Source organism: Myodes glareolus, chromosome 11 (assembly GCF_982192425.1).
Source record: "Myodes glareolus chromosome 11, mMyoGla1.1, whole genome shotgun sequence".
NCBI lineage: Eukaryota > Metazoa > Chordata > Mammalia > Rodentia > Cricetidae > Myodes > Myodes glareolus.
The window spans coordinates 53,941,792-54,060,598 of NC_142036.1; the positions used below are offsets into that span (position 1 = coordinate 53,941,792).

At 42.7% G+C, this 118,807-nt stretch overlaps 4 protein-coding genes across 6 annotated transcripts; 3 read left to right on the plus strand and 1 right to left on the minus strand.

Moving 5' to 3' along the window:
• The first annotated feature begins 11,504 nt into the window (after nt 1-11,504).
• On the plus strand, nt 11,505-63,233 carry Ccdc175 (coiled-coil domain containing 175). The gene is made up of 21 exons (XM_048415453.3): nt 11,505-11,677; nt 14,771-14,856; nt 16,019-16,130; nt 20,520-20,655; nt 23,094-23,322; nt 24,918-25,040; nt 26,671-26,780; nt 29,521-29,602; nt 33,467-33,603; nt 35,964-36,074; nt 37,475-37,546; nt 38,566-38,701; nt 39,340-39,471; nt 44,383-44,521; nt 46,011-46,090; nt 47,963-48,115; nt 51,756-51,858; nt 54,475-54,518; nt 55,187-55,373; nt 62,503-62,624; nt 63,098-63,233. The coding sequence occupies exons 1-20, from the start codon at nt 11,518-11,520 to the stop codon at nt 62,583-62,585; spliced, it is 2,415 nt and encodes an 804-aa protein (XP_048271410.3). The 5' UTR covers nt 11,505-11,517; the 3' UTR covers nt 62,586-62,624; nt 63,098-63,233.
• On the minus strand, nt 63,057-82,363 carry Jkamp (JNK1/MAPK8 associated membrane protein). Of its 3 annotated transcripts, none has more exons than XM_087911756.1 (7): nt 81,970-82,362; nt 79,496-79,569; nt 78,784-78,938; nt 76,049-76,255; nt 71,394-71,575; nt 66,297-66,373; nt 63,057-63,881 (listed from the first exon to the last, which is right to left on the minus strand). In XM_087911756.1, the coding sequence occupies exons 1-7, from the start codon at nt 81,971-81,973 to the stop codon at nt 63,663-63,665; spliced, it is 918 nt and encodes a 305-aa protein (XP_087767882.1). In that variant the 5' UTR covers nt 81,974-82,362; the 3' UTR covers nt 63,057-63,662. The 3 variants fall into 3 exon arrangements, with proteins under 3 accessions (XP_087767882.1, XP_087767881.1, XP_087767883.1); XM_087911755.1 differs by having other exon boundaries at nt 79,496-79,587; XM_087911757.1 differs by lacking the exon at nt 79,496-79,569 and having other exon boundaries at nt 81,970-82,363.
• A 160-nt stretch (nt 82,364-82,523) lies between these two features.
• On the plus strand, nt 82,524-91,213 carry L3hypdh (trans-L-3-hydroxyproline dehydratase). Its single transcript, XM_048415721.3, has 5 exons — nt 82,524-83,241; nt 86,763-86,932; nt 89,406-89,528; nt 89,621-89,758; nt 90,817-91,213. The coding sequence occupies exons 1-5, from the start codon at nt 82,734-82,736 to the stop codon at nt 90,940-90,942; spliced, it is 1,065 nt and encodes a 354-aa protein (XP_048271678.1). The 5' UTR covers nt 82,524-82,733; the 3' UTR covers nt 90,943-91,213.
• Nucleotides 91,214-91,491: 278 nt separating this feature from the next.
• On the plus strand, nt 91,492-102,875 carry Gpr135 (G protein-coupled receptor 135). The gene has a single exon (XM_048415720.3). The coding sequence runs from the start codon at nt 96,708-96,710 to the stop codon at nt 98,079-98,081; it is 1,374 nt and encodes a 457-aa protein (XP_048271677.3). The 5' UTR covers nt 91,492-96,707; the 3' UTR covers nt 98,082-102,875.
• The last annotated feature ends 15,932 nt before the right edge of the window (nt 102,876-118,807 follow it).

A 118,807-nucleotide genomic window follows, 5' to 3' on the forward strand; every position in this document is an offset into this window, starting at 1 on the left:
TGGGCGGAACTGGCCATCAGTATCACCTGTTTCATTTCTCCAGTTGGTCTAGAACTCCTTCCCACCTTATCAGGACGATCTAATTAGGAATCCCAATTGGCGGCAGAGGTGGAGAAGGCGCCTGAGGGGAAAGACAGGCTCAGAGAAGTGACTTAAGATTAGGTGGGACTTCCGGCACTCCACATGCTGTCATATACAGGAAACATTAGCGAAGATGATACTGGAGGGGTAGAGATAATGTAGAGAGCCAGCAGACAGGTAAGAAGACGACGGAAAGGAGACCCACCAGGGAACCCAGAGTAAACGAGACAATTCTGTAAACGAGACAATCCTTTGTGCTGGCTGTGAACCATAGAAAACCTTGACTGCCTCTGGAGGAACTAAGTGGATGGGCGTGGCCTGCTTCATGGATCATCCCAACAATAAAGGTGGTGGGATGTGATACAGTTCGTATTTAAATGGGGAGGGCAGAATATTCAGTCACACCCACAGCCCATCCGTGAGCTGTAATGCAGCTGAGAAACACATCATTTGAATAAAGATCACTTGGTCATTTTTATTACTGATGCTCTTCCTTAACCACAGCTAGAGTAAAGCTGGCTATGATTTCTACCCACCCACTGCCAAACGGTGCTCTTCAGAGGAGGGAGCAGGAAGCTCTCTCGGCAGGTTGGGAGAAAGCCCAGCAATGTGTACCTTTGCTTATTCTCTGAACTGTCATAAGAATCTTTTTGGGCACGATACTCAAGAGATCACTTAGAAAGTTCAAGTTTAGATGGCTCAACTGAATTTGATGATGTTTCCTTCCCTCCTCTCCTGGGTGCACCCTTGTCAGGGCTTCTAGTTTACCGTTCTCTTGTTTTTGAAACACATCAAAGGCAAACACGAAGCCTTGGCATGCGGATTCCCCAAAGGACAAATTACCACGGCACGTGAAACCTCCAGAGGGAAGCCACTGTGAGGTAGGCATTTTCTCATGTGGCATTCATCAGATGTCCCAGAAACTCTACAATGAACATTCTGTTCAATGTCTACGCCCAAGTGCCCTAAAGTTACAGGAAAATTTGCCACCAGATAATATCCCCAGGACAAATTTATCTTGTCTGACTTTCTGTTCTTTATAATACAGCTAGTGCTTTTAATGCTTCTCTGGGTAGGAAAGGACAGCCATTGTATGTAAAGGCATGGAACATGTCCCCAACAAAACATGCAGCTCTCCATGATGACAATGTGTACATTCTGGTATATGCACATTATAGTAGGCTATTTAAGCTAGCCTATCTGACTTCCCAGCTTAAGTAGGACCTTTGCCTGACACTAGGAAGAATGTCCCTGAACAAGTATTTCCTCCTTGTCTTTCTTACAGTTTTTCTTGATCAAAATGTCTCTACTTTTTTCTGTTCTCTCTCTCTCTCTCTCTCTCTCTCTCTCTCTCTCTCTCTCTCTCTGGGACATTTTTTAATTTTATTCCTTAATCTATAAATTGGGTGCTCTACAGAGTACATCTAAATTATTATCCAAGCTGCATGCCTCGTTTGTGAGTCAGGAAGGCAATTTTGAGGCTATTGAGATGAAAATTCTTAGGACAGTGTCTTCCAGCCAGGCACTGTGTAGAGTGCACTCTTTATAAACATCTCTAACTAAAATTTCAAAATCTTGCAAGATTCCCGGGCCTATTTTACTTTCATGATATGGGAAAACTGAAGCACAGTGTTTGCACAGCTGGCCAAAGCTAAAGCAAGTCCTCAGAGGGCTGTCCTGATTTGTAGGGTTCCTCCCTCCCCTCCCCTGCAGTCTCTTCAGGTGAGGAACCATGTTTTCTCAGCAAGACTCTGACTGCTGCAGGAGAAACACACTAGCATATATGAACATTCGATGGACATTTATTGGAAGAGCATCAGAGAGTCTAAGGGTTTAACTGCATGTTTTTTTCCAAGCAGTTTTCCCATTTGGACCTTCCCAGCCAAAGAGAGTTGAATGTGAGTGTTATATAACAACCCTGCTGTGAACAGAGACGGGAAAGTGCAAATCCTAAGGAGCTTTATGTAATGGCTTAATTTTATATGCACAGTCCCCCTGGTCTAGAACACACATCCACACAGCAACAGAAAAAGAAACCAGAGCAGGGAGATCATGGTGACGTCATTCATTAATTCTAGATGCCCATTAGCCCACAGAGCAGACAATTCATTCTCATAATCTGAAATCAGTCTAAGAGTTTCAAATGTTCATGAAGTAATAATTTTGGTGTAGCAATTAACTCACAGACTCAAATTTTATCCACAGTTTAAGATGATTCCGAGAAGTCCATTGGGTCTTTAGAATGCCAGCTTTTAACTACCGGCTAAGTGGGTCTTCTTTTTTTTAAACTAATGACTTATGGTGACGTTTTTGGAGACTGGGCTTTCCTCTGTTAGGCCAAGCTGGTCTCAAATTCACAGTCTTCCTGCCTCGGCCTCCCAAGGGCTGATTACAGTTGTGACCCATCGCTTTTCACCTCCATATTTTCTGTGCTACATAGTTTATGTCAACTTGACACAAGCTAAAGTGATCTGAGATCGGGGATCCTCAATTGAGAAAATATCTCCTTAAGATACAGTTGTAGGGCATTTTCTTAGTTATGGATTTATGGGGGGGGGCCCAGCCCATTGTAGGTGTTGCTGGTGGTCCTGGGTTCTATAGGAAAAGCAGACTGAGCAAGCCATGGCCTCTGCATCAGCTCCTGCCTCCAGGTTCCCGCCCCATTTGAGTTCTTGTCCTGAATTCCTTCAGTACTGGACTATGATGCGGAACTATAAGCCTAATAAACCCTTCCTCCCAAATAGTTTTTGGTCATGGAGTTTCATCACAGGCATAGGAACCCTAACCGGGGCATTGGCTTAGATATGAAATTAGTGTGGTAGATCCTGAAGAGATAGCTTCTTTGCATGTGTCTCCCCCTTTCTAATAAAACCAAAACTGCAGCTTTTGAACTCTGTGTCTTTAAAAATTATACATATATGAAATTCTCTATCCTCTCTTCAACAATATGTTAAGCATTGTGATGACTAGTTTAACATCAGCTTGCCACAAATTAGAGTCACCCAACCAGGAAGCCTCCACCATGGAGCTATTTACTGCTGTAAATAATCAGGGAAGGCCTGCTCCAGGTGTGGACAGCACCTTCTGGCTGCAGCCCAAAGAGAAAAGAACAAGGCAGAAGGAAGGTTACACATCCTTTCCTTGTCTGGACTCCCTGTCTCAGCTTATTTAAAAACTGCTGCTACCACTGATGGTGGAGGTGCTGCTGCTGCTGCTGCTGCTGCTGCTGCTGCTGATGATGATGATGAAGAAAATGATGATGATGGTAATGATGGTGGTGGTGGTGGTGGATGATGGCGATGATGATCGTGATGGTGGTGGTGATGGTGGTGATAATGGTGGTGGTGATGATTGTGGTGGTGGTGGTGATGGTGGGAATGATGGTGGTGGTGGTAAAGGTGGTGATGATGGTGATAATGGTTATGGTGGTGGTGGTGAAAGTTATGCTATTGCTGGTGCTTCCCTAGAACCAGCATTTCTGGGTTTCCATCATCGACCGAGGAATGGTGGCTCTCTTGGAAACCTCCAGGTTTTCCGCACCAGATTGGGATTGTGGCAGAACCGAACCTCCTAAACTGAGCAACTATGGGTTTCTCAAAGTCTTCAGTGTGATCCAACTGTTGTTACTATTTCCACATAAACTGATGTAATAAATTTTATACACACATATATGTATATATTCATTTTACTGGTTCTGTCCCTCTAGAGAACCCTAACCAATACGAGCATCTATTCCATGAAGTTTGATCCTGATCACCTGTGTGGAAAAGCCAGGCTAATGACACACACTTGTAAACACAGTGCAGGGGAGACAGGCAAGAGGTTCCCTGAGGATTGCTGGCCAATCAAGTCTAGCTGAACTGCAAGCTCCAGATTCAGTGAGAACCCTGTCTTAAAAAATAAGGACAAAAGCAAATGGGAAGATACCCAGTGTTAACCACTGACCTCTGTACCTATGTGTACACACACAATGAAGGTGAAGAGGAGGCAGTTTAGGTTCAAGGTGAAGGGATGCACCCTAGCCATGATGCAGACCACTCTTTGAAAAGATGTCTGTGCTTGCCTACTTTTCATTGCTAGAATGAAATACCAAGGCTGGAAATTCACGACGACAGAGGTCTGTCTTGCCAATAGTTTTGGAGGCCCGGAGTCCACACAGCACAGCGTCAGTCATGTTGAGGGCAGGTGTTCTTGACGATCACATCATGGCACATGGTCCCTGCTATGGCAGAAGCACAAGAGGGGAACATCTCATCACCAGGAAGGAGGGGAGGACCTGTCTTGCCACCTTGCCAAGGGCCCCTCTTACTAACAGACTCGCCACTTCATTTCCACCACACAGAAGTCAAACCTCTGTTGAGGACATCCCTGGAGGTCAAGCCATATCCAGACCACAGCATGTGGTAAGGAAGGGAAGGTGAGGCACAGATTTAAGCAGAGCAAACAGAGGAAGCCATGGCTGACACTGTGAACAGGGAGCTGACTGAGGAAGAAGGCTCCTGGGGGTGGGAAGGAGTGGGAGCCAGGATTGTTTGTGTTTCCACTCTCCCAAGGGAGCTCCAGAAAGAGTCAATTGCATTCACATATGGAGGTCATCCTGTGTTTCCTGGCATTTGTAAATTTTAAGAAGAGATTTGTGAAGTCAAGTGGGAAGTTTACTTTATTCTTTGCTGAGCCACCTTTGTATGAAAAATCTAATCTGGTACCCATTTTAAGAATAAGAATTAAGAGGAAATAAACAATAAAGAAAATGGAGAATCCTTTATACTTTAAAAATCTGAGTGTTGCAAACGTTTGTGAGGCTGGTAAGAAAGAAACTGTTTAAAATACCATTGTTTACCTCTCTCGGCGAGGATGCCACCTAGCTCATGAGCGACTTTGGAGAGCTCACTGGAGTCCTGGCTGCTTCTGGCCCAGTTTAATTTCTGGTTACTGGGTAAGTGTACCAGAAAAAGTCCTAATCCTTGTAACTGACGCTTTATTCGGCCATGAAAGTGTTACCTCTGCCATTGCTGCAGGCAGGGAGCGGCTTCCACTTTCTCCACGGAGGCAGCCACCCCAGCTCTGACTGCGGCAGGAAACTCACCCTCTTGGCTTGAACTCAAGGAAGGCCCTTCCCAGTGCGTGTATAAGTGAGCCTCACACAGCTCTGGCTGGGAATCCCACTTCCTCTCTCATTAGCCACACACTAATATTAATGTAATTTTCTTTTTCAAAAAAGAATGATAATAAGTACCCCCACAGAGCTGTGAGGCAGCCATGGAAGCAGCTGTTTCGGGAGGAGGTGAAGCACTCTGCAGGCAGGAGCAGCAGGTGTGGCTCCTTTCCCCACCTCAGGGCCATTTTCTCAAGAACAGGAACCAAATCTACGCACGTGTCTACTCGAAGGGCTAATTAGGATATTTCATGTATAGTAAAACCCACTGCTTGTGACCATATGTGTCAAAACTGAACTTTTGGGGAAAGCCCAAGTGCTCAGTTCTCAGTCCCTGGAATTGAGGACGGCTCTAGAGAAGAGGGACCCCAGGGACAGACAGTTGACATTTCCAGGCACCCGCCTTTCATTTCTCCTCTTTCTCATATTTTAATTCTTCCTGACTCCTCTAGGGTTCCCTCTGACCTCCTTCAAGTTCCTGCCCCTGGTCTTTCTTGGCATACAAATGCTCTATGCTGGACATACTGCCGAGTCTTGCAGACACCCAGCAAGTGTCGGAACCCATGAGCCTGGTGTCCTGTGCGGCCAGCCATGCCTGTATCTGATAGCAGAGCAGCCTATTGTCTTCCTGTGCTGAGACTCACTCTCAACCGTGCAGGCCGTCACCAGCACCCAGGAGAAATGGCATGGAAATAAAGCCAGTTTCCCGTTTGTGCTATTGCAGCTGTTGGCTCACATAATAGTCACTGGAGTTTAATAACAAATCAAGGCCCGGTGGAAAGTACAGTAGCATTTGCTTTTCAGAAGGAGCGCTCATTTTCCCCTCATACAGCACAAATGAGAGCTGCTTAAGGTGGGAAATCCTTTGCAAGTGTTTTGTGGTTAGAACATCTTCATTCTGCTTCCTGTCCACAATCCCAGGATACAAATTTCCACTTCACGTGTGAATAAAGAAGACAAAGAGGCAAATTACTTAAAACCATTAGCAATGATGTGGTCAAGAGTTGTCCCAAGTCCATTTGGTTACTGAAAGTAAGCAGTCAAGAGAGAAAACTGAAGGGAGCCTCTGAGCTGAGAGTTGTTATGAACTCTGGCTAACACAGCCTGTCCTTCCCTAGGGGTACCGGGTACCTGGCTTTTCTCCCTTGGCATCCCTCTATCAGGGTACTTCCATCTGTTTGCTTCCCTGCTAACAATCTGGTACCACATAGGGCACATGCTTTTGCTGCCATTTTGCCACAAATAACCACATACCAGAGTCACCGTAACTGGGAACTGACGACAGGCACTTTTTTCTTTAACTTGTTTTAATTAATTAACTTGTTTTAATTTTAACTTGTTTATAATTAAGAAAATCATAGCATTTTCATGCATGTGTATTGCTATACTCCAGTCTAATTTGTGTCTGCCCCCCGGTCACCTGCCCCAACTCTTGTTGACCTTCTTCCTCCCCCAAATAGGTCTTCTTTCTGATTTCACACCTAATCAATCAAGGCACCTTAGAAGCTACTAGAAATTCTGGGAGCAGGAATATTCTATTATAAAAACATCATACAGATCTACCAGCATGAAGTCAACTGGAAGGCTTACATTTGGGAGATACACTAGACACAAACAGCCTTCCTGTTCAGCCTGAGAAACTTTTTTGATTCCTTCTCAGTCCCGAGGGAAACATGAAGCCACAGCTAGCTTGGAGCTGACCTTGAGGTTAAACATGAAGCCACAGCTAGCTTGGAGCTGACCTTGAGATTATATGTGAATTTGGTTGACTTACTAGATAAAAATCTCCCAGCTCCCAGCTTGCCTGAAGCCTCTTGATTCCTGCCATGTCCGCAGAGATGGCAATGTAAAACCTCACTGTTCTAACTTCTCTTCTGGGTAGCCTTGTTATTCTGTTCTGGACGCCAAGACAAGGAACTATGTGAAATGCTGGGGAGATTTCCTTCCTTCATAAAAGAAAATAACAGACTTTCACATGGGAGACTTTTCTACTTTCCCTGCTTTGTACAGTTGTAGAACATCTGGGGCTGTAGCAACCATAGATGGTCATGAAGGGGTAGGCCTAAAGATGAGACAGCATGCCGCGGGTGGTAGGACAGAAAGATAACAACACTGTGTAAATTAAACCCTGATTGGGCATAGGACAGGGTGCTAAACTTGCAGGGTTGGAGTGAGGGTGGCAGAGACTCAGTTTGCCCCATGTGCATGAACGAGCACGTGCGTGCGTGTGCGTGCGTGCGTGCGTGTGTGTGTGTGTTTGTGTGTGAAGTATGTGGAATTCAAAGAACAACTTTGGGTGCCAATCCTCAAGAGCCATTACCTTATTTTGGGACCTGGGGCATGCTGGTTGGGCTCAGCAAGCTCTCTCTTTCTCTGCTGCACCACCATGACGGGCTTTATACCTGGGTTCTAGGAGTTGAACACAAATCTTTACACTTTTGCCACAAGTAATCTGCTACCTGAGCTATGTCCCCAGACCCTTGTTCAGTAGTTTTTTAATTTAAGGTTCTAACTCTAATTTAACAAACATTTATTATAGGATTATAGAAAGATCCTTGAGGGTTTTTTTTTCTGCTAAACCACCTCTTAAATTGCTCAGAAGTATCAACTTAACATATTACATAAAGATCAATAATTAAGGATACACTTGAATTGGTTTGAACATATTGACAGAAAGTAAGCTAAAAATGGAATTTTCATGGAAAAAAAAAGTATTTCTTTGCTTTACAACTTCAGAAACCCCAAATGGTCCTTTTCCCTATCACGTCGTCCATAGCTCCATGCACCTTGCTCACTGGATTCTAGCATATGAGGAGACAGGTATTGAGGATCTGAAATGTTTCATGGTTTGAAATCTTGGTCTTCAGCCTATGATGCTACTGGGAGATGGTGGAACCCTTAACAGGTAGAGTTCAGCAAAGGAAGTTAGGTCACTAAGGTGGACCCTTGAAAGGGGTCCTGGTACCACCCTCTGGCTCTCCGTCTTACTGCAGACTACGTGTCAACAGTCAATCAACCCTGGACCCGAATCCAGGAGTGAAATCAACCCTTCTTCCTTTTAAATCAGCAGTCTAAAGTATAGTGTCTCTGCATCATCTCGGGTGCTTAGAACTGGTTTACAAGACCATGGTGAGACAGGCACAGTATCAGCAAGAAATACTGACATACAGAGTTTCGAGTTTTATCCAGGGATAAGTGATGTGCAGTAAGCTACAGTGAGCCAAGGCTCCAGTGAGGTCAGTTCTACCATAAACACTGAAACGATCATTACAATGGAAACAGTGAACATGCCCGCCTCACTCAAACGTTTCTGTAGGTATGTGCATGCAAATTGACAGCCATTCTTTCTAATATTTACAGTATTGATTAACCATATAATTTTTGGCATTTCGTAAGTGTTAATAATAGTTTGGATAGTCTTTCCAACAATCCTATGAATTAAGAGCTATTATTGCTTCCACTCCTTTTGAGCCATGAGTGACATGAGTAGAGACCACCAGTCCGAAGAAACACTCCCTGCTGTAGGTGGTAGAGCTCATTTACATTCCTCAGACAGGAGCCACGCCCTAAACACTTAATGGCTCACTTCCTAGGTTGTCCCACTGCATGGATGTCCCAAAGGTTGCTTGAAAATGGTCCCGGTGTGCATAATTTTGAACTATATATAATTTTTATTGCTTAAAATAGAGCTTTATACCTATATTATCATGTATGCATAATTATGTGTGAAAATGTCACAGTTTGTATACTAGCTAAAAATTTTTAAGAAGATAAAATGGCAACTAGCAAGCTCATGGTAGGTCCTTGAACACAGTTGTGGTTGGTTTCTTTAAGAACCATTATTTGGACTAAAGAGATGGCTCAGTTGATATAATGCTTGCTACACAAGCACAAAGCCCCAAGTTTATGTCCCAGTGATCACATAAAAGTTTGACATAGCAATATTTCCCTTAAATCCCAGAACTGGGAAAGCAGGGAGACAGAAGGTTCCCTGTGGCTTGCTGACTAGCTAGTTTAGCCAAATGGGCTACTTCCATTTTCAGTGAGGGACCCTGCCTCAAAATGTAAATGGAGGAGCTGCTGAGGAAAACACCCAACACTGACCCCTGAAAACTATACAAATGATTGAACACTTGCACGCACACGCACACACACATACGTACACATGCACACACAGAGAACCATTCTATGATATCTTATGTGTTATATGCTGACTCCTCATACAATGTTCTAAGTTGTTCTCCCGTTAAGGCATAGAAATTCACATTCTTAGTACCACACTTTAAATTATTATTCTTTTGAACCTCAATTATACAATGTAAAAATGAGTGTCCTATTTTTATTTGAATGGTGGTGCAGGTAAAAATTTTTTGTTGTGTTTCTGGGACACATGTTTCATGTCGTTTGTCCATATTTCTAGTTCGAAATTTGAAAGTTTCTTTAAAGTGGTGGCGTTAATTTCATAAAAAAGACCCATGAGCAAAGGAAGATGTTGGACATCTTTCATGAAGCATGTTCAGAGAGAATAAAATATTACCAATAACAGAAAGAGATTTTGAAAAACTAGAAAACCTATAATAACACTGATGGGTAGGGAGGATGCTGATAATCCCTTGGAAATAAGCCTTCATGTGTAGACAATGAAGAACAGTGATAGAAAGGGGTGATGAGAAGGAAGACTATACAGATCGGATTATAATGCTCGAATGTGCATGTTTCCAGAGAGGAAGCTCTCAGAGGAGATGTGCCACAAGGATAATATAAGACAAGGGGAAAATGTCAGAAAACCACCATGACCCCTATATGGTAGTCACATGCCCACTACCAGGACCCTCTGTGATAGTCATACATCTACCACCGGGACCCTTTCTGATACTCACACATCCACCACCAGGACCCTGTGTGGTACTCACACGCCCACCACCAGGACCCTGTGTGGTAGACACACACCCACCACCAGGACCCTGTGTGGTACTCACATGCCCACCACCAGGACCCCGTGTGGTACTCACACGCCCACTACCAGGACCCCGTGTGGTACTCACACGCCCACTACCAGGACCCCGTGTGGTACTCACACGCTCACCACCAGGACCCTGTGGAGTACTCAGGTCCCATATTTTTTACTGAGCATCTGAAAACTTCTGGAGTTCTGGATTATCCCCTTCAAGCTCTCAGGTTCCAAACCTGCTGACCTGAGGTCCTTCAAGCCTGGAAACACTCTCCCTCTAAACAAACAGAATGACTTTCCACCTCCTAATCTCTGCCTAGAGTCTCCTATTGGTTGAACTTACCCGGAAAGCCAAGATCACAAGGGAGTTTGGGAAACTGGCCTTCTTGTATCCATCAAAGAGGGGATCACACAGAAGCAAGAACTCATCTGACTATAATTAGACTAAATCTAGTAAAAAGAAAGGACCCAAGACAGTGCCCAGAGTCAGGAAAAGACTCTCCTGGATGAAGAATATCTAGATTCTGGAACTGAATCGGCTGAGGCCTCCTCTAGATGTGGTAGCAGATGGCAGAAGGCAGACTCAAGGTTCTCCCCTGGAAAGTGGGTCCAGATACCCTCCCCAAAGGATAACAATGGTTAAATAGGTCACTGGAGGGAACGTATTCAGAACAGGATCCAAAACATAAGCCCCACATAGTTGTCAGTTAATGATATTACAATCAGTACGACTTCAGTTCCAACAGCTACAAAGAAGCCTTAGGAACGGAGTTTAAACCATCTTGCTTGTCTCTAGACAGGCAGAGGTGACCATCACACTCAACACCGCGCCCTGACAGTTCACGGGTCCCTGTCATCAAATAGTTCACATAAGAATAAAAAGAACTATTATTCAAGGCAAAATATGTTCAGAAACTGTCCTGGGAGGGTAAAAACCTAGGGCGGTACTCAATGGGCCCGGTGTTGTCTTCCTGTGGCCTTGGAAATTCACTTAATCACCCATGCCTCAGTTTCCTCCTCCGAATAAAAAGACTGCCACATGAAGTCACCGAGTAGATGAAGAGAGCTATTATATGGCGAGGCCCGAGGCGTTCACACGTGACTCTTGCTGTTCCCAGATGCAGTGTGTAAGGAAGGTATCAGAAATGGAACACGACCAAAAGCTGAAGAATCAGTCATTTAACCAGAATCACTTAGGCTTTGGCAATAGAGAACCAAAGGAGATTCCTACCACCCGTGGGGGCCACAAGGGGGCGCCGGGAGACGTTAGCGTCATCGTTGCCCCTGGCAACCGTGTTCCTCTGACTTCGCCAGCGCTAAACCCAGCAAGATGGCCCTACGCTCCTGGACCCCCGACAGGGGGTTTGTCAGCGAGAAAGTGAAGCAGTCGGCTTCGGTCTCCACCAGCCTCTCCCTGGAGCTATGCAGCTTCCCCGCCTCTCTGGGCTCCTCCGTAGCGACCGCCGCGTTAGAGCAGCTCTTAGTTGTGGGTGAGAAGTTCTAGACACCAGGAGTCACGTCCTCCTTGGAGATGGTGGTCTGCTCGGCGCTTGACAGTAGCCTGGGCAGGCGTTCTTCTCCTGAAACTGCAACCGTTTCTCTTAGTGGGGGAGATGAGAGACAAGGAGGGATTAAGTGTTCAGCTCGCCTGCTCAAGCGTTGTAGGGTGAAGGATCAATATAACCATTGGGTGTCCTAGGCCATCGACCTGGACCAGAGTATCTGCTTTCCCCTTCAGCTGGCTCCTCTCTCCTTTCTTTCATGCGTTTTTTTTTTTTCTCCCGCCACCCTTTACCGTGGAAAACTGGAGACTTTAAAAGACACGTAGAAGAAGGAATGCTTAAGGGGCACCTGTTGTATTAGGCAAAGAAAATTAGATAAAAGACAGTGTTTGGGAGACTTGGATCAAAAATGATCTTGTATGTGTGTGACAGGCTAACACACGTAGTATGCTTTGGCTCTGAACTGTCTTCCACGGGATCATAATACGAATACTTGTTTCCTGGCTAGTGGGGCTGTTTGTAGGAGGCTGGAAAAGCTTTAGAGGGCAGGGTTCAGCAGAGAGAAGTCTGTCACTGAGCAGGATGGGAGTGGACTTTGTTTTTTTGTCTTTGTTTTTTTGAGACCAGGTTTCTCTGTAGCTTAGGAGCCTGTCCTGGAACTAGCTCCCGTAAGACCGGGCTGGCCCCAAACTCACAGAGATCCGCCTGCCTCTGCCTCCCAAGTGCTGGGATTAAAGGCATGCCGCCACCACCACCGGGATGGGAATGTACTTTAAAGGTCTTAATGAGTCCCAGGTTGCTGCTTGCCCTCTGCTTCCAGGGAACAGCTTTCCTGCACTCTGGCTGAGGTGATCTGCAGTGCCTTCGCCACCATGATGGACTGGAGTCCTCTAAACCCTGAGCGAAAATAAAAACTGCTTCCCTAAGCTGTTTCCGTTAGGTATTATGACCACAGCCATTCAAAAGCAACTAATAAAATGCTTATCCAGTTAGAATTCTCAATATTTTAGTCCCCAAAAGGCATTTCTAGTTGGGAGCAAAAGCCTAAAAGCAAACCATCCAATTGTTTGACTATTGCCATTGTACTGCTTCAGAACAAGCATTTTTGTGATGGCTTGCAGTTTAAGTGATTTCCCTTTCACCTTCTTAGAGGACTGAGTTTAATTTCCCATTTCTCCATAGAGAAGCAGAGGTAAATATTCCCACAAAAAAAAATGCTAATAATCAATGACACAGATTACCCCCGTGTAGCCAAAGGTCATTGTTAGAACTTGGACCTTGAGTTCTCGTCATGCTTATCTCCAGATCAGTGTGTCCGTTCACCCCTATTAATCATGCACAAATACTTTTCATATGCTAGTAATGTCTGGAGACTCGAGAAATTTTCTATTAGAATATCTTATTTTTCCTTGATAATTGTGTACTTCATACATAGTATCTTGAGCATAGCCATCCCTCCTTCCTCTCTCCCACTCCTCCCAACACCAAACTTCCTCTCTCCCTCTTTGTTACTTCTCCTCCTCCCACTGAGCTTAACTAGAGTTTACAGGTAGAAAATACTGGCTGACCTCACTGGCTCCACCTTGTACAGATCTTGTATAGGTGATGATCATAGCTGAAGTGAGCTTGGAGGTGCAGTGGCCATGTCTAAAAGACAGCCTGTCACAGCATCCCAGGATCTTTTTCTTAGGAAGAAACTTTGTTAACGCTTCTTATACCTGGGTGTGAGAAATCCCAGCACTTGTGAGGGTGAAGACAAGAAGATCAGAAAGTCAGGGTCATCCTTGGCTACATAGCAAGTTGGAGGCCAGCCTGAGCAACAACTAAAATTTTCTATAAATAAACTTTATCTAAAGTAATATAAGTATTTCTTGCTCTGAGTTTAGTTAGAAAGTGTATAAAAATCTCCAGATTATTCAAAAGCAATAGCAGGTGTGTGGTCACTTACTCCATAAAGACCAAAGGAAGGCCTGTAGTGCACTCTTGCCTTTTTAACATGTCTGATTATACCGAGCATAGTTCTGCAAGAGAGTACAGCTTCCCTGGAACTGAGAGAAGATGCTACAGTTCACCGATGAAAATGGCTACTGGTGATCTTTTCCTAGAGCTCCCTATTTGCCGAGGCTGTGGGAAAGGAGAGCTCTTTGAGTACACCAGTGAACAAAGGGGGATGGAAACACTGTCACACCTCCACATTGACAAAAATGGTACCTCATTCTGCATTTTGTAGTTTTCTACAGAAGTACATTGTAACATGAGGGCGTGCTTGTTGGGGTTTATGTCCTGCCCAGTTCCCACAGCTGGTAAGCCCCAAAGAAAATCACACAGAGAGTCTACATTAGATATAAACTGACTGACCCATTAGCTCAGGCTTTGTATTATCTCTTATAACTTATATTAACCCATTATTATTATCTGTGTTAGTCACATGGCTCAATACTTTTTTCAGTGGGGCAGGTCACATCCTGCTTCTTTGGTGATCTGGGCAGGAATAGGGAGGGAGCTTCCTGCTTCCCAGAATACTCCTATTCTCCTTGTTCAACTTCTACTTCCTGTCTTGTTGTCCCACCTACACATCCTGCCTGGCTAATGGCCAATCAGTGTTTATTTAAAACATAATTGACAGAATATAGAATTGTCCTACACCAGTACATGACATGAGGGATTCCTTAACTAAAGTGATGTGGTGTGTGCTTCTGGCACAACATAATTTTAGGGTGTGTGTGTGTGTGTGTGTGTGTGTGTAGATATGAATTACCCTTTAAACCTACATCACAGACATCTGAACTTTTTCTCATTTGTAAATGCTTATTGATATTTCATCTGTTTGAAATCTCTTCCTGTCATAAGATATATCTACAAAGATGAATTTAGTGAGAGATTTTCCTTAAAGATATTAAAACATATATCTAAGTTAAGATACTATGCAATAGGAAACATATTCAAAGGAAATTCATAATGTTCAATAGACATTCAAATAATGTAAGGTTCAGCATTTGAACCAGATCATAAAGGTGGAAACAAGCAGGATTGGAACAAATCCCTTAAGATACCTTAATATTCTAATCTTTTGTTTTCCAGAAAAATCTCTGCAAGGTGACTATTTCACTTGCAATGAAGAAGTTAAAACCTTCCTTAAGGACATTGTTGCTGCTGTTAAAAAACTGGTACCGTATTATCTTTAAGATATTTTTCAGACTTTCACGTATACTTTCATTAACCCTTAATTTATGCATGACTCTACTCAAGGTGCCTAAATATGTAAACAGAGAAAATATTTAAATATTAAAAATTAATGTTTAAATAGTATTAATTATTAAATATGGGTTAAACATTTTTTTCTTCAGTTTACCAACAAATCTCAGTATTAACTGCTGCTCAACTTTTCATGCAGAAAACTGAGTTATGAGGCCTGTGCCAAAGATGAAGACAGCCCAATTAGGAAAAGCCACATGAGCATTATTGAGAAAGCTCAGTTAATGGGTGGACTATGTGGGCAAAAACTTGAACATAATATGTAAGCAATGCTTACAACCACCCACGTGATAGAGTATGCAATTATGCAATCTGATTTTCAGTTGGTAAATACAACAGAAGTTTCTCAGGTTACAAAATAGCTACGTCTTTATCTACGTAAAAGATGATCTTTGAGGGTTTCTTCTCCTTTAAATACGTTTGTACCTAAAGCAAGCAAATGAATCATCATTCTTAAGACTGTTTAGATTTATAGATATGAAAAAGCCTGGGGGCTGGAGATATGCTCAGCAGTTAAGAGCACATGCTGCTCTTGCAGAGGACCCAGGGTTGGTTCCCAGCACCCACATCGTGGTACATGACTCCAGTCCCAGGATCCAGGGCTCTTCTTTGACCTCTGTTGGTACCATATGTATACACGGTATACATTACACATGGTGTACACATGTACACGGATACATATATTTTAAAGGAGAAAAGCATTGTTCACTTTATTCCCACATGGGTATTTATAGGGAAATTTGATTTTTAGTGAGTGGCCTTAGTTTTGCCCTTCTTGTTAGACTCTTTCCATTTAAATGAATTGAAGTTGGATATAGGAAACAGGTACCCAGAAGGAAAATGTTCTGAGTAAAAGAAAACCAACAGAAACTAAAAGATAAATCAGCAGTAGCAGATTAAAATCTGATTGTAAGTCATCATCTTTCCCTGCCGTCTGCCACTTAAAAACAGCAGCAGGAGAGGTGTGGAGGAAATGGCCTTTTCACCCCCCAAACAGACAGACCCATTCTTAGGAAATAAACATTATTTTGATGCATTACCTTTTTAACAATGCAGTCTAATTTTTTTTTTCAGGAAGAAATGAGAAAAAAGACAGTTGAGCTTCTGGAAATTGAAAGTATGGAGCTGAGCAGACTCTATTTTCTGCTGGAGACTGTGCCCGACAGCATCAACAGGGAGCTGGAAGGTACTTCCGGCCGTCAGTGTCAATCACAGGAAAAGAGAGAACCCCAAGGGCTTTGGAAAAAAAGGGTTTAAAAGTTGTGCTTATATAAGCACCCATAGAAAGATTACCTGGTGTGGATATATTGATCGGCAGCAAGTCCTCATTTTATTTTTAAGTGGCATAATATTCTCTATAGAAGTTTAATTTACATAATTTTGCTGATAAATTGACTAAGAGATGGCTCAGTCCATTTCTGGTAGATAGTTACCCACACAAGTTAGGCACCGTGGGTGTCCTCACGTTTTGTTTATATGGCGCTGGTGACTCTAGGTACTTGATGTAAGTAGTCTTGTTGTGATTGGCTTACTTCACTTAATGGATGTCTTCCAAGTTTATTCATATGGGAGCATGTGTGGGATGTCCTTCCTTTTTAGGTTGAACCACATTCCCTGGTACGTACCCACCAGGCTTTGCTTATGTTTTGTGAGCTTCTTTTGACTTTTGGCTGTTGTGAATAATGATGTTTATGAACTGTGTCCAACTGCACAGGTGAGCTCCGCGTTGAACTCTCTTAAGAAATGGAATCAGGGGATTGCATGATAACTCCACATGCAGCTAGTACAAGCCAACCATCATGTGTAGTCACCAGCAATGCACAAGGCTTCATTTCCTCCACATCCTTCCCAACACTTGTTCTTTGATGCTTTTGTTTGTTTTAATGAGACCTATTCTACCCCGCATTAATTAGACTCTCGTGGTTTTAATTGAATTTTTCCTGATTGGTGCCTTTGAGTGTCTTCTCCTGTGCTTGTTGGTCGCCCAGGCCCTTTGTCCTTATAGTGGTTATAATAGTTGTCATTGTTGGGTTGTGGAGTTTTTATTACTCTCAATGTTAACCTCTTACTAGAAATATCATTTGCAAATACCTGCTCCTACTCCAGAGCTTGCCTTTACCCTCCGTTGATGGTGAGCGTTGATATAAGCTTATAATCTGATGGTGTAACTTGTCTATTTTTTTCTTTGGTTGGCTATGATTTGGATGTTGTATCAAAGAAATCACTCCCAAATCTGATGACATAAAGATTTTAACCAAGCCTGAAAAGATGGTTCAGTAGTTAAGATCACTTTCTGCTCTTGCAGAGGACCTGGATTCAATTCCTAGCTCCCACATGGCAGCTCACAACCGTCCACAGCTTCAGTTCCAGAGGCTCCGGAGCCCTCTTCTGGCCTCCATGGGCACCAGGCACTTACAAAGGTCACAGAAATTCACACAGGCTTACCCACATACACATAAATTTAAAAAACAAAATGCGTTTTAAAAATTGACCTTAACCCATCTTTTCCTCTGAGAGAATCTCTTAAATGATTTGATTCGGATTTCATGGCACTGGAGATCAAACCCATGGTCTCCCACGCACACTTGAGGAGCATCCCATTGCCAAGCTGTATTTCCAGTCCCTAAGAAATTTAAACTATTGGCTCTTACATTTATCTCTTGGAATCATTTAGCTAAATTTGTGGTGTCAGGCCAGGACCCAACTTTATTTTTCCAGCTGCAAGAAAAATCAGTCAAGACTCATGACTGAGTTCCTCTCTAATAATCACCTTGGGCAAAGAGAACATCCCTCCCCCACATGTGACACCCCCTCCCTGTGCCAGAGTTCATTCAGGTACCAGCCAGTGTGGCTCTCCTATGTCAGCATAGACCAACTCAACTGTCTTCACAGTTTGACTTCCCCTCTGCAGCCTTGCCACCTTCACCCCACCAGAGATATTCCTAAAAATATTACACATTTTCTACACACAAACCTTAGAATCTGTTTTCCAAGGAGCCCACCTTGAAATATCAATTCAAATAAGAAAATATTTGTTTGTATTTTGTTTTTAACTTTGACTATATTTGTTAGTTTGAAAACAGGGCTTCATTCTTCTCAGGCTCTACTTTCCCCGGGGCTGAGATTATAGGCATGGGACATCCTACCTGGCGTGAAACATCTATTTTAAAGATAGATGTGGCAATTACCCACTTACCGACTCTCAGCTCTCAATCCGTATTTTAATGTCTGATTGACAATAAGGGAGCTGAACCTTATAGGTCTTTATCATTAAAACAGTGAGAGCAGGAACTCAAGCAGGGCAGGAACCTGGGGACAGGAGCTGATTCAGAGACCATGGAGGGCTGTTGCTTACTGGTTTGCCCATCATGACTTGCTCAGCCTGTTTTCTCATAGAATCCAGAACCACCAGCCCAGAGATGTCACCACCCACAATGAGCTGGGCCCTCTGCTTCAATCACTAATTAGAAAATGTCCCACATTTGGATCTTATGGAGTCATTTTCTCACTCGAGGTTCCCTTCTTTCGGATAACTCTAGTTTGTGTTCAGTTGAAAAAAAAAAACAAAAAACTAGCCAACACCCCCACCCCCACCCCCCGCCCATCCCTTGCTAACAGACTGCTTCTCAGCTTTGGCAGCAGAGGACACTGGGAAGTGTGAGAGAGAAGGAAGAGGTTTTGTGTTTAGGTTCCAGTGTTCAGCTTGGCAGACCCCTCCACTGCATGTGATAGCGGCAAGCTTCAGCCCTACAGGGACCCACAGCCTTCAATGCCGAATCCCCATCACCCAGAAAGAACCCTTTTGAGCAGCTTCATGGTAGTGCCAAAAAGAGACACATTTTGGTGGAGGGCTTCTCTTGACTTCCTTGAGCAACTATGCTCTGTCTATGTGAAGTCCTCTAGAGAGGTTTCCGGAAAGTTCCATGCATCTCTTTGCCGTCCCACAGAGCACAGCTTTTTCTAGTAATGGCTGCCTCTCAAGGCTGAAGCTGCCACTTCCCGGCTTCCCATACTTTCACCTTTGGTTGTAGCTAGTAGCACTTTTATTCATTTATGTATTTATTTGTCCAAAGTCAAGCACCGCTGCCCAGCTAGTTTGTAGCACTCTTAAAGAAACTTTTGCTGTTGGATTTCTGTGAGAGTTCTAACCTCCAACTGTGTCCTAACTGGTACTGTAGGTTACATAACCAAGCAATATGCCTAGCGTTGCATCAGCCGAGAAGGAAGGCACAATGACTCATGCACGCAGGGAAAAAAAAAAAAAAGAAACAGACTAATCAGAATCTCCATCCGAGGGAGAGCTAGAAAAATGTTTCTGATTTACTTTCTTTGTTGTTTTTCCTTATTTTCCAGATCGGGTTACGTTTCTATAAGCAGAAAAAAATATATGTCAGTAGGAAAGCTACACATCACGTCAGCCTGTAAGGTCCTTGATGCAGACTGTATGCGTAACTGAGAACATTTAATTGGCTTTCTGTCAGTATCAGAAGCACCAAGGGCAGATGGGTTAGAACGGTCAGAATCTCCAGGCACCTCCCGGACACATTGTTTGGCAGCAGAGCCTGCTCATGAATAGGATTCCCTAGTGAGAAAGATGTGTATCTGAGCCACTAAGTTGGAGACAGTTTGTTACCACAGTTTAATTAGTGACCTAGAAAAAGGATAGACTGGGGGCAGTAGCCTGAGTCTCTAATCAGCTAGTTGCTGGGGAAGTTGTCCTGTAGAAGTGTGTTGACCCTTGGTCAACATGCTGGATAACCCTCTAAGCGGTGGTTCTCAACCTTTCTGATGCTGTGACCCTTTAATACAGCTCCTCAGGTTGTGGTGAGCCCCGAACCATAAAGTTATTTTCATTGCTGATTTATAACTGTAAATTTGCTACCGTTATGAATTGTGATGTAAATATCTGGTAAGCCACCCCGTAGGGGTCGCGACCCATAGGTTGAGAACCGCTACTCTAAGGACTCCCATAGTCGCACTGGGTTCTCGCAAGAAGAGAGTCTTGAGGTAATGGCTTTCTCACCATTACAGTTTTAGGGTATGTAATCCGAAGAGGAGGGTGGGATAAAGAATCAAGACAGCAGAGAAGGGAGAGCTGACATGGAGTGCATTACAGCATCAGCTGCAACTAGCCACAGTTAATGATGAGAGCATGCTTGCTCCAATAAAGTTCCATCTCGGTAGCACCCACTGTTGGGAAGGAGGAAAGCAACACTCACACCCTGCTTCCTTTCACCCGTGTTTCGATGTCTGTCGCTCTTCCTGGACTTCTGACCACACATGCGTGGTCACAGATGGTCAATCCTGTACCAGAGACAGCAGGAAGTCCTTGGTAGGAGCTAATAGTGTGGGACCAGTGGGAGTCAGTTGCTGCCAAGACTCTGCCCTGTGAAGCTTTTCGGAGCACGGAAGCTGGTTATACCCCACTGACATGGTCCAGATGGCTAAGTGTAGAGGGTCTGGTGCAGAAACATGATGAAGGGAATAGTTCAGTGAAAGACGGTTCTTTTAGGGTAGGGTGAGCATCGCTGTGGTTCTCCCTGGAATGACGGTCATGTTTTCACTTGCTTTTAAGAATGTGTCAGAGATGCTCGCAGACTCAACATTTTTGAGCTAAATCAAATGAGAATCAAGGTGGAAAGGATGGATAACGAAGTAGAGTTTGTAAAGAAGAAAATCCGTGATCTGGAGGAAGTGAATGAAGCTCTGGGGTAGGTATTTCTCCCTTCAGTGTTTGAGAGACTGGAAATGCTCATTGGCAAACTAGATGCTGTCTTCCGGGGCACCTCCCAAGGTTGAAGCTTACAGTGTTTTCAGTTTCTGCTCCTACAGAAATTAAGTTTGCAGCCCTGCCCTGCTCCAAGGCAAGCCCTCTTGTTGGAAATACAAGTACATATCAATCCAATTCTGCTTCATCCAGTTCAGTTCCTTAAACTTCTTCAATCTTGCCTATAATCTACTGACAAGTGAAGTTAGTTCGAGGCTTTATACAGAGTTAATGAGACCATGTATGTAACTGCCTATAGTGTGGGGTCTCCCGGCACCATCTCTTTATTCCTGAGCTGTTGCCTTGAGCCAACACTTCATCCCATGGGTCTCATTTTTCTTTAAAACAGAATTTGGAACTCCTGACCCAACCTAGCCCATAAGAGGAAGATCTATTCTAAAAGGAGAAAACAATAAAAGGTTTGAAGAATAGCTCATCACTGTGAGCAAATTTGCAAGGCTCAGACATAACTATCAGCATGCTGGCATTCCATATTAAGAAATGTTCAAGGGACTCCATCATAGCATAGAAGTTGATACACAGGGACTGGTATGATCTCAAAGCCCACGGGCTTGCTTTCTAAACCAGGTCCTCAGAACACTTGCCCTGGGAGGTATGTTATAAATGAGGCTCGTAATTACATACTGAGGAATACTGATTATTCTAGCTCCTACTAAGGATTCACAAAGCATTTTATGCATGGACTGCGCTAGCTACAGTTTCCAGAGATAGCTATTAACCAGACTACTTCTAAACCGACAACCAGAAAGAAAACATGCAGCCGGACATACCAAGCGACATCACTCCTTTCTGCTCCCATGATTTTGGGGTTTGAGTGGGGATCAGGATCCTGAGGGGGCTTGTCAACACAGAGACTTCTGGGATTTGGTAGGCCTAACTGATAGCAGGGTGGAGATAAAGATCAGTATTTCTAGTAGCTTCTGAGTAACTCTCATCCTGTAGTTCCATCACGATTGGAAATTCTCTGCTGTAGATAAATCTTTTCAAAAAATATTTATTTATTTATTATGTACACAATATTCTGTCTGTGTGTGTGCCTGCAGGCCAGAAGAGGGCACCAGACCCCATTACAGATAGTTGTGAGCCATCCTGAGTTGCTGGGAATTGAACTTAGGACCTTTGGAAGAGCAGGTGATGCTCTTAATGTCTGAGCCATCTCTCCAGCCCCCACTGTAGATAAATCTTGAGGGAAAGAGAAGGTACAACATAGAGGTTGGCGGATTGATGAGACAGAACTGTAAAGCTACAATCACCACCTGTTCTTCTACTTTCCAAAGGAAGATGTATTATCCAGGTCCTCACAGGCTCTGACGAGCAGTGGTGAGACCCTGCCGGCTCCTGCTCCCTGCTGGGAAACTAGAGACTATGGAGGCTTTGGGATGTGTTTTCCCTAGGCCTGCATCCTGCCTGTGTGTGCCGGTTTCTCAAAGCACCACCAGCAGCACCACCACAAATAGTTTTCCAGTCGATTTGGTTTCTTCCCTAAAGAGCTGCAATCCTTGGACTGATTCCCTCTCTAGTTTTCCCATGTTCAGCCCACAAAAGACCCAATGATTCACTCCATCACCATGTCTCCCACGCAGGCTGTTTTTATTTATGTTTTGTGATGTTTGGCCTCTGACAAATAAATTTCCTGAGGTTTCGAGTACCCTTCCCCCCACCAAAATGCTCTAACCCGGACACTAAATGTTAGGAAATGACTTTATGTTGCAAGAGCTTTTAAAGACTGAAACAGAGAAACGACATCAATTTTTCCTTCTTCTAACCTCTCCGCTATCTCTGTGCCGATGTTTCCTCCCAGAATTCAGGCCTTCCTCAGGGGGATGCGGCCCACGGTGCATGTGTGTGAGATGCATGACTGAGATTTGTGCTCAGATCTGGGAGATAAGAGGAGAAATCAGGTCTCAAACATTGTCTGAGCAGAGAGTTGGTTGCAGCCTTACCTTCCTGTCCAGAGGAAGGCTAAATTTCTCTCAGGCCCACTCCACAGAGTTATGGCTTCAGGGAGAATGGAGACACGACAGAATGTATGTTTCTTTGACTGAATAGCCTGCCTCCAAACACTCATGGCCGGATTCCATTCACTCATTCAAAATGACTTTTGAACCGTCTTAGTCTTTAAGCCAAAATATCCTCTAATATTCTGGCACATGGAGATAGGTAGGGTCAGGTGGAGCCAGGAGACTGACGTTTTAGCAGTGACTAAAAAAGTTGCAAACTCGTTCTGCTTCCTTATATGCATATTAAGTTTAAATTTAAACCACAAAAGCAGTCAGAAGATAAGCATGTCATCGGAGGATCCACATTCCTTCCTTCCCTGAACACCATCCTTTTCTACCCAGAGTCCTTCTCTCCTTCCAGGGTAAAGCAAGAGGAACTGGCAAAGCGGCATGCCAAGTTTGTCCTGTCGCTGAACCAAACCCTGGAAGAGAAAGCCATAGCCACTATCTACATAAACGACACCTACACCAGGATAAACTTGGAGAGGGAAGAGATTTTACTGCAAAAGCAATGTCTGCAAGAGGCAAATGAGTTAATGGAAAGACATAAAGAGGAGTATCTTGAGAAGAAAAATGAGTTAGCTGCCCAGGTAAGGGGGTAGGGCTTACTCTTTTTGAATTCAGTGTTGTCTTGAATCTAAGGTAGGCGATGGGATTTTTTTTTCTTTTTTTGTCTGTCCTGGAGGCTAGCTGGTAAGGTGCACTGTGATTGTCTCCTGGGAACTACTGCACAGCAGTGGAGTGAGAAGCTCATGGTTGTACCTATTTGCTTTTTTGCTTCTTTGGGGGCCTCCAGGAAGAGACATTCACAGTGGTGCACATTCAGTTCCTAGAACAGAATACAGGGGCAGAATTCTCGGTAGTGGTCCCTTGCCTACGTAGGGATGAGGGATTTGCCACCATCTTATCTAGTTCCACTTCTGTATACACAGAACGCAGGAGTCGGGCAGAATACCTGCAAGGCCGGCTACTCCAGCTGCAGCAGCATTAGACAGGAGTAGCCTTCAGAGGGGCTGCCAGACCCCAGTGCACAAAAATCAAACTGTAGTATGAGGCCCAGTGGTGACTGACCGTGCTGTGTTTAGCGGGGTCACTGCCCAACTGCTTAGGGTTCTTTTATTTCTCATTGTGGCTTGGTTGTGCTGGAAAAGGTAGAGCCACCTCCATTCTTCTTTTATAGAAAGGAGCTGCACCCATAGTGGGAACTTCTGCAGAGCTTTGGCTGCGTCCTTCCCAAAATGGGAATGGGCGTAAGCTCGGGGACTTCCTCCATATTCATCCTGAGCCGCCTGCTTCCACCTTCAGACGCAGGAAGTCAAACTTGAGCTAAAGCGATGTAACATTAACTAGAAAGGGAAGAAGGAAGGTTAATTTACTGCATTACTGTTTTCATTTTTTTTTCTAATTTTTAACAAAATGTATCTATCAACAAGTTTCACTCATATGAATGCGTACTCTGGTGCATAGATATTGATTGTGGTCACATTCATTCAAAATAGATAACACTGAAAAAAGGGGCAGATGGGGCCAATGGAAAGACAGCCAGGCACAAGAGTTCATACGTGTCACTCGGTACACTTTCTCACGCCTCTCTGCTCAGTATTACCTTGTTCTTGATCGTTCAGTTTGCTGACAATCAGGTTTGATTTTAGTAAGCGTCACTCATTTCCCTAGAGTATGACATGTGACCAGATGTTTGATTTGGGGAAAAAAAAAAAAACAGGAAAAACTGTCTATGATTATAAACTGCCTCGTCTTCAGTGACTTTGTAGTCTCCATCTTTAGTTGGCTTTTTTTTTTTTTAAGGTAGTGTGAATGGGGTTTTCTAGAGAAGTGATTGCTCCCTTCATTCCCCTTATCTGCTTGATGCACAGTAGTGTGGTACCCACGGCTGTGATGCTACAGCAAGTCCCTGCAGTGGCAAGATGCTTTTATCCTTCCTCAGCAACGGCCATTGCCATACCACATATAACTAAAGTTTGACCCGCAGGATTTGTGGGCTTGTCTTTTACACTAGGGAATAAGCAAACCCTGGTTTTGTTTCATTTTCTTTTAAATTGATAGTTTACTTAGATGGGAAATGGTGCTTTTAAATGAAGCAGGAATTGGGTTGACAAACAGAAAGATCTTCCTCAGCTCTGCTGTGTTAATCAGCTCTGGAACTGGCTTACTGTTGCCCCTATAGATGCAAGAGTTTAAGCAACACTGTGAAGCCAGGAGAAAAGAGACGTACAGTAAGAAGAAAGAATTGACCAAGTTGCAAAACAGAATAATAAGAATGAAGCAAACAGTTACTACCAGCACAGTGGTAAGAAAAAAATAAAAACCTTCCTTTAGCCCAATCTAAGCATACCTGGTTTTTTTTTTTAAGTTTATTTAATTCATCTTCCTGTTGGCCTAAGAGGGTGCCAATGGCAAGCTAACATTTCCTACACTTTCTTCGAAGTGCTATAGCATATCCAGATTATATTTTATGGACTAAAATATCTTTAAAATATTTAAAATGTCTTTGAAAATGATCTTTAAAACTGCATGTAAAACTAGCTAAATATGTATTAACACCAGCTATTCTTTTCCCACAATTAGTTGAATGACTGGGCCTGTAGTGCATCAGAAAGCGCATGCCAAACCACACAGCACAGCGGTTACAGGGAAACAGCTCACCTTTCTGCCAGAACGCACCCATGATTCCATCACATGTTACATGAGGCGCACGTGCTAACCTTAATTATGGTATCTAATTTCTGTAGCCCTGGTAAAAAATAAAATGCTTCTCTCACATGTGTGTGTTAGAAGATAACACACATGTGTGTGTTATCTGCCTTTAGATTCCCAACACGCAGAGGTCAGACCAGGCTGAAGAAAGTCGGCCTGCTCCTCACTGTGTCATCTCTGTGGCCAAGCTCAGACCTCCACTTTGAGCCTCCTACAGTAGGAGGAAGCACTCCAAGTTTGGCAGCTGTAATAATCTCACCCCAGAACCTGCTGCACCCCCTGCCAACTCTGAACTGCGTCACATCCACCTGAACTGAAAGATGGAACCACTAACGTATTAAATGGAGGAGGGGGGGAATACTGCCTAGTACAGTGGATTTTTGTGGAGCTTCCCAAAGCATAGTCTGAGGCCACAGGGAAGTACAGACTAGCAAGATCCGTGGAATATTCAGTTTAGACACCTTTTTGGCCAGGCCAAACTGGGAACATTGGCAGGAAAAGAATGAAATGTGGTTCTTCAGGCAAGGGTAGCTGGGGGCTAGAGGCGATGAATATTAGGTCCATCCGTTTGACTGGCATGTAAGATTCATGGAACCCAAACTGGAAAATGTGAACTTGGGCACTGAATAGTAGGTCTAACCACGGTGACTGATCAGGGTTCTCTCAGAATCCAGCTGACTTTGATGGCCCTTCTAGAACTTCCGTTGACTCTGGAGCTATGCTCCTATAGTCAGTCACGTGGTACTCTAGAGAGAAAAAACATTTTGAACAGCTTTTAGCCTGTTGGGCGATTTTCTAGGAAGTTACTAAATTAGCATCTGTCCCCAAAGTGGTCACACATCAGTCACCTAAAAAATGGTTCATTCTATTTCATCTTGAATACAAATGAATTTATTAAAGGAGATATGTACACACACATACACACATGCGTACACACACACATGTGTTTTCTCACTACTGTTTTTAGTCATCTACCCCCTCAACAAATTTTGTGTTTTCTGGTTGTTTCAAAATTGTTTTGTTGTTGTTGTTGTTTTGCCAAATTGAGTTTTAAAAGGATCATAAAAATGATTTTTTTTTTTACTAAAAGGGGGGCCCTATTATAAACGTTGCTTGGATGATGCATAAAATCCTCAGAGAACCTGAATTGCAGTTGTGAGTCATGTGCTGATAACTGGCTGTCATATTTTTGTTGATATATCATATTTTTGTTTGATCACTAGATGCTTAGTGATCACAGTTTAGAGATGTCCCGACTGCAGGACTCATTAACTCTATGGGAGAGAAAGGTAGAAGACTTGAGGAGAGTTTGCACAAGTCTGGAGGAGAAGCTGTAAGTGAGACACTTTATTTTACCCGGGGGCCCTGCTGGATGCCAGTTAGCCAAGTTGTTTGATTGTTTGTTTGTTCGTCTGTTTGTTTTTATCACCTTAACAAAATACCTGGTGTAAGCGATCTATGAAGAGAAAAGCATCCTTTTGGTCCACAGTTGTAGAGGCTACAGACTGTGCTCATGTGGCCTCTCTGTCCGTGCCACATATAAACAGTACCTGGTGAGAATAATGTGTGACGCAGAGAGCACACTTACAACATAGGAAGCAGAAAAAAATGGAAACAAGAAACAATGGCTCACAGTCCCAACCAAAGATCTGTCCAGTGACCTTTCACCTGTGCTGGACCCTGTCCCCTTAAAGACTCCACAGTCTCCTCATATCACCACCCCGGAGATGCAGTCTTTAACTCATGCATCTTTGGAAGACCAATCAAGGTTCAAGGGTAACACCTAATAAGTCACTTTCATTCTCAGAAACACATCGCTAATATTAAATGGGAACAATATTTGGTTTATTCAAATCTATGCAATTGCTTTGTGGGCTCACCACCCCACTTAGTCAGATTTCAGATGATCTGTGGTATGGAGAGGTGGGGATCGCAGGTGCTGTAGACACTTGCGGCAGAAAGGAACTCTTTGGAATGCATTATCCTTACTTCAGTTCCTCAGTCTAAACTAACAACACAGGAATATGGGAAGGGCATTGATGGGACACAGCATGAGTTTGTAACACGCCCGGCTACATGTTAACACATGCCTTACACTTAGTCGAGGAGTCTTGCATCCTTTACTAAGAAAACACAGGGAAGCCTGGGGCAAAAAAAAAAAAAAATCATTCTTATAAGAGGAACTGTATTCAGAACCCGAAGAAAATCTTCCGTTTATCTAAAAGATCGCAGTCTGCTTCCTTTGAAGAAAGTGTTGTGTAGCACGAATAATAAAAACCCAGACACAGAAATTAGAATTCAGTCTGAAAGTCAGAAGAGTAAAGCCACTAGAGAGCTCTTCCTTCTAAAAAATCCTCAAACTGAAAGAGGAAGAGTTGTTTCTCATGCCAAAAGCCTAGGAGTCATCTGGAATTTGGGCTTTCCTCACTACTGCCTACAACACAACTTGAATGCTAAACAAACCTACTCTTCTTCCATACCTTCAAACTCTATCCTGTCGGCTGAACTGATGTTCTGTTGCCATGAAGAGACACCATGACCACGGCAACTCTCAGAAAGTAAAGCATTTAACTAGTATTGCTTACAGTTCAGAGGTTTAGTCCATTGTCATCATGGTGGAAAGAACAGCACCATAAAGTCAGACACAGTCCTGGAGAAGTAGCTTAAGAGTTCTAATCTAGATCCATAGGCAGCAGGAAGAGAAAGACATGGCCTGGTTTGAGTATTTGAAACCCCAAAGCCCACCCCCAGTGACATACTTCCCCCAGTAAGGCACACCTCCTAATCCCTATTGAGTAGAGCTACTCCCTAACAACCAAGCACTGAAATACATGTGCCTACGGGGACTATTCCTATTCAAACTATCACACCTGAATACACCCATGTAGACCCACTTGTGACTATCACCCTTGCCTGATTAAACTGCAGTTATCGCTTTCAGCATGGTTCTTCCTCCATTTTTGTCTTTTTCCACAAAGACCTGAGTCTTCTTTTCAAAGCATGGATAATTTGTGTTGCTCCTCTACATTACTTCCCGGTTCCCTTCAGATTCAAACATGAAATCCTACCTGACTTTTCGAACCCCACACAATCTAAACACCATGTTAGACTGGAATAGACATGTTAGATGGAATCAGGTCATCCTTCCATCTTAACAATACCGGTCTATCTCTAGTCTCGGGGTCTTATCCTTCCTGAAGTCTTTTAGATCTGTATGTGGTTGGCTCCTTCTCATTATTTAAAGTCTTTCATGGGTTGTTGTAGAAGGAGTGGCAGGCCGCCACCCCCGGCTCCCAGCCACCTGGCTAACTTATACCCCAAAATAACAACATACAAACTATATTCATTTAAATACTGCCTGGCTTATTAATTTTAGCCTCTTATTGACTAACTCTCACATCTTGCTTTAACCCATATCTAATAATCTGTGTATCACCACGTGACTGTGGCTTACCGGGAGAGATTCAACATGTCTGACCTGGAGGCTGGCTCCATGGCAGCTCTCTGTCTCTGCCTCCTTTTTCCCAGCATTCTGTTCTGTCTACTCCACCTGTCTAAGCTTCTGTCCTATCAAAAGGCCAAGGCAGTCTCTTTATTTAACCAATGAAAGCAACACATAGAAAGAAGACCCTCCTACATCAATGGGTCAGCCCTGTAGAGATCATCCTAAACCACTTGAGCATTCTTGTTCTCAGGGCCTTAATAGCCTCACTCTAGCTTGCATTCCTTGGAATATTTAACACTCCCTGAAATATAGTTTAATTTTTGTGTGTCACTTTATTCTGACCACTCACTAGATTTAATTTCCATGAGTCAGGATTTGATGTATTTTGAGTCCCTAGTACTGAGAACAAATCTTGCACTGTGCAAGTGTTAATAATTTCTTCTCAAATACATCAATAAGCAAATGGTACATTAATTCATTAATTCGGCAGAGTAAAAACATAGAGTAATAAATAAAAACATAGGTTTTACATAGATGGGGCCAAAGAATTTAAGATGTCATAAGTAAGTGTGGCTTTGTGGAAAAACATGTTCTAACATTTATGGGTTTTCTTTCCTGTGTTTACAAGGTCATTTTTTCAGAGTCACAAGGAACTCCTGGATAGTACATCTTCTTTTAAGAAGAATGGGTACTTGAATAAGATACAGCAGGTAGGGTGGCAGAAATGACTTAACTGATAATTACGTCTTATTTTTTAGTTAATATATTAAGTTCCAATAAATGTTGAACATTTCAGAAGTAGGCTTTTCATAGAACACTATGAAAATTCATACCAACTAATTCCAACAGTTTAGCTCCTACCCGAGTTCTAAGTGTATGAAACAGCAAAGATTGTCCATGTGAAATGAATCAGATCCAGTTTGGTTACTTTTCATGTGGGTTGATAGTTTTATATTAGGAATAATTATGTTTAATGGACATGAATATTACTTAGGGAAATACAACAGTCATGCTGATATGTGGTATCTGTAAAACTTGACAATCATTCTACATTTAATAACATGAATGTTATTTAAAAGTATTTGAATTGGATTTATCACCAGGGGAACACTCTAGGTATTTTATTTTGCTTCTTTTTAATCTATTTTCCTTTTTCTATTGAATTTTTTCCCAAGTTTTGCTTTTATTTTGATTTTTAAAATTTTACACCAAATTTACCCTCATGGAAATTCAATCTAGACATTTTCTAAACTTAATTCAAAAGAAATTGAAAAAATAAGTAACCATGAATATAAACCAAGATTTAACTATGAGATATTTAATGAAGCATTCAATGGGGTAGTAAAAATTTAGGAGTGGGAAATGTGAATTAGATCTAACCGAAGGGAATTAGTTGAGTATTAATTAGCATTGCTCACAATATGTTATTGAATGGCAAGTGTTATACTGTAGAGCAGTATATATCACAGGGTCTATTCATTTATGAATACGCACAAATGCCTGAGATGTTTCTAATTACTGGCATTGAAGGAGAAATGTCTCTGGTCCCTCTTCTCCACCTCCATATGCTTACGAGTCCTGTAGCTCACCCTTAGCATAAGTATCCTCTTCTTATAGCTTCTCTTTCCGTCTTGCTCCAAATCAGCAAAGGTATAAAATCTATCCTTTCAGTTCCAGAAGCAAATTTAACAACACTGATTACTCCATAAGCTCCTGCAAAAATTTTTAGTGAATGTGGGAGAGATCTCCCATAGCAGTGTCTCCCAAGCCTTTTGCCACTTATATTAGGCTCTGGTTATCACATTTTTTACTTTCTGCTTCTATATAGTCAATATTTTATATTCCATATGTAAATGTGACCATGCAACATTTATCTGTCTATGTCTATATTGTTTTGCTTAACACATTGCCCCATTCATGTTTTTATCAACAACGGGATTTCCTCCTGCTTAAAGGCCGAACAGTGTTTTAATTCATGCCTACTGTCACTAGCTTTCCTTTGAGAGACACTTAGGGTTGGCCGTGTACCTTAGCTATTGTGAATAGTGTTTCTTTGGCCTGTCAATACATTACTAATCTAGCATGTTTGTTATAAAATGCCGTATACAGAACAGTAAATAACTGTGCATGACTGTGCAGTATATATATAGTTTTCTGATGAATATAATTCATTGATTTTAAAGATAAAAGTCTATCTTTTCATTTCTGGCTAATTTTGTTTTTGTAGCCTATATCACGAGAATATTCTCCGCCATTATCTTCTAGACCTTTCACATTTAAGTCTACAAAACATCTGTATGTGTCTATGCTGTGAGATCAAGGTCAAGTTTTCCCAACTGACCAACACAGTCCTTTCATCTATGATATTGCTTTTGGGCTATTGCTGGAAGTCAAGTGGGAGTCATATCCTACATATATGCTCAGATTATAGACTTTCTGTTCTGCTCATTCAAACTATTTTGTAACAATAGTAATTTTTAGTAAGTTCAAGATAAGTCTTCACAGCCAAAAGAGGACAATTTTAGCTAGTCCTAGGCCTTTGGATTTTTAATATAGTCTGTTAGGAAACCCGTTTGAATTTTATGGGGCTTGTCTGAAGGCTATGAATGACCTTGAGAAGAATTTCATATCTTTACAGTATGGAAGCTTCTAATCTATGAAGATTGCCTATATCTCCTTTGTATCAAATCTTCCTTGTTTGATTGTTTTGTTGGTTGGTTGTTTCTTTTTAACGATTCAGTTTCACGGATGTAGCCAATCTTTTGATTAATCTTCACTCAGATTCTGTCTTTGGCTTTGTTCGTTCATTTGTTTGATGCTATTCCTTTCAGTTGGCTCATTCACTGAGTTTCTGTGTCTCCTAAGTTCTGCTGTCACATGTTCACGTGACTGTACCACTGTCTTACCCGACTCTAGCTGTGTATGCTATCGTTGATACTTGTGCACACACCTTCAGTTTGTCTTCCCTGCTTTTCTGTGTTTCCTGCGCTCGTCTTCCACTGCAGCGCTCCAGAGAGAACACTCTCACTCGTGCCTTTAACTGGGCTGTTATATTTCTCAGTGGCTAAGTATTTGGTACCTTTTCAAATCCAAATCTGCTATCTCACTCTACCATTTCCAGTTCCCAGCCCCAGCTGTCAAGCACCCATACTTCCTTGAGCAAAATAAGCAGTCGCTGTGTAGTTTAGTGTTGGATAATACTAACAGCAGATGCTTGCATGGATCTGCGGTCTATTATTTCTCCCTCTTTTCTTGGTGGGAAACTATATGCTGGCTATTGTGCAATTAAAATGTTTAGAACACAGTTTGATACCTAGGATGATGATGATTTCCTCAGGAGAAGATCATCTTTGACTTTGTGTCAGACACAGGAGGCTTTAGCAGTTCCAGTTACCCTAATCCACCTCAACTTTCCCTGGGAAAAACCCTTCGACATCTCAGCCTACAGCGACAGAGGATTCACTAGACCTGATGTCTGGATTTTCTCTCTGCATTGGCTTTTGTCCCCTGGGCATCCAAGAAAACTAAATATCCATATGTCACTTTCCATACTGGTGAATGCCCTAAGGGCAGAGATTTTCTATGGCAGCCACCTCACGCTATGTTCTTGCCTTCTCCTAGAACAAGGTTGCCTTCTACCTCACGACATTATTAGCTATTAGATACTCACAAGAAGACTGTTCTCATTGTATTATCTCATGGCACTCAGCCAGAGAGTCATCTTGAACTACCCACCATTCCAACTAAAGCGAACTTTCTTCTCTCACTTAAAGCATCTCAATATAGACTTCCAGCTACAAGCTCCCCCCTCCTGAAGGGCATCAATGGGCACTGGTGGCTTTGTATGTCCTCATTTAGCACTACAGTCATTTTTCTGGATCTGTCAAGGAATTGGGCTCAAACACTTCTGTCAAATTCAAAATCTCTTCTATCACATATCATCACGATTCCTGCATTCTAATGCCCATCCTCCCTTATTCTGTCTCTCTACAATTTACAATACCTGTGTGTATATCACTTCACTTCATCCATGTGAATTCCATTTGTCCATAGAAAATGCAAAGTTTGCCTTTTAGAATCTTCTGGGATTTCTTCTTGCTCAAACATCTCCCATCGGTATTGGGTTGAAGGAAGAACTTCCTGGTGTTCACACTTTTCTGAGGGGTTGGAGGATACAGAAGATCCAGTTCTAGTTACCGTGGAGCAAGCACGTTGAGTGAGGGCTTCTATGGGACGACATTTCATTTGTCCTATTACACCTTATATTCTTGGAAAGGGACACAAAATTGTTTTATGATCAAAGACTGTCTGTAATATTCTCTTTCAGCATGGATTATCATTGTATGGCTTCATGTCAATATTTACAGCCTTTATTTTCTTGTCAAAGTTCCCAGAAAAAGCTCCAAAGCTTACAGTCACATATTTGCTGCAGAATTAAGCTGCTTGCCCTCTGTGCGAGATCTGCTGTGTTAGGAGCAGCATATGCTATACTATTGATACTGCTCACCCAAAGACTACTATCTATCGAATCAATTCCTTTAATCCGATTTCTTTCTCACTCCCTTTTTTTCCAGCTGGGGGATAAAATACGCAAAGTGGAAATAGAGAACACAGACCTCCGAGAGAGACTGAACACACTCATCAGACAATATACTACGGTTATGGATGAGGAAGAGAAAGTGTTCCTCCAGAAGCAGAAGATCTCTGATGAGTACGCCTCTCCTCTGCTTGCCACAGCTAGCGGTGCCCACATGGTGGCCCATCTAAGCCCATCTTCGCTTTCAACACTGTTGACAACAAGACACTCTTTTTTTTTTGATAATCAGTTGGCATACTTCTAATCTGCCTCTCCAGTGCTAAGAAATGCTTTTCTCTTCTAGATCAGATTACATCCATCAAAATTAAGTGTATTAGGAACACTTGTAAATCAGACCCAGGAAACAATAGTTACTGGGTGAGACCTGGCAGAGAGTGCGGTCCCTTTCTCAGGCAAGAGTTTGATTACCTACAGTGATTTCAGAAAAGACTCATTTCCCGTTTATTACCTATTGAACCCCATTTGGCCCCCAAGGTTTGGTCATTTTACCTCCCAAATATTTCTCCACTCCATTCCTTCCTCTCTGCTCCACCGCTTGCTTTGACCTGCCTCTCCAAACATCTTCTCTTCTTTCCCACCCCCTACTTGTCTACTTTCAACCCTTTGACTCAACACTGTCCTATCACAACAGGATGCAAATCTTTGGTCTTGTTGGTCTACAGAGACACCAGAAAAGGCATTCTGTCTAATTCTCCCTGTGTGCCTAGGACTTCATCTACTGCTGTGCAGGTGCTGGTGTGCACCGATGCCCTCTGCAGGAATACCACACGGTGATGTCTGGAAAAGCGAAATTTTGTAGGAAAAAGAAAGCCCACTAGAACAACCAGAGTCACAGCCCAGGAAATCTAACTGCTGTGCACACCCAGGGCCATTTAGGTGAGGGGGAGTTTATGCTTGCTCTGTAACCTTTAAGCTACACAGTTGCGGCAAACAAGGTGCCTCATCTGATTGCACAGAATACCAGCTGTCACAATCACACGAGTGCAAATTGTCCCCAGATAACTATTGGAGTCATCTGGAATAGTAAATTGTGTTGATGGCACATAACCACAGCAGTAAAAATTCGCTGTCATCGTGGCCTTTTGTCTTCAGTTCAGCCTCCATGACACGATGCCGTCAACTGGTTGGCCTAAACAGAAATCTGTTTTCTCTCTGCTATAAATGCTGGGAACCTTGACCACACAGCCAATACAAACATGCTTAGGCTCTAGTGAGGACCCTCTTTCTGACTTACAAATACCTCTCTCTCTCTCTCTCTCTCTTTCTCTCTCTCCCTCTCCCCTCCTCTTTTTTCTCTCTTTACACAGAAAAAGAGTGCACTGATCTCATCATGAGGACCCCACCCCCAACACCTCATCCACACTAAATCCCTTCCAAAAGGTCCCATGACAATATGTGCCCAAAACATCATGAAATCCTTAAGCATAGAAACATAGATCTTAGAGAGCATAAGTTACTTTGCTTTCAGAATCATCACATGAGGCTTTGAAGGTGAGTCACTTAGGTGGGATGCTTTCTCTTCCAGAGAAGTTCTTGTCACCGTCATTTAAACAAAACTGTGAATTTCTCTTAGCTTCATTTTCTCTACTATATATCAGCACAAAAGAATACCAACTATAAGAAGTCTCATTGGTCTGCATACCCCGCCAGTAGTAAGCTAACCCATTCTACCAATGAGACAGGTATCGTAGCCCTAATTTTTGAGATACTGAAATGGAGACTTACCCACAGGGAAGGTTTCTTGTCCAAGGTCCCTTTGTAATTCGCATGTTCAGCCTGCCCTCAGAGTTGGTCTAACTGAGTTCCTCTCCTTTCTCAGGAAAGCCTGATGGAAGTTATAAATAAATGTATTAAGAGAGGCGCAGCCACTTGATGAAGTGCTAGACAATGACCCCTGCCGTCTTGTGTTAATAGAGCAGCTAGTGTTCTTTTGGTGACTTGAGAATTGTTTATGCAGTTCTCAAGTTTATGCAAGTTCTATGTGTAAATTTCTATTAATCCACTGCTTGAACAGAGACTTGTTTGTTTCTATTGGTTTATCTGGTAAATTATTCATAATCTAAGCTTCCCAAGATCCTTTTAATTTTTTTTTAAAGATTTACTTATTTTATGTGCACGGATGTTTTTATTGCATGTATACTTGTGCACTGCATGTGTGCCTGGTGCACAGGGAAGTCAGAAGAGGGTACTGGATCCCCAGGAACTGGAGTTGTAGATGGTTGTGAGCTGTCATCTGGATGCTGAGACTCAAACCCAGCTGGTCCTCTGCAAGAGGAAGAGCTCCTAATCACTGAGCCATCTCTCCAGCCCCTACTTCCTTTAAAAAGGATTTATATATGCAAATTTTTGTATTGGTAAATGAAGATAAGTTTTTTTGCCTATGGTGCCTAAACCTCCACATTCAAACCTCCAGCTCCTCTGGATAATCATCCCAACGTTCAGTAAAATGGCCATCACTTCTTTTTCCATGCTAGAAATCAGAAACAGATCGGGCTCATTAATCAGAAGGAAAACTTACTAGCCCAGAGAAGAGTCGACATCAAAAACATGGACGAAGGCTATGAAATCCTGCAGAGTCTTCACGAGTATGTGTGTGCCTTTGCCGTCTTTACTCTTTTTGTGTTTATTTCTTTAAGCTGGAACCATAAGTCTGTATGGACATGTAGTGTATTACAGGAAAGTAAGTTTATAATTAGCTCACTCTGTTTCACATTCAAAAAGGTCATGATCAATGAATATTTTCCTGAAGGGGTAGACAGGTGCTCCAGAAACAGAGTGACAAAGGGATGGACCAGATTTAGGGCCGGTGACAAGTATGTGCCCGCCCATTGTCTCAACACTCTTCACCATTGTCCGTCATTTCTGTCATTCTAAGTCACTTACATTGATCCTAATAAAGTAATGCCTATTCCCAAATTTAATTTTTAAAGGTAAAAATGTGTAATTTATGGAAAAATGTTCCCCTAATCTCTCCATAGAAATAACTATTATTAATAGTTTGCTGCACACACTTTGTGTGCATATTAATATAAAGACATGTGTATCTATTGTGCATATTTAAAATTGGACTTTATTACTCTATAACATGATCGTCCACTTAAAATTTTATCTATGTAAAGACGAGAACATGGCTCACCCCAGTTATCTACACACTCAAGCTCTCGGTTCAATCTCTGGCACCATCAGAACCAACAAAGCAGAAATAAAAGACTGAGTAAGACCCAAGACTTTGAGATAGCTACAAGAAAAAGGAAAAATATTTTAAGATAAAGGCATAAATAACAACTTTCTGAATAGACCTCCAATAGCCCAGGCATAACAGCAAAACTGTCAGACAGGTTATAAAGCTATAAAGTACCAAATTATAATTTCCTTTATGTGCTTGAATACAAAAATTCTCAACAAAATACTTGTAAACCAAATTCACCAAAGCTAAAATATGAAACTTCTTGACTGAGTTGTTTCATCCTAAGAATGTATAGACAGACTCAGTTCAAGAATGTGTCTTGCCTTTCTGTGTTCTGTATTGTACACAATTAGAACTATGCAGAATGCAGAGTTACTCAACAGTTTGTTGATCTCGAACCCTCACCCTCCCACAGCCCACTGTTGAGTTCCCTTCACAGTCCCTGGGCAGCAAGCCCCCTAGCCTGCGCTGTGGCAGGGTTCTGACTTTCTGTATCCTTACAAATGTTCACACCCTTGCCATGGTAAGATCACACCTGCATTCTGGCCCACATTCCTCCCTATTAACCAACAGCCTTCAGAGACCTGCCTTAAATGCTCTCCTAGACTCTCTTCTCCATTCTTGGACATTCAACCCAAGGCTTGCAGGAGCACTTCAAATGCCCTTCTGTAAGAAGGCCAATAAAATTTCAATTGTTTTACAATCAGCCATACTCATTATAATAAATATGTTAAGACTTTCATATGTATTTGACAAACTACAAATACAAAATCCAATATGTGCATTTATTGTTTTTAGAGCAACAAAGGAAGTGTATCGGAAACAAATAAAAGCCTTGAGCGATAATCTAGAAAAAGAACTCCAGAGGAGGTAATGTGATTTAGGGTGTGTGTGTGTGTGTGTGTATGTGTGTATGTGTGTGTGTGTGTGTGTGTGTGTGTGTGTATGTGTGTGTGTTATAATCAGTAGTATGTGTTATCTACAGCCCAATAAAATTGCTGAACTAAATTAAATTATATATAAATTCACTCAAGACTAGATGTGTTTGTTAGAATGTGTTTTGTTTTGCATTGAAAATAACCAGAATTTTCCATCTCAGTCAAAGGAAATCACCAAAGACTGCAACTGCTGGTATTGATGCAATGTCTGCTGTCCAGCCAGACTTCTGGGTCAATTCGCAGAAAGGGTGACATGGGGGACAATAATTAAGGTCACAGACTTTCACATGGACCACTCTGTCTTTTAGTTCTAAGCATGGTTCTGTTAACCTGTCATCCCTATTCCTTGAGTTGGTAATGGTGGTGGCCCCTTCCTTATGAATTTGTTGTGAATGTCAGAGACGATCCCTCAAAAGTATGTAGATCAAATGTACTTAATAAGCACCCACTAACACTTAGGGATATTTTATTAATAATGTTGTTGTTGTTGATATTTTAATTTATAAAGCTTAAGTTGTACATTTTTACCAGTCTCAAAAAGTATAGGTTTTTGTTTTTTATTTTGTTTTGCTTGTTTGTTTTGAGAACCTAAAACTTGAACATTTCTTATTGGTGTTTTTGGGTGCTTTGGGTAATCCCATTACTATTTCTGCCCACACCTGTGCTTTCTCTACCTTCCCGGGAGCCTCCATCCTCAACCTGAAAGAGAGCAACCCAGTGTGGCTTCCGCACTGTTCTGATGGACGTTGGGACAGTTCCTTACTAGGAAGCTGCCGACGGGTGGTGCTGAGGCAGCCAGCATCCTGCCTTCTCACCCAGTTAATAGCCACTGTGTGTTTCACTGATGGCCCAGGCAATGTGGTAAAATGGTAGTGGGACTTGCTTTGCTTTGTATTTTGTGTAAGCTGCTGTGCCAATATAATGGCAATTCCGTTTTGTTCTGATGTCTAGTGTCGTTACTCAGTGGAAAATAGCATGTGCGCGAAAAAGGCACGCACGCTGGCTACTTAAGATAAAGGTGACCATGCGAAAGATTATTGCTAAAATTGAGGCTGCAGAAGAGAATCGAACTGAATTACTTAAAGAGGTAAGGAAATCCAAAGTGTTTAGAATTATTGTTGTTCCCCACCTTAGAAATCATTAATATCCTCTCAATATTCAAATAAACCTTATTTTACTGAAAAGTATTTTCCTTTCTCCTGAGTGTCTGGTTACTGTAAGTATTGTTTTCCTTTCTCTAGAAATCTGTCTACTTGGTGTATGTTAACTAGAGATGTTTAAATCTTTTTTATTTTATGATATTTATCTATTATGGATGAGCATCTGCTCAAGTGGAGGTCAGAGGAAAACTCCAAAAAAACTGGCTCTCCCCTTCTACCATATGGGTCCCAGAAATGAAGCTCAGGTCATCAACCTTGGTGAGGTGTAGCAGCTTGGGGGCAAGCTGGCCCAAGGGAGAGGCAACAAATGAAGGAGCAGTGTTCTCTAGGGTGTGCCTTTGAGGCGTGGGAGCAGATCCTCACTTCCCACGCGCCCTGTAATACTCCTGTATTTACCCTTTGTACCACCACCACTCCCCAACCCTCTCCTGCTCTGTGTGGTGTAGATACCGTTTGGTGGAAGGCTAAACTTCGAAAGGAAAAGCGTTTACCAGGCAGTTTAGCAGTGTAAAGCTAACCTAACCATGGCGCGAGAAATGACGGATCCCATTTCCCTCTGCTTTAGACAAAACAGCGAGAAGAGGAGATCAGTAAATTTGTGAAAGAAATCGAAAAACTTAAACTGAAATTAGTAGAAGAAGAAAAGGAATTTGTCAAAAAAGAAAAAAAGTTAATGAAAGAATTAAGCAAATTTGAGGTAATTTTTATTTTGCATTTAATCATAATTTTGGAGGATTCTGTGAGGGAAACGGGAATGCTATTACATGTGATCTTGATCATGTGGATGTAAAATAAATCTTCCAGTATAAACAAGGGCAGGGTCACAAGTCTACTCTACATCTTTCTTCTTTTTCTGAAAAATAAACAGAAATAGGACAGTTACTTTTTCAGTCAAACAAAACAAAGCCAGTTTGGCCAAGCAGCAAGCTAGGAACATTGTTGGGAAGGGTGGAGTTGTGTCAGAAGCCAGAGGGAGATGGGGAGAGTGCTGAGGAGTGGATCTCAGAACTCCTTACAAATTCCCAAAAGCTAACCAGGGGTAAATCAAGGAATGGGTATTAGAGAAAGTGGAGACGACAGACTTCAAATGTATCGAGGCTTCTATATGTCATAGGTTGCACACAGTCCCCCATCGCCGCACACACACACACACACACACACACACACACACAAATACACATTTTCGGAATGATAGTATTAAGTCAGGGCAGGTATCTTGAAGGCAGCCACTGGAAGAACAGCTGAAGAGACTGAAGTTCAGGGTAGAAGCAAAATCAATGGATTTTCATAATTTGGGAAAGAAGTCGGGGCATATAATGATTGCCAAGCACGTGTAAGTTTTATCCAAGCTGTAATGTGCATGCTTCTAATTGTTGGTGAGGCTCTACACACCCTGCTGATGTCTATCTTTCTTTGAATTCACTGTGTGCTGGACATTGTGTTACTTATTTTTCTGTTGCTGTGATAAAATGCCATGACCATGGTAGCTTAGAGAAGAAAGGTTTTTTTTAGCTTACAGTTCCAGAGGGCAAAGAGTCCATTCTGGTGGGAGACAATGGCTGCAAGTGACAAACGTGGTGGCCAGAGCAGGGAGCAGAGAGCCAAGATCTCAACCACAAGCTGAAAGTAGGGCAAGGTATTAAGAACTCCAAGCCTGCCCCGGTGATACATTTCCTGTAGCAAGGTCACACTTCCTACGCCTCTCAAAGGACATCATACACTGGGGAGCAAGGACTCAAATGCCCAAGACTATGAGGGGCATTTTTTTTCATTCAAACCAGCACAGGTATATTAATTAATTTTCCATTTTCATGTGATGAATACACAGGAGAACAAGTTAAAGAAATACTTTTATTTTAAACTCATACTTTCAGAGGCTCACATCCATGGCTTGTTCCACTGTTATGAGCTTGTGATGAGATAGGACTATAGGTGGATGTTTCCTTCCTGCCCACCAGTTTTCAAATAACCGACTCAGAGACTAAATATGAATTGTAAATGCTTGACCGATAGCCCAGGCTTGTTACTAGATAACTCTTACACTTAAATTAATCTATATTTCTTATCTACCCTTGGTTCCATAGTGGTTTCTTATTTCAACACGGCACATTCATCTTGCTTCTAGACTCCTCTGACTACACCCTTCTTCCCCCCCCCCCAACATTCTCAAATTTGACTTCGCTGCTTAATCCTATCTTGCCTTATTATAGACCAATCAGCTTTTCTCTCATTAACCAATGAGAGTAATACATATTCACAGTATACAGAAGGATTGCTCTATAACACAGAACATCATGGCATCAAGAGACCGTGTAGAACAAAGTTACTGCTTTCTCAGGGACAGAATGAAAAAAGAAAGAGAGAGGCAGGAAGGAACCATGGGCAAAACACCAGTGAAAGGCACATTGCCCCGCCACCTGCTCCCTCCAGCTAGATCCCACCTACTTGTTTCCAAACCACCACCCCCCCAAATAACAATAGGGAGCTAAGTGTTCGATGCAAAGGGTGACAATCCTGATTCAAACCTAAGTGAGGTAACCCAGACTCAGAAAGACTAACACGCTATAAACTCACTCATATGTGGATAGAGGATAAGAAACAAAGCAAAGGATAACCAGACTACGATCCACAGCTCCAGAGAATTAGTGGGGTGGGAGGGTAGAAGGGGAGAAGGGAGGAAGGAAAGAGAGTGGGAAGCAATATATATAACTCAATTTTTAAAAAAAAGATGGCACCGACATCCCTGGCCCTGTGCAGAGAGTGGAGACAAATGAATGTACTCTAGTGTGTAGCTGTAACTCCCGTGTACCCTTCTTCAGAAGAGCAGTGTAGAAAATATATAACTGAATTTCTTAACTGAATTTCTTAGCCTACACAACGCTAAAGACTGGAGATATTTATTTCCGCTTCTTCATCATGATATCTTTAAATTGCAGCTAAAGCATATGCATATTTATCTCTGGCTTTTTTCACAAACATTCTAATGATAATTCTGGTGGCAATACCTAAGCTGTGAGGAAGATGCTGTGTCAAAGAGATGGAGAAACAAGATCTATGCTAGAGAGTTAATCCTCCTGAAAATGGACCTTGGGCAAACTTCAGGGGTTCTTAACTAGCCTGAAAAGGTGGGATGAGATAACCACAGTATTATCTGCAGCACAACCCTTCCTTCAACAAGTACACAACTTGGATAAAAACTAAACTAAAAGTAAAGGTTTTTAAATAGCAAACTCTAAAGTTGTCCTTGTGGACTTGTGCACATCTGACTACCTAGCTAAAAGATATCCAAAAAGAGTCATTGTATAACCACACAAGGTTTGGTTTTCAGCCTCCTAATGGATTCCATCAAGATGAAGGGTGATGACAAGGGAAGAAGCTTTTCTAAGAAGATAGCATGTTGGAAGACAGAGGATCTTGACTTTCGATGAGTGTCTTCCCAAGAGAAACTCTTCTATATGATTTTTCACAGAAGAATATGAGTCCCAGACACCTCAGTAGTCTATATGAAAATAAACAACCTCTTTTGAAGTGTTAGCTATGTGAATAGAACAAGTCAGCAAGAACCACAGTACAGTGCATCCAAAGAAGACACTGATGACTGTCTCTGCATTGATAAAAGGCAACATGTCTAGTTTTTTGTATTTTTGACAAGTACCCTTGCAGGTGTGACCTTTTCCTGCAACTTGGTACTGAAGGGTGTGCAAGGGAGTGTTGGTGCATTCCAGAGTAATTTCCCTGTGCAGTTAATCCGTAAAAAGTAGACTTGAATCTGGAGGATCACATGTTTGAAGTAGCCTGGGTTAAGCAATATCATGTCTCCTAAAAACGGCCCAATAAACAAACAAACAAAAATATAGACTTCAGTGGGAAATTAATCCTTAAGAAAGATCAGGACAGTGCAAGAGAAAAGTTCTGTGAATTGATCTTGATATGAGGGTGTTTGTGTGGTGGTTTGAGTAGAAATGGTCCCTACAGGCTCATAGATTTGAATGTGTGGTCACCAGAGGGTGGTACTACTACTTGAAACTGTGGCCTTGTTGGAGTAGGTGTGGCCTTGTTGGAGTAGGTGTGGCCTTCATGGAGGAAGTGAGTCACTGGGGTGGGCCTTGAGGATTCAAATGCTCAAGCCAGGGCCATTGTCTCTCTCTGTCTTCCTGTTGCCTGTCAATCCAGATGTAGAATTCTCAACTCCTTCTCCAGCATCGTGTCTGCCTGTGTGCCACCATGTTTTCCACTGTGATGACAATGGGCTAAACCCCTGAACCTGTAAGCAAGCCCCAATTAAATGCTTTCCTTTGTAAGAGCTGCCATGGTCATGCTGTCTCTTCACAGCAATAGAACAGTGACTAAGGCATTTATGTGTCCTTCCAGTGGAAGCACAGACTTTCATTTCTCCCTCCTGGTCCAGGTCATGGTAAGAGCACAGGTCTTTGCTACCTCAGCATGAGGCTGACATGAAGATTCAATGATGGCTTCCACTTTTATCGCCATCCAGTCAGGAAAAGGAAGGGCCATTTCTGTTGAGGGCCTGGGTCTAGAAGCAGCACCCATGACTTGTGCTTATAGACATACCCACATGCAAGGGAAGTCATACTCTAGAAGGGAACCAGGTCCTTAGCTACAACTCAGAATGCCTGTCATTGAAGGAAGAGAGAATAGACAGTAAACATTAGCTCACTGTTTCTGCTTTTTAATCACCATATACAAATCTACTTTAATTTTCTAAAAGAAATGATTATTACATTGGAACTAAACATAACCCGAGTTTGATGAATGTTTCAGTTAGGTTTCTATTGCTTCCATAAAACACTGACCAAAAACAGCCTGAGCACGAAAGCCTTTATTTGGCTTACATATCCCAGGTTATGTACAATACATTGAGGGAACCAAGGCGGGAACTCAATGCAGGAGGCAGGAACTGAAGCAGAATCTGCAGAGAGACACCGCTTCCTGGCCTGTTCTTCACAACTCACTCAGCCTGCTCTAACAAGCACCTGTCCAGGACTGACATCTTCCCAGCAGAGACACACAACCGGCTGAGCCCTCCCACATCAGCCATCATTCAAAAACATGTTCCACAGATCAGTCGTGTGGGGCCATGTCTTCAAGTGAGTTTCTCTCTTCGCAAGTGACCCCGGCCTGTGTTAATGACAAAACCAACCAATTAAATAAACCGATACCCTCCTGCTTCGCTCAGCGCTCCTTTTCCCGTTTGTTCATTTATGTCCAGTTGTTTCTACATTGCCCACGTTTCTTGGAGCATGAATGAAACATGGACAATGTAGACAAAGGCAGGCAAACCTTATAGAACGCAAGGAGCCAAAGGCGATTTTTCTCAAGCACGTTTCGGTTGCGTAGATAGTAGAAATGGAAACACAGCAGCAGAGACTCTGAACTGGCAGCATCTTTGTAGACTGAATGATAAATCTCCAAGGCGGCTGAATAGGGCAGCACCTAGCTATCAACTACAGAGTGTGTGTGCCAGGTACCTCTCTCTGCACTCCCCTCCCCATGTAAGAGAGGGCACTCCCCTTTGGAGCCCCCTTTTACTCCAAGCTGTGCAACTGATCCAAATCACTTTCCTTAACTGACTTGACTTTCTTTAAAGGATCTCATTAGTAGGGAAGTGCAAATTAGCAAAGAAAAAGAGGAAGAGCTAGAGGACACCATCCCCTACCTTCAGGTAGCAGAGGAGGACTACAAAGAAAAATACAGGGACCTGAAGTCCCTCCACAGCGACATTTCAGGTGTGTATGAAGCTTTGGTGACAACTCCCCTCCCCTCTGCTCCGCCAGCACTACAGAGGGGAGAATCCACCCGCACACCCAAGGAGAAGCGCATCTAACCTGCCCATCCCACTAAATCCACTTTCTAGTTTGTTTCATCTACAACTTCCCCTTTCCACACCAAGTTCTTCCTCCCACTCAATCCCCCTTCCCTGTTCCCTTCCCCCTGTACTCCCCTCCCTTCTCTCCTTCTCTCCTCCTCTCCCTCCTTCCTCCAAGTAGAATGCCCCCCACACACTAACCTATCCTTAAGACTTATCATAGATGGAACAGGCAGAGATATGAACCATGTCTGTAAGTATGTATCTTTTGCATTCCATCACATAGCATAACATATTAACACAATGTGTGCATATAGTCATGTGTGGTTTGATTCTCAGCATCTACGTCGCATGACTTACATCAGGTGACTCACAATGGCCTGTAATTCCAGCTCCAGAGGGAACTAATGTCTTCTGGTCGCAGTGAATACAAACACATACACAGACATACACAAAATTAAAAAAAATAAATCTAAATTTAAAAAAGAAAAAGATTTATTTACCCATACTACATTGCTCCACCCAGGGGGAGACCAAATGATTATTCCACTGAGGAAACCTAACTATTCAAACCCCAAAACAGATACTGAGAATGGATGGATACCTTCCTGTAAAGTAGCTGGGTAGTGATTAAACATACCTTGCAATTGTGGTGTAGATTTTGGTGCACATTCATGCCATTGACATGAAGCATTGCGTCATTTGGCTCGCTAGTGACTAATCCCTTTCTTACACTGTTGCGATGACCTAAAGAGCGAAACTTTGTTGAAACAAAAACCATAACTTTATGGGGAAGTTGAAGGGAAGAAACCTAGATGTGGGTAGGGATAGAGAATATGTAGACAGGAATAAATACACCAAATTTCCCGACGTTATGCTAAGAAGTAGACAGAATGTCTGGAAAGATTCACAGCCTTATTAGCATATAACTTAAGAAAACTGAGCTAAGCAGAAGGCACGACTAAAGGGATTATTTTTTATTGCTTTTTTTATTGCGCTCTACATTTTTCTCTGCTCCCCTCCCTGCCTCTCCCCTCCCTCTGGGATTATTTTTAAAATGTGGTTGAGGGACTGGAGAGATGGCCCAGTGGTTCAGGGCACTTGGTACACAGTCATGAGGATCAGAGTTCAGATCACAGTGCCTATGAAATAAGCCAAGAATCCAACCCAGCAACTCAGCCCCGATACCTCCACACACCTTTGAGCACAGACACGTGTGCACCTCTGTTTCTCTCACACATACATAAACAAAACAAACCAAAAGAAACGGACAGATCACGTGGTGGATTCCAAGGAACCAAACCACAGTGTGATTGTTAAGCCTGTGCATTCTTACACTGAGATATGTTTTTAAACCCAAAGTACTTCACGAACGGTTATTTTTTCTTTCTTTCTTTCTTTTTAAACAGCGAAGAAGCAAGAGGAGAATTTATTGAGCAACTACATTTTCCGCTTTAGGAAAGATATCATCAGATACTTAGACAACAAGGTAAATGATGGCTGTGGTTCATCTGTCTTGGTTTTCTGTGTTGTGCTCTTTGCAGTGTCAGGGATTGAATTCCAGGCCTTTAGATGCTAGACAAGTTCTATACCACCGGAACTACATCTTCGGGCCCTGGTTTTCTGAGAAGGGTTTTCCTGTGTAGGCAGTCTTCAACTTAAACTAGTGAATCTCCTGCCCTAGTCTCCAGAGTGCTGGGATAAAAGGATGCTACCACCCAAAGGCCCCGCCTTCTCCTTCTTCTTCAATTTGAAATACTGGTGTGTACGAATGATACTATTTACTCAGTTTTTCTGAAACTTACTTATTTAAGTTATTCTACCAACATCAGTGTTTAAAATTGTATTCAATATATACATATGAAGGGAAGTTTTGTGATATATACCTGAGAAAACCAACTTAATGGAGGGAAGGTTTATTTGATCTCAGAGGTCCTGATAGGCTGGCTCCTCTGTTTCTGAGCTTTCAGCGCGAAGGTCTTGGTTGAGAAAAGCTTTTCACTTCATGGCCAACAGGGGGCAGAGAAGAGTATTAGGAAGAGAAGAAGGGACTGGGATCAAGCTACAAAAGCACAGGCCCAGAAATCCATTTTCCTCCAGGCAGGCCTACAAACACTCTGGACAAAATTTGAATCCCTCAATGCACTAATTTAGTTCATGATCTAATCATCTCTGAAACACCCTCAAAGAAATGGCCAGAAGAGAGTTTCACACTTCTATGTATTACGGTTCTCAATTCCATCAGATTAACACATGATTAAGAAGGTGGGGGCATCTGGAACCAGCTCAAGTATAATGAGAGAAAAAAATATGGACCCACGAGGAGACTTAGATGTTCTAGTTTATAGGATGGGGATCAGACCGCACTCTTTGAGACTGAATATGCAGAGATCGTGGGAGATAGAACAGGAGCAAAGAAATATTTACTAGCTTCCAAAATACATAATCTATAGTTTCATTATAATTTTTTATGTGGAATTGGTCAATTGAACATGAAATTATCTTATTCTTTGAATATTTGTATATCAAACATGATTTTTGATATGTTGTGGGTAAGAAGAAATATGAACAAGAACACTACAAGCAAGTGTAATGTACACGTACACACATGCATGCACACACACATGCGCACACACACACTTTTTTCTAATAAGATGTTCCTGGTGAGTAATATGACAGATAAAGACCGTGAGGTTTATGATACAATAATAATTAAGAACTGCATAGAGAATTCAGTAAGAAAAAAATTCAATAAATGATGTTTTTAAAGAATCAGAGTTGATAATATAGATCTTTTGGAAGAGTACTTGCCTGAAAAGTGTGAGGCCCCAAGTTCAGTTCTCAACACTATGTAGACTGATCATGGTGGATCACAATTGTAATGCTAGCACTCGGGAGGTGGAGACAGGAATATTAGCAGTTCAGAGATATCCTCGGCTACACAGTGAGTCCTGAAGCCAGCCTGGGATACTTGACACCCTGTCTCGAAAACAAACAAACAGTAGAAAAATAAACAGGTAAATAAATATCCATAGAGTAAATATCACCTCCTTCTAGAACATTCCATCTTCCTTTAAAGTCTCAGTGCATCCTTCTCCCGGCTCCCCACTTTGACTGGGTTTTAAAGCATGTCCTATTTTGTGAAGTTTTACTAATGTCTAGGACACTTCACTTCAGGTTCACGCAATGACCTTACCAGAATCCATAAACAAGTTTTTAATAAGCAGCTTTTGCTAAAAGATTGCCACAGTCATCTGGACGGCTCAGGGATGAGTGCAGAACCAGGTAACCTAGGCAGACTAATGCTGGTGCCCTGCCCTTTGACCCCTAGGAGATAACGATGTCTTTTATGTTTGGACAGGAGAGTGTGAAGAAAGAATTAAAACAATTACGAGAGTTTGAAAGTAAAAAAACCGAAGAGCATTTTGAAATTCTAAAGAACTTAGAAAATGAAGTCTATGTAAATGACCAGAAGGCAACCTTTCTCATGCTGGAAAACAAAATATTAAAAGAAGTAAGTTCAACAGCACTTCACTTTCCCTAGATTGATTGCCTGGACCAGCGGTACTCACGTGGGAAAAGGCGAGAATAGCGCACGTAACAAACTTTAGAAGGTTGTAGTCTTCTACCCCGCCCCAGTCGCTTTCACCTCTCCTCAAAGAATACCGCCAACTTCTAACACCAGAGATAGGTTTTGCCTGGATTCAAACATGACATGTTAAGGACTATTGAGTGAGGTTTCTGTCCTGCCCGGTTCCTGCAGTTGTTAAGTTCCAAAGAAATCACACAGAGGTCTACATTAATTATAAACTGAAAGGCCTAGTATCTCAGGCTTCTTGTTAACTCTTATAACTTATATTAGCCCATAATTCTTGTCTGTGTTAGCCACGTGGCTTGGTACCTTTTTTTGGCAAGGCAGTCACATCTTGCTTTCTCTGTGTCTGGCTTCCTCTCTGTCTGGGTGACAATTGCAGACTGAGACTTCCCTCTTCCTGGAATTCTCATTGCCCTGCCTCTACTTCCTGCCTGGTCGCTGTTGCCCTGCCTATACTTCCTGTCTGGCTACTGGCCAATCAGCATTTTATTAAAAGTAATACAAGGGACAGGATAAAAGGCCATTGTCCCACAGCAAAGGACAACTCTGCATACATGATTTTGCTCAGTCTCCCACCTCTGAGGTTCATCCTCACTGAGTATAATTCATTATTCTTCATTCTGTATAGTATTCCTCCATATGACCAGTATTTATTTCAACAGTACTATTATTGGTGGTTTGGAGAATTTCTTTGGGCTGTTACCAGCCCTGTTCCCAAGCCCATTCAAGTAATATTATTTTGATAGACAGACATAGTTCCATTGGGCATAGATCCTAACTAAAACCGCAAAGTCATCAGGAGGTGCATCTTCTGTAGTCCTGCATAGGCACAGAATGCCCCTCCCACCAGCAATGTGTGAGAGCCCTGACACTCACACTGTGTTCATGTCACACTAAGAAACGGACACACACACTTCCTCTTAGATTAGTTTGACCAAGAGCAAGCCCAATTTTGGAATCTCCACTTTTCTCCCCCGTGTCTTCTAAGTGTCTGAGGCCTGTTTCTAGCCAGTCTATTGTGTGTGCCTGGTAAATCCCCAGTGCCTGTCTGTTGTGTTTCTGTCTGGTCTGTGACTGTGTCTGTCCTTTACAAAGAGCTCCATGTTTATTAAGCAACACAGAAAGCACAGTATGGGAAAGAGATGAAGGAATTCTTTACAGAAATCTTTAACAAAATTTTACAAGAGGAAAAGTCACTTAACTGACCCAGAATAGGATTCAAAACATCAAGGAGATGTTATCACCCTGTATCCACGTGTTCCAACATTTATGGGATATTTGTTTAGTTTAAGGCTCCTTTTAACCTATTAGCTGCTTTCAGAAAACAGTTATAACCACACACACACGCATGCACGCACGCATGCACACACGCATGCATGCACGCATGCATGTGCTCACGCGCACACATTATTCTATGTCAAGGGCATGGAAGAGTTCAAAACTTAAGATCAAAGCTATGAATTTAACTTGGTTTGTAAAAGCTGATTGCGTGTGAAGTTGGTTGCATTGTTCTCTTACATGCAGGCTAAACTTAAACAGACAGGCTGAACACACAATAGGCCAGCTGGTTGAGAACATAATTTTAAATAGTCTCAAGGAATATTATTCACATGGTATCTAGGCCAAAGAAAGGGTTCGTCTTTTTGGCATCAAGAAATATTTTCAGAAAAATGTTGTCATACTCACCCAATTTTGTTTTTGCAGTTGAGCTACTCTGGTGGGTGTGTGCACTGGTGTTCCACAGATCTGAGCCCCTTTGACAACTAAAGAAATACCCGTATGTGTGTTAGTGGGCACTCAGATATCTTCATTTGTAAAATTCGTGTTCTAGTTTTCCTTGCCCAGCTAAAAAATTAAGTTGTCTGTACCATATCAACTGATAATTCTAGAGCAAATAACCCCTAAAGTTACCATCTCAATTTATTACCACTAATTTTCGGGCTTATATCTCAAAAGAGTAAGGCTTGTCTGTTTATACTTAAGATTTACTCATTTTAATTTTAGAATGGTATGTTTAATAATTAAATCTATTAAATTCAGATTTTAGTGCTCAGAACTATTGATTCCAACAGCCTTTTTATAATACATGAATATTACATAATTTCTATATTTCATAATGTTACAAGACAGTCATAACAGAGATTTATATACTACTCCTTTGTTTGAAAGATGTGAGCTAGAGTCTGTCACTCACTGGGGACACTGTCTTTAGTGTCTGCAATTGAACATTTAGAAGGACATCCTACATCAAGTGTCTCACAGGGTGAGTGTTGCTTCTTTGTAAACATTTCCCCCACTAAATTGTAATAACCTCCAAGTCAGGGTCTGCGCCAATGTCCCAAGAGTTTGAGACTTGATCCTATTCAGTGTGCATAATAACTTCAAAAGTAGGGGGCTGGAGAGATGGCTCAGTGATTAAGAGCATTGTCTGCTCTTCCAAAGGTCCTGAGTTCAATTCCCAGTAACCACATGGTGGCTCACAACCATCAGTAATGAGGTCTGGTGCCCTCTTCTGGCCTGCAGACATACACACAGACAGAATAGTATATACATAATAAATAAATAAATATTTAAAAAAACCAATAAAATGATTTTTTTAAAAAAAATAATAACTTCAAAAGTAGTTGGGTAGTACATTATGTACCTTTTTTGTTTGTTTGTTTGTTTGTTTGTTTGTGTTTGTTTTTGTTTTTTGAGACAGGGTTTCTCTGTCTTGCTTTGGAGCCTGTCCTGGAACTAGCTCTTGTAGACCAGGCTGACACTGAACTCACAGAGTTCCACCTGCCTCTGCCTCCCAAGTGCTGGGATTAAAGGCGTGCACCACCACCGCCCAGCACATTTTATACCTTTTAGATGAGAAAATACTCTGATTTTTGTTTGTTTTTTTTCTCTGTTACAATAATTGTTAACCAATAGAGAAGAATAAAACAACCATTCCTTCAGTAGAGCCTGGTAAGGGAAGTAGCTTGGCCACTGACTAACCCGATGACATTATGGAAATCTCTTCACGACTCTGTGTGATTTATGTCTGCCTGTTAAATGTCGAGAGTTATCCCAACAAACATATGCTCCATCTGACAGAGCCTAAAACAGCTTAAGGACTAACGTTTTTCAGAAAGATGCGTGTACTCTGAAAAACTTTGGATCTCAGTAACCATCATATACTCAACCCAGCATCGGGCAGCAAGCCTTTGACACAAACTTGCAAGGAATTTTATCCTGAAGCGTTCTGCTAGTCTCTCCTCCTATAGAGAAAATATCTAACGTTTACTAAAAGGATGAGAATTTCTATTGCTCTATTTTGCACAAGGAACATTTTTTCTTGTGGCTATGAAGAACTGGGGCAGAAGGTCTTTTAACTTCTTCCTTCGTCCAGCCTTACTAGAGCACCATGTTTATTTCTTTGGTTGTCTTCTCCCGTGAATGGAGGGAGACACGGTGGAACCGTCGGCAGCATCGTGAAGCATCGATCGACACATGTTTGACGATTGACCGCATGAATCTTGTACTCTGTGCAGTGAGCAGGCTCTGATAGCTGTCATGTGCCTTTCGTTCTCAGCATATTGCCTACCTGAAGAAACAAACGCAGATATACAGAGAAAAGCAGCAGACAACCGTGCAGACCTCGGGGGACCTGTCTTGGCAGCTGATAGCCCAGCACAGTAAGGCATTCCCCGCTCGGTTTGGCTCTTGTTTAAATCGGCTTTTTATTCATTTGCATCCATTTAAAAATTCAGCGATTTTGAGGACTAGATGAGCCCTGGCTGCCCCTGCCACCACAGCAAAGTGTAGAATGTATTCGTGACCGTACATCTTGTCACAGTTTCAATAGGAAATGTCCTTCCCAGGCTCCTGTTTTGGGTTTGTGGAGCCATGCAGAAGGTTGTGGGACCTCTAGCGGGTAAGGCCTGGCTGATGGAAGTACATCTTTAGGAACAGGCCTTTAAAGGTTATAACCGTCCCTGAGTCCGGCCTGCATCCTCGGTTCCCCGGGCTACCAAGAAACATGGAATCTCCACCACACAGCCCCATCAGCACCGACTGCTCCTCCACTATGCCACAGTGAATGAAGTTCTCTGAAACCATAGGCCTAAATAGCCTCCTTCCTTAAGTCCTTTCTGTCAGGTATTTATTTCAGTTACAAAAGTGGCTGCTGTCTCCTGTCCCTTCCAGCTGATCTTCCACCCACCTCCAGGCTCCGGACGCCACCAACCCGTCTTCTAACAGTAACAATTAGCAAAAAGAAATGACATAGTCTGCACCCTTCTGTTCCTGGCTTCTTTGCCTCTGCAAAGCGTATTTTAGAGATTCATTCATGAAGCCAGATGTGCATGTGTATGGTGGGAGAACTCACATCTGTAATCCAACACTTAGGCTGAAACAGGAATTGATGCGGGTTAAAGACCAGCCTAGGCTACATAGTAAGTTCCATGCCAGCCTGGACTAGAGTTTTAAACTATTGTGGTCTCAAAACAACCACAATTAACAAGCCACATGCTTTCCGGAGCCACAAGCGCCTCCCACTGGTGCAGTGCAGCAGTAAGGGCTATCTATGCATCATCTCTTCAGCAGCTGTGAAGAGACACCATGGCCACGGCGACTCTTATAAAAGAAAACATTTCATTGGAGTGGCTCCTTACAGCTCCGAGGTTTAGTCCATTGTCATCATGGCAGGAAGCATGGTGGTGTGCAGGCGGGCATGGTGCTGGAGAAGGAGCTGAGAGTAGGTACATCTTGAGCCACAGGCAACAGGAAGTGGTCTGAGACACTGGGTGTGGCTTGAACACAATATGAGACCTCAAAGCCTGCCCCCACAGTGACACACTTCCTCCAACAAAGCCACACCTACTCCAACAAAGCCACAGCTCCTAATAGGGCCACTCCCTGTGAGCTCATGGGGCCACTGACATTCACACTGGCACACCAGCTGAGGGGCATTAACCTTCTTCATTTGTCATAACTGAAGCAACTAGTGACATTTGTTTGGAAGTATTTTCTGGATTATTTTCTGTATTATTTCTTCTGTGGGACTTAGGAATGGGATGACTGGGTTGCGTGGTTATTGTCTGAGTGCTTTTCAAGAGACTGCTAGCTTGCCAACCTTGTTGTTCAAATTGCTCATCCAACTAGTGATGTGAAAGAGACTCTGTTGCCCTATCTCCTCACCAACACTTAAAAATTTGAGGATGTTAAAAGTATTAATATTTAGAATTTACTCAAGTATAGAATGGTATGGCATTGTGATTTTGATCTGCCTTTCCCTGCGATGGTCATTCGTTCATGTGGTTCTTGGCTGTCTTAAAATCGCCTTTTCTGGAACCATCTTGAACCAATGAACTATTTTGGCATAATAAATATCAAAGAGCTCTTTCTGCTCTTTCAGAGAACTGGGGTTCAGTTCCTGGCACCCACGTTGGCTATGACACCATCTGCAAGGGATCTAGTGCCCTCTCCTGGCCTTCTTGAGCACCTGAACATATGTGTGATTTACACTCATACATATATACATACATACATACATACATAAAAAATAAAAATAAATTTAAAAAAAACAAATAATACCCTACAAATATCACAAAGTTAGCAGCTTGAGACAAAGAATTTATTAACTGGTGACGTGATCAGAATTTGGAGACGACCCGCCTGCTGTTCTCTGGACATTCAGCATCTGGGGGCTGAAACCATCCAAAGACCTGTACCTATGGTCAAAGTTGAGGTGGCTCTCAATGTGCCTGGGGGAAACTCCCGGCCAGGACACCTTCTCGCGGTCTCCACACATCATGGCTGGGTTCCAAGAAAAGTGTCGCAGGAGAACCGAGTGGCCTCTCATGGCATTGTCGTGACCTAGCCTTGGAAGTCAGAGTATCAGTCCCACGTGACTTCGGGTTACAGAACAAAGGAGAAAGTCAGCACCACGATGCCAGAGGCGAGCAGGTGCAGCGGCGACACTGCAATCTGCTACCTGGCTACTCAAGTTTTTCACTTGTTACCTTGTGGTTTTGGTGTTCTTATCATTGCGTTAAAGTCTTCATATATTCTGCAATTTAGTTTTCTTTCAGTCTGAGGCTTGACTTAGGCTTTCATATTAACTTTTGCCATGAGGTCAAGTAGAGGCAGAATTTCTTCTCCTCCTCCTCCTCCCCCTTCTTCCTCCTTCCCACCCTTTGACACCCCCCCATCATTCTGGAAGTAGAAATATATAGATAAAAATATTTCTAAAACTTTTAATGATTAAAGTGATGATTGTTTTTGTAACCATTGTATTTTAAATCTTTCAGAACACTATGGAGATTTTCTGGCACAATTTCAGATCAATATTCAGGTGAGGGTTCTTCTTGAATTGTTCTGTGTATCGTGTTTCCAAAGGAGTTCACCTGCCATTAAATGTGTGTGTGTGTGTGTGTGTGTTCATCTTTCTGTATGTGTGCATGTATGCATGTTCACATGTGCATGTACTGGTATGTATTCATGCACATGTGGACAAGAATTATGAGACTATGACAGGGTAGGGTCAGCATCACATCAGTTGTGTTAAATGTCACTATGAAATGTCAATCCTTTCAGAAGTTATCTTCTTACACTATCAGTCAGCCAACATGAACAGTCTCTCCTCCCCTCCCTCTCTCACTTCTTCCCTCCTTCCTTCCCTCCTTCTCTCACACCTTCCCTCCCTCCTCCTTTCCTTTCCTCTGTTCACATTAGGTCTTTGTCTTTGCAAGTTTACATACGATACATCTGTTTGTGAGTCTGGACTGACAGCTCTGACTCACTCTATATTTACCAGCTGTTCAGCACCTCCCTTCCCCTCCTCCTCTATGTAGGGGACGAGTCAGGCAGGCTGCTTTGAATATAGCCTCTGCATAGTTCTAAAAGTCACTTTGTGTGACTAATACCAATTTTTTATACATAACATCATTTTGGAAAGAATCCACTCAGAATATTATTTTGTTGTAATTATATTCACACACCCCCTAATGCCATTCCTTTAAGGAACTGGTGACTACTGGAGAAGACACCGTGCAAGAAATTAAGGCTCTAATAGAGAAGCTACAATACAGGGATAAGAGGATCGAGAGCATTAGTGCCTGGCTGCTGGGCAGCATCGAACGGCTGCGTCTTCTTATGCTGGAGGAATCACCGTCTGAACTTCGCCGTAAACAGTACCCTGACAAATTCGGTAATGTAGAACTTCCTGCTGCCTTGTAGTAGCTAGTGACATCAAAATAAGGGGCTGCTCAGAGACTGGTCACCAAAAGGAGGGGAAGGACTGTGCTCACTGATGTTGAGCATCCCACCAAACACGGGTACTCACCTTGGGCTGAGTTTGTTAGAACACTCTAGTCAGTTTTTCCTTTTGCTTAGGATAATTTTCAAGCGAACTAATCTTAAATCTCCTTCATGATAAAAACCGAAATCCTAGATAATCTATTATTGGGACAGGATCTCACTGTGGCATCTAGTGTGGTTGTGAAGGATCTTCCTGCCTGAACTTCCTGAGTGCTGGGATTATAGGCATGAGTCCCTATACCCAATTCAGAAACATTGTTTAAAAGGTATTTAACTCCTGCATTCTGGGGCTGGAGTGATGACTCAGTGGTTTAAACACTCGTTGCTCTTGCAGAGGATCAGGGTTCAATTCCCTGCCCGACTGGATGACTCACAACCATCCTAGCTCCAGGGGGTTTGCTGCTCTCTTCTGACCTCTGTGGCTACCAGGCCTTTACGTAGTAGAAGTACATACAAGCAAAACATTCAAATTAAATGAATTTTATAATAATAGTAAACAAACTCCTTACTTTCTTGAACAGAAAAAAATTGAATATAATTTCATCTCACTTTCCTCTGATGAATTTGGTGCTAAAATAGAAATTCTCTGAAAAAAAATATATCGAGGGATGTTTTCTGAGTATTTCTGAGATATGTAGCATGACCTCTGACCTTGTGTCTAATTCACCCTCAATCCCTGTGACTGTCACGTTAGATTGGCGTTCAAACTCTGCTCAAAATAGGGATACCGTGAGAAATAGAAGGAACCCTTGCATGGATACAGCCCAGAACTCCCAGTACGGAAGTCACTTGAGCATAAGGGGCAGTGGGAAATAGCTGTGAGGGGATGAGATGATGAGGTCGGATACGGGGATGGGGTGAGAGGAGCACCGCCTAGCAAGGGTGTAGTTTCTGAGATCATTTGGGTTGAATATCAATGAGTAACCATCAGATTGTGTGTAACGAGCAATGTAGAATGTGAAATGGGATAAAGTAAAGCAGGGGAAGGAGCTAGGGCTAATAAGCATTCCAACCTGTTTTCTGGAGGTTTGGCTGGGTAAGTAAAGTTGTTTGAGCAGCTGGGACGTCGTGGGTCGACCCTCTCCACTGCTGAAAGCTGTTTATACAGACCCGGGGAGCCTGGAGGAATGCACAGCACACGTCTGTGGTCCCCGGCCACCTGACTGCTCTGGGCGGTTCCTTGACCATCAATCACTATAGACAAAGCAGAGTTCAAGAGCTCACTCGTTCCTAAGTGTCATATAGTTCAGAGCAGGGACTCACTTGTCTCCTGACTCTATCAGGGCACTTAATCAGATGTAGTCGAAAGCTAAATGCTAAAATGTGGCTATAGTGCAGGTTCTAGAGCATGGTTTCTAGCCCTAGGATCATAGATAGTAAAGCAGCTGGCGGTCTCCAAACATCAGCTCCCACTTAGGAAGCAAATATTAAATATTCTGCTTATATTTGGTGTTGTCATCCTTTAAAAATTTGGGCTTTTGACTATCAATATATAGAGAAACATAAATTGCTAATATATGAATTAGCTTAGGATTCAAGGAAAAGATAAAATAAGCTGGGGGCCACTGGTCTCCATATCCTGGAGTCAAAAGGTCTAAGCAAGGCATAGCGGTGCAGGCCTTTAATTTCAGCACTCAGGAGGCAGAGGCAGGAAGATCTCTATAAGTTTGAGGCCAGCCTGGTCTACAGAGGGAGTTCTAGGACAGCCACCACATAGTGAGACCCTGTCTCAAAAAACAAACAAACAAACAAAAAAAAACAAGCAAAAAAAAAAACCTGCAACCAAAAGCCTTTGTCTGTCATTAGTATCCTTGAGGAAAGCTTACAGACTGGCGAGAAGTGGAGTGTATTATAGCCACGTTCATTCATATATTACATATGCCTGTGGTTTCATGCTATAAATGACAGAGTAGCTGTGACAAAGGCCATGTGGCTCTCCAAGTCTAGAACATCTACTACCTAACTCTATGGAGAAAACATTTGGGACTAGCATGTTGACATTGGCAGGCTCGTGTCTAGTCTCATGAAAGGCTCTGCTGACAAAGCCTGAGCTCACACAGGCTGAGGGAAAAGGAAGGGAAAATGAAGACTGATTTTGTTTCTAGACCACACAACGGTTACAATGAAATAGAATGAACATTGTGTTCTCACTACAAAGGAAAAGGATACATGGAAGAAAAAGCTCCTTACAGAGAGTTTCCCAAAGTCAGTAGGATATCAAGTGACAAACCTGTCATTTAGAGCTCGAGGCTTGGGGCTGCAGAAACATCTCCGGCGCTAAAAGCACACTCTGCTTTCGCAGCTGATCCACATTTTGGTTCCCAGCACCCACATGGCCGCTCCCTGCTGTCTATAACTCTAGTTCCAGGGGATTCAATGTCTTCCTTCGGCACCAGGAATGTATGGTGCACGTACATACCTGCAGGCAAACACTCATGCACATAGAGTAAAACCAAAGAAACCCTTAAAGCAAAACAACAACAACAAAAAAGTGAGCTGTGCTATGTAGAGCCAATGAAATGTTGCAGTCAACAAGTATTTCCTAAGTGCCTAGCCTGTGTCAAGCTCTCAGATACCTCGGTTACTGCGGGGGAATACGACAGTCCCTGCTCAAGTGGAATTCACATTCCAGTACAGAGCTTGGTAGCTCCTCCTCTGCCAAGGACCAGATAGTATTATTGGCACTGCCAGTCCTGAAGTCTCTGTTGCGGTTTTGCCCACTATTGTAGAATTACCTATTAGGCTGCAAGTTGCCCACTGCTGATACAGTAGGAAGAGAATCTGGAATCCTTGAAATGTATATTAATTCCTGCATATGCCAAAAGTGGGCCGTAAGAAGTGTGGATTTATCTAAGAGGCAGCTGGGTTAGGGAACCAGGAGCCAGAGGTTCGAAGCTGAGTTAAGATCTGGAAGCAGATGGCCATCTTACATAGCGCTGCCGATCTATCTCAGCTTCCGGGCACGGAGTAGAATGTGAGCTTTGAAGTCAGATGGACTCCTGATGCTTCATCTCTTCCTCGCTTTCCCCAGTCGTGAAATATGAAAGACAACAAACAGAAGTTATAAAATATCAAGCACAGGTTGACTATTCGTCGGGTCTCTGGAATCTCCCACCGTCTCGGGGGAGTGAATACTTTTTGGCCCTTGAATTACTCCACCATCACATAGCCACCCAAGTCTCCCCTTTCTGAATTGCCTGCGGTTCTCCAGAATCCCTGGACCGCTTCCAGGACAGCAGCCCTCTGCTGCCCACTCTTGGACATAATATGTCATTACAATCCTTCAGGTACTGCCCTGCTCCACACCCATTACACCAGCTTCTTTATTCTGCGGACAAGGGAAGAGACAGTTAAAATTAATGGAGTTCTTCTAGTGAAGAAATCAGGGAGGTAAAACTCTCTTATTGGGTGCTGAAAGCACACAGGAACATCAGGGACAGGCGCAGATAGATGTGAGCTGGCCAAGGACCCCACGCTGCGGGACTGTGGGCGGCGGGGCGGTCGCTAACTGGAGTAAGATCTCAGAATGCTAGATGCCAGAATTCACCTGAGCCCTGTGATCAGCTAGCTTCTTACCTTTTCTGTTTTATAAGCAAAAACGTAATGAGATATACCCGAACCAAACAGTAACAGTACAGGTCACTTTTAAATGATTAAAAACATTTTGGGTCAAAGAGATGCTTCAGTGGGTGAAAGTTCTTTGCCACCAAGCCTAACACCCTGAGTTTGATTCTTGAGACGGGTGTACTCCTACGTGTTGTCCCCTCGACTCCACATGCTTTGTGACACATGTGCTCTATCCACTGCACCCAACGCCCTTGCAGGGACACACACACGCACACGGAGTGATTACAATTTTTTAAAGAATTTCTTTTCGTTATTTTCAAGTCAGGATGAAAACGAATCAAATTTAAATATACTCACAGTCCTTCATTTTTCTTCTTAATCAACATTCAAACAGGCTACTGCACAGCATTTCCATGTATGTAACTAGTTTTGGCTAAACCTCCCTACCCATCTGCTCCACTTTCCCACCTTCAAGACCCGCCCCACTTGGACCCTTCTCCCCTGCTCGCCCCTCCCCACCGTGCCATGTAATCATTCCTGCCTTCCTATTACATGAGTTCTGTTGCCCTCCCAGCTCCCTCTCTTGCAGCCCCTCCACTCCGCCCTGCTCCTCATGGACCCTTCTAGTTTCCCGCCAGCCATTCACACTCAGTCCCACATTAAATGCACACTCATAAAGTTAAAAGCTTGGGATCTGTATACAAGAGCTAATGTCCTATTCGACTTTCTGAGCCAATAATCTGATTTAATAAGTCCACTGCCGCGCCTTTTCCTACAAGTTTCGTAATTTCTTTTTCCTTTATGGTAGAATAAAATCACACTGTACACACATGCCACATTTTATCGTCTGTAGATAAACATCTAGGCGGATTCCATTTTCCTTGCTATTGCGATGCAGGAGCAATGCACGCAGATGGGCGCAGTTGCTGTGGAAGGACGAGGAACAGAACAGCTGAGTCACGTGGTAGCTCTAGTTCTGTTTTCTCGAGAAACCTCAACACCGGCTTTCATCGTGGCTGCGCCAATTTCACTCCAGCCAAACAGTAGATGGGAGTCCCCCTTTTCTCCACAGCCTTGCCAGCAAAAAGCATTCCTCTTCTTAGTGACAGCCATTCTGACTGGGGTAAGATGGAATGAATCTCAAAGTAGCTTTATTTGGCATTTCCTTGGAGGCGAAGGCTATTGAGCACTTTCAAAAACGTTTATTGGCCCTTTGTATTTCTTTTGAGAACTATCTGTTCAGTTATAATTCCAAATCCCTTGAACATTATACACAGTAACTTGAGTTACATTGAGCAAATCATATATTTCTCGCAGAAGACTTTTTTAGATCACCTAATGTTTTAAAGACTTAAAAAAAATCATCTCTTACAATTGTCAAAGTTTGCTTTCCATTTTTGTAATGGAAAAATTACTTAATACTATTGTGGACATTTTGAGCATTTAATTCTGAATAATAAATTGCTTTTAATTTTATAGTTGCAGCAGAATTGACATCTAACAGAGAAAAACAAAGTCATTTGCTGAATGATTTGAAAGGGTTCCAAAACACCCCAGGTTACATAACAAGACTGTCTCAGAAAGGTCAACCAAATCAAATCAAATCAAGAAGTTCTCTTAGAAAAACCAAGTCCAGATTAGGAAGACTTTCATTCAGACCAGTGGTTCTCAAATATTCCACAAGGAGGTTTGAAGAAAAGAATCCACTGAGGGCTCTTCTGTCTGTCTCTTGGCATGTATACACATGTCTTTGTCTCTCCCTATGTTTCTCTCTATGTTTCTCTGTCTCCCTCTTTTTTAAGTAATACTATGTCCTGTGAGCCTTTTATCTGCTGTAACTACCCGCCTGACTCGCCCGGCCGCATGGCGCTGCCACCCAGGAGATCTTGCAGGGACCCACAGCCATCCTTGTCGGACTAGCAGCTGCTCTGCGAGCCTGCCAGGGAACACTCCCGCCTTATCTTTTTAAAGAACAAAATTGGTGCCGCAGACTCGAGAGATTCACCCGCCAAGGGCCAGGGTCCCAGCTTCACCTTTCGTCTGGGACTCTGAGCACCAACTTCCGGGACTGAATCGGGACCGAGGACTTCTCAACACCGACCCACGTGTTCCAACTGCCTGGACACATTCCTACAAACAACACCAGCTTCTAATTGTACAAGGGACACCAGACATTTCCATGCCACAGACACCTGTCAGGAGCAGAGACCAACCACAACTATACCAGGATGTGAACAGCACCCAGCCTTTTCTCGGATGTCCCCCACCCCCCAAAGACAACGCCCACAAATCAGCCAGAAGCAGTCTTGAGAATTCGCCGCCCCAATTCCTTCAAACTGTAATGTCTAACCTTCTACTTTTTATTATAAAAAGGATCCGGGAATGTTATTCCTTTGCGGTGCCTTTAAGGACTAACCACACCCACTCCTAGCCACTTCTGACCTCCCTCACTGCCATCTTAACTCTCTCTCTTCTGTTTTCCATCTCTTGGCGTGTGCACACGTGTTTTCCTCTCTCTGTTCTCTTTTCTATTTCTGCCTTTCTTTCTCTCCTTTTTCTCTAAGTAATAAATGTTTATCCTTAAAAAAAAAAAAGAATCCACTGAGGCTGCATCCCAGACTAGTTCAACATGAGTGCCCCGGAGGAGGTCAGACATGTTGGATTTTAAATCTCTATGTGGCTCCACTGAGCAGCTAAGTCTTAGAAACTGATAGTTTTAGGTAAATGTTGTTAAATTCATCATTAAACCCAAAATAAGAAAAAAATATGTCTTTCAAATTATTCTGGCAAAATAATTACTCTAGCCCACAACAGTAAAAACTACAGTGTATCCCAAGAACTTCAGTCAAGACCAAAGCTGGCTGTTCTGCACATTTTTAAAATAGACAGTTTTGTTTTTGTTTTTGTTTTTTTGTTTTTCAAGACAGGGCTTTGCTGTAGCTTTGGAGCCTGTCCTGGAACTAGCTCTTGTAGACCAGGCTGGCCTCGAACTCACAGAGATCTGCCTGCCTCTGCCTCCTGAGAGCTGGGATTAAAGGCATGTGCCACCACTGCCTGGCTATAGACATATTTTATCAAACTATTTACTAAACATGAGCGACCAAAGTGGTTAGATATTGATAATCTTGTTTCTATGAAAGCAGATTATAAAACGCAGATATTAAGTGTCCCTACAACTTCTGCCCTTGGAGAACTGTAATTTTTTTATGACTCCTCCTTTCACACATATTCTTTTGCTAGAATGGTACACAGGAAGGTAACTGTTACAAACAGCTTCGAACGCAAAGGGCCCAGTGGCTCGCCATGGACAATCTGACACATTGCCTCTCAGGTACTGACTATGTAATTAGCCACTTGAGGATTCTTGGAACAAGTCAGGACTTTAGTGGACATTAATAACCAAAAAACCTGTGTAAAACACAAATAGAACTTAAATGTCTTTTTTCTTACAGAAAAGAAGCAAAAGAAGAAAGTGGTCCGTTTTCCTCCCTCCATTTGTGTTAGGAGAAACGCCTTAGCTAGGAGCAGCAAGTAACTTAAGGAAACAACCGAGAGAATCCCAGAGACCCGCTGGGTGAGTGCACCTAGTTTGTATTCTGCAGCATTAGCGTAAGTCTCCAAGGTTGCTATGGAGCAGAACCAGTGAATAATCCCTCAAACACTACAAACGAACACACATGGCCAGATTATTGGCTCAAGTGTTACCATTTCATTGTTCCCATGGCTGTGATATGAGTCTCTCCAGGCCTTCAGAGGATGAACGTGACAGCTTACCTATCCAAAACCAGTCACAGGGGAACCAGTTAGGTGTTCCTGTAACTCACTCTATCTCAGATACTTCTGGTTATAAGACCCTGACTCAGAAATGCATTTGAAGAAATAAAAAGAGAGGATGAGAGTATATGTATTTATCCAGTAAACAAATGAGGTATTAATCTTAATACTTAAAATTTTAATTACTTCCATACGCGCTGTTGGAAAAAGACTCAATTGTCAGAACACTGAGTTATTTTACAGATAAACTCTTTATTGTTTTCTTCTTTACAGGAACAATAATTTGAACACGTCCACAACCAAATTGCCTCTCTATGAACAGAAAGCTCATTATATAAATTATGCTTTATTTTTGCAATATTACTAAAATACTGTACTGGTGAAAATAAATAGACATTGACAAAAAACACGCTTTGCTTCTGTAGCTGCCCTCGCTCTCCACGGGTGCGCCTGCCTTTGTGATCCCTTAGCGGAGAAAGCCGAAGGCCGAGCTCACAGGCAGGAGTAAGGACGCCATAGCAAAGGACTTCCGAGTATACTTGATGCTGGGAGACACTCAATACCACAGGTGCACAGAAACATGGCTATCCGGGCTTCCAGTGTGACAGATAACATACATATAGCACAGTACCATGATGCTGTGCAACTTCCGAGTCTAATCACAAGGTCCATTAAATCAAAGGATAAAAAACAAGCATTAAGATGTCCAGATAATCTTGCTCCCATGTAGGACAGAATGTGATTAATACATTTTCATTTCTTCTTTACATTTTTTTTATTAAGAATACTTTTTAGGGGTTTTGTTTGTTTGTTTTGTTTGTTTGTTGGCATTACATATTCAGTGTCCATTGGCCCCTTCTGAAAGTATCCGCGATGGTTCGGTAAATTTTGCGGTGAACAGGTAAAACAGGGCTGGTGTTGGTACCAAAGCCAAAAGCGGTAGGTCGTGTTCCAGCCTGTCCGCTCTGGAGATGGAGACAATCCCGTAGGCGTGCAGCAGCCAGTGGCTGAAGAGAACAATGAGTCTTTTCTTCCTGACCAGGAGATCATAGCAGTTCTGTGTGATCGTGTACAAGAAAGAAGAGAAACACAGATTAGCAAAACTCCGCTAGACCACTGGTCTTCACCTAGTCATGGCCAAGGACTCTGACTGCAGAAGCTAAATAGACCTCAAGAGCTGCCCAGTCGCCCAGAGTACCCACCATACAGATGGCCACAAAGGCCCTCAACAGCCACACTTAGCCACATCTTTTGGTCCTTTCTCATTCACATCACTATTCACTTGGGGAACACGTGCTTCTTCAGAAAGACACGAACTAGAAGAGGAAGTCTACAGTGTATGCTCCCTATGTCCAGGTCCACTGCGTCTTCATAAACCTCACCTCCATGATGCTAACGTTACCAGTATCTGCCATCTGAGTACACTCAAGACAGCAGAAAGACCCACTAATCACCTGATTCTCTTTTCATCTTCAGTGCCGTGTGAGGACGTAGAGAAGCTCAAAGGATCAAATCAATATAGAAGTAACATCGAAATGTGCTAATAAACACAGTGAGGTTACCCTTCAACTTTTTCTTTTAGTTAAACTGCTCATGGGCTCATCTAGACCTGGAGTGTCTTTCTCCGGATTCGGAGCCCTGTACTCAGTTCCTGAGAAGAAAGCTAACTGAAGAACGCAAACATCCTCAGAGCAGACACTTGGAGACAGAGAACCAGAGTGAGCTGCTGATCAGAAAGAGCATTGCTCATCCATAAATGTGCAGATTTTTTCAAATACTCCAACATACACCTTGATCTTTTCCTGGCTGATGAAAAGTCACAATTAATTTTCCGTCTTCTCGGATTAAGTCACTTGCAATGCTGATTAAAGATTACAAAGGAGAAATGAGGCTTGTCTACAAACCGGGCGAGCTGAACAGTCACCATGAAATCGTTCCATTCAGTTCCCCCATTATCGCCCCTATCTGAGGCCACTATGAGTTCCAGGTATGGCCTCACCTCACACTGTCACCAGTGTGTTGGGAAAAGAGGCATCAACAACCATCTCTCAAAAGAGTTACCGTGTTTTCCCTAGTATCCTTCTGACTATAACTGCCGTGTGCAGTGGATTCACAGCACAGCAATGGAAGGGCCTATGAACTGGGCTTTTAAATTCTTGGGAGATCTGCTCCAGATAGAGCTCTGTAATCAGCGCTGTTAAAGTGCTTAATGGAAATCGTGCAATTGTGCTGCCTTAAGATAAACAGAAACTAAAAGCCACATAATTGGAAAGAAAATTACAGAAGAGATGTTCAAAACCGCCCACTTTGATTAAAAGTTTTATGAATATGTCTGTCCTAGTTAGAATGTCAAATATATGATTTTTCTCATTTATTGCTTATACTGTAAACAGATAATACCTTAATCCTTAAAAATAAAGTATTTAAAAATGTGATGGTAGGCTGTTCTACTTTACAACAATGGCCTACCTATCAATGAACCAAAATACTTATTTTTAGCCCAAAATGTCCTGAATTCAAAACATAATCAGGAACAAGATGGCTCAGTGAGTAAAGGCAGTTGCCACCAAGCCTGACAACCTGAGTTCAATACCCAGGACCCACAGGGAAGAAGAAAAGAACTGAACCACCCTCATGTGTACACTTAGGCTTTTGAGCACACACACATGCACACAACCAAATAAATAAAAGGTTTTAATGAAATAATTTAAATATACTATAACAAAATTAAGACAATATACACAATGTAAAACTTTTTAAAACATTTAAAAAATAAGGTTCCTCGTTTGTTCTGCCTAGTTTTATGTCAACTTGACACAGTTTGAGTCATCTGAAAAGAGGGAGCCTTGGTTGAGAAGATGCCTTTATTAAGACCCAGCTGTAGGGCATTTTCTTGATTGGTAACTGATGGAGTGAACCCAGCCCATTGTGGGTCCACATCCCTGGGCTGGTGGTCCTCAGTTCTATAAGAAGCAGGCTGTGCAAGCCAAGGGGAGCCAGGCAGTAACTAGCATCCCTCCATGGCCTCTCTACATCAGCTCCTGCCACCAGGTACTTGCCCTGTTTGAGCTCCGGTCCTGATTTCTTTCGATGATAAACAGCTATGTGGAAGCAAAAGCCAAATAAACCCTTTCCTCTCCAAGCTGCTCAGGTCATGGTGTATCATCAAAGCAATGGTAACCCTAACTGACATACTCATTATAGTGGTGTTCCACGGAAATATTAAAAAATTACAGAAGACTTATCACAAAGAGTCAATCAGAACTAATGTGCTAGTATCGAAATAGCTATAAAATTCATCGAAAGAGATACAAGCAACATTAATTAGCCAAGAATCAATGAATCAACTGCTATATCTTACCGTCTCCTATGTACTTACCATATCATATGCACTATTCTTTTCAATTGTCAATTTTTATTCAAAAGAAAAAGTAAAATCTAAAACTGTAGCAAAGGAAAAGCAATTTCCTACCTCTATTTCAGAAGCCGACATGTACACAGCCAGAGTAACCAAAGACAGCACTAATATAATGTACGGGAAGGCATAATCTGGAAAACAAACATGGATACTGCATTAGAAACTGACAAGTGAAACCAGAGCTAAAACACGGCCCTTGTGAATTTGTTCTCAGCCACTTCAGAGACTTGAATCCTATCACCCTGCGACAAGACTGACAGCCAATTCTTTGTGAATTATATTTTTGGCCTTCTAGATCACACAATCTCCATCTCAACTCCCCGACTCAACAGATGTGTCATGCAAACAGCACAGGACACATGTAAATGGGCAGCTATGCCTCTGGACCAATAAAATTTCATCAACAACAATATATGAGGGTCATATAATTTTCACACAATAACAAATTTGTCTTCTAAATCTTCCTCAAACTCTTAAAAATGTAAATTGATCTCACACCTGTGAGAAGCTAAAAGATTTGATCCAGCTGAAAGGTTAATTGAAAAGAATCAAGTTCTCTTGCTGAGTCTCGAATGCTACAAGAGCTAGGTCCCAAACAAGGTAATCGAGAGAACACTCAGTTTTCTGTTCACGGGCCAAGAAGGAAGCCTTGGTTGAGAAGACTATTCATAAGAGTAACCCGGCTGTCATTGTCTTTAAAGAAGTTTATTTGTCATCCAACATTTTAGTTAATACTCTTGGTAGTCTTCCTAGCAAAATTCTGTTAATTTCTATTTCAAATACAATACAGCAATAATACCCTAAGCAAATGCTTCCCCTACAGAACATTAGTTTCCCCTTTCCTACTATGTCTAAGTTAAGGAACACAAAATAGACAAATTGAGAAAAAAATACCCTGAATTATTTCTATACAATTATTTTAAAAGAACTTCAATTTACAAAGCTTCCAATTATTCTACAATGCATATCTAGAACAAATGTAATTTTGGATGTAGTAGCCAGAAGCCTCAACTATCAGTAGGCCTTAATTATCAATTTAGTTTAGAATTGAGTTAATAACATCTATAACTTTTTATGTTAGGGATTGTGCCCTCGATCAGCCACTACAAAACAAAACAACAAAAAAACTCACTCAAAGTACACATAAATAACAATGCTAACTATATGTGATTATGATCTCATAAGAAAATTCCAACTTCGAGGGGACAGATGGGTACTACTGGGTGAGACACAGGAGTAAGAGTGGTTCTTACAGGCTAGGATGTAAAGCAACCCGAGATCTTGTGCACCTGGATCTGGGCTAGGGCCTGGGAATCAGCATGTTCTCCCTGGTGGGTCAGAGGTAGATTACACTGAAATATTGGCTAAAGAATCTCCTAAGCATTCCCAGCCCTTTCCTCCCTAGGCCATAGATCCCCAGTGAGCTGAGGTACCTGCTACCAGAAGCTGCCCCATTTACTATGCTCACATGTCTATATCTCTTTAAAAAAAAAAAAAAAAACTTATTTTTTTTTCCAAATCATGAATTTGGTACACACCCTCTGTGACTAATGCAGAAGACTGCAAAACGAATAAGAACTGTTTGATCCTCCAAATATGGAGGCTTGTTAGCAAAATTTTCAGTCTAATGTTCCTCCAATGGATCTATTTCTGTCACACTTTACGTACTATTTTTTAAACTAATTTACAATAGTTGTGATTTAGGAAACAATACTATATGGCTATTTCCTTAGCATTCCAAATCATTTCCTGGTTTCCATAGCTTCCTAAGAGCATCAACACAGCACCAAAAGTTGGGCTAAAGGAATTAGACAACTACTTTTAATTTTGTATTTTAATTTGCACATTTTAATTTCAGGGCAAAACAAAACAAAACAAAATACAACACCCGACTCTGCTCTTAGGTTAGGGAGGTGATTTTCCTGCCTTCGACACACAGGACAAAAGAAAAAGAACACTAGACATTAGCAGAGGGAGTGGGGTGGGCCAGGGCCACCCCTTCTGCAGGAGCCGTAAGGAAACTACATACAGGGCCCAGGCTTCCGAGGGGGAAATGAAGCATCCTTGGCATACTCAAGCAGGGGACACTACCAGGAACAGCAATGCTGGGCTCCTCTGCTGTCACTGCATCTTTGTGAGTGATCAGGCATCCATGATCAGAGGATGGGTTTGCCTGGAGAGTGTCTGGGGAGCCTCAAGCAAGAAGACAGAAGCACTCTAACAGCAGTGCCCCAGATCCTTGACCACCTTGTGAGCCTCAGCCTTCTATGGGGTCTACACAATAGGGTGGTTGGGGTTGATCTCCAGGTGCCCTTTGGCTGTCAAACAGCCCACTATGAGCCTGGGCCCTGACTGTTCCACATCGGCCTGAAGGATGAAGCAGCAGGATGAAACAAAGTCTGGCAGAGACAATCACCTCCTCAGTCTTTTCACCCAAGACACCCTCCATGAGTGTGGAGATGTTCTCAGATTCCGTCTTCCTCTCCTCCTCCTCCTCCTCCTCCTCTGGTAGTTACTGATGCTCCTAGGTCATGGAGACCAGCCTCCTCCCATCTCAAGCTGCTGCCTCCAGTACTAGCCAATGACGCGTCACTTAAGCATCCATTTTGTGTTGTCAAAAGCAGAGTTGGAAAGCTTCTCTTTGCTCTCACTGGAGTATACAGACTTCAGTTTCTTTCTTGCAAGAAGTATGCTGACAGGGACGTGTTCTCCAGACCGAGGAGGATGGCAGACAGATCAGCAGCTCAGAGAGGCATTGCTTAGTGGGCTCCTCCTGGATTCCAAGGTTTAGATTCTTAGGATGCCTCACAGAATCACTTATGGTTCTTTGTTTTCTGGCACCTCAGAGATGAGCTTGAGGCACTTCCGTACAACGCTTTTGTGGAGATTTTCAAGATTTTGCTCTATTGGAGCATCTTGGAAGATGTTCAGCCAACAATGACACAGATGTAACCAAGCCATGTGGGCACCAACTCATCACAGCACATCATCACATGGGCACATGGTGAACACAGAATTCAACACTATCACACTTCTCATTCTTCAAGAGGTCCAAAGCTTGTCAAGGGACCAAGAGCAACACGCAGAATGCCATCCTGACTACAGAGACGTGCTGGACTGCTGGGAGGCCTTGCCAGGCACTGGAGAAGCGCTTACAGAATCGGCCACATTCACCGAGAGGGGTCATCAGAATCTCTGTTCTAAATGGGCATGGTCATGTTCAGCTTTTCCTGATGAACGCATCCATCCTTAATTTTCTTCAATTCTTTTTCTTATCCTTACCGTGGTCATCCTCACCTGACCTCCGGTCTTAGGCTTCTCTTCACTGCCCTTGTCTTCCTCTCCGGTCTCTTCTTCCTCATCACCACTCAAGTCCTTTTCTTCTTCCTCCCATAGAGGGTGACAGGGTAACTGGTTAACAGTGTGCGCTGTCTCACTACCTCCTCTAAGTATTCTGTTGGTCTGTCTCCTTCGGGATGGATCCCTGTGGTCCTCAACCCAGTGCATTCACCCAGCTCTACACCGTCAGTGAAGGTTCCACCAGCACAGAACTCCCGTGCACGCTGCTCCATCATCAAGGTGCTTTGTGACCACAACACTTCCTTGCCCCAAAATAGGCAGAATAAAGTCCAACACCAAACTGCTCCTTCACGAAGAGCTTCCATGAATATTTTGGTCAGACTTAGCAGTGGTTCCCAAATTATTGATAAGCTCAGCCTTGATCACGTCAATCCTGAGTCCACCAGGGTCAGAGTGTGCTCCTGAGGGTTGACAACACCAATTTTCATCTCTTTTTTGCTGTCCCACTTAGAAAGGTCTATTGGGCTCTCCTAGTGAATCTTGTCCAAGGACCAGAAGTATCAAGGCTTCTACAGGAAAATTTCCTTATTGTAATAGAAAGTATTAATTACAGAAGAAACGAGATGGTAGTATTTGCCTGAAAAGCAATGTCTCTCCCTCCCCTTCTTCACGGTGTACTTCCTCACGCATCCTGAAGATTTCTAAAATGGAAGTCTGGTCACGACACTCTTCTACCCAAATCCCTGTAAGGTCCTGTGGTGGCTGGAGTGAGAATGTACTCCATGGCTAATGTCTGAACACTTGCTCCAGCTGGTGGTCCTACCTGGGAGGCTTAAGGGGTGTGGCCTTGTTGGAGGAAGTGTGCCACTGGAGGCTGACTTTTGAGAGTTTAAAGACCCAAGCCATTTCTACTTCACTCTGCTTCCTGACAACAGTTTGAGATGTGAGCTCTCAGCTATTCTTGCCGCCATATCTGCCACTTGCTGCCACAATTCCCTGTCTGAATGAACCCTTAATCCTCAGGAACCTCGAGCCTAGATAAACTCTTTCTTCTGTAAGTTGCCTTGGTCATGGTGTTTTATCACAGGGATAAAAACTAATAAAGTCCCAATACGCTAAACTCCAGGGCCTAGAGCAAGAACAGCTGTCTGGCACAGCAGGCAAACACTGAAGGGGGCCCACACTAACATCCAGCTGGGGCTGGATGGCGCCTGTGTTTTCAGGCACTGCAAGCGAGTTACATTATCAAGCTGTGTAATCCCTATCCCTGCCTGCATCTGGGCCAAGAGGCTTGTCCTTGGCTTCTGGGAAGACGCCTTAGAAAAAACATAGTCAACACGCACTGTTTATGGAAAACAGAAATGTATTCAAAAGTAACCCCACTCTGCCCCTCCACCCCCGCCGCCAGTGTTTCCTCAGCTATCTGGAAAGTGTGTGCTCTATCTCCTAGTACTATGTATGACTTACCCTTGTCCTTCTGAGATACAGTCCAACCTCAAGAGTTGCTAAATGAATGGTTATCTTAACACACAGACTTCCTTTTAACTTTATAGAAAAGATTTTTATAAAGGACCTTAGGAATCTAAGACAACACAAAACTTATTGCCAACATAAAATTTCATCTACTGTATATATAAAGAGACTTTTTAAACTTTCATACTAGGATTTTTAAATCTTCCAGTTTAGTTACAACCTTCAGCCTCATTCTGTTGAGAAACTCTAGTCTGTTCTGTTTTTAATAACACCATGTTTCAGCAAGGCTTGCCTTCAAAGGTTAAAGGATGACTTTAGAGAAAAATCTGTGAACTTTAGTTGGGAGGAGAACACTGATTTTTCACTTAGCAAACTTACATAAGAGGCCTCCGCCCACGGCCTGCAGCACAGTCAGAATGGGAAAGAAGTACAGAGCGGCGTAAATGCTTTTGAACCGCTCCGACTTCCCTAGTCCACAGGCGATCTTCTTCACCAGCAGGGGCCGGAGAAGCATCATCAGCATCAAGCAGAATGCGTAATAAACAAACACGATGGTGTACCTGCAAAATGAGGGATGTCTCAAGATCTGTGCAACATACTTCTACCCTTGATGGTCTTAGATCAAAGTTCTTAAAAGAAGGCTTAAAAACACTATAAGTCTACCCATTAAGATACTGAGACTGGCAAAAAGGGGCACAAGCTAACACATACATGTTTTATTATTTTTTTATTTGAAAATATCTCAGTAATCCTAAAAATGGTGTTGGAGAGATGGCTCAGCATTTAAGAATATTTGCTGATCTTGCAGAGAACCTGGGTTCATTTCCCAGCACCCCGAAGGCAGCTCACAATCCTCTACTCTTCTGCTCCAGGGGACCTGACTCCTTTGTCCAGCCTTAGCAGGCACTGCACACATATGATGCAGACATACATGCAAGCCAAATACCCATACACATAAAATGAGGTAAATACATCTTAAATAATAACTTTAAAAATGTTTATATATTTTAGAACATTTTACTTATTTGGGGAGGCATTTTACATGTCTGTACACAGACATGTGAATCCACGCAGGTACCAGGGTCATGTGGTGGGTGTATTTTGTTCACTGTATTTTTTGAGACAGGGTCTCTTACTGAGTCTGGAGCTCAGCAACTGGCTACAATGGATGGCTGCGGAGCCCCTGGCAGCCTCCCGTCTCAGCCTACCTGAAGTGGTATCTCAGGCTGCCTCACCCAGCATTCCACATGAGCACCAGGGATCTGAATCCATGTCCTCACAACACTGAGCCCTCTCCCAGCTCAAAATGTTTGTATTTGCAGACCCAGAAGTTTTACTTGTAGGAGTTTATCAGAGAAACAATCAAGAATAAACAAAAAAATTCTTTACTATTTTTTGTTTATTGGATTTATTGGGTGAGTTATAATAAAGAAAACTTAGAAGCAAAATATTCAACAATAGCAAAATAGTTGATTTTATCGTAAACTCATACTGGAAACTACGCAGCCATGAAAATAGGCAACACACAGCATGCTGTGGGATAATGCTCTTGTATACTGTAAAGATTTCACTTGTATTGTTTTAATAAAGTATTGATTAACCAGTAGCCAGGCAGGAAGTATAGGTGGGACAACCAGACTAGGAGAATTCTAGACCGAGGAAAAGCAGAGACGCAGTCACCAGACTCAGAAGAAGCAAGATGAGAATGTCTTACTGACAGAAGGTACCAAGCCATGTGGCTAAACATAGATAAGAATTATGGGTCAATTTAAGTTGTAAGAGTTAGTTAGTAATAAGCCTGAGCAATAGGTCAAACAGTTTAAAATTAATAAGTCTCTGTGTGTTTATTTGGGACTGAATCACTCACTACAGGACCAGGTGGGACAGAAACTTTCATCTACAGATACATGTGAATAGGTATCTCAATTAGTATGATTTGATATGTCAATTAAAAGAATAAGTAGTAAAAGTTTAAACAAAAAAGACAATAACTTTTCATAATTTAGGTAAGTAGTTTGAACTATGGATTTGATTAGAATTTTACTTTTTTAATATTTATCTATTTATTATGTATACAATATTCTGTCTGTGTGTATGCCTGCAGGCCAGAAGAGGGCACCAGACCTCATTACAGATGGTTGTGAGCCACCATATGGTTGCTGGGAATTGAACTCAGGACCTTTGGAAGAGCAGGCAATGCTCTTAACTTCTGAGCCATCTCTCCAGCCCTAGAATTTGACTTTTAAAAATTACCTGTACTAGACAGATAGCTAGCAGTTAAAATGGTAGAAAGCTCTTACAGAAGATCCAAGTTCGGTTCTAGCACCCATGTCAGGCAGCTTACAACCAAATGTAATCTCCTCTCTAAGGGACCTGGAACCTTCTTCTAGCTTGATGGCACCACACACATGGCATACATTCACACATACATAAATACACATAAAGGTAAATCTTTACTAAAGTTCATTACTGTTATGTGTGCACATGTCCTGGTGTGTATATTAACACTTCATCTGATTTAGTACTAACAAAAGCAACAAAACAAGAAAAAGTAGTGACAGCCTGAATCACCTAGAGAAAATTCTGGAATATGTAATTAACTTTATCAGCACAAAGCAAACCTGCAGTCTCCTATATAATCACCTATAACTCAACTACCTTTTTAGGTGATAAGCTAGCCATATTTGGATACCTTATTGATACCCTACCCCATAATTTTATAATACTGTTATTTGTGTCCATTCTGAATTAACAAACTTCTACAATTCCTATTAATTTAGTTATTATCATTAGAAATTTAAAAGATAACAGACTCTAAATTAGAAGTAGCTGTTATGGTCACAGAAGGAGGGTTCAGGGCATCTATTTGCCATTTTCCTTCTAATTTTATATTTTTACAATAAATACCATTTATGTAACTAGTAGTATATGTGTCTGATTTAATTTTAAATAAAATGAGTACATGTCTTACTTAAATGCTACTCAATTCTATTCTTGTTTATATAAAAAGATCAAATTCTATTAGTTCTTAGTATTGTATACAATAAACACTTGAAGCAGAGTTACAGTTCTATGATTCAATAAATCAAGAGAGGATATTATTAGCTTTTATAAAATATAGTTGCATAGATGCATGCAAAAGTAATTTAAAGGTCATAAAGCTTGGCAGTAAAAAAGATTTTCATATTTCTATATTTGAAACTTGAGAATTACTTTTTATATGCACATGCATTTTGAAAATCTGCTATTAAGAAATTTATCATGGGTCTAGAGAGATAGCTCAGCAGTTAAGCAGAGGACATGGATTCGATTCCCAACACTCACAGAGCAGTTCACAACCACCTGCAACTCTAGTTTCAGAGGGTCTCATGCCCTATTCTGGTCACTGTGGGCTATAGGCACACATGCAGTACACATATGCACATGCAGGCAAACATCTGTATATATAAAATAAAGAATAAAAAAGTCTTTAGAGAAAAAAAAGCTCCGATCAAAAACTAATCTCATGGAATACATTATGTACTGGAAACTTGGCCCAATGAGCAAGTTTACTCCAACAAAACAATAACTTTTCTATTCCACCTTTGCCAAGAAAAGCATACCAAATTGCCAATAATTTAAAGAAAGTCTATTGTATAGTGCACAGAATCTTATCAATTTTCTTTTTGAAAACTGCCAGAAGCAAAGACCTGTATTTTGAGATCTGTATTTTGTTTACAGCCATCTTAAGTTCACAAGTAAGATTTACCTCTGCAGGGTAGATGCCAGGCCTAGGAAATCAACCTGGTATCTTAACTCCTAGTGAGACCTGCAGGCCCCAGGCTTTTAGAAACAATTAGCATTTCCTTTGTTAGTCAACAATCACAGACCCTCAGTATTTACTTATCAGCTGGAATTCAGACCTGACACTTTCCCCTCCCTCTTGCATTCTGAGAAATAATAAAGTGCGGCTTGATCAGAAATCCTGTCTTGCTGTCTCTTGCTCCTTCCATTCCTCTTCCTCCTCCAGGTTTATCAGGGGACACCCCCCCCCTAGCCCCCATCTCTCCCCCCCACCCCCGCTCATATCCCACTGACCAGGATAGAAAACAACAGCATTCTGGGCTGGCAAGATGGCTCAGGAGTAAAAATGTTTGCCACCAAAACTGATGGCCTGTGTTCAATCCTTAGGAGCACACAACAGAGGGAGAGAACTAACTCCTGCAAGCCGTACTCTGACCTTCGTGCATGTGGTGGCAGGCGGGTGCATTCACATACATGAACTACAGCAACCCGATGAAGATTACACTCATTTGCAAAACCACAAAAAAAGGCAAAACACTAACCAAATCCTAAAATAACAGCAACTGCACTGAGCACCGGCATGGGCAGGACATACAACATCTAACACACACGGTGTCATTTAATCCTCACAGCGCCCTATGAGAGAGACATCATCCCCACTTACTGATGAAAAGCCTGGAATTAGATGACATTGTTATCTTATTCATGCTAGTGCAACTGACTGACCCAGAAATCAAACCCAGGCTCTTTTTGTTTCCAGGGCCCACATTTTTATTCCTCTAAATCAAATATTATATTCCTAGGATTCTGTGTGCATGTAAGTGCATGTATTGTTTTTTATGTCAAAAAATGTGTCCCCTTCTCTCATTAAGATGTTCTGGGCTGACAATACAGTTTAGTGGTAGGGCCCTAACATACCTGAGGTGTATTATTGCTTATTCTCAAACTTTCTCTCTGTCTCCCACTCTCTCTCTCTCTCTGAGCACGGCAGTACATATCTGGAATCCTGGGCCTCAAGAGTCTGAAGCAGGATAATGAGATTGAAGACAGTCTCGTCCATATAGTGAGACTATGTCTTAAAAAGAAAAATAATGTTTGCTCCTGTTATTCTCTGTATGCCTTCAGAGAAAAAAAAAAAAAAAACAATTTCTACTATCTCTTCCCATACCCAGAAGCTTACAATGACCTCTCTGTCGCAATCAATGGAATCTACAACCGTTTCTTTCTCAGTGGTCTAAAGAAATACTCACAGCGGGTAGACCGCTTCATGGGTGCAGTGCACTGTGGTCACGTAATCTGGACTCGGGTTGTAGAGCATCGTGTACCAATCAGACAGCATCAGTACTCGGCAGGAACGGATGTAAAGGACGCCCACCGGATCACTCACGAGCAAGGTGATGATGGCCGCCATACTGCACTCAAACAGTGCAGTGATGTGCTGGAAAAGAGCGCTGGAGCTGGGGAGACAGGGGCACAAGCTTAGCCCAGCCAGGCTTCGGTCGAGGGGGCGCACAGCTCAGGAGACAGGGTCTAAATGTCTCAGCTACGATCTGGAAGCTACACTCTCCAAAGATCAGACAAGCCACACACGCCAGCACCTCAACCTGTTGTTACAGTCCGAAGGTCTGTCCACTCCAAAATTCTTATACTGAAATACACTCTCAGTGTGATAATGTGGGTAGGTCAGGGTTGTGGACTCCTCAGGAAAGAGATTAGAAGTTTTTTGAAGAGGTCAGAACTTTCTCTGTCCCTTCTGCCATGTGAGGACACAGGAAAAAGGTGCCATCTACAAAGCAGAGGGCAAGCTCAGCAGCCACCAAGTCTGCATCACGATGCACCATTTCCAGTTTCCACGGAGGCAAGCAGTATATTTCTAGTCTAGCAGGGGGTCGTGGCTAAAGGCTACAATCTCAGCACTTGGGAGGCTTAGGCAAAAGGAGGATCACAAATTTGGGGCTAGCCTGGGCTACAGAGTAAGTTATACATTGTCCTGGACTACAAAGTAAGATCCTGTCTCAAAACATTATCTAGATTATTAATTAATTGAATAATTATTATTTAGCTAATTAGTCAATTAATATCTAAGTGTAAGTACCTAGTTAATTAGCTAGCTGATTAATCTCATGAATAACCTATGTATATGCATGTATGTACACGCACTTATTAGTGAGTGCCTGGTGCCTGTGGTAGTCAGAAGAGGGTGTTGGAGTCACTAGACTTGGAGTTATGGATGAGGGGGTCAGACACCCTGGGACGGAAGCTACAGACGGTTGTAAGCCACCCGCGTTGTAGACACTGGATACCAAACCTGGGTCTTCTGCAAGAGCAACAAGTGCTCTTAACCACGGAGCGATCTCTCTAGTCCCTTTTCACTTGTTGAAAGAGAAGACTCCTCAGAGATGACTTCATGTCCTGCTTTTTCCAGACTTCAGCTATTTCGTGAGGGTTACTAGCGCTGCTAATCAGCAGAACTGGATTACTTTACAGACATAACACTGAAGCACAAGTACAGAAAAGCACATGCTATATCTGGTCTTTGTAGGCTTTGTATATAATTCGTGTTTTTAAAGTAAAAACCACATCTAATTCCCAATGACAGGAATCTTTTCATCATGTTTCAGTTCATCTACAGTCAGCCACATGATCTACAAAAATAAGTGGATTCTAAAACTCATGCACTGCATAGTATTTCGTTCCACGAAGGAGCACATACATGATGGTGGTCCCACAGGACTGTATTCTCTGTGTACCTTGTAGCTGTCAGTGTGTGTGCTCCTGGATGTCCTCACAGTCGTGGAGCATTTACTGATCTGTGTCACTACACCTGATGGGACACTGAGTACTTCAGGAGCCCTCCTGCACTTCAGAAAAGGACGCCCCTTTCCACATCGCCTTACACTCCTCGGCCACGCTAGACTGCTTCAAGTTCCTTTGCACACATAGGGGCAGGCTTCGTCCTCTCCCTCAAGACATACTTCATCTGTGCGGAAAACCGTGTGCTCTTTAGCATCCGCCTGGAATTAGGCCCCAGCTCTAGGAACTGTCCCAAGACTTCCCCGCCCCAGGCCTCCAGATCCAGCCGGATCCAGCCCACTCTCAGCGCTTGTTACTCAGCCACACCACACACCCTTCTGCCTCCATAAAGCCAGGCAGTGAAGAGTTCTGGAGAGAGTGAAAAGACCAACGCAGGAAAAACTCACAAGAGCAGAGGGACAAAAGCTGACACCTGAAGAAGAATCTGCTCCCACCCCTCCCACCCCATTCCCTGTAGAAGAACCAGGCACAAGCTCGTCAAGAACCTCTGCATGCTGGCCCCCCACTTTCATCACTACCTTCCCTTCGTTTGGAACCCCCACCCTGGCCACTTCAGATCACATTGCCATCCCTCCATCTTTTTTCTACCAAAACTGTTTTAGCATTTCTTAAGTCTTTTAGATCCTATTAGGCATAATTTCTCGCCCCATTCTTTGTGGCTCCAGACGCTGACAACAGAGAATCGCACTACATCCCTAAGATGGATTTATATTATCATCACGGACCTATCTGTCCTCTCCACTTCTTCTCTCTCTTCCTTTGATCTTCCAAACATAAAATACACTGCTCAACAAATATATTAGCAGTCAGCTCTCATAATTATACTCAGCCATTAGCATTAAATTAAGTTATAAAGTATTTGTTCTAAAACAGTAACAGCTTGTGATCCTAGCCAATTCTTGCAGAAATTCAGTATGTTTGAGAAATAAAAGTCTCTAGCAGAGTCTCATTAACACCTACTAAGATAGGCCCTACCATTTCTTTCTCATTTCAGAAAAAAAAAACAAAACAAAACAGGTTGTCCCTCTGAAACAAGTGAAGGGTAATTATTCTTCTAACGGACAGTCAGGCTAGGGGTATAGGTTAGTATAAGATCATGCACTCAGCATCACAATCTATGAAATCATTATTCCAAAACTAGTCCATCCAGGTACAATCAGAATGTGCTCACCTCTTTTTCCCCGAGTACCATTCAATGAAGAACCAATGTAGAACAAGAGGAAGCATCGCCATAAATCCAAGATAGAGCCAGTCATAAAGTTCGGGGGACTCTGTGCAAGGCTGACAGTATTTCTGTGCATTGGTCCTCTGTCCTCTTGGGCACACCTACAATATGTAAAAGCATTGCTTTATACACAAATAGTATTTTGGGATCATTCTATAAGGGAATCTCATTTTATTTTAAACAGTTTAGTATATATGGATAGCTTTAAGAAATTAAAAAAACAAAACCTGCAAGAAGAATTTAAAAAAAATCTAAAAAAGAAAATACTTCAAGAAATTCACATCATCTGTGCGGTCTGCAAAACGCTCAGTGAAAACTTCTACTTAATTGCTAAAACAGCTAACTAATATTCAATGAAAAACCTTGTAACATCATATAAAAATTATTGCAGAAGTGTTCTGGGGTTGTCATATCAACTTAGTGTACAAAACACTTTGATACATCATTAAATAGTAACTAGACATTATAAAATATTTTTAATATCTGTGATTATCAAGAAAGATTTAAATACAGTATCAACATGCCAATATAAACAAGGCTTTTATTAATACCACATTCTTATACACTTGTGACTACATTTAAAACAAAAAATTCTTCATGCAAAAAGTTTCCAAAATAAATAGTTCTTATAATAAAATAATATTAACATAGGACTTACCCCACATTCTCCATAGATTTCACTGGAGCCGTTTTTAAATAATAGGGTCTTCCCACAATAGAGTCCAAGGCATGCTGGTTGAATATCGACAGCTTTTTAAAAACAAATGCCAGTATAGTAACATCCTTTGTGGTTACAAGTAATAAAAACCTGGTAACAGCTGAATTGGCAGAAGTGTCTCAACCTCACTTTAAAAATGTACAAGGCAAGTCTTGATGCTTTTACTTTTAAGTTCTTTGATGCTGTGACCCTCCAGGAAATTATACCGGCATCCTATTGTTCACTCTGAGCCTCTTACTGGTCTCCAGCCAGCACAGCAGGTTCTAGCCCCAGGCGCCTAACCCTGAACCTTCCCACTAGCTCGGAAAGCAGTTCCTATGACTGGACTTTGGAATTTCATTGATTCTAAGCCTGAACTACCTGGGGAGGTTAATTGGTGGAGCTCAAGGTAAAAGGGGAGGACAAGGACGGCAGAAAGTTGTCATTTTTCATGTGTGCATGGCAGGCATACCCCGGTGCCATACATATCACACAATTTAAAAACTAATTAAAATATATCATGTTGTCCAGTTGGGACATTGGGCACACACAGAGACATTCGTTGTTCATAACAGAACATGTTAACAGAAAGGATGAAGGAGAAAATTTCAGAATAGAGCATAGGTCTTTAAAACAAATCAATTCACCTCCATATAAAAGCACTATCCTAGCTTTTATCATTTCTGCTGAGGGCTGGGGTCATTTCCACCAAGGCTGGCACTGAGCTTCTAACCAACTACCCGAGAATCACTGTCTTGCAATTTCTTAAAGATCGGGGGGAAATTTAAAAAAAAAAAAAGAAAAGAAAGAAAAAAGAAAATAAAAATCTCTTTCTAAAGCAAAACCCTGAGGACCTCCAAATCACCTTGGACTTCACCCGGGAGAAATGACTGAAGGCGGCACTGAACCAGTAATGTTTGATTCTCCTAACTGCCCAATAACCATACATGGAATAAGCCGCTCAAGGGCGTGAGGGTCCTCATAGGCTCGTGACAGTGTGGCTGCCTTCTCTAAGAATCTGCCATACACTATGAAATAAGTCCAAAACAATGGCGGCAAACATGTCAATTTACACACTTTATTATTATCACTGAACTATAATTTCCTCAGATTTTTCATGTGCCCACAATGTGGAGATTATGGTTACAAGGTCCTTTCTCCTTTCAAATTCCTGAAGACTTAATTTTTTTTGTCCTTGCATTTTCGAGGAAAACCAAACAGAAAAACACAGTCTAAAATGTCTCACGTTTGATATTTTCACTTTTATCAAGTACTTGACATCTTTTTTAACCCATGCTTCTTTATTTTAGAATATTAAAAAAATACTTTTATTATTATAGTATTATGTTTTTATGTGTTTGTGTGTTTTGCCTGAATTTATGTTTGTGTGCCATGTATTTGCCTGGTACCTCTGGAGGACAAAAGATCCGGAGGTCAGAAAAGGATATGGGGTTCTCAGAAACTGGAGTTACAGAGGATCCTGAGACGCTGTACGGGTGCTGGGAATCAAACCCTGGTCCTCAGAAAGAGCAACAAGTGCTCTGAACCGCTGAGCCAACTCTCCAGCCAGTCCCTTAACGTTTTGTTTTGTTTTTTATAGCAACTGAATTATAATGAACTAAATACATGACATGAAATGAATTCAGGTTTTCTGGGAAGAAAGTTAAGGCTTTGCATCTAAAAGATCCCAAAACCAAGACTTGAAAATCAGTGCAACAAACAAAAGCAAAGTTGATTTACCTAACAACAACAACAACAAAAATCTGTACAATTATGTTTTATAGCCATTGGTGAACTATGGCTAAAATGTTGACCTTGTTTTGTTTTGTTTTGTTTTCCTGCAAAAATCTGGCCCCTTGTGAAGGATTCTAATGTATTTACATTTGATGCCAGATGTGTACCTTTAAACCCAGCACTCGGGAGGCAGAGGCAGGTGGATCTCTGCGTTCGAGCCAGCCTGGTTTACAGAGCCCAGTTCCAGGACAACCAGGGTTATACAGAAAAACCACAAGAAACAAAAACAAAAATAAACAAACAAAATTTACACTTGAGGTTGAAATAGCAAGTTGTGTGTCAATTTGCTTCCGCTTCCCTGCGCTGCACTAACACCCGCACTTCTAATTCTCAAATCAACCATTAGGAACACTTTCCTGGACAAGAAACAAAGCAATGAATGAAAGAACATAGGAAGAGCACATCAAAGCCTCAGCCCTTCCTTCTGCACACGGCCCCCGCGGTCATCTCCAGCCATTCGGGAGCAGACCATCCCAACCCCGGGAGAAGTCAGAGCTGGAGCACAGGGCAGTATAGGACAAGGGTGCCCGCCACGCGAGACAGCTGTCGGCCGGAGGCGAGCCCGGGGCAAGAGGTGGGAAAGCAGTAGGCACGAAGACTGAGATCTTCCCCCGAACCCCGCAGCCTAAGCGACCACTTACCCATTGGCCACACTAGGTTCTCCAGAGAAGCCCGGGGATCAGCCGGTCCGAACGCAGCACCCGAACATCCGGGCCACAGCGCTCCCCGCCGCTCCGCCTCCCGCTAGCCTGGCGATCGCGGTGGAACCCCGCCCCGGCTACATTAGGTTCCCAGTCCCGCCCCAGCAGCACAGTCTCCGCTAGACTGAAATACACTTGGTGGACGATCCGGCCTAAGATCCCAGGAACCCGGTTTCCTAGTTTAGGCTCGGAAGCGTCTCTGTCCCTTCCGGGTCTGAGCTCAGAGGCTCCACCCTTTCCGGGTTCAGACTCATCGGGCCTCCTCTGGGCAAGGGCCGGAACCGAGGTCCGGGCTCCAACCGGGTCAAGTCTACACCGCCTGGAGCGATTCCTAGACTGGACCCAGAGGTCCCGCCCCCGTTTCCTAGATAAGGCTTAGTAGCCCCGCCCCCGCCGTGTGATTAAAGTCTGCAAGGCCCCGCCCCCACCTAGTGGCCCCGCCCCCATGGAGTGGCCGAGCCTCTGGGGCCCCGCCCCCATGTGCGAACAAGTTTCGAGGCCCCGGCCCCGCCCCCGCCGTGTCCCTCTCCGGACCCGGTGGCCGTGCCCAGTCTAAGCTTCCAGGCTTGTCGCCCGGTGGTCTCCGCTCCGACGTCTGGTCCTGTGGTTGCCACCGACCTTGCGCGTTCTCCCGTGGCGTTTGACATTTATCCCCGGCTTGGAGACAGCACCACTGTGCTGAGCTGCAATCCCGGACGCAGACAATGGACGCGGCACTGTGGGTGGTCCGGCTGCCTCCGCACGACCCGAGGACAACCCCACTGTCGGTAGTGGATATGCACACGGGCGGCGAGCCCTTGCGCATTGTGCACGCCGGGTGTCCGGAGGTGGCCGGGCCCACGTTGCTGGCTAAGCGTCGCTACATGCGTCACCACCTCGATTACGTGCGGCGGCGTCTCGTGTTCGAGCCCCACGGCCACCGGGACATGTACGGGGCGGTCCTGGTGCCGAGCGAGCTGCCCGACGCTCACCTGGGCGTATTGTTCCTGAACAACGAAGGCTACAGCTCCATGTGCGGCCACGCGGTGCTGGCGCTGGGCCGCTTCGCCATTGACTTCGGACTGGTGCCTGCTCCCCCAGACGGCACCCAGGAGGCCCAGGTCAACATCCACTGCCCGTGCGGGCTCGTGACCGCCTTCGTGGCATGTGAAGGTGGCCGCAGTCGCGGTCCTGTGCGCTTCCACAGCGTCCCGGCCTTCGTCCTGGCCGCAGGTAAAGGGTGAGACCCTCTAGGCCCGGTGTTTTGGGACACACTCCGGAGGAATCTAACCACTGCTCTTTGTTGAATAAACCTGCGCAACTAACCCCACCCTGCTTGCCTTAGCAATTCATAAAAAGGTAATTCCAAGTTACTGCAAACACTCCTCGGTATCTTGGTGGATGCAATTCGGTTATCTTGCCTAACCATCCATGCAAAGCCTGGGGGAGCTTGGAGTGGAGTGGTCAAGAAGTCTATGCTTTCTTTACACAGCATCCCGACTCCACACTTGGCAGGCAGGCATTCGTAGAAATTTCACAGTAGAATGAAGAACAGAGGTCAGTGAGTTCCAGTCTGGCTTAGAATATGCTCGGTAAACACATTTCTCCTAATAAGTTACTCAACAGAACTTGTCTTTCCCCGGCTGTTAAGTGCCTTCCCTCTGCAGGGAGAATGTCAGTTCCAGGCCAGCATGAGTGACACGGTGAGACCCCTTGGCTTTGGGGAAGAACTAAATTTGCAGGGGCAGATATTGGCTGCTCTTACCTAAATCCACAAGTTCACAACCCCTCAAATCCCAGACTGAGTCTGTACCTTCCTTTATTTCCACAGGTTCTTAGGGCTAAAAAGACGCGCGTAAAACATTCTTAGAATTTAATTTTTTTAAAGGCGATTACATGTGGACACTTTTGTTTTGAGATAGGATCTCACTCTGCAGCCCTGGCTTGAAAGACACCCTGGCACTTCTATGTTGGGGCTGACCTCCATCACACAGAGATCTATCTGCCTCTGCCTCCTGAGTGCTGGTAGAATTTTTTTTAACATATCTGAAAAATTATTCGTCAAGAAGCAGAGACTTCAAGATAGTGAGCTTGCTATTTCCTGGGCATGCAAAAACATGAAAAGGATTTCCGGGTTCCCGATTATGGGTCTTTGCTATCTCTCCAAGCAGGTCCCTCTTCAGAATCACCTGGCGTTTTATCTTTTATCCCAGTCCTTCTAGCCCAAGTGGTTATCAACCCGTGGGTCACAGCCCCCCTTTGGGTTGCCTGGCCCTTTCACAGGGGTCTCTTAGGACCCTCAGAATACACAGATATTTGCATTACAATTCATAAAGGTAGCAACATTACAGTTATGGAGTAGCAACAGAAATAATTTTATGGTTGAGGGTCATCACAACGTGAGGAACTGTATTAAAGGTCACAACAGCTGGAAAGTTGAGAACCAATGCTGGAGAGAGCCTCCAGCCTGCCACTTGCCAGGCCCATGTGCCCCAGGACAGCTATGAATGTGGTCCAACAGAAAAAGTAAAGTTACTTAAAACATGGAGTTTTTGTTTGTTTTTAATGGCTTACCTGTTTCTTATTGTCTCTGGAGTGCATGGCTCTCTAGCATGAACTATGCCACAGAGGAAAGTCGGATACACTTGCAGGATTGCATTTTTCAGTGCAGATGTCTAGTATCTGACGGGAAGTGAGCTGGGCGCTAACTTGGTCAATCCAGGAATGAGGTTACATAACACTGCTTTTCTCCCCAGTCTTCGAGCAATGCAAAGCATTCTTCGGAAAGCTGTTCTTGATCCTCCCGGGATAATTAGACTCCAGGACAGCCCAGGTGTGAATGACACTGTAGCAGAACAGGCTTAGGGTAACCTCAGTAGGCAAATACCCGTGGGGATGAATGCCTCTGCGGAATTCGATGCCCTTGGAGGGAATGAGTATCACAACCAAGCTGGTGCTTGAGGGAGATCATTTATGATTTTGTTTTTTTTTTTAAAAAAAAAAAAAGGAAAAAGAAAAACAGCCGTTGAACTAGCTGGCTACCTAATTTCTCCCTAAGCAGTTCAAGCAGCAGGTTAGAGAGTCCACTCTGTGAGACCCAACAGCTGGCGGCAGCAGTGTTCATATTAGTCCCCGGTTGGTAAGGGGAGGGCTAGCCAAACCTTTAGATACCAGAGTTCCCACCAGCATCCCTGTGTGCCAGCCACAGAAGTCAGTGGGCTTGAGTGCTCACGCTGAAGCCTTCGGAACAGGAAACTCTGCATCCCCAGCAGCACATAAAAGGCAGGAGGATGGTGTTGGAGAGCCTTGATCTGCCCCTTCCCATCTCAGCTACCGTGCTCAGGAAAGGCACCATACCCACGGGGGAGGGTCACAGAGTTCACTGTAGCCCCATGTGTTAAATCACGTTTGTTTTGTTCACTTTATCCCAGGGGTCTACCACAGTAGGCTGTAAATGAATAGGGGTTGAACGATAAGCTAAGTAAATGAAATTTGGAGACTGTGCCGCTTGGCAATTGGAGCCTCTTGAGAATGCCATTCCTATTGGAAATTAAACTTTGACTTCCACCTTAGCCTTCACCAAACCCACTAACCCAGGCTGGGTACTCTGTATGTATTACTGTATGGATTTTCAAAGCAATTCTTGTAGGGGGGCGGGGGACATAAAAAATCCTCTTTCTGTGCAAGAAAAGAGAAGTTGTGCCAAGGGGCAGAGCCAGGAGCCAGACCCAATCCTGGCGGGTTGATCCTTTCATCCTGAACATCTTTGCAATTCACAGAGACCCATTTCAATTTTCTGGAACACTCATTCACACCATGTGCCACATTTGAGATTTTTCTCTTTCTTGTCTATGTGAACTTGAGAAGAAAGACTGCTTTATTCAGCCTGTAACTCTTGGGCGCCCACGTGGTAGATACTCTTCTGGTAGGTATGCCCTAAGTGTAACCCGAGGGAAATCGATGTAAAATCCTAGTGATGAGCTTGTGTAGCCAAAAGGAAGGATTTGGGATTGAGTCCTAAATACAGGTTACATATTTCAGGGGAACGGGCCGGGATGTGAGAGTCAAGGGCTTCTGAGTTTGACTCCAAGCTCTGCCACTTCCTTAGTGGGCTGCTCAGAATTATGGGAGCATCTTAAATCGCAGAACCTGTCTCTCAGCGCTGAAGTAGTGGAGGCAATGTGTCTGCATGGAACGTGCTCATGGTCTCTCAATTTCCAGTGCCAGCAATTTAGTTATTTACGGAGAAAAGTGGCAGGCAGCCAGGCATGGTGGTGCATACCTGCAAGCCCAGTGCTGCTGTTATGGGGCGTGCTACTATACCCAGCTGAAAAAAGAAATCTCTAAAATTTCCCTTTTGGCATTATAACTGAAGATTGCCAGTTTGTGAATAGCATTCAAATCCCACTTGAAGCCTTCTCTACTAGTGTGTGTGTAGTCCTTCGTGGTGTTCACAGGTGGCTGTCCAGAGTTTTCCCATCTCCTAGTCCCCCCTATGACAACCTCTATTGTAGGTTCCTACAGTAGAACCTCAGAGTAGTTAACGACATGCACATATAATCAAAAAGCAACACAGCACCACATATATTCTAATTGAAGGAAACAACCAATTTAAACAAGAAAATGCACGTAGCCCTCATTTGCCCAACACTTAATTTTGAAAATGGATTTCGGTTCCATTTCTTTCTGTCGTGAAGGTTTCTCCTGCGATTTTTTTTTTCCCTAACAAACTTACTTGTAAACGCCTTTTTCAGATCTCACAGTGGATGTTCCTGGGCATGGAAAGGTGGTGCTGGACATCGCGTACGGTGGGGCATTTTATGCATTTGTTAGTGCAGAAAAATTGGGACTTGACGTGTGTTCTGCAAAGACGAGGGACCTTGTGGAGGCAGCAAGCACGGTGACAGAAGCGGTGAAAGCTCAGGTGAGTCCCCTCGGTGCTTAGAGAAATACAAATGATCACATCCATAAGGGAAGTATGCACCTGCGTCTGTAGTCAGAGTAAGACGAGTGTACTGGCTAGGGCTCTCGCGTGACCCTTGTGAATCCTAGCTTTGACACTGGGAGCACTCATGACCTGACCACTGTGGGTTTCAGTTTCCTACTCTTTAAAATCATATCAGAGTCCGGCAGTGGTGGTGCACGCCTTTAATCCCAGCACTCAGGAGGCAGAGATAGGCAGATCTCTGTGAGTTCGAGGCCAGCCTGGTCTACGAGAGCTAGTTCCAGGACAGGCTCCAAAGCTACAGAGAAACCCTGTCTCGAAAATAAAATAAAATAAAATCATTTCAGTTTAGGTGGTAAGCAACTCAAAAGTATATTCTTTCATCTCTAGCATAATTCTGCCTATCGGCCTTGAGTCAGGACTCCTAGATGAAAGCACATTACAATATCTGAAAATTACATGACAGTCTAATTAGTGGTCAGAATAAGTAGCGTGATGGCATCTAATATGCTTTCGTTGATCATGTTATGGGCCCACTTAACAAGGCTTTAGTTTGAAAATAATTATAAAAGGTAGAAAAATGAAAATTTGTAGCATTGGGCTGGAGAGATGGCTGAGGGGCTAAGAACATTGACTGCTTTTACAACGAACCCAGGTTCATTCCCAGCACCCACATGGAAGCTCACAACTGTCCTTAATTCTAGTTCAAGGGAATCTGATGCCCTCTTCTGGCTTCTTGAGTACCAGGCACATATGTGCATAGACATGCTTTCAGGCAAGATATAAATAAAATTATTTACTTATTGGTTTTTCGAGACAGGGTTTCTCTGTGTATCTCCAGCTGTCTTGGAACTCACTCTGTAGACCAGACTGGCCTCGAATTCACAGAGATCTGACTGCCTCTGCCTCCCTGAGTGTTAGGATTAAAGGCATGCACCGCCACTGCCCAGCCATTTTTTGATGTTTGTTTTTCAAGACAGGTTTTCTCTGTAACTTTGGAGCCTGTCCTGGAACTTGCTCTGTAGACCAGACTGGCCTTGAACTCACAGAGAGCTACCTGCCTCTGCCTTCCTGCGTGCTGGAATTGAAGGTGTGTGCCACCACCATACGTCAAAATAAAAAATTTTTAAAGAAAATATACAGCATATTACTATTTGAAATTACCACTTTTTAGGGCAATCAATAACAATAAACTGATTTGCTTTATCATGGTTTATTCTAACACTCTTAATTTACTTCAGTTTTCTATCCTTTCAGACAGCTAATGGCTTAAAATTTTAATACAAAATAATTCCACTTTATTTTTTAATGAAACCCAAGAAAAGAGGGGCTCATTTTCTTGATAAAAGGAGTAAGTTTGAGCTTTTTGTTAAAGCTTGAACTGCTCAGGCAGGTGATAAAGGCTCGGAGAGAACCCAGAGGCCTTGTACTTCGAGAGAGTTGAAGTTCCATCATGGAAGTAACGGGCAGAATATCTGTTTGTCAGTTATTGGCCATCCATATTTTGATGCAGGTTTAGAGAAAGATGTTTTGTAGAGCAAGGTCCAAGGTTAATGCACTCTAAGTCCAACCTTACTCTCTTACCACATTTTTAACAAGAATGTGCTGTGTATGTCGGACATTAAGCTAGGACAAACCGCAGTGTCCCAGAAGCTTGGTCCCGTGGAAGGAGCTAGCACGCCCATGACATGTGCGGTTGTGGAGGAAAGCACCGGACCTTAAGCAATGACAAAAACAAGTTTGCAGCCTCTTTAACTTGGTTTCATAGACTGGACTTTAGGAACCCAGGTCTGTTTGAGTGGCATGTGATAAATGTGTGAAGATGAGTCTGGTGACCTCAGACATTATGGTCAGATATTACAGAAATCCGGGATAAGCTCAACTGCTGGACCTCCCAAGAACCGAAGCGTCCTGCCTTTGGCCCTGGAAATACTTTCCCACTGATGGCCCCGGGCTGTGTGTCTCTGTGCACAGCCACTGCTTTTCATGGAACCTCTAATTGTGTTCTGTTTTTCCCTCTTCCTCCAATTGTTTCTTACTCACGAGTAGCCTCTGAATTCTTTTAACTATCCTTCAAAAAAGTTTTACTCTGTTAGATTTTCCCACAGTCTCCCCTTCCATGGGATGGTTTTAGCTCAGGCATAGCCAGCCTGTGGACCAACCCATCATGAATTAAGCTCTCCACAGAGCGTGTGTGCTGGGCATGCAAATAAAATAGGTACTGCTCACGTAGTTGAGGTTAGATACAGAAGAACTTCCTCAGCAGGAACTCAACATAAGAATCATAACTGCCAATAAAACTGTTTGTATCTAGAGAGTAACATAACATCAAGCATTTATGTAGGTGATTCTCAAAAATGATACATATTGAGAAAATTAAATCTGTCATTGACATTATTTCTAAAGACAAAATTTGAATCAAAACATTTTACATATGGTCACTTTATTGCAGTTTAAAATCAAGCATCCCGAGAGCGAAGATCTTAGTTTTCTGTATGGAACTATTTTAACAGATGGAAAAGATGCTTACAGCGAGGAGCCCACCACCAACATCTGCGTGTTTGCAGATGAGCAGGTAGGAGGTACCAGGGCCGCAACTGTTAGACTTGAACCCTAGAACAGCTGGTAGAGAACACTCAATTCCTGTCATTACTGGTTCTGAAACAGGTCGACAGAAGCCCCACCGGCTCGGGAGTGACAGCCCGAATTGCTCTGCAGTATCATAAGGGCCTTCTGCAGCTGGACCAGACCAGAACCTTCCAAAGCAGCGCAACTGGCTCGGTGTTCACGGGGCGTGCTGTGAGGGTCAGTGTAACTCTGGCTTCTTGTTGGGAGACAGAAGAGGCGGGGCTGGGTGCTGGCTGCGTCCCTGAACTTGAAAGCCAGCCTGTAGAAACTTCTGTCCAACCATCAATTCTCAAAGTGTAGTGTTGGCACCTCGGGTTTGACCCACTGTGTTTTCTATGAGTCAAAACTGTGTTCATCGTGATATACTAAGACATGGCTTTGCCCTTGCTCTCTCGGAAGCAGACAGGCTACTCTGAGTGATAGCCCAAACACATGAATGACTGAATGCAGAAGCAGGTGAGAATCCAGCTGTTTCTATTGAGACAGACAGGAGAGGCCTTGCAAGATTGAAAAATGATGCCACCTTTCTCTTTCTCGTTTGAAACTTTTTGACAACAGTTATTTACAAAAAGTGCGTATATGTTTCTGTGTATTCATTGCTTTGTAATCAGTTTGTCTTCAAATGAAGCGGTGAACAATAAGTACTGAGAGATATTCCGTGCATAAAGAAGAACTTGTGGAGGCTCTCAAATATTAGGGTGTAAAGGGCTCTTGAGACCAAAAGATCTGAGAAGCACTGCCTTAGAGTGGGAGCCTTTTTGGTTTTTGACTTATTCTATGGAAGTATTGTAATTCAAAGAGAAGCACGTAAAAGATGCGAGTTGTGAAAATAGAATTTTTGTAATGAAATCAAATGCAAATGTGCTAACAGGGAATCTGCTCAGCAGCAAATGGAACCTGTTATAGAAAGATGAATCTACATTAGTTGATGAGCGTACTCATGGAGTTCTTTAACATGGGAAACAATCTGCCCTAACGCAGCTGTTTCTCAGGATTTGTTTCTGAATACTGAAGGTCCCGCTTAGCAGGCTTCTGGGTTCCTAGTCCCTCTCCCATGTGCCCCCTCTTTCCAGTTAACTAAAACACAATCTGACCTTGTCACCCCCTTAAAAACCTTCCTGTGCCTGAGGGATCAACACGTGGGTTTCACTGGCTCTAAAAGCCAAGAGCCCAGCCTTCGGGACACCAAACAACCACAGGATTTTCCCAGCTTGCTCCTCTTGTCTCTTTTTCAGGAAGGGAAGTGTGGGGATTTCAAAGCTGTCATAGTGGAGGTTGCAGGACAAGCCCATTACACGGGGACAGCAATCCTGACAGTGGAAGACGACGACCCTTTGAGGGACGGCTTTCTTCTCAAGTGACCTTTCCCGGGAGCTTTAAGGTTTTTCTTCTAAAGTAATTACCTAGGAGTGGTGTTTTCTCCGTATTATATGAAAACCAGCATCCAGCTACCCATATAGGCTAGTTTTATAATTTCTAGAACAGTATACTAAGGCTAACTGCAAGGCACTATACTTCCTGCTTGCAAACCTTTTGAGTCTAAAAATCACTGATGTGGCATACAAAGTGCTAAAAATTCAGAAATGTTTCAATCATTAGTATACAGGGCAAAATTAAAACCTAGTTTCTTGATCTACGCTGTGGAAATGGCAGTTCTTTGTTTTAAAGTTTCTTTGGATGACAGCTTCAGTCACAGACCACACAGCAATAAGCTTTGTGAGTCTGTTATTTTAATGCTTAGTTTGAGTGAAATAAAGGCCTCCATAAGCAGCGTGCTGAGGAAGCGGGTTATTACGAGGTTCTCAACACTTGGCATAAATAATCCTGGAACGATCACCTGGAGTCAGCTTCTTTGACAGGCATCGTTATAGGGGCTGCTGGGGTGCTGCCTTTGCTGCCGAGCCCCCATCATCTACACCCACTGGTACCCAAGTGCCACAAAGTCACTGGCTGGTGCTGCAAAGACCAACAGGTAACCAGATTTTTGCCATTTCTAGGATGGTGCTCTTAGCTTAGGGAATGTTATTTTGTTTGTTGTGTGTTTGGATGGTTGTTTTTCCTTTGTTTGGTTCATTCATTGGTTTTTAAGTATTGGTTCTGGAACCTCATGCTACATTGCTGAAATACAGATGGGAAGTGAAAATTAATCTCTGAACCTTTACAATGAAATGAATCTCAGGTCCTATCAGCTGACCTTGACCGGTAAGTTCTTCTTCACTGACAGGGTACTGTCAAGTAAAGTCCAAATCAGAGATACAGAAGATAGAAAAGGTAGGCTCAGGAGTCTTGCACAAGCTACATCTTTTGTCAAACAAGTTCACTAAGAAGTACACTATCTTGTATACTGTTTGCGGTGGGAGGGGGGACACAGAGCTGGCAAAAAGCTATTCTACAGTGGGCCAAAGTCAGCAGGAAACTAAGTCAAGCAGTGTTGCCTGAGGGGAGCACAGGATACCTCAGAGGTATCACAGGCCAAGCACACAGAGTCCTTGGGGACTGATAACTCCAGTCTCTAGGGCCTGGCTCCAGCCCCAGACTGGACTTGGCCAAGTCTGCCCCTGGACGAGGACATGGACTTAGCTTCCTTATGTCCTTCCCTGAAGGCTTCGGAGAAAGCCTTGGATCAACTCAACTCTCAATAATCAGCTGCTTGCTAGACTTAGAACATGAAACAATCTCATTACTAGCATTATTGCCAGTTAATACTTACCTTTCAGCCTCTTAAAAATATCACTTGAAAGCCAGGTGTGGGGACACATGCCTGTAGTCCCAGCCCTTGGGGGCTAGAGCCAAGAAGATTATAAAGTTTCAGGTCTGCCAATTCATTCAGACCCTGACTTTTAATAATCAGGAATAAAATAATGGATCATCGTCTGTCATCTATTGAAACATTAGCTGCAATGCCCTCGGAAAATACAGTAGACCTTTTGTGAGGTATGTAGTAGTATTTCAGTTCTGTGCACACCAGATACTGAATTAATCCATGTTAAGGGGCCCTGTCACTCGGCAGGCCTTTAGTGACTCATTTTTGGAGGTCTGTAACTTTATTACCTAACCCAAACGAAAAATATGAAGTGAATATCTGTTATTTCCCCCATTACCCCCAAGCACTTCAGGTTTTGTGTCGACACCATCCGTCACCCCAAAAGAAAGAGGGAAAGAGGTGCTGTCATCAACTCAGGGTGACTAAATTTCCATAGAGTAGGTGATTTACACATTTAGTGAAATAAGAATAGAATCGCTATTTTCTCTCTTAGTCTCATGTCTCATTAACTAGAACAAAGACATTGTTTTAGAGTCACATTTCTTGATGGGCCGCATAGGGACCCTCTATCTGAAAGAGCACACTACAGTTAGTATCCCCTGGCTACCAAGGGTGCAGAACTTTATCTGTGGCAGAGTTAGGAATCGTCAGTTCTGGCAGTACCAACGAACCGATAATGTTAGTTATTTCTCTTCTTGTTTTAGAATTGTCTGCAGATAGTACCTTCCCCATTAACTGCCTCAGGGTAGAGCTCTCTGCCTCGCCTGTAGGATGCTATTGCTTCATTCCACTTATGTATGGTAAGGAGATGCCAGACAAGCACGTTGGCTCACTCTGGTATAGCCAGTCCAGAGAGTGTGACTCCAACAAACTAGTAATACCTAACATCCAACATTCTAACCCAGTGGTTCTCAACCTTTGGGGGTGTCTAACAGCCCTTTCACATATGTCACCTTAGACACCATCTGTGTAAACACAGATATTTACATTATGATTCATAACAGTAGCAAAATGAAGCTATGAAGTAGCAGTGAAAATGATTTTATGGTTGGGGTCACCACAACATGAGGAACTGTATTACAGGGTCACAGCATTAGTGAGGTTGAGAACCACTTTTCTAAACTGTCTGGTCCTTCGCTCTGCCTCCCTTGAAGTCAGAAAGGCTAAGGAGATCAACCCCGCCTTCTTGGGCATTCAAATAGGAGCACTGTCAATTCTGCTTCTACACTAGTTGCGTCTGCAACCCAGTCCATCGGCTTACCTCATCGACAAACCGAGCACCCACAGCCTCCATCCCCTCAGTGGCATCCCCCCAAATAGCTAGATGTGTCCGTCATAAGGATGATGGGGCAAGCACTCCTGCCCCTCTTTTTTGATTGCTTCCACCCCCTGACTCTTTCTTTCCCTTGGGAGTCAAGCTTCTAGGTACACTTCCCTCATGTATGCCACCATGTCTGGTTCTGCACCATTACTCTCTGGAAACTGCTTGGCCTGTCAGTCATAAGAGCCCCTGAAGGGTTCATTAAACCCATGGTGGACACTGCTGCTGGATCCTTGTAGTCAAGTGTGGTACCCTTTGGAGCAGGATTTCTAACTCTTTGGTGCCAAGGTCACCCACAGAGTGGCTCAGTGAGACTCCCCAGGTCATGAGTTGGTACTCAGTCCTCAACTGCACATGATCATACATAGAATTGTGTGAGCCAAGACCCATACCCCTCTTGTCCCAAGTCTTCTAGGTTCCTCAAGAAACAGGCCACCCTTCAACCCTCAAAACTCACACGTTGTGTCCTGTTCCTCTTAAGGCAATATTCATACTTCTATGTAACTCTTAACCTAAAGGCCTAACATGACGATTCTTGTTGAGTGGACTTCAGTTGAGCTGTTTCTAACACTCCGAGGTGTCTGGAAGGAGACTCCTCTTTGGTAGAAAATCTTTTTGGCAAATCTCTGTTAATTACCTGCTGGGGCTCAGGTTGCACATGTGAATGCACCCTTACCAAGCAACCTCTTTTTACCCTAAATACTCAAAAAGTCCATCTTTTAGGTAAAGGACGGAGCTGACCTCCACTGAGATGACACCGGGGGAATTACCATTGTGTCTTATAAACTGTCACCCACCTGCCTTGCTTTGTGCACTGCCTCCGGGTTGTAACCACGCCCTGACATCCTATCCAGCATCCCTTTCTTTTTCACTATCCTGCCCTGAAGTTACCCCATTCATGCCCATGGATGTGGAGTTAGGAATAGAGAATCCTTGGAGCCTTTGAAGAGAGATGGGGACCTGCAGAAGGGAAGAGGGCTGGGCTCCAATAGGAAAGATCAACGGGCAGAGGAGAAGACACCGTGCAGACAAAGAAAGAAGCAAGCACAGAGGGGTGCAAGGTCCCTATTGCCTTTCTGAAGCACATGCCCGACTATGGCCTTTGTTTGGCAAAGGCCAACTGCTAGTTTAATTACACCCTCTTCCTCCACAGCACAGCATGCCAATCCTGTCCCAAGAAAACCAAACACATTTCACTTTTACTCCCCAACTGCATGTAGCTTAGAATTCAGATACTGACAACTTCAACACTCTCCTCTCGATGTCGTGTTTGCATTCTCCATCTCTCCTCTCCCCTTCGCTTTGTATACAAAGTCTTTATCAGCCACCCTAGCAACTTAATCTATGTTGCATTTCATTCCATCATTTTAAACACTTATTTCCTTGTTATACATTTGTGTTTACCTAAGACTATAAGTCTTTTGGGACAAGGGCCCTTATTTGCTTTGTGCTAAAACTAGGCATTAATGGTTGCAGATTGAATTTACTAAATCAGTTCATCTATAGGTATTATATTATCATATTGAATGATTGTCAGCTGGGGTTGCTTTTACCCTGAAGGGGAATGCGGCAATTTCTGCAGACAGTTTAAGTTGTTGCAGCTGAGAGACATGCTGCTGGCATCTAACGGGCAGATACTAGAAATGTTGCTAAGGGCTCTATGTGGAACAGTTCCCACCAGCAAAGAATGATCTGGCCCAGACTGATAGCGAGACATCCTTAAATGCACTGTTAAGTTTCCTATAGCATACACTGAAATAAGCCCTTTAGCCCTAATGCAGACTCCAAGACCTGCAAGTGGCCTAGTTATTCTTTAAGAGTTTCTCAAGCTTGTGGGTGCATTAGCATCTCCCGGAGAGCTTGTCAAAGCACTAGAGTCTGGATCTCCTCGCAAGTATCAGATTTTGCTTTGTTGGAAGTTCTTGAGCGGTGCTGATGTTGGCTCCAGACCCTCATTTTGCGAACAGCTGCTTTAAAGAGCACAGGTAACTAGAGGATTGATTCACGCTTTTCCTCCTCAAGGTCATAGCCACAGTCTGGAGAGGCAACCTTGCTGGACAGCCAGGACTTTCCTGGTCCTGTCTCTCTCCACTCAGTATCTGCCAGAGTGTCTGTGGCTGGCCATGCCTTAATATACCACACAGACCACATTCTAGAGATCAAATGGTAATAGCGGGAAATCTACGCCTCTCTCTGCCCTCTCCCCCTGCATTACCAGTTACCATCCAGAGGTCCAGGACCCTGAACAGTAGATGACATCTTCCCTCCTACATCCACGTACCAATCCTTGAGAGTATCTGCTCCGAATCAGGCTTAAAGGAGGAGCCCAGACTCAAGAATATTGAGTGTCAGCAAGAAATCTATTGAAACAAGTTTGTTACATCAGTGGTTTTCAAAGTGTGACCCTTGGACCAACATCACCACCCATACAAATTCTTGATCCTCACCCCATTATCTGAAACTGAGATTGGAATCTAGTCATGTGTAACATGCCCACTGAGTGTTTCTGTTGCTGGCTCAAGATATAGACGTACAGGAAATACCCCCCGCCCCTCAAGAACTCCTGATGTGGACTGTTTTCCTTTCCTACCTGTGGATGCTAGCGATGCCCACAGCATCAGTACTCTCACAAAGACTTCCCTGTAGGGCCTCTGCGCCCAACAGGAAAGAGCAAGACCACCTCGGTAGAATCTGCCATTCGTATGCAGGGTTTTCTGACTGTCTCTGGTATGGCAGGGTGCTGGAGGTAGAAAATACCAGCCCTCAGACACCCAGACCCTGGCGGGATCGCCTCGGGCTGGGGAAGGAGATGATGTGGGCCGGTTTTCTGGGGTACCCGGCTGGCGTCCCGCCCTGCGTTCCTGCGTAAACAGGCGGTTCCCTCGGCAACGCCTGGAACCCACGTCAAGGTTCTACCAGTGCGGGGTGGTGACCGCCCCGTTTCGGCCGAGCCCCACCCACTCCTCGCTGCGGCCGCTTGGGTTCGCTCAGCCCTTCACCCTGCTGCGGGATGAGCAAAGCTGCGACCTGCGCGGGGCCCCATGGAGGAGCAGGAGCGGCCCCCCGGCCGCCCGCCCGCGAGCGTGGCCTTACCAGGCAGCGCTCATTCGGGAGGGGTGGCTTCCACGGTCACCGCGGCCGCGCTGTCGTTCAGCGCCGTCGCCACGGTAACGCTGGGAAACCAGAGTGATGCGGGCCGGCCCGAGGCGGCGGGGTCTCGGGGACCTGCGCCGCTGCTGTGGCACGGGGCGGCGGTGGCCGCCCAGGCACTCGTGCTCCTGCTCATCTTTCTGCTGTCTAGCCTGGGCAACTGCGCGGTGATGGGGGTGATCGTGAAGCACCGGCAGCTGCGCACGGTCACCAACGCTTTCATCCTGTCGTTGTCCCTGTCGGACCTGCTCACCGCGCTGCTCTGTCTACCCGCCGCCTTCTTAGACCTGTTCGCGCCTCCCGGAGACTCGGGGCCCTGGCGCAGCTTCTGCGCCGCCAGCCGCTTCTTCAGTTCGTGCTTTGGCATCGTGTCCACGTTCAGCGTGGCGCTCATCTCGCTGGACCGTTACTGCGCCATCGTGCGTCCTCCGCGGGACAAGCTGGGCCGGCGACGCGCTCTGCAGCTGCTGGCCGGAGCCTGGCTGGCAGCGCTCGGCTTCTCGCTGCCCTGGGAGCTGCTTCGGGCGCCCCGGGAGCCCCCTGCTCCGCAGAGCTTCCACCGCTGCCTTTACCGGACCTCCCCAGATCCCGCGCAGCTGGGCGCCATCTACAGCGTGGGGTTGGTGGTGGCCTGCTACCTGCTGCCCTTCCTGCTGATGTGCTTCTGCCGCTACCACATCTGCAAGACCGTGCGCCTGTCGGACGTGCGCGTGCGGCCGATGACCACCTACGCGCGCGTGCTGCGCTTCTTCAGCGAGGTGCGCACGGCCACCACCGTACTCATCATGATTATCTTCGTCATCTGCTGCTGGGGCCCCTACTGCTTCCTGGTGCTTCTGGCTGCGACTCGGCAGGGTCAGGCCACTCAGGCCCCCTCCTTGCTCAATGTGGCCGCTGTCTGGCTGACGTGGGCCAATGGGGCTATCAACCCTGTCATCTATGCCATCCGCAACCCCAACATTTCCATGCTCCTAGGGCGCAGTCGTGAGGAGGGTTACAGGACTAGGAACATGGATGCTTTTTTGCCCAGCCAAGGCCTAGGTTTGCAGGCCAGAAGCCTCAATCACCTTCGAAATGGCTGTACCAGCAGGCTGGGGGCTTGTAGCAGGATGCCTTCTTCCAATCCGGCTAGCGGGGCAGGAGGGGAAGTGGTCATGTGGGCTCGCAAAAACCCAGTTGTACTTTTCTTCCGAGAGGGACCACCAGATCCAGTTATGGCCGTCGGCAAACAGCATAAATCTGAAGCCGGGGACAGTAGCCACTAGGAAGGGTTGAGGTGGACAGCTTGGAATAACAGCAGATTTCCACCCCTCTCATTTAGTGATGCGGGGATCGGGGCGAATTGTGAATTTCATAAAGTCAAACACTTAAAACTAAAAAGACAGGAATGAGAGGGTTACCACTTCATTCCTGAACATAAAAGTCGCAAAAGGCCATCCCCTTTCTTCAAAAGTGCCAAAAGGAATGTGAAATGCAAAATTTAAAACAATCTTAAACCACACAACCAAGTGTTGTGAGGTGTAAGTGCAAAAAAAGCGACAAAAATAAAATTTACAGTTACTGAAAAGCTCATGTTATAGAAATTACACTGTGAAACAGATGCCATTGAACTCAAAGATTTATTCAAATACTATTTTTTTTTGGAATGCACAAAGACCCTCGGGCCTGTTTGAAGGCCCCTGTACTTCACCAGCATTCAACGAAACCAGATTCTAGAGTCTGCCTGTGTGACCTGCTTTGGGTGCTTAGAGCTGAGAGCTGAAACAGCATTACACCGATTGGTGCCCTCCCCTGGAATTTTTGTGTGAAATTCTAAATTTAGAGTCAACTTTGAACCACTTCCAGATTTTTGAAAAGGTCGTTTATTACTAGATATAATTCAGTGGTCCAAAGGGCACATGAACATAATATGATTGTTTAAGCAGAAGTCCAATATTATACATAAAAACTGATGTTCCTCCTAAGCCCGTTTTAGCCCCCAAATTAGCTATCTTGGGAACCCAGGCTCTGGCCTTGCTCTAAACTGCTGCTTCTGTTTGATAGCTTGTGTGGATGCCACGCCAAGTGCTTTCATTAATAATAATAATAATAACAACAACAACTTTCATACTGGAAAAATCTTTGTCAACTGGGATAACTGTGTTTGTGTTTTTGTTTATTTTGTTTTTTGATAGATTCCAAAATGTAATTTGAAGTCAAATTGCTTGAATCGGGTGAGTGCTGCTCAATATGAATGTGCACATATATGTATTGTATGTACGTCTTTTACACACAGTATTGGCTGTCCTGCCCACCCTTTAATTGCCAAATGTGATTTCCAAAGAGGAATTCTAAAAGTAATATGGAAAGTATAGCCACATCCTTGGAATAGTCATAGAATGTCCTACAAGGACATGCTTTCTACTAGAAGTTTGGATATTTTTTAGTAGTAAATATTTTAGCCATCATTAGAAAGATAATTGGTATGGGGTTGCAAGATAAGATATAAATCCATAAGCACAGGTTGGAGAGATACCTCAATCAAACTGAAATACTTTCGGAAACTTGCAAAAAACAATTTTTTACAATAATCTAGAAGCACAATCTATGCTTTGTATATGCAAAATTTCTCACACTGAACGTCACTTTGATTTTTCCTTCCCTCCTACTTCTCTTTAATTCAGCATTCCACAACTTTAGCTGAATAATCATTTTTAAAAGTATGAAAATGCATACTATGTGACGATTTTATTGTGAACTAGCCAGCATTATCTTTCTTGTAAAGTGTTTAAGATGTTTGTTAGTACATAAGCCTGTATGCCAGACGAGTGTACAACATTACTTTGTAATCAAAGATAGAAATACATGATCTCTGTCTTGATGATCAAAGACTGTTTTAATTTTTCTTATTCTCCAGATATCACCACAGTCAGAACTTTGTAGATTATCTGGGTATGTTATTGCTATGTCGGTGTGGCACGAAGGCAGTGAGGAAAATCCTCCCTTCTAAAGCCTGTTGTCAAAGGTTATAGGCTTAATGCAGCCAAAAGAACACTTAGTGGATACCTGATACCTTTGCCTGCCAAAGGGGGGGGGGATTGGTTTTGGGTCATGTGAGAAAATGGAAGTCACTGATCTACGGGTTTGAGAAGAAGTGATGGTCTTGACATCATGAAACTGACAGCCCAGGAATTCTGTATTGCTGTATGTCATGAAAAGAGTATGTGATTAGGTGGAGGAGGCAAACATGTTACATGGTGGGTGTCACCTACGGGGAACTGAAGGAAGGAATCACACAATAGACGTGATATAGCATTAGCTTGCCTGATGAGTGCAGGGGGTGAAATCTAAGATTGGAAGTGACAGGGTGTTGGGCTTGGAGGAAGAGAGGGGATTCCTCTCTACATTGTCACTGAAAGTTAAAGTCATGAAAGAGACGATTCTAGAAGCCTTTCTGGTAGTCATTCTCAGAGTCATAGTTAGCAACGAAAGAGGGAAAACAAAAGTTCAAATTTAAGTAGGTAAATAGTGTGTGCTTCTGTGTTTGTGTGTGTGTGTGTGTGTGTGTGTGTGTGTGTGCACGCGCGTGCATACCTTTCATCTGCAGCTGTAAGACTATTCAATGGTAAAAGTATAATTTGCCCTGCAATTTGTTTAGCTTCATATCCCTTATTCCCTTATCTGTCTAATGGCAGGGAAAACAAGGATGAGATGTTCTGGTACCATGATCCTCCTCCTCCCATCACCATGGACCACTTTACCTTTGCTTTACCTAAGGGCAGTTTTCTTGGTGCTGAAGCAACTAACAGGTAGAAATCACAGAGCCTTCCTGCAGAAGGCTTTCCACCTTCCAAAGGGCTGTGTGCTTTCTAAGAACTGTCCTTACTGAGTAGACGAATTAGTTTTCCCTACCACCAGCAGTGTAAAATGGTTTCTCCCCACATCCTTGCCAGCATCTATTGTCACTTCTCTTTTAATTGAAAATAAATTTTTCATATACTATATTCTGATCATGATTTCTCCTCCCAGTCTCCTTCTAGATCCTCCCCATCCCTCCTCTTATCCGACCCCAACCTCCTTTCTCTTTCCATTCAGAAAATAAACAGGCAAATATAACAAAAAATTACAGGCAAATATAATAAAATTAAAAATAACAAGTACAAGAAACACACACAGAAAGTCACATACATGCACAAAGAAAATCCATAGAAGCACAAAATCAGAAATAATAATATACAAATGACTGGCAAGATCGAAAAAAATGCCCAAAGAAAATAATATTGAACAAAAAAAAATACAAAAATACCATTGACTTCATTTTGCATTGGCTGTCTACTGCTGTGCGTGGGGCCACCCCAAAGAGTAGTTTAAATACCCAGCAAGATTCCATTGGAGAAAACTAAATTTTTCTTTGCAATTGGTTGCCAATTGGCAATAGCTCCTTGGTTAGGGAAGGGAGCTCACGTCCCCTCCTGCCAGAGTCCTGCTCCCTCAGAGTTCAGGTGAGGAGGAGGTGTGGAGTCGGTGGTAGAAGAAACAAGACTTACACAGAGATGATGCACCTAACTCTGTCCTCCTCTAACGGGAAAGCTCACTTTATTCATACACAGAAACGTGAAGGCATTATACTGTGCTCACAAGCACTCAGCTGTGATTACGGCTCCTAAGGGATTTTCTGACAGTATCCTCTTGATTCTGAAACCTCATCTTCCACCTCCCTTAGAGGTTCTGTCAGCTCTCTTGTTTTATTATTCCTTAACTTTAAGCAAGAAGCAGCTTTTAGCATTCAGGAAGGTCAGTGAGTCTTTCCTAGCCATGAACTGGCTGGCAGCTCTGTGGTCACAAGGTGAGAGCCAGAGCCAGAGCCGGTTCAGTCTAGACGAGCAGATTTTAGTTCTCATGAGTTTATTCTATTTTACCTCTTATGCTATACTTGCAGCCTATTTTCTATGCTAACCATTTAGTTGTCTATGAGTATCATTTGTACAATGGGATAATTTCTTTCTCTGACTAACCTTTCTAAAAAGAGGAGTCTTTATTCCTTTTTAATCCTTTCGCACCATCCTTTGTCCATTTATATAGGTACCCGTGTAAAACAGTGGAGAATGGAGCCACCCTAGCTTCTTCTGTAGAATCGGCGCCTTGAAGGGCTTTCTAAGTCCTTTCTAGCAGTTATGTTACATGTCATGGGAACTTAGATATTATGTTTGAAACACTATAATTCTTATCCCCTCTTGACTGGCCTCTGAGCTATTATAGGAGCTTGGGTACTTGGGGACAAATAGATGAAATCAGGATCTTTGTATAAGATGTCTGCTTTAATTCTGAAAGCTATCTGGATATATGTATTTTCTTAGATTGTTAACTCTCTTGAGACAATCATCAGGACATGGGGGGCGGGTGACATTGCTACTGCAGGGGAGGTCCATTACTTAGCGGGGACTGACCATAATCAGACCAAGTGTAACAGCTGCGGTTTCAATACTTGGGAACTTGCTTAAGGAAATTAAATTTGGACCATTTATGGTTTTCTTCATAGAATCTTGGTTCCTCAGGAGTCCTGGAGTCAGGTTAATTTTTATAATTTTTGTTAGTTTGTGTTTTTCCTTCCATTGCCTCCATATTCATGAAAATATTATGCTGTCATACCACGAAGAAACCTCAATAGCCCTGTTTATCAAGTGTAGAAGTTTCCTGGTGGAAGGTTTATGGTCTTTTATGTATAAAATCATATCATATAAAAATAAGATACTTTGACTTCTTCCTTTTCTATTTGAATTCCCTTGATCTCCTACAGTGGTCTTACTGCTCTAGCTAAGTCGTCAAGTACTATATTGAATAGGTACGAAGAGAGTGGACGTCCTTGTCTTGTTCCTGAATTACTTTGAGTTCTCTCCTCTTAGGCTGATGTTGACTGTGGGCCTACTCTGTATCACCTTTAAGTTTGTTCTTTGTAGCCCTAGTCTCTCCAGGGATTTTGTCATGAAAGGATGTTGGAGTTTATCTAAGGCATTTTTTGTATCTAATGAGGTGATCATTGTAACCTTGTATAAAGAATAAAGCAATGTTCCTTAAGTTTCTATTTTATAGAATGATTTGAAGAATATTGGGGTTAATTTTTTTTTGAAAAGTCTTTTGGTGGGGCTGGAGAGATGGCTCAGCGTTTAAGAGCATTGCCTGCTCTTCCAAAGGTCCTGAGTTCAATTCCCAGCAACAACATGGTGGCTCACAACCATCTGTAATGAGGTCTGATGCCCTCTTCAGGCATGCACGTAGACAGAATATTGTATACATAATAAATAAATAAATAAATAAATAAATAAATAAATAAATTTTTTTTAAAAAAAAAAGTCTTTTGGTGCTCTGCACTGAATCTATCTGGCCATGGGCTTTTATCTATCTATCTATCTATCTATCTATCTATCTATCTATCTATCTATCTATCTAAGCTTTTTGGTTGGGAGAATTTAAATTACTGCTTCTGTCTCGCTATGGGTTATAGACTTATTTAAATTGCTTATCTAATCTTGATTTAACTTTGGAGTTACTCATTTCTTTACATATTTTCCAGTTTTGTGGAGTACATGTTTTTAAAGCTTGTCCTTATAGTTCTCTAGATTTCCTCAGTGTTTGTTGTTATAGCCCTCTTTTCATCTCTAATTTTATTAATTTGGATCTTCCTCTCCATCTTTTAGTAAATTTAACTAAGGGTTTATTAATCTTATTGATTTCTCCAAAGAACCAACTCCTCATTTCAAATATTTCTTTATACTATTTTTGTTTGTTTTTATTTTATTGATTTCAGCCCTGAGTTTTACTATTTCTTGCTATCTACTCTTCTTGTGTAATATTTCTTCTTTCTGTTCTAGAATTTTCAAATGTGTTGTTAAGTTATTAATTTGATATCTCTCCCTTTTCTTTATGTAGGCTCTTAGTGCTACCAACCAGCCTCTTAGAACTACCATTATTGTGCCCCATATATTTGAGTGTGTTGTATTTTCATTTTCATTCAATTCTAAAAAGATTTTTACTATATAATGTGTCTTCGCCCATTTTTAATTCAGAAGTGAGTTGTTGAACATCCTTGAGTTAGTGATGTCCATTGTTGGTATCCAGCTTTAGTCTGTGGTGGTCTGGTAGGATGCTGGGTGTTATCTCAATCTTCTTGTTCTCTGTTGAGCCTTGCTTTGTGTCCAAGTCTGTGGTCAGTTTTGGGGAGACAGTTCCATGAGCTGCTAGGAAGACGGTGTATTCTTTTGTGTTTGGGTGGAGTGTTTTGTAGCTCTCTGCTAGGCCCGTTTGATTTCTGATGTTACTTAGCTCCAACATTTCCCCCCTTGGTATGGATAGTGGGTCTTTTGGCAAAAGTGCGGTGCTGAAGTCTTCACTGTCACTGTATGAGGGTCAATATAGCAGTTTAGCTTAGCAGTGTTCTTTTTATGAACTCAGGTGCCCTTGTGTTTGATGCATAAATGTTCAGAATTGTGGTATTTTGGTGGATTTTCCTTTTGATGAGTATTTAATGTCCTTCCCTATCTCTTTTGAGTAGTTTTGTTTGAATTCTGTTTTGTTAGATGTTAAAATGGCTACACCTGCTTACTTCTTTGGTCCCCTTGCTTGGAATAACTCTTTCACCCTCTTACCCTGAGATGTCGCATATCCTTGATGGAGAGGTTGCTTACATGCAGTAGAAGGGTGGATTCTGTTTTCTAATCCACTATGTTACCCTGTGTATTTTTATTGGGAAGTTGAGACCACTAATATTTAGAGTTATCAGTGCAAGTATTTTCTGATTCCAACGATTTTGTTGTTATGGTAGGGTTGCCCCACATTTGATTTGCATTACTGGCATTTTTTATTGTGTCTTTCTTGGGAGAGGTTAACCTCTTTAGACCGAAGTTTTCCTTCTAGTGTCTTCTATAAGAACTGGATTTGTAAATAGATACTAAATATGATTTTGTTGTTGAATGTATTCATTTATCTATTGTAATTGATATTTGTGTGAGATATTGTAGTCAGGTCTGGTATTTGTGGTCCCTTAGAGTCTGCAGAATGTCTGTGCAGGCCCTACTGGCTTTTACAGTCAGAAGTTATTCTAATAGGTCTGCCTTTATATGTTGCCTAGGCTTTTTCACTTGTAGCCTTTTTCTTTCTTTGCTCTTAAATTTAGTGTTTTAATTATTATGTGTTGTGGGGGACCTCTTTTCTGTCCCTGTCTACTCTGTGTTCTATATGCTTTTTGGAGCTTGATAGGCACCTTCTTCTTTAGGTTAGGGAAACTTTCTTCTATGATTTTCTTGAAAATATTCTTTGTGCCTTTGACCTGGGTGATGCTGCAGGGCGATTGGTAATGAAAAGTCCCCAGACTATCTTAATACAAAATATACAGCTTTAATAAACAGAAGTAAGACTTACAACAGCTTACACCAGAATCCAAACGCCCCAAAAACAGAATGTGATTGGCTGAACTCCCCTATCATCTCCCCCTTTTTTTCTAAAATAAGACAGAACCAAACCAAATACAACTGTATACAATAGAAGCAAATAATAAATATAAAGTTACAAACAACAAACAATGTTAAGCAAGAAACATATAACAAAAGTTCCTCTAAACATTCTATCTCAGGGAGTCTAAATAATGTAGATGGTAACTACAACTATCTAATCTTCAACTCCATCAAAGATCTGAGAAGGGAAATTTTACTCAAGCAGCCCGGAAGTACAAGTGGGAAACTCCCGAAATGTGCAACAAATGGAAGAGACAACTGAATACCTGGGCAATCACCCAAAGTCTCGTATGCAATGTTGAGTCAACCAACTTTGGCTAAGTCCTGATGTAACTGACATGCCATTTTTCAAAGGCAAGAAACCTTTTAGGACTCTCTCACCCTGTCTTGGCAAGATAAGACAATCCTGCTTTTATCCATTTACGGATATTCTGTAATTCTGTCAGTGGTTGAGGTATGGGCTTTTTTTTTTTTTTTTTTGCCCAAAGGCCAGTTCTGCCAGGAAGAAGACAAGCTCCATGTGGACTGTCTTTGGTGCTCAGCGTTCTCTCGGGAGTAGAGTGGTGATGCCAGGAACGATTGTGTCTCACTACTATAGAACTATGAGTTAGATTAAAGGTCATTTTCCACAGCTCTTCGAAGAGGTTGAAGATTATACTATCTATACTAAGTATGATCTCTATGCACCTAAACAACTTGATTAGCCTAAATATAAATAAAATAAACATATATGACTATTGATTTCTATCTATCTAACTTGAAGACTAAGAGAATGAACAACTGTGCAATGAGTGAGGACAATGACCTCCAAATGTAAACAATGTACATAAATATCTTAATCAGAGGTAGGAATGTAAATATATGTATATATATTAATACAAATAGAGGTAGAAGCATACTCACATACAATATTCAATATATCAATGTACAAAAATCAACACCGATACAATTTTCTAAAAACAATAACTCACAAATATCAATATATTATTATTATTCCAATCAAATTACATAAATATCTTATCAAAGGTATGTAAATATATATATCAATACAAATAGAGGTAGAAACATACTCACATACAATATTCAATATACCAATGTACAAAAATCAACACCAATACATTTTTCTAAAAACAATAACTCACAAATACCAATATATTATTATCCCAATCTATCCCCCTTTTTTTTATAAACACCCCTGAGCTTACAAAATACCTCCCCCATTCCCTCATCCCTATATCAACTATAACCAACCCCTAAATGATGTCCCTAAACCTGAGGGCAAATTCTACTGGGAGAGGGGACGTCGTCCTCTAAAATTGCTTCCAGCTGTCACGGGGGCAATGTTTCTCTTAGGGGGTCCTGTGAAAATAATTGATGGTAAAATTCCCATATAAACATTTGGTGTGAGAGAGTTGTAAATAGTCTCTGAATAAGTTGAGGAGATCTGGCAAGAGTGTTGTCAAATATTGTGCACCATCCGGAACTGTTTTGTGTAGCTGGTACCAAAAAACAGGTCTAAAAAATAGTGCTATCAACATTATGACATCATAGTAACTAGGTGGAGTTGGTGTTGTGGGGCCCCATCTTCATCCTAGAAGCTTTAGAGATTACTGCAGGAAAATATATTGTTTGTCATGGGAAAGTTAAACATTATCTACAAAGACATATACAGACATATAGATATATATTAATAAAGATAGAAACAGATGTGGGGGAAGGCAAAGAAAATTTATCAATTATAGTTATTCTGTCCCGTATCTTGGCTCTTGACATGAGACAGAAACTCTGGGATATCTCTTATCAACAGGCTTGGAAATGAAGAGGGACTGAGCCATTGTCCAACTCCAAAACCAGCTCTACATATTTATAAATAAATGCACATTAGTACATATTAAAAAAATAGTAATGCTTACCTAAACTATTTGGATTCATTGTTGATCTCTTTTGGTCATAGGCGGTTTCTTTATTCAATTATCCAGGGTCCCTTGGATCCTTTGAAAATGAATCTTCTCCTGTGGAGACAAGAAGAGAATCCTGCCCCCAACCTATATATTTCTCTTACCTTTGGTGTGTTCATTATCCTTGTAAATGAGTTACCATTCATCTCTTCCAAGAGGCTTCTCCTCTTCAAACCAAACCTTTATTAATTTTGACGGTATCCACAATTTTTCCTCTCCTGTGGAAACAAGAGCAAAACCCCTTCCCCAACGCAGCACATCTGGTTTCCACTGCGAGGTCAGCACATCCTTGAAATAAATTGGTTGATTTAATTCAACAGACTTTTCCAATATCTAATGTCTTTCTGCAGCCGTTGTCCCCTTCTCATTAGCGTTGAGAAAATTCAAGGTTAATAAAGCATTATGTAACCTATTCCTGGGGGTATTTTCCACCCCTTTCTGTTTGTTCAACATATCTTTTATAGTTTGATTTGATCTTTCTATAACTGCTTGACCTGTAGGATTGTATGGTATACCTGTAACATGCTTAATATTATAATAAGCAAAAAATCGTGTCATTTTCCTAGAAACATAAGCTGGACCATTATCTGTCTTTATCTGTGTAGGTATACCCATGATGGCCATAACTTCTAATAAATGAGTGATTACTGAGTCAGCTTTTTCTGAGCTTAAAGCAGTTGCCCATTGGAAACCTGAGTACGTGTCAATGGTGTGATGTACATATTTTAATTTGCCAAATTCTGGAAAGTGAAACACATTCATCTGCCAAATTTCATTCCTTTTAACACCCTTTGGATTAGTCCCTGCAGTCAATGGTGTTTGGTTATAAAAAGAGCAAGTAGGGCATTTCTTTACAATCTCCTTAGCTTGTTGCCATGTAATAGAAAACTCTTTTTTCAAGCCTTTGCTATTGACATGATTTTTTAATGAAATTCAGATGCCTGCAGCACACTACCAATCAATAATTGATCAATATCTGCATTACCTTGTGCTAGAGGACCTGGCAGACCCGTATGGGATCGGATGTGTGTTATATACATAGGGCAAAGCCTGTTCCTGATTATGTCTTGTACCTGGATAAACAATGAGGTCAGTTCTGTATCATCAGGTATAAATTCAGCAGTTTCAATATGCAAGATAACTCTTTCTGCATATTGTGAGTCAGTAATTATATTAAGAGGTTCTTTAAAATCCCTAAGCACCATAAGGATGGCATATAATTCTGCCTTCTGGACAGAATCATAAGGACTTTGTTCCACTTTACTCAATTCTTCTGATTTGTAACCTGCTTTCCCTGATTTATTAGCATCAGTATAAAATGTACGGGCTCCGGTTATTGGAGCATCACGGACGATTTGAGGAAGGATCCAAGAAGTTCTCTTTATAAAGTTAAGTCTCTTGCTTTTTGGGTAATTGTTATTGATTTCTCCCAAAAAAATTAGCACAAGCTCTTTGCCATGGTTCATTGTCTTCCCACAACTTTTTTATCTCATCAGCAGTGAAAGGCACTATAATTTCTGCTGGGTCTATACCTGCTAATTGATGAAGTCTCAATTTTCCTTTTATAATCAATTCAGAGACCTTTTCCACATAAGTTTTTAATTTTTTACTTGGTTTGTGAAGCAAAAAGATCCATTCCAAGATAATATCGTCTCTTTGCATCAAGAATCCTGTAGGAGAAATTCTGGAAGGCAATATAATGAGAATACAACTAAGCTTTGGATTTACCCTGTCCACATGAGCCTCCTGTAATTTTTCTTCAACCATTGTCAGTTCTTTTTCTGCTTCAGCTGTTAATTCTCTGGGACTGTTTAAGTCTTTATCACCATCCAAGGTTTTGTTTAAATGTGATGAAGAAAGGTCATGTTACTTTCATTGGTTAATAAAGAGACTGCCTTGGCCTTTTTGATAGGCCAGCCCTTAGGTGGGTGGAGTAGACAGAACAGAATTATGGGAGAAAGAAAGCAGAGGCAGGCAGTTGCCATGACTCTCTTCTCTGAGACAGACGCAGGTTAGAATCCTCCTGGTAAGCCACCACCTCGTGGTGCTACATACATTATTAAAAATGGGTTAGATCAATATGTAAGAGTTAGCCAAAAAGAGGCTACAGATAATGGGCCAGGCAGTGCTTAAATGAATACAGTTTCCATGTAATTATTTCAGGGGTAAAGCTAGCGAGGAGGTGGGCGGCGGGAAGCGGCCCACTGCTCCTTCTACATAAATGAATTATTAGATCAGGTGTTATCCCAACAGCCAGTCGTAGGCTGGAGATGTCTCCTAATAATCTTTGAAAGTCATTAAGAGTTCGTAACCAGTCTCTCCTGATTTGTGCCTTTTGTGTCTTAACTCTTTGTAAACCTATTTTATAACCTAAATAACTAACAGAATCTCCCCTCTGAATTTTTTCAGGAGCAATTTGCAATCCCCATTTAGGTAACACTATTTTTACTTCTTCAAACAGCCTTTCTAAGGTATCTTTGTTTTGATCAGAGATCAGGATATCATCCATATAGTGGAATATTATGGACTTAGGAAATTGTTTGCATATAATTTTTAATGGTTGGCTTACAAAATATTGGCACAGGGTGGGAGAGTTTAACATTCCCTGTGGGAGGACGGTCAACTGGTACCTCCTTGCAGGCTGAGAGTTATTATAGGTAGGCACTGTGAAGGCAAACTTTTCTCTATCTTTTTCTTGTAATGGTATAGTGAAGAAACAATCTTTCAGATCAATAACTATAAGAGGCCATCCCTTTGATAACAGGGAGGGCAGAGAAATTCCAGATTGCAGAGGGCCTATTGGTTGAATAACATTGTTAATAGCTCTAAGATCTGTCACCATTCTCCATTTACCAGATTTTTTGTTAACAACAAATACAGGAGAATTCCAAGGGCTGGTAGATTCTTCTATATGTCAAGCATCTAATTGCTCTTGTACCAGCTGTTCTAAAGCTTTTAACTTTTCCTCAGCTAAAGGCCATTGTTTAGTCCATATTGGTTTCTCAGTCAACCATTTTAGAGGCATGGCTGTTGGTACCTCTGAGGGGCCATCAATTGTGTTGTGTTCTTGTATAGTTCTAATGGCTGGTTTCCGCCATCTGTAATATCTTGTAATATTTTCCTCAGGAATATAGGCTCTAGAAGCAGCAGGAATGTTAATTTGGGTATTCCATTGCTGCAATAGGTCACAGCCCCATAAATTCACTGCAATATTGACTACATATGGCCTTAGTTTTCCTATCTGTCTGTCTAGACCTATACAATTGACCCATCTCATGCTTTGTCTTACTCGAGATAGAGTTCCAACTCCTAGGAACTGAATATCTACCTCCTGAAGAGGCCAATGCAGATGCCAAGATTCTGGAGTAATGATACTTACATCCGCACCTGTGTCCAGTAAGCCAGTAATAAATTTGCCATTTACACACACTCTTAGCTATGGTCTTTGTTCATTTATAGAAGTCTACCAGAATATACGTTTACTTTGTCCTCTTAGATTTCTTGATTCATTCACCACATTTCAGGCCGTTATTGCTTTTAACAGCAGGCATGGGGCATTCTAATTTCCCTGAAGAGGCATGTTCTCTGCAGTGATCGGAAATGACTGGACCACATTTGCCATGGGGGCCTGCGTGAGGCCCCCCATTGAGTTTCCCGATGGCAACGGGTTGTCCTGTTTATCTCTTGTTGACCTACACTCATTCGTCCAATGCCTGCCCTTTCCACATCTCCTACATAAACCTGAAGGCTGAGTCCTCCTATTCCTGTTATTCCTAGAAGAGGCATTATTCCTGGAATTCCAATGTCTGCAGTCCCTTTTCATGTGTCCCATTTTGCCACAATGAAAGCATTTTGTAATCTGATGTCTCCTTTTACCTTTGGAAATTGCTTCTTGCACCCATGTTTCATTGCCATAATCAAATGTATCAACATTCATTGTATGTAAAACCCATTCATCCAAAGGCGCTGATCTGATCTTTAAAGGCCCCAGGATCCTTTTGCATTCTACATTGGAATTCTCATAAGCCAACGACTCAATTACTATATTTCTTGCTTCTGGATCAGGTATCCCTATGTGTACAGCCTTAGTTAGTCATTGTAAAAAGTCACTAAAGGATTCTCTCTGTCCCTGTTTTACCTTGATATATGATTCTACTCTCTGACCTGAGTCTTGAACCCTGTCCCAGGCCCTTATAGCTGCTGTGGCACATAGGGATAAAATGTTTTCATCATAGAGCTTGTTCCTGAGGATCAGTGTAAAGTCCTTCACCTAGAATTTGATCTAGAGAAACCTCAATTCCTTTTGCTGATTCTTGTTGTTGTAAAAGTCTGGCCTCTTGCTTGAATAGGCATTTGAAATGCCATAAAGGTCCGTTCTCCAAGACAGCTGACGTGAGCTGGTTACAATCTTGAGGGGTGGCCCTGCTGCTGAGAGCCCAGAATTTTAACATCTCTCTAACAAAGGATGAATGTAGTCCATAATTCACAACTGCTTGTTTAAATTCTTTCAGATCATTCATACGTATAGGTTCCCATGTATGTTCTTTAATGACCTTAGGGTTTTGGGAGCCAGTTATCTTTTCTGATGTTATTACTGGAAAGGCAGGTATAACTCTGTGTAGACTGAGTTTTCGGAGGTAAATGTTGCCTTTCTACCTTTTGTTCCTGTTCATCAGAGTCTATGATTTCCTCAATCTTATTAAATCTGCTCACCATTGCCTTCTGTAAGTCCTGAATCTCCTGTCCAGTATTATGCTCCAAAGCCTTCATTAACGATTCTAAGGCATGGAGCTTGTCCGTCAGAGACACCATTTCCTCCCTGGACACTATCGCCTTCACTGATAATTCTAAGGCGTGGAGCTTGTCCGTTAGAGATATCATATCCTCCTTGGACATAATCCTCATGGCATGTACTGTGCCTTCTTGTATGGAAATCCTGTCAATTAATCTATCATACCCTTTTGATAAAGTCCAATTTTCACATTCAATGGTTTTAATTCTCTCAGCTAATGTTTCAGCACTTACAGTCACGGACTGGAGGTTACAAGTCATTTTGATTGTCCCCTCCTTGAGAACTCCAAACTCTGATCTAGTCTCCTCCTTGAAAACTCCAAACTCTTTTTTGAGGAGGTTGGTGTCAGTCTGAATTGTCCTTAAGGTTTTAATCTCTGCCCTCAGCATTGTGGATTCAATCTGTAACGACTGTATTATCCTTATAAAATATCCAAACACCAGAAAAGCGACAAGCCCCAGAAATAACCAAGCAAGAGGAATATCAGAGACATCCTTCAGAATATCCTCCATAGCACAATTTAAAAAGCCATTGAACTTTTGGATAGTAATATTTTCTGACATTTTCAAGGAAAAGAAATTGTACTTGTATGTATGTATGTATTTATTTTCAACCAAAAAGAAAAATCTTACCTGTAATGAATGACTGTTGCCTGCCAGTAGGTGATGGGGGCACACCTGAATCCACGTGGCAATGGTGTCAACCCAGTAAGCAAACCCTAAAATATATACTTTCAAATCCAGAGGTTAAATTCACAGATCGAGCCCTGGGGGAAGACAGTGCCCAATGGGGGTAGCAAAAACCAAGGAAGTTAGTTGCGCAGCCCCGTGAATGCGGCTAGGAGCTGGCTAGTTGCACTCAGGCTGCTAGGCCCGCGCCACGAGGGGGGAATAAGGCCCCATGTTGGGCGCCCGATGATGCCGTAGGGGGATTGGTAATGAAAAGTCCCCAGACTATCTTAATACAAAATATACAGCTTTAATAAACAGAAGTAAGACTTACAACAGTTTACACCAGAATCCAAACGATCCATCCGGACGCAGGAGCCAGGCGAAAGAGAGCTAGCAGGAGTGCTTGCTAGGTTTATAGGCAAGCTTTAGCCTAAGGGCGGCACACCCCCAAAACAGAATGTGATTGACTGAACTCTCCTATCACCTGGGTTTCTTTTCCTTTCTCTATTCCCATTAATCATAGATTTTTTTTCCATGGTGTCCTAGCTCCCTGGATGTTTTGTGCCTGGAGTTTTTTGTTTGTTTGTTTTAATCTGACATTTATTCGATCTTGTCTTAAACCCCCGTGATTCTCTCTTCCGTGACTCTTGCCCTGTAGATGCGGCTTCACCTCTGAGTGAAGGACTTCCTAAATTTTTTTGGACTTCCTAAATTTTTTATGGCAATTTTATCTCCGTTTGGGTTTTCTTCAGTGGTTCTATTTCTATTTTCATGTCTCAGATTGTTTTCTATATTTCATCAATCTACTACTCATTTGTATTCTTATAGATGTTATTAAGAGATTTATTCATATCCTCTTTAAGGTCCTTGAACATTTATAATTGTTATTTTGAAGTCTCTGTTCTGTGCTTCAGAAATATTGCATCTCGTGTTATTGGCTTCTGGTAGAGGTTTGTTGTCTTGGGTGTTAATGTTCGTGTTTTTATGCTGGTGCCTAGGCATCTGGGCTTGGGATGACTGAGATGATTCTTGGTGTTGACATCTGGTCCTGTCTTTGGTCCTGTTAGTGGGTATTGCTTCTTGTTTCCTATTGCTCTCTTGTGATCTTAGGAAAGTGGTGGGCTGTTGTCTTGAGGATGCTTCTGCAGGTTGGTGGGTGGCAGAGAGGAGGGGATCCTGTAAACGGGCTGTTGTTGGATTGAGGGTGAGAATAGAGTATTCATGGAGAACAGGAAGGACAGTGTGAATCACCAACATGGCCCAGGAAGTCCCAGCTAGAAAATGTTTCCAGGTATTGGGGGCTGACAGGGAAATGGATATGGGGGAGGAAGAGGGGCTGAGGGAGCCCACAGGAAGAAGGAAAGCTTGTTCCACTCCAAGGTTTGACAGAGTCCCCAGAGAATGGAGGTGGGGTGGAAGGAGAGGCACCTGACGCAGACTGCTATGGGGCTGGAGAGAGACTGGGGGGACTGTAACGGAGGACAGGAAAGAGTGACAGGTGCCACTTGAGGTCCCATGTAGAAAGTACTTCTAGATATCAGTGCCTAAGACAAAAGAATGGGGAGACTGTGCGGAAGGTTCAAGAGGAGGTGGAAAGCCTTGTCCTTGTCCACACAATGTTCTGTGGAGTCCCCAGTGAACGTCACTTGCCTTCTCTGTGCTAGATGTTCTGACTGTTAGATGAAAGCTCAATGTAGTTTTAATATTTCCTTCCCAGTGGCTATGAACATTTTTTTATTCTATTTATTGGTCATTTGTTTATTTCTTCTTTTGAGAATTATCTATTCAGTGCATTTGTGGGTTTGTTGATTAAACGGTTCATTTTTTTGTTGTAGGATATTATTTTAAGGTGTGTCACATTTGCTTATGCTCTGGAACATTTGTTTAGTGATGTAAAGCTGTGTTGCTTTTGTTTATGCTGCATTTGTTTAACTTTGTAAAACTGTGTTACTTTGCCTGTTTAAGACACCTGATGGTCTAATAGCTGACTGGCCAATAGTGAGACAGAAGAAAGGATAGATGGGGCTGGCAGACAGAGAGGATAAATAGAAGGAGAATTCTGAGAGGAGGAGAATGAGGAGCAAGAGAACAAGGAGAGGAGGACATCAGGGACCAGCACCCACCTAACCACCCAGCCACCCAGCCACCCAGCCAGTCGTGGAGTAAGAGTGAAAGTAAGATTACAGAGGTAATAAAAGGAAAAAAAACCCAGAGGCAAAAGGTAGCCAGGATAATTTAAGAAAAGTGTACAAGAAACAAGCCAAGCTAAGGCCAGGCATTTATAAGTAATAATAAGCCTCCAAGTGTATGATTTATTTGGGTGCTGGCTGCAAGGTCTCCCAAAGAACAAAGAGTACTAAGAGTAAAAACAACACCAAACAACAACATTTTGGTGTACAAACCTGAGGCTGTATTTCCATGTGGGGCCTGAGAAAGCGGGAAAAGAGAAAAAAAAGTGTATGGCTCCTTTTAGAGTTTCTGCCTGGCGAGCCCTTGAGCATCGAGTAGAAACGAAAACAAACAAACAAACAAAAACCTGAAAAACTGCCTCCACAGTGCAAACATCAGCCTTCTAGACCTCTGGAAAGGTTGAGTACAATTCCCAGTCAGGCGAACCTCCAACCGGGCCACAAGCTTTCGGCTTGGCTTTCATGACCTGACCCGAGAGATCCAGGTGTAGCTTAACAGGCTAAAGTTTGCTCATAATTCCATCAAATAGACTTTCTATGTCTTTAGTTTGTTGTCCTTTGTTTTATCAGTTGCCTCTACTTCCTGGGTTCTTGGGTTTTTTGTCTTGGTCAAAACCTAGAATTCGTCAAAGCTGGGGTCGTATGCTCTATCCCCCCTTTTGATGCCTTAATGCAATCTTTTCTCAATTTTGTCCTCTATCGTTGATGCTCTTTCTTACTTATGGTCCAGTCCATTGGTTCTACTTTCTACTTTTTTCTTGATTCGTTCAATTTTTCATTCCCAGTATATCCATTTGTCTACACACACATACACACACACACACACACACACACACACACACACACACACACACCCCTCAGGTAATCATTGCTTAATTCCCCCCATAAGGCTGGCTTTCTCATCTAGGTTATGTGCTTTCTTTTACAAGTCTTGAGTTGATTTTCTTACCTCATTCATCTGCTTTTTTATATTTTCTTTTGTATATTTTATATATACAAAAATACATCTTGTATATTTTCTTTCATTGATCATTTTTGCAAGGAAACCTGAATTCTTTATCCATCATTTTACCCACATTAGTATCTTTGGATTCCGTCACCAAGAAATTGGAGGAGTCACGTGCACATTCATGTCTCTTTGCACATCTATTGGTTTGGACACCTCATTTGAAGATCTTAGTGAAGAGTCTGCTCTTCAGGACTCAACTCCTGGTAACATTCCTTAAAGAACAACCAAACTGCTGTGACAGCAACATCAAACTGAATTAGGTAAAAAGCACAAATAAAACTTACTGAATCAAACTCTTATACACCAGATGACCTTAGGCCAGAAATGCTTAAAATAATGTCGTATGTGCTATGAAGGTTAAAGTCGTACATGGTAAATATGAGGTAACCAATGAATGGAATAAAGGAAGGAGACAAGAAAGGAGCAAATGAAAGAAGAACAACACTTAGAGAGAGGAAAACACAAAGATTGTTATAAGGTGGGGGAAACAATAGAGTGAAAACAAGCACAGTTCCCCGATAGCTAAAAGAAATGTAATCAAATTAGTTACGTGTAATACATGGAGTAAAATAAAAACATAAAAGTCTAAAAAACAAAGCACTGCTAAAAGCATAATTTTAAAGATAGGGGAACTACACGGAGAGAAAGCAGAAATGTTGCCGTTGGCGTTCTTGGTTCTCTTGCATTAGAGTTTGTCAGGTGGACATGGGAGTTGTCACTTAGAGATGCTTCTCTTTCCTAGTTTATACATGGGCTGAACCTGAACTGCAGAAAGGGCAGAGAATCACGGGGTTCCCTTCATTCCTTGCGAACCAGGGCCCTCTGCTGCCACACTGACCTTACCATCTGTGAACCAGACGGGTTCACCCATGCCCCTGAGACTCCACTGTTATAACCGCTCAGTAGTGGCCAGTGTTTCAGCGAGGGAATAACAGTCAAATGCTCTGGGACTCCTGAAGCTAACACAATGGAGATCCATACAGGGAGCCCAGTCTCCATCCTTTCAAAGCTACTCCCATTTGACACTCTCCTGGAAGGAAAATTTCCAGTGCGGCTGTGGTTGGGAGTGGGAGGGGGGTGGAGTGGGGCGGGGAGGGCCTATATCCAGACAACTCTGACAAACGAGGCTCAGCAACCTGTTCTCAATCGGCCAATTAAACAGACAGTTCCTAGTGAACGCAGAAAACGGAGATTTATTTAACGTGGGTAAATTGGAAAGAAGAGTCGCGCAGTCCAGTGACCTCAATGTCTAGTTCTGGGATTAGGTTTAAATAGAAGATAAGAGTGATGCACAGCTAAGCAGTTCTGGTTAAGTCCTAGCCCTGCCCACACCCATCACTGTCTCAAATCTAGTCTTTCCGGCAAGGTGGTCTGGTGAGTTTGCAGAGCCGTGCAAAACCTTTTTCCGGAAGACGAGCTTCCCTTCCAGCTGGCACCAGGACCCCAGCCTTTGCCTTCTTCCATCAAGAGGCTCCTGGGAAAATTCCAATTGCTTGGGGTTCGTTGTTTTAATAGTTTTATTGCTAAAGGAAGGGCACCCTTGTTTCTAGAACATCTTATTCCTGTCAGAATGGTTACAATTTGAATGCCTGAAATACTGCGAACTGCCCACAAGGTGGCTCCATTATCAAGCGCAACAATTTTCAAAGCTGAACCTGAAAAACCATCTGTAAAAGTTGGTACCTCGGGGTGCGGTAAGCTTTCATAGTCCCTAAATGTTTTAACATCCTTATCGATAACAGCTTCTCTCTTCTCGTGTATAGCGAGTTATATTTTTTTAAGATTTGTTTTATTTTTAACTATGTGTATCTGCTGGTTAGCTAAGTGATCTTGAACAAACTAATTTTTTTTTTTTTGAGTATTAGTTACTTCCTTTGTGGGATAAACTTAGTCATATGTAACCCACAGATAGTAAAATAAATGAAATAAACTAAACAGAGATCCAAATGGAAGCGCTCATTAAATGCTGGCCACACCCAATGTTCCGTTCCAGAATAAGCAAACAATGACAACAAAAAAACTTCACAGCTTCTTAAGACGAAAGCTCTCCTGCTACAACTCTAATGCCATTTTCTAAATCTGAGACGTTGGGCCTGCGTTTCAGTTGCCATGACAGGTTCCATCCACATCGTACAGGACATGACGTCACCACTAACGCACAACGTTAACGGAACACCTATAGTTCTGAAGCCAAGCTTATCCTTCAAAGAATTAAGAAAAGAGGGGAACGCCGCCCCCTCCCACTCCCGCTGCCACCGCTTTAAGCAACAAACATTAGAAGAATTTCTTTTGTTTTGTTGTGTTTACTGAGACGGGATTTGTCCTGGAACTCACTCGGTAGGCTGGCCATAATAAACTCACAGGGATCCGCCTGCCTCCGCCTCCCAACTGCGGGGATTAAAGACCTTGCACCACCACCGGCAAGCCATTAGAAAAAATTTTAATCGTAATATTTAATTTTATTTCTTGTTAAAATGTTTTAAACACATGCAGGCTATTTTTAAGTGACATCATTAATACTATTTATAATAATAATAATTCAGAGCTGGTGGAATGGCTCGGCTGATGAAGGTGCCTGCCACGGAGTCTGATGACCTGAGCTTGGTCATCTGGTTCCCCATGGTGTAAGAAGAAAATGACTCAAACAGCTGTCCTCTCTCTCCCATGCCTGTACCGCCAGCTCTTGAGGGTTCAACGCCCTCTTCTGGACTCCAAGGCCTCTGCATCAGCTCCCGCCTCCAGGCTCTGGCCTGCTAAGTTCCTATCTGACTTTATTTGATGATGAACCGTGGATGTGGAAGCATAAACTGACTTAACCCTTTCCTCCTCAACTTGCTTTTGGTCATGGTGTTCCATCGTGTTCCATAGAAACCCTAATAAAGACAC

Excerpts from the sequence above, each read along its gene's own strand:
- Ccdc175 (XM_048415453.3), top strand. The coding sequence starts at position 11,518 with ATGGCCCTACGCTCCTGGACCCCCGACAGGGGGTTTGTCAGCGAGAAA. Across the intron at positions 23,323-24,917 it reads AAAATGAGTTAGCTGCCCAG|ATGCAAGAGTTTAAGCAACA; the intron begins GTAAGGGGGTAG and ends TTGCCCCTATAG. Across the intron at positions 37,547-38,565 it reads GAAAAAGAACTCCAGAGGAG|TGTCGTTACTCAGTGGAAAA; the intron begins GTAATGTGATTT and ends TCTGATGTCTAG.
- Gpr135 (XM_048415720.3), top strand. The coding sequence starts at position 96,708 with ATGGAGGAGCAGGAGCGGCCCCCCGGCCGCCCGCCCGCGAGCGTGGCC.
- L3hypdh (XM_048415721.3), top strand. The coding sequence starts at position 82,734 with ATGGACGCGGCACTGTGGGTGGTCCGGCTGCCTCCGCACGACCCGAGG. Across the intron at positions 86,933-89,405 it reads CAGAAGCGGTGAAAGCTCAG|TTTAAAATCAAGCATCCCGA; the intron begins GTGAGTCCCCTC and ends ACTTTATTGCAG. Across the intron at positions 89,759-90,816 it reads TCACGGGGCGTGCTGTGAGG|GAAGGGAAGTGTGGGGATTT; the intron begins GTCAGTGTAACT and ends TCTCTTTTTCAG.
- Jkamp (XM_087911755.1), bottom strand. Across the intron at positions 71,576-76,048 it reads CATGAAGCGGTCTACCCGCT|GTACACCATCGTGTTTGTTT; the intron begins GTGAGTATTTCT and ends CTCATTTTGCAG. Across the intron at positions 66,374-71,393 it reads CGTGGGCGGAGGCCTCTTAT|ATTATGCCTTCCCGTACATT; the intron begins GTAAGTTTGCTA and ends TTTGTTTTCCAG.